Genomic DNA, 144179 nt, shown 5'->3' on the forward strand with positions numbered 1-144179 from the left:
AATTATTAAGGTTTAATCCCTTATGGAACAGACCAGAGTTTTAGGGAGATTTAGTGACTTGCTCAAACTCTGAGGGACAGGGGGGTGGGCTGAGCCCATCCTGATGTTCACAAGGTTGTCACAAGCTCAGTGAGTGAAAAGGAGTTAGTCCTGGGGCTGGCACACACTAGCAAGCAGAGGTATGCCTTGGGCTAGAAAACCGTTTCCTTATTAGGTCCTGGACTTCCCTCTATGAGTTAGTCACAGTTACAGAGGAATAGATTGTGTAGGCAGTTTTTCTGGGAGAGCAGGCGTTGGTTCCTAAGGATTGTCCCTGACGCTCTTCAACCACAGCAAACAGCGTTTTAGACCACTGTATCTGGAAGACTGAAGGGCATGCTTATGGGACCCACTGAAACGGTAAATCCTGGCTACAGGACTTTACACTTGTACTTTGAAAAGCATCTGTGTGGTCTGGGTATTTTTAAATGACCGGAAACGCTGGTTCTTTGAGGAATTAGGCGTTCCCTAGGCCCACAAAATAGAGACTGGGATGAAAAGGCGTCCAGACCCGGATTCTGGGCCCCACTGGTCGCAGTTTTTCAAAAGGATGTGAACGGGAGCGCGGCCCAAGGGCTCTAGGACCCAGAGGCTGAGCGCGGGGCCAGAAGGGCCCGCCGCAGCCGTTGGGGTTGCCGCGCGAGCAGAGCAGTCGCAGGACGCAGGTTCGCGGCCCGCCTGAGGACTGTCGCCGCAGAGACGCAGCGGGCAGTGTGGCGCGCGGGCGGCGCACGGTGCGCGTGGGCGTGTCTCGGCGGGGCCGCGCTCCCCGCCCCACCCCAGCCCGGCCGGTCGCCCCAGGCCCCGCTCCAGCGCCCCGGCCTCTAGGCCGGCCCGGTGCCCTCGGCGGGCAGCGCAGGGCGCGGGAGCAGTCGGGGCCGGGCATGCCGGGAGCCCCCCCACGGGCTGCCGCCGCCGCTACCCCGTCTGCCGCCGGGTGCGCGCCGCTGACGCGCGGAGATGAAATTCCCGGGCTCCGTGCTGGCGTCCGTGTTCCTGTTCGTGGCGGAGACGACGGCGGCGCTGTACCTGAGCAGCACCTACCGCAAGGGCGGGGACGGCATGTGGCAGGCGCTGACGCTGCTTTTCTCGCTGCTGCCCTGCGCGCTCGTGCAGCTCACGCTCCTCTTCGTGCACCGCGACTTCAGCCGCGACCGGCCGCTCGTGCTGCTGCTGCACCTGCTGCAACTCGGGCCGCTCTTCAGGTGCGTGCGGGCCCCCGGGTCCCCTCCCCGCTGCCCTGGCCGAGAGGGGCGGCCTTCCGGGAGGGGCGGGTGGCTGGACTGGGTGCCGGGCCCAGGCCGGCCCAGCCCTGCTCCTCGGGCCCCACCGTTCCAATCACGCGAATGCGACAGAATCCGGGGAGAGTGGGAATAAAGCTGGGGCGGACCGCCTTCTTCTGAGGTTCTCGCGTATGAAATTGCCAATATTCAACTGAACTTGACCAACAGAAACGGTAGTTGCATATAGTTCGACCTCGTAAAATACAAGACTTCTCTGGGGTCGGGTGGGCTCTGGCAGGATTGGCTTGTGTCGTGACAAACCCTTGAGAAGTGTGTGGGCTGAATCGCCTTTAGAGCAAAAGCGTGTGCAGATTCTTTAATTTATCAAACACGTGGAGTTCCCTGTGTGCCAGGCACTGTTCTGAGCGCTCTACAAATACTAATTGATTTAATTCTTACGCAGAGCTCTAGAAATCCACGCATCATTCTCTTGGTGTGGAAACAGGGTTGTGGAAATGCCTTCCAGCCCAGCCTAACTTAACAAACACAGTCGTTGAAGCTGGAACACAGTGTGCCTTGAAGACACAAACTTGCCCGCGTTAAGAAAAAAACCATTAGTGGCATTTCTGGAAATTAATTTCTATTAACACAAAGCAAGTAGAATGCATGGTAGTGAAGTAGACTGGCTTAAGGACCATGAAGAGAGTTTAAAATGTGTTGTGTTGACACCTTTCAACCCTGCAAGGAAAAGCAAAACAAAGGATTCTTATCTGTATTAGAAAGCAAATTATAATACAGAATTTATTTTTTTAAGATTTTATTTATTTATTTGACAGAGATCACAAGTAGGCAGAGAGGCAGGCAGAGAGAGGGGGAAGCAGCTCCCTGCTAAGCAGAGAGCCCGATGCGGGGCTCGATCCCAGGACTCTGAGATCCTGACCTGAGGCAAAGGCAGAGGCTTTAACCCACTGAGCCACTCAGGCGCCCCTGTAATACAGAATTTGGACACAGGCGAGAGATGAATTGGAAGAGAGAGAAAGGCTAGAGCTCATCTGCGGGAAGATTCAGGTAGCCAGGAATCTTTCCCTACCAGTCATCTAGTCACGAATCCTTCCCTACCAGGCAGTATCTCCCCTGCCCCAACACACACAGAGGCAAAAAGAAGTCCAGTAGCAAGGTAGATTTGAGAGAGGCCTATTATAAAACTTTGCACTTCACATTAAGTACAGCTGTCCCCGGCTGACGCTCAGAATACCGCCCTGCAGCTCACACACAGTCAGGACAAACTGGGTGAGCAAGTCTCCCACCCTCCAGAAGCCACAGAAACCTAGAAAGGAACGGAAACAGGTACCCTAGCGGAACTAAAGCATTGCTGCTGACATCTGAGAGTAAGGGAAGAGTTAGGAGGGAAAAAAAGGACAGAGCTAGAGAGAAAGAAAGAGAGAGGAATTTTCAAAGTCGAGCAACTCGGAGCTATTTAGTGAGGAGTCAGTCCTCTCTGGCCAGGTAGGCGACAGCATCCTGATTATAATTCCCCCCGCTCAGTAAAATCAACGGGATCTGACTTTGGGCAAGGCACTCATCCTTTATTAACCTCATCTGTGAAAAGAAAACTCATTGCTCACGATGTTTAAATGAAGTGACAGATCAAGGGAAACTGGTAATTCTCAGCTTGTGCTACATGGTTTGGTAGGTGCTAAGATCCCTCAGGATGCTGAATCCTCACCATGAAGTAGATGTCACTGTTTCCATTTTATAGATGAGGAATAGGACGCCTCAGACCATGTTCGCAAAGCTTCTTAGAAATTGAGTTCGGTTAAAAAAAAAAAAGAAAAGAAATTGGGTTTGGTTAATTATGTTCCCCACACTATGAAAGAAAGCAAAAGAGTGTGGAGTACATTTTACCAATAGTCCCATCCTAAATTAAAACAGTTTGGTCATCTTGGCAAAATCTAAACAAATGACCTAAATAGCTATCCAGGTGAGTGATCTCTATCATTACTGCCATTTAAAATCTTTCTAAATTCTAATAGTGACCCAAGACAAAGCTAGTGACGTGATACGTATAAAAATAGGATAGCACATATGAACCTGAGCTCAAGGAAATATACCAAGTTGTAGAGAGTGGTAATTTCTGGATGACGGAGTTATGGGCACTTTTAATTATCTCCTAGAAAATACAGAAAAGTATATCATTTTCCCCTTGTTATATACTACTCTACATTTTTCCGTTTTTATAGTAAAAATATTTTAACTTTATTTTTAAAAAGGTGGGTACTTTGAAGAGAACTCTCAAGCTATATAAAAAGTTTCAATACCATAAAAAGACCTATTTCCAGAAAATTCTGAGTGGGTCATTGTCTTCTTGGGGGAAAATCAAGATAAGACAGAAAAAATAAAGCACCGAACCACCCCTTTCTGTCAATAAGGACTCTCTCATTCTAATGGAGCTGATTTATTTCAAGGAGATATTGGGCCCATCATCTTAGAGCTGAGGTACACAAAACATGGGTGAAACCTCTTAGCTTCCAGATTAAGAGAAAAGTGATTTGCTGTTGCATATTCTCAAGACTTAATGTCTTTTTTAAAAAATTTATTTGAGGGGCTCCTGGGTGGCTCAGTGGGTTAAGCCTCTGCTTTCGGCTCAAGTCATGATCTCAGGGTCCTGGGATCGAGCCCCACATCAGGCTCTCTGCTCAGCAGGGGTCTGCTTCCTCTCTCTCTGCCTGCCTCTCTGCCTACTTGTGATCTCTGTCTGTCAAATAAATAAATAAAATCTTTAAAAAAAATTTATTTGACAGAGAGAGAGATCACAAGTAGGCGGGGGGTGGGGGAGCGGGAGGTAGGCTCCCTGCCAAGCAGAGAGCCCAGCCCGATGTGGGGCTCCATCCCAGGACCCTGTGATCATGACCAGAGCCAAAGGCAGAGGCTTTAACCCACTGAGCCACCCAGGCACCCCAGGACTTAATATCTTATTCGAAGTTTTTCCTGCTGACAGTTTGATTCTATTTTAACTCCCAAGGCATCAGCTTTACTTGAAGATCAAAATTATTTCCCTCAAAGGAGAGTTATGGTCTGTTTCTTTCCCCTCTTTACTGATTTGACTTACTAATAGTTTGAAATTGTCTTTGGAAAATTTATTTTTGGTTGGGTACTAAGTAGCCAAACTCATGTTTTTGAATTCACTCAGTTAAACTGTACTGCATTACACTGTAATAATTATGGGCTAAATACTAAGAACTAGGCCCCACTCCTTCTTTCCCTTAGGAAAGCACTGGGAAAGCATCATATTTCATTTATCAGTCTTATATTTAAAAGTGTAGTTGCAGTTTTTGTGGTTTTTTCCTTATTAAGGCTAGATTTGAATGATGTGATCATTGAATAGTATCTTGAATTTTTTTTTTATTTTAAGGATGATCTTACTGCGAATGATAATGGATATTCTGGAAAACCAGAGGGGGAAAAACACCTAACAACAGTAAAATCTGTTTCTCATCCTTTTATAATTATGTTAATTTTCAAATAAATTGGGAGAAGAAATAAATATAAATGAGTTTCAAGTTCAAGGAATTTTCCTCTCTTTTTATTTATTGGTATAGTGAGGAAAGTCTGGGTTTGTAAAGATGAAAGCTAAGAAATCCTAGTAATTTTTTACAGAACATTGCAACATGATTCATCATAGTATTTCTTTGTATAATAGGCTTTCAAAAGATTTTAAAATAATAATAATAGCCTATATTCGAAGAGCTTTTTTTTGTTGTTTGTGAAGTGCTTCTACGTACAGTATTTAATTCCATCCACTCTAAAACCCTGAGACCTGTCATTTTCTTTTTTGTTACATTTGAGAAATTGAGACTCTTGGAGATTATGCAAGTGGCTTTTAAAAGGTCAGGTGGTGCTTTCTATGTAACTAGTTTGATTCTTGTGTAGCCTCACTGAGCATGTGGGTCACATGAAGACAACATGGTGTGTTGGAAGTCATAGAATTGCTTTTGGAAACGTGTTTTTATTAACTGCTTTAAAGAGTCTCTGGTACCACAGATTATTTGTGGAGACACCAACAAGCATGGTTTCAGCTAAGGGATAATTTCCTTCCCCTATGATGCTTGAAAATGGGGTGAAGTGAAAAAAAGTGGATCAGCCTGCTGATTATCTATGTTATGGGTTGGCAGACTATGCCTCACAGACCAAATCCCCACTACCTGTTTTTGTGAATAAAGTTTTATTGGAACACAGCCATGCTCATTCATTTAATGTATTGCATATGTCTGCCTTTGCACTGCAGTGGTAGAGTTGAGTAGTTGGGATACAGACTGTGACCTGCAAAGCCTAAAGTATTTACTCTTTGTAAATTCTTTATAGAAAATGGTTGCCACCCCTCAGTCTACATGATACTGAAAAACAGCCTTGAAAGATTTTGATGAAAATATTTAACTTACAGCTATATTTAGACAATCTCTCAAAAAAAAAAGAAAAGAAAAAAAGAAAGGAAAAACCCTGCATTTGGAGTAATTGGTTGAGTCTTGCAGAATTCCAAGAAGAATGGTAGTTTGTTTCTTTTTTTAAAAAAAGATTTTATTTATTTGACAGAGAGAGATCACAAGTGGGCAGAGAGGCAAGCAGAGAGAGAGAGAGGAGGAAGCAGGCTCCCTGTGGAGCAGAGAGCCCGATGTGGGACTCAATCCCAGGACCCTGAGATCATGACCTGAGCTGAAGGCAGAGGCTTAACCCACTGAGCCACCCAGGTGCCCCGAATGGTAGTTTGTTTCTTATCTGTTTTCTTTATCAGTAGTGGCAAGTAGGGGAAGTCTTAGGACCATACACACATTTATTAAACACCTACTATATGTAAAACTCTGTGCTGAGATAAATTTATTAATTGGGAAAAACAGTGGATTGAGAGGGTGGCCACTTGGGCTTCAGGGCCACCTTTGTCATTAGCCATTCTGGAGCCTTCTATAATCCCTATTGGTAGACGTTGAAGTTTCAGTTTGTCAACAGTTCAGTACATGCTTCCTGTTTCATACAGCACCCTCCTCAGCATCAAGAGACTGGCTTTCTCCTCTGAACCTTTGTTTTCATCCATTCACCTCTTAGCCTGTGCTGGTGTTTGGTAGTTTGTTTAGTCTTTAAAAATTCTAAGTTTGATTTTATTACTCAGGTAAAACATATTTGTTGTTGAAAGGACAGAAGAGCAGAAAACACACAATTAAAAATTTTTAAAAACCTAATTTGACTGCCTAAAAAGAATTTTTACCCTTTTGTTGTATATCCTTACTTATATTTTTATAGCAGTAAGCTGGTAAACTATCTCTTGGGAGAAAAAGCCCTGAATTGTGGAGTTTCCTGGTTTCTGTGATATAAATATTCCCATCATGGCCTATTTCAAGCTACCAGTTGTTTAACAACTGGCTCAGGATTCCTAACTATTTAACAGTCTCTTGAGTCAGTATGAGTCAAATTAAGCACTCCAGTGTTTATATGTATGTGTGATTTATATGTTTTTATATATGTGACTTTAATAAAAAATTGAATTTTCTATATGTATTCTATTATAATTTATTCCTTTCACTTACCAAATATAGTAAACATTTTTATATATTAGTAGATGTATGTCTGTACCATCAATTTTAAGGATTGAGTAATACTTCATTGACTATATATATTATGATTTATTTAATTATTGTTTTATTTTGGAGCCCTTAGATTATTCTCAGAATTTTGCTATTGCAAATAATGCTATGATTCAAATCTTTGCAGTAGGCTTTCTGAGTTAATATATGAGAAATATTTTGTAAACTGAAAGTGCTATATAAATATTAATTGTGTTCATTAGTATCCTCATTGTGTATATGGACCCTTTTCCATTTAGATTATGAGCACCTCTGTGAACGAGGCAGGTGTACCCCAGCTGTCTTTGCATTTCCCACAGCACTGGCAAAGTCCATCTGCATTCACCACATATTTGAGAATTAAGACGATGGTCAATTTATTCTGTCTTGTACTCCTTGTTGCATGAAGTTGCTAGGCCTCAAGTAGTTCTTGTAGATCTGAGGGTTTTCTCAGAGAAAAGTCAGTTGCATTAGCTGAACTTGAACTCATAACCTGTACTTCATTATTTTCAGTTGAACAGATTGGCCCAGGCTGTTTTACCTGTTTTTATGTATTATATCAAAGTGTCTTTGACCCCATTGAACAAAATGTACCAGACAAACCTGTCTTCCTCACCTTATCTCTCTCTCTCTTACATACACACGTATACTGCTATGTACCTTCTCCCTCCCAGGAAGAAACGAACAAAGACAGCAGTCACAAAATATGTCCACTTTGTATTCATCAGAAAGACTCTTGCATTTCCTTTCTTACATCAAGTTTTATTATTTAAAATTATAAATGTATTCTTGTTGCCATAGTGGCCTCAGGTAAGAGTACAAAGTTAATAACTTTCAATAAAATAGATGAAGCCATAAAACCTTCTGGCAGCATTATAAGGTTATTATAAAAATGCACGTTGGGAGAAAAAACATCCTTTAACAATTTTTAAACCTAAGGCCATGAGCATTTTTCTTATTTCTAAGAAAAACCCATTTTCTCCCAACATTTTATTATGAAGCTTTTCAAACATACAGAAGACAACTTGAAAGAATTTTACAGTGCTCACCACTTAGGTTCTATAGTTAACATTTTGTTTCATACGAGTTTCCGTCCCTCGACTGACCCCTCAATCCGTGTGTGTATGTGTGTGTGCGTGCGCGCGTGTGCGCGCGATTCAAACTAAATCACGCACATCAGCACTCTTCTTCCCTTTAGTATCCCTATCATTACCTAGAGAGGAAAATCTAACTTTAAAAGCCGGGTACTCTGTTATTCTAGAAAGGTGACTGGTTAAGTCTCCATCCCTGGGGCAAGTTTATTCATAAGTAAGACATAGCTGACAGACCTCCAGACAGGACTGACTTTAGTCATGTCCTGTAAGGGTTTATGAGAGCAGAGAGCTAGGTAGTATATTGTGGTCTTATAGGCGAGTGCTAGATGGCAAGCCGCTCTGTGCTAGGGGCTCTCCCAACCATAGCTGCTGCTTTAGCTGAGGTGATATGGGGCATCTACTGGATGTGGAAATATATATATATATATATATATATGCCTACATGTATCAGTACACACACAAACATATACACCCCTTTACTGTATTATTGCCATAACAGTGTGGCCAAGTAGGTATTATCTCTGCTTTATAACTGAGGGAAAGGGTTCAAGGGTTAAATGACTTGCCCAGGGCTGCACAGCTAGTAAGTGTCTTGAAGGGAAACTGAACATTCTTCTCTAACTCTGCAGTGTGAACCGATTCCCATTCCCTACTCTGTTTCCTGGCCTCGGTGGCCTTTGGTGTCATCTCTCAATTAGGTTCACAGTCATTTCCAGCCGACCTGCTGGAGGGCCACAAGAGGATTCACTTCATGCTCAGAACACCTCGGAGTGGATGATTTGAAAGAAGCGGCTGTAGTCCAGAGTGGCCAAGTCAAAGCTTTGAGAATCAGGCTCATAAGTGTAAGCAGAGACAGAATCCCATCTGTCTCTGATTACCCTGACTTGCTGATTTGTTTGCAGGTGTTTTGAAGTCTTCTGCATCTATTGTCAATCAGGCCACATCGAAGAGCCTTATGTCAGCATCACCAAGAAGCGACAGATGCCAAAGAATGGCTTCTCAGAAGAAGTCGAGAAGGAGGTGGGCCAGGCGGAAGGCAAGCTCTTCACACACCGGTCTGCGTTCAGCCGCGCGTCCGTGATCCAGGCCTTCCTGGGCTCAGCCCCACAGCTGACCCTGCAACTGTACATAAGCGCCCTGCAGCAGGACGTCACTGTTGGAAGATGTATGTATATTTTTCATTTCTGCCTCCATTCTGGGGTCAAAGCAGGGAGTCGAACATCAGGTTTCTTTTGTTTCATGTGAAATTCATTCATATGGGCCTTCCGTTCGGAGTCTGCATTCCAGTTACTAAACTGAAAGCTTAGTTAAAGTAACAACAGTGTTTATTTTGCTTTATGAATCTGCAGTTTGTGCAGGCGGCTCAGAAGGGTTCACCTGAGCTTTGCTGTACATCAACTGGGGTGGCTCGAAGATGGGCTAGAATCCATGGAAGGCTCCTTCCCTCACATTGCTTACGGCCGATGCTAGCTGTTGCTGAGTGCCTCTGATCCTCTCTATTTCCTCTCTCTACGTGGGCTAGTTGGGGCTTCCTCCCAGCGTGGTGGCTGCTCTCAAGGGTAGTGTCCTGGGAGCGAAAAAGGACAGGTGGAAGAATATCACCTTTTGTGAACCAGCCTCAGAAGTCCCGTGACATTATTTCTGCTCTGTTTTTTTTGTTGAAACAGTCAAAAATCCCATGAAGGTTCAAAGGAAAGGGAGGGGAGGAAAGCTCTGACTCTTGACGGGGAATGGCAGAGTCCTAGAAATTCATTGCCATGACCATTTTAGAAAAAACAGTTTGCCATTGGCTGAAAATACACCTGTCAGAAGCTGGGTCTCTTTGGATTTTGTCTCCGTCATTCAGTGGTAGTTCTAAACCAGCTGAGAGCCTTGGTTGTAATGGGTTCTTTGTCATGAATGATGGAATCAAGAGTACTCTCCTGTCTTCTTGAAGTTCTAATAGCTCAGCTTTTAAATGAACACAGTTGTTTAACTGGTAGACTGTTCTTACATCATCAAGTTGAGGGCAGGTTTTGCTTAAGCCAGATTTAAAAAAACAAAAACAAAAACAACAAAAAAAACCCCTCTACATGCCTAAGACACAAGTGAAAAACCTTTATATGAGGCGAGGAAATAACTCCTCCCAAATGTTATATAGGTAAAGGAAAACCACATATTCTGGTAAGTTTTACTATATAGGTAAGCAAAAATGAGTTAAAAGCCTTCAGCTGAAAGAATACATATTTAAGATAACACTGAAAATGGAATTAAAAAAATAAATCACTCTTAATGAATGTTACTCCCCTCAGTATTCTCTTCTTTCTGCCTAGGCTAGATTTTACCCTCTGGGCTCACTAGTAAAATGGCTTAATTTACGGCAGGGTCACAGGGTATTTGCACGGCAGAGCTCATTCAGGTTACCTCAGAGTGACTATGATTCTTAAGATATGTCAGGATGGTAAGTTGAGGTCTTGATCCTTTGTCCACTAATGTTTATGTGAAATGCCTCCCACAGCCCCAGGCAGACCGTAGGTGCTCAATAAATGTAGCAGTATCCTTGTTTTCTATGGGCTTGTAACCGGCATGGGCACTGACCAAGGGGAGTCCTCTGCATGCCACTCTACCCTTTGCCCAGTTCTTGGTGTTTCCATGTGACAGGGACACAGCAAGAGAGCAGAAGTGGTGATAGCCCATTTGATTTTGGCCAGTTGATCCAATCTTTTCCCTCAAGTTTTTTGAAAATGAAGATCATCTTTGTTCACCTAAATGAAGAAGCAAGGTCAAAAATCCTAAAAAGAGATGAGTTTATTTGGGAATAGCGGAGAAATTATAATTTGGGACCCACAAACGAGAGGAAGCTATAGGCAAGTCCGCTGAAGGTTGCGGGTAGGCCGTCCTTCGGGGCGGGGAATGCAAAGAGGGGAGAGTTCAGTTGGAATCTGTTGGAAACAAGTAGAGACCAGCCTTAAAAATTCCCCGAGCAGACAAAACCAGTCCAGTCTTATAAACAAAGTTCAACTCCGCTCATTTTGCGAGACAGGCAACCTGGGTCGTTTCTTGTTCATGCCTCTGGGAAACCATACGCAAAGCTTTCCAAGTTGATATGAAGCAACCTCCGATTACTTCCCTATCATTAAGAAAATCACAGTATTATCAGTTTTGTTGTAAATCAGCCACTATGAGAAAGCAGTCTCTCGTCCTTAAGTTTTGTTTTCCTTAGGGCACAGGAGTGTGATTTTCCATTTCATGTCCTCTGGTTCTAGTTTAGATTGAAGTCCTTTCACATTTTGCCCTTTTGATCAAGCTCTTTCACAGAACACATTGGTGATCAGTTATGTCCTTCAGGCATATTGACATTTTTGTCAAAATATAGTTCTTTGTAGGTGGATTGTATGGTTTGTCCCATGGAGCTAAGGAGGGTTTTCCTCAGGTGTCTCTTCCCGTGGAGCAGAGGACCATCCTCAGTCATCTTTCCTCACGGAGCTGAGGAGGACCCCATCCTCAAGTGTCTTGTCCCATGGAGGAGGGAAATGATAAGGAATGTCAATGACCTCATTTGAACAATAAGAGGATTCAAAAAGGAATCATCTCAGGTATGTCCCTTTAAGGTGGATGCTTAGTTTCCATGATTATTTGAGTTTCAAGAAAAGCTTTTCAAAGGAAAAGAATCTTATTTTATACATACATTTGGGAAGAAGACATTGGCTTATTAATACAAAACAGAAGAAATTTAATTCAAATTAAAACATTAAACCGAGGACCAAAAGCCCAGTGGTAGCTAGTGATTGAAATGCACTTCCCAATCAGTTTCCCTCCTCTTCCTGGAGTAGGACACTGGTTGCCCCTGCTGGGCAGTGAGGAGGTTTAGGGCCCTGCAGTTTTAAAGAACTACTTCTACAAGGCTATGGATTTGGGTCTGCTGATATGCAAAACCTTGGACGGAAGCATTGAAAGTGGTGGACATAACTCTAGAGAGATTGCAAATTGTTTTTTTGTTTTGTTTTGTTTTGCTTTGTTTAACTTTTGCTACTTCAACCCAAAGAAGAAAGGCTCTGGTGAAAGCGTGCCCCAAACTTTTTCTGCCCACTATAGGGTTATATGTAGGTATCTAGCCATAATTATAACCTTCTCAGTTCCGACGTGTTCTTTTAAGTTGATAGGACAAAGACCCTACATTAGGTATAAAAGCAGAAGAAGAAAGGATTTTTCTTATTTTGCTATCAGGGGTAAGGCAACAATCCCTCCACATCCCTTTCAGTTGAGGGATAGTATAGAATATGTTTCTTCCACATAAAAATAAGTACCCGCTCTCTTCTAAGGATAAGGAATAATTGGGTCCTTTTGCCCACATTCTTTCCCTTGGAATGAAAGAAACGATCTCATAATCAAAAATGTAATCATTATTATACAGAGCACATTATAATCTGTTTTACTAGCATTGTGGGAATGATTATGCGAGCACTTTAAATTTTTATGGATCTGAAGTAACAAATGAGCTGATCTAGTATAAGTTAAGATTTTGGTTCAGGTCTGGGAGATCTCTAGGAAAAAAGTAAGTTTAACTAAGTTTCCATGTTTACCAGATATTGGTCAGTCCCCAGTGAAGTACCATTGAATGGGAGCACATTAGCTTCCCATTTCCAGTCTTACTGCATTTCTGTTGCCCTGCCACAGGGAATAGAATCTTCTGGATTCCAACAGGGAGTGAATTCATGTTCATCTAGGTCATATAAAATAGTATAGTTACAAATATTTATGGGGAGATACCCTAGAGTTTTGCCATTTCCATCATTTTTTTTAAAAAAAGGATTTTTGGGTAAGAGTCCAGCCCTGAGTGAGAGTATTGCATTATGAGTGTGTGTGTGTTGGCGCGGGGGAGACCCAATGGAAAACCATAATATTTTGTGCCAGTTTTCCAGGAGGGAAGATGTGTGGTTTCAAAGGTACCAAAGGAAGGTCCTACACCTTTGCCAGGTAGATTCATCATCGTGCATATTTCCTCTAGCACAAACCCAGAAATCAGTAAGTTTAGCAGAATCAGAGAGTTTTTGTAAGGCAGAGCTAAAAGGATGCATTAAAGCTAAAGTAAAGGATAGTGGAAAACTAAGGAAGAAACAATTGAAGACCTGAATGGCAAGATGAAACACAGAGTGAGAAGAGAAAACATACTTAATACAGGCCTGGTCCATACATCTTGGGTACGCTGTCTACTTCCGATGCCATCTGCTTCAGTTCCTGGAAATTTTCATTGTTAGGTCACCAGATGGTGTGCTGGTCCATTCAGATTTGGGGGCTTTTTTCCTGATGAGACACATGAATCCAGCAATCTATTCCTTGAAGTTTGGCTTCTCAGAGGTTAATCACACCTGGTAGGGGCCTTTCCAGTGAGGGTGAAGAGAGTCTGTTTGGAGATGTCTTTTCCAATAGTTGAAATGTCCAGACTGTAAGGTGTGATGTTTGATGTCTTGGTTTCCCAGGAGCTCAGTATGGAAAGATTGTTCTACCAGAGTGTGATTATTTTCTATGGACTTGATCAGGCCTTTGCAAAACGGAAGTACATCTCCCCACCCCTCCACCCCCTTATTAGTTGTGGGTCAAAAGAAGTGGGGGCTGAGCGCATTGGCCATTCTGTAATTATTTCAAAAGCCAAAAGTTTATGCATCCTGAACAGAGTAGATCTCAGGGTTAGAAGAACCAGTGGTAATGCTTTCGGCCACGGTATTTGGAAGATATCAACTGATTTAGCTATTTGAGTTTAGTAATTCCATTTGTACTTTTCCAGTCCTGAAGACTGAGGATGGTAACGCACAGCTGCTGAACTGGCCAGGAAGCATAGACTTGCCGAAGTGTTTGACCCCTATAATGGGTTCCTCAATCACTGTGAAGGTCAAAGTGGAGTCCTCAAGGGGAAATAACCTTTTCTAGTAGGAATTTAGGTACAGAAGAAGCAGTTGCCTAGCTACATGGAAAAGCTGCAGTTCAATCTGAAAACATGCAAACTGTTACGAGAATGTTCTTCTGCCCAGTAGATGGGAGCAATGGTATGAAGTCCATTTGCCAAATCTGAGTGGTCCACGGGGCAAATCAAAATATCTGGGCCAGTAGGTTTCCCTGAGTTAAATTTAGAGCATATAGAGCAAGGAAGATAAGTGCTTTTTGCGCCCTTGTTGGCGTTTCCCCACCAATATTGATTAATGAATGTTATTTTATCAGTTAATCAATGATTTAACTCACATATGGTAGTTAATATGAAAGTTTTAAATTTTCTGGCAGGACTGGTTTGTTATCGGGTCCAACCATTTCTGTCTTCATGACACCAGCAGCCTTTAGATTTCCAATTCTGTTTTTCCTTTTCAGGGGCCAGTTGTTGTATTACCCTAGCTAATTCTCTTGGGTTGTCACTAGGGGAAGCAGTTTTCTGGACCATCACAGAGGTTTGGTCTTTGGATCCCGTAAGAGTGGCATTTTCGCAGAGATATCAGCAAGGTGGCTTTCTTTGGCTTCCAGAGAGTCAGACTTAAAATGACCAGGGACTTTAATAATAGCCAGGGGTCCTGGCAGGAGTATAGCATCAAATAAATTTTGGACCTAATGGGGCGCCTGGGTGGCTCAGTGGGTTAAGCCGCTGCCTTCAGCTCAGGTCATGATCTCAGGGTCCTGGGATCGAGTCCCGCATCGGGCTCTCTGCTCAGCAGGAAGCCTGCTTGCTTCCCTCTCTCTCTCTGCCTGACTCTCCGTCTACTTGTGATCTCTGTCTGTCAAATAAATAAATAAAATCTTTAAAAAAAATAAATAAATAAATTTTGGACCTAAGTAACATTTTAAATTTTGTCTCTGTTGGACTTGCACCTGAGGGCAGGTGTTCTCAAAGAGGCGGCTCAGGTGCTGGTGGTTGCCCAGGGCCCTCTGCACGGGCTCTGGGGTGATGCACGTCTTGTGGTTGTTGCAGGCCTCCTGGCCCACCAGCTCCAGGATGTTGACTGTCAGGTATTGGAGAATGCCAGTGAGGAAGACAGGTGTGCCTGAGCTCAGGCAGTGGATTTAGTGAACTTTTTTTCAGTAGGAGGTCCATGTGGCTAATGGGGAGCTTCAGCTTGTTGCCTTATATCATCAGGGAAAGCACCAACAGGAATCCAACAATTAGAAACATAAATGGGCACCTGGGTGGCTTAGTCTGTTAAGCGGCTGCCTTCGGCTCAGGTCATGATCCCAGGGTCCTGGGATGTAGCCCTGCATCGGGCTCTCTGCTCAGTGGGGAGCCTGCTTTTCCCTCCCCCGCTGCTTGTGCTCTCTAGCTCTCTGTCAAATAAATAAATAAAATCTTTTTTTTACAAAAAGAAACATATAGTAGACAATAAGGGTGCTGACAAATCTCTAGGAACTCTGCATACAGCGTAGAATGAAACATTGACATTCATAATATTTTCCCTATTCGACTTTAATCTATGGAAGGCTGAACACCTCTTTTGATTTGACTTTTTCTTACGCAACTAATCAAACTAACATAGCAAGTTGAGCTATTTTTTTCTAATTTTTTACGAGGTAAAAGAACAAATCTTATTTACTTCTTAGGGACCTCAGTTTTGAGTACAAAGGTGTTGTTAAGTTTTATTTCATCTTTCACTTTGGATTCAGTGTTGGAAGGTAAAATTGAAAATTTCCCAGGAGATTTGAGAATTAAGTATATGGGTGATTGTAGCTTGGCTATTTATTAAATAAAGTAACAATACAATATTTAAATAAACATACAAAAATCACTAACACATTTTTAAATGCAGGTTTCTTTTATTTTAAAGGGAATAATAAAAAAAGGGAATAATCAAGAGCATGATAAAGTCATAAGAAAGTGTTACTGTGGTGAGATAGGGAATCTCTGCTATTTGGACAGATTATGTAGAAGTGAAGAGGGAGCCTCAATAATGACCCTGAAGATAGTCAGGTTCTAATCCCTAAAACTGTGAATGACATCGGTGGGCCCTTAATGTAATCACAAGTGTCCTTATAAGAGAGAGGCAGGAGGAGTTTTGATGACAGAGGAAGAAGATAATGTGAGGATTGCTGGCTTTGAAGCTGAAGGAAAGGGCCACCAGCCAAGAAATGCAAGGAATCTAGCTCTAGAGGCTAGAAAAGGCCATGAAAGGGATTCTCTCCTCTAGGGCCTCTGAAGGGAGCAGGGCCCTACTGACACCTTTATTTTATTTTATTTTATTATTAAAAAAATATTTTATTTATTTGACAGAGAGAGAGAGAGAGATCACAAGTAGGCAGAGAGGCAGGCAGAGGGGGAAGGGGAAGCAGGCCCCCCGCTGAGCAGACAGCCTATGTGGGGCTCAATCCCAGGACCCCGAGATCATGACCTGAGCCAAAGGAAGAAGCTTAACCCACTGAGCCACCCAGGTGCCACTGACACCTTGATTTTAACCCAGGGAAGCTGATTTCAGACTTCTGACCTCCAGAACTGTTAAGAGAACAGATGTGTATTGTTTTAAGCCACCAAGTTTGTGGTTATTTGTTATAGCAGCCATAGGAAATTCTATAACAAGTGATTTTACTTCAGACAGAAACATTCTCTTTTTGGTACTTAATTTTAAAAAAAGATACATAACCATTTTCATTATCTTGAGACTCGTAGTAGAGTCTCAGTCACATGTAGTCTCATTCATATTTATTACTTATAAGTTTTATTTTTTATTTTATTTATTTATTTTTATTTATTTGTTTGACAGACAGAGATCACAAGGAGGCAGAGAGAGAGGAAGGAAAGCAGGCTCCCTGCTGAGCAGAGAGCCTGATGCAGGGCTCGATCCCGGGACCCTGGGATCATGACCTGAGCTGAAGGCAGAGGCTTTAACCCATTGAGCCACCCAGGTGCCCCTACTCATAAGTTTTAAGCACTTGCATTTCACAGAGGAAACTGGCGGCGGGGGGTTGTGTAGATAATTGTGAATTTCTGTCATTTTAGCAGAGTTCGTGAATACAGTCAGCCTAGCTTTTATTCAGCTACATAGTTCCCTTATACGTTTAACAATATGGCAGAAATGAATACATTCATCTATAAACCCAAAGATTTAGCCTCTTCGTAGCATATACAAATAAGAAGCAAAAGTAGATAAACTAAAATTATGCTTAGTAATGAATGTTTTAGTATTCTTACTTAGAAATGACCTAGGTGTCCATTCTCTGTCTAATGTTTCATAATATCGGTCAAAGGTCTGCAGTTATCTAAAGATTTTGGAAACACTTTCAAGGTGACATGCTACAAAACTTCATTGCTGTGGAAATACAAGTTTGTCAGAACAATGATTCAATTTGCTTAAACATAAATTGATATTTTTGTAATCTTAAACATTCTGTAGGTAATTCTAGCCCATGTGATTATAAACCTGTGTAAGTTCACCAAAACTATACCCAAGAGGCATAAAAATGTATGCTTGTATTATATTTCACAAAAATACATATCAGAGAAATCAGTTGTTTTCATTAAACCCCAAATATTATACTAGTTGAAATTGTCAAAGATTTACATAAATTCCATATAAATTTGAATTCTTAAAATACATTTTTAAAGTCTAGCACATTTAAAATATTTGATTTCTGTATTTTAGGAAATTTTTGTTATATTCCGTTTATATAAGCAATTACTTATCTACATATACCAATGAGAACAGAGGTCCTTTAAATTAAGAAAGAGACTTTATAATCTAATATATTAATACCATCTTAAGGTAAGAAAATGTCACACATTCACACAATCAGTGGTGAAGGCATTTCTGAATTACAGATATAGAAACATATAGCTCCGGAGAAACAGCTTCAATTTTATAATTTTAACCATGGATCAAGAGTAAATACAGAAACAAAATCTTCCCAGTCCAGATTTCAAAAAGCTGTTTCCCTCCCAAAGGGCATGAAATTCTGAATTGATTTAAGCTTAAAAGTAGACTAATAAACAAAAAGACTGACAAACCAGATTCTCTGTTGCCTCTCACCCAGCAGGGGCTGGCTCTCTAAACCATGAGTCCATGTAAAGAGATCTCCAGATGGTCAGATCCTCAAACCAAATTCCCATCCATTTCTGCCAACCATGGGGAATAACTTAATGGCCATAAATGAACAAAAACAAAACAGAAATACATTAGCATAGAGGCAATTTTTTAAAAAGATTTTATTTATTTATTTGACAGACAGAGATCACAGGCAGAGAGGCAGGCAGAGAGAGGAGGAAGCAGACCCCCTGCTGAGCAGAGAGCCTGATGCAGGGCTCCATTCCAGGACCCCAGGATCATGACCTGAGCTGAAGGCAGAGGCTTTAACCCACTGAGCCACCCAGGAGCCCCTAGAGGCAATTTTTTAAAAGACAGAAAAAGGCAGAGTGAACACAGTTCTGTTGGCACTTTGGCTTCAGCTAAGAGAACCAAGAAAAGACACTCCTGGGCTTTAACTCTACATGAAGTACATTCTCCATGAACCATTTACCTGCCTATCAGGCATCTCATTGTGAGTTTCAAAGCTGTGAAAAGATATTTTTCAAAAGGTAAAATCATGTGTCACTTATATAGATATGGATACATGTTAAAAGATTTTATTACTTACGAAGGAGTGGACAGGTGTTAAAAACCACTTAAAAAGAGAACAAAGGGATGTTGATTAGGAACATTGAAATAAAGATATCCTTGGGAATAAAACTGGTTTTTTGCACTGTGGGAGGGGAGACCATTGAACCGCCACTGGACCACATGCTTTGCATGCTTATCAGTGACCCGACAGCCTGTGTCCTGGAGCTGGCAAGCAACAAGGCCCGTGACCTTTGCCTCGCAATATGTGGAGTGAGCAGTGCCAGACCTTGAGCTTTACTACTTCCTTAGGGATGGGACAATCTGTCTAATTAATGGTATGTCCCAATTCAGGAAGAATTGCTGATGCCGGTGTTCTAGAGCCTGGCGAGCGCCCTCATGGCCTTATCCACTGCCTGGTCCCCTCACAGTTGAGGGAGCCCCATGCTACTGCCATCAGCAAGTGCTATTAAAGGATTTGACTCCACGGGTATGCTTCTGCCTCTTCTCAGTTTCTGTCATTTTGAGTTGGAAGTGTCTGTCAGGCATCATCATAGTTTGAAGATTTAGTTTGCAAGCAAGAATGGATATATAGCCAGGAAAGCTAAATCTGGGGCCCACAGCAGGCTCTTGGATACTCTGAGCCACTTTCCCTTGGCCCTCTCGATTTTAGCGCAGCTGTGGGGAAGAGTTCCACATGCATTGCCATCCCACATCAACCGTGAGTCCCAGTCCACACTGTGGTATTTCTCTTTTTCTGCTTCCAGGTTTTCTCCTATGCCAGAGAACGCAGCTCAGATATAGATGAGAAGTAGGGGGAACACTGTGGGGCCACCTGCAAACTAAAGGAGATGGTAGTCAACGGATATAGCCTCGGCCTCTGTCCTTAAGAGAGATAATTTGGGGTCCAAACTGTATAGTCCTCTGTGGATCGCCAGAGACAATGAGCCCTGGTTGCCACGGTGGTAGCTGGCTTCATTTAGTCTTTATTAGCCCTGCTGCCTTCACTCCTTCACTTCGCTTCCCAGGCTTACATCCCAGATGATCCACGTGCATCCAAATGCTTGCCTCAGGCTCTGCTGCTCGAGAGTAGTCATCTGAGTTGGTAATTTGAATCAAAGCAGGCCAGGCATGTGCAGCTGTGGAAAAGGCCACTAGAGTCCTCCAGGGTACAAGTTCTATCAGAGGCTGCAGAAGAACCGAGGGGCAGGTGTGTTTGAGGTTTGTACGAGAGAATGAGTGAAGTCATACACCAAAGATTCTTAGGGGGATGGGGGGAAATAGAGGGTTCATTTGATATGAGTGCTTGATAAGAATTAAAAAAAAAAAACAAGTGAGTTGAATGCGTAGAAAGTGGTGGTTTAGCATAGGATGTTTCCGGAAGTGGTCTCAGAGATGCTTCTAATTCTTCCCTCCTGTTTCATTTCTGCTGTATCTGGGGAAAGGCTGAAGAGGCTAGGGTTCACTGGTCTAATTTTGTAATACAGTTCTTTGAACTTTGGTAACCTAACATAATTGCCTTCATTTTAATCAGGTCACTTGCCAGAGATATGCCTTGGCTGGACACGTTGTCTAGCTTCAGGAAAAAACTTCCTTAATATATCACCTATTTCCAGGGCCAGCTGTGTTTTATGAACTAATCTAAAGATGACAGTTATAATTCATACATTCTTAGAGACACGTGGAAGGAATATTGAAGGATAGCTGTGTGTGTGTGTGTGTGTGTGTGTGTGTGTGTGTGTATAGTGCTTTATATGAGTTTATACGTTTCTGCCACATCTCAGTTTTGTGCATGTGTATACACACTCATATACTCATATGCATATATGTAAACACATACACAAAATAGAAAACTTCAAAAGGAGTCTCAAAAGAAACACCAAAATGTTAGTTTTCTTGAGACAGTGAGGTTATGGGTTATTTTTTCTTCTTTCCAGTTATCTGTGTTTTTCATGCTTCCTGAATGAATGCTTATTAGTTTTGGTTGGGGATGGGGAGAGTGGTCAGGCCTGATCTACTGGTCTAGCCACGCGTCTTTGTCTTACTCCTTTGTGCAGTTTTGTACTTATGGGTTCTTGATATATAGTCAATGAATGATGAAAACTAAAGAGCAGGGCAATTGTATTAATTTCAGTTTTACAGACGAAAAGGCAGAATGTATCACTTAAAACATTGCAATTGCAAATGAAAGAAGTCCCGACTAAAAGTGGCTTAAAAATAAATAAAAATAGGGGCACCTGGGTGGCTCAGTGGGTTAAAGCCTCTGCCTTCGGCTCGGGTCACGATCCCAGGGTCCTGGGATCGAGCCCCGCATCGGAATCTCTGCTCAGCAGGGAGCCTGCTTCCTTCTCTCTCTCTGCCTGCCTCTCTGCCTACTTGTGATCTCTGTCTGTCAAATAAATAAATAAAATCTTTAAAAAATTTCTTTTTAAAAATAAATAAATAAAAATATAAAAATTAAAAATATATGTAATGTAATATATATCACCTCACCTAATACATTCAGAGGCAGAGTGATCCCATGGTTGGCTGATTACTGGCATGACGGTGTCATCAAGGACCTGGGGATCTTCCATCTGTGTGTCTGTTTCCCCTCGTGATTGCAAGAGGACTGTGTATTTATAATATATTGCTGCATCATAAACCACCACAAAACTTAGTGACTTAAAATAATGACAGTCATTTCTTTTGCCCCTGAATTTATAATCTGGGCAGATCTCTGCAGGGTCAGCTTATCTCTGCTCCTTGTGGTATCAACTGGAGCAGCTTGACTGAAGGGTGGAGAATCCCCTTCCAAGGTGGTTTAGTCACATGGCTGGCAGTTTGGTACTCCGCTATTGCTTGCTTAGCTGGGGTTGAGGGCCCGAGGCCTTAGTTCTTTTCCATGTGGGCTTCTCCTTTGCTCCTTCACAGCATGGCAGCTAGGTCTTAAGAATGACTATTCTAAAAGACATGCAGTGGAAGTTTTCTGTTTCTTAATATGTTCGCCCAGAAACAGGCAGTCATTTTTGCCATTTATCAGTTAGCAGACCTCAGGTTCAAAAAGAGGAGACACAGACTCTACTTCTCAGTGGGAAGAGTATCAGAGAATTTGGGTGCCGTGTTTTAAAACATGTACAGGTTGTTATAGATCTAGACATCACATGTAGGCATGACCCAAGTCAGGGAGAAGAGACAGGTTTCTTGCTGTGTGTCTTTCTTTATTGGGGAGGAACACCTTTTCTTTCTTTTTTTTTTTTTTTAAAGATTTTGTTTATTTATTTGACACAGAGAGAGAGTTCACAAGTAGGCAGAGAAGCAGGCAGAGGGAGAGGGGAAGCAGGCTCCCCGCTGAGCAGAGAGCCCAATGTGGGTCTCCATCCCAGGACCCTGAGACCATGACCCGAGCCGAAGGCAGAGGCCTAACCCACTGAGCCACCTGGGCACCCCAGAACTCCTTTTCATTCAGCAGAATTCTCGGGTTTCACTGGGCAGACATAGGTCAGGCTAAACCAGTCCCTCGCCACAATACTGGAGTTACAGATGCCTCTAAGGCATAGATGACTTTGTCCCTGAAGAGCAGCTGGGTGGGGTCTGGAATGGATAGACCAACTTCATCTACTGAACCCTGTGAATACAGCATGCAAATATCATTTTTTTTTTCCATTTGCAACACAAAATTGTAGGAGGCTGGCCTACACAACTCTTGATTTACTCCAGGGGCCAAAACTGTGAGCATCTTCCTTGAGCATGTGGGAGGGTTAGCCTGTAATCAGAATTAGAGTTCTGCCTACAAGGAAGAATGGAGGAAGGGTACTGGTTAAGTGGAAGGCCCATCGTCTGGGCAGCACCAAGGTTCAGGAAGTTTAAGGGCCCAAAGCCAAGACTGAAACCCAGGATTTTGGATGCTTGGCCCATTGCTAGCCTTTTAGCCAACACTGCTTCTCATGGAGATGGAGAATGTTAAGAGGTAGCAAGGATTTAAGAGGTCATCATGTCTGACTTTGTACTCCATGTAGAAATCTCGTCTTTGGTGTCCCTTAAAGGTGGTCCACCAGCCTCTGCTTGGTTATGTTTGGCAGCAGAACTCTCAGTCCTCAAAAGGCACCATTCCATGGATAAAACTTCCTTGTTAGTATGTTCTTTGTTGTATAATAAGTTAAGTGGGACTTTTCCTTTTCCCCCAGAAGACAACAGGGCCAGGAGCTGAATGTGCTACATACAGGGAAAAAAAAAAGCCACTAAGAATTGGTCAGATTCCTTTCTTCAAGATTTTCCAAGTGGGACAAACCCGCCCTACCACAATCTGCCCCCACATCTCCACCCTCAGATTCTATCAGGAAATACCTTTGGGAAGGGGTGAGAGAATAAGGGCTTCTATAATATATGTGGTAAGAAGCCACTCGCACTCTTTCCCTCTCAGAAACCACCTAAAGTGGAATTTCAAGATGCAGAGTGCTCACAACATGGGTAGTGGCGAAACACTTTGTTTCATGCCTTCTCAGCTGGGAACCCACAGGCGTACCCCACTGCTGGTCTCCTGAAATAGTTCAGGGTGTATACCCTGGAGTCTGGGAGTATTCACAAGCATAAAGACTGAGACCTGATTATGATTTGTAGATTTTTGAAGGTGGGAGACTTGAGGGAGTAGCCCCTGGGGTGAGTAGAGACCAAGGTACCATATGCCAAGAAAGGGGACAAGAGGGCTCCTTGATAGACACTAGCTGTTGTAAGTGGCCCAGACTACCTAACACATTTATTGTTGCTCATTAAGGTACAGGTCAAGTGGGCAGTTCTGGTCTGGGCCAGCCAGGCGCATCTTGGGTCATTTGGGACTGACTGATCGAGGATGGCTGCCCTCGGAATGGCTCACAGGGGCTGTACTCTCTGTTTCAAGGCTTGGGGAGGAGTCAGACCATGGAGAGCTGTAGAGCCCCTTGTGGTCTGGGCTCAGAACTCGGACACCATCACTTCTTCCACATTCTCTTTCCACAGAGCACAGTTGAGAGGAGATTGGGGGCAAAAATAAATCCCTTCCATGATAATACCCCACCAAGCTGATACTACTAAGTAGAGATTTTTTTCATAGAAGTCAGCCTCCTCTAATCTTCAGCCTCATGGTTAGACCTGGTTTTTTTCCCACTAAAGCAGCACTGACACGTCCACTTGCCCTTACTTCATGGCAGACCTCCAAATAGTCACAACTATCTCGTCTCCTTTTTCATTTCCATTCCCCAGATCTTCCATTCATTTCTCTAATGGAATGCCTTGTAGCCATCAAGGTTACCGTACTCAACAGAAAATCTGGCTTGTCACTTCCTTTCTTAAAACACAGCATTCATAATTGCACGTGATGTTGCAGACTTATTTCGGCAAAAACTGATAGCAGTGGGACTATGTTTTATTTTATTTTTTGGCTTTAATCTGAACTCTGGTTTTATTTCTGTGCCCAAATGATTTAGCTTCAGAAGGAGCTGAATAATGCAATTGGTTTATGTGGATGGATATAAATTCTCCCCCCCCCCTTTTTTTTTCTTTTTGGTCATACTGAGAGTGGCTAAGCCAAGATTTACCCATCTGTACCTGTACAGTGTATTTTTAAATATATAAAGGTAGGGCTTGATGTTCTTTCTTGTTCTATTTCCTTTTCTTGGATTCACGCCCAAGGGTATCAGCCTGTTGAGATCATTTTGAATCACGATTCTCTTGTCTTCCCAGTTTTGTCCCAGGTATATGTGTATGTCTTCAGTAGTTGACAAGAATGTGAGATTAGGACACCCAAAGCCACAAGCCTCAAGCTCCTTGACAAATGCCCTTTAGCCTGAATGGAAGTAGTGAGGAGAATCAGTACGGATTGCTTATCCAGGTGCAAATCCATCTAACTGCATTCATGAGTTTTCTGTGACTTACCCACAAGGATGTCATGAGGGCTTTTTTTGTGTTTTCCTGGCGGCCTGGTAAAAACCACGTAATGGGGGCGCCTGGGTGGCTCAGTGGGTTAAAGCCTCTGCCTTCGGCTCAGGTCACGATCCCAGGGTCCTGGGATCGAGCCCCACATCAGGCTCTCTGCTCAGTGGGGAGCCTGCTTCCCCCTCTCTCTCTCTGCCTGCCTCTCTGCCTGCTTGTGATCTCTGCCTGTCAAATAAATAAATAAAATCTTAAAAAAAAAAACAAAAAAACAAAAAAAAACCACGTAATGTCCGCACCATTTGCCCACCTATTAACTGCAGGTATTTTTTTTCTTTGTACATTAACTTAAAATATTGGTATTATAAAATATTAAGACATACAGACAGGAGTAGAGAATAATATAACAAACACCCACATACCTCCTTGCGTCCTTTATCAGATATTCACACGACATGTTTGCTTCAGAATTATGTTTTTTTTTCTCTTTTAAGAAATAACATATTAGAGTAATTGGGACACCCTGTGACCCTTGTCATGATTTCAGAGTTTAGCATTCTCTTGAGGATTTATAGCTTAATTGCATTTGTACTGTGTCCATAAATACCATATATTGATTTTGCAGGGTCTTTAATCTTTAGCATTCTGCAAACATCATCTTGGAATTTGCATTTTTTGCTCCACATAATTAGTATTTTGAGAACCATGCATGCTGATGAATGTAGTGCTAGTTTATTTTGTGTGTGTGGTTTAGAAGTGTTCTATTGCAGGCGACAATTTTCCGTAAAGGGACAGATGGTAAATATTTTAGATTTTGCAGGCCATCATGGTCTGTGTCACTTACTCTTTGTTTTTGTATGTTTTTCTGACCCTTTAAAAATGTACAAAACCTTCTTAGCTCTTGGGCTGTACAAAAATGGGACCCAGTTTGCCAACCTTTGTTCTACCATATGACTCTAACACTATTTTTCCATCTTCCTTTTGATTTTATATGGCCTCCTAGATCTCAGGTTCTTTTCTGAAGCAGAAGTCACAATGACTGTGTTGCTCACCTCCTTAGGAGGGTAGGAAGACAAGGCAGAAAATGAATTTGAAAGTGCTTTGAAATGTTACAAAGGCTGTTTTATTCCTTTCCCATCTTCTTACTTCCCTTTTCTTTCTTTTCCTTCCCTTTTCCTTCCTTTGTGCTGGCCCAAGTAGGCTCTGGATTAAATTTCCATGAAGAGATCCGGGAGCTCACTGAGAAGCCTAGATGGTCAAGACACACACATGAAGATCGTGTGAGGCAGCTCGGGTTTGGAGAGGTCTGAGCCCAAACCGTGGAGTATTATATTCTCACTATAGGCTTCCCCACAGCTCTGGAGCATCAGTGCTGTGAAATTCAGGGGGCATTCTCATTCTGGGCAACCTCAAAACTGAAACACAGCTGGAACTTTGTTTAAATCCTCTGGGACTACGGTCAGGAGCTTGGGCTCATTGCCTGTTCTACTATTGAATAGTGCAACTGAGCTGACCTCAGAGACCTTTTGTCTCTTAATTTATAAACCGCATCTATCAACACAGGCTTCATGGGAGTGTTGTGAAAATTAAATAAGACAAGCAGAAAACATTGGCATGTGGTACAGGCCATTGGTTAGGATGCTCACTAGAGGTTATTTAACTATATTATTAATTGTTTATTTATGGAGGGCCCCCTTTTAGAGAAGCTACACTAGATAGCAAGTCTATAAGTGGTATATGCCTTTTTTTTGGTATAGTATTGGTAACTTGAATGGATTTTAATTTAATGAAAATTTTAACCTTATAAAAGTTGATTCAAATGGGTTTAGATTTTGTGTTTCGGCTCCTTCTCTGGTCTTGAAGCAAACAGTGAGAATTAATTTTTCTTCATGGGAAGGTATTGCTAATGAATTTAATTTTTTAAAAAAATTTTTATTTATTTGACAGAGACAGCAAGAGAGGGAACACAAGCAGGTTGAGTGGGACTGGGAGTGGGAAAAGCAGGCTTCCCGCTGAGCAGGGAGCCCCTTGTGGGGCTCCATCCCAGGACCCTGGGACCATGACCTGAGCTGAAGGCAGACGCTTAGCGACTGAGCCACTCAGCCGCCCCTGAATTGAATTTCTTTAATAGATAGACACCTATTCAGATTTTTAATCTCTTCTTTTGTCACTTTTGGTAAGTTGTATTTTTCCAGCAATTTGTCCATTTCACCTAAGTTTCACCTAAGTTACTGAATTTATTGGCGAACGTTGTTAATAATATTTCCTTAAATGTTTGATATCTGTAGTGATATAGCCCCTCATTTCTGATACTGGTAATTCATAGTCTGTCTTTTTTTCCTTGATCGGTCCAGCTAGGAGATTATCAGTTTTGTTGATTTTTTTCAAAAAACCAACTTTTCTATGTCTATTTTTAAAACTATTCTCAAATAAGAAGTTTAATTTGAGAAAAATATGCCTAAATAATAGCATTCCTCATACATTACTGCCAGCACCACCTTAAGCACATGTTTAAAAGCACTTGGCCTGGTGAGAGGCATGTGAACATACTAAAACTTTTCTAGAAAGGTGAATTGAATTCACATTCATGTTTCTTAAGTGTGACATACTCAGTCCTTCCTTGTCCTCTGCTGTCAAAGATCACCCTGATCACTGAGTGGAGGAAAAACAGGTTGGCTAAGGGCTGGAGATTTGCAGATGGGCGAGGGGAACATGTAGAAAGGGTCAGACTAGGGTGGGTGGCTCAGTGGGTTAAAGCCTCTGCCTTCGGCTCAGGTCATGATCCCAGGGTCCTGGGATCCAGCCCGGCATCGGGCCCTCAGCTCAGCGGGGAGCCTGCTTCCCTCTCTTTCTCTCTGCCTGTCTCTCTGCCTACTTGTGATCTCTATCTGTCAAATAAATAAATAAAATCTTTAAAAAAAAGGAGAAAGGGTCAGACTGGCTCCCACAGCTGTGTTAAAATGTGGGTAATAGTCATTGGTATCGCTGGCCTTTTTTTTTTTTTTTAATTAAGGTTGATTCTGCAGTTTTTCAGCATGTAGGAGACTGAGAAAGATTTAGAGAGCCAAGCTTTATATTTCCAGAGATAAGTAGTTTTTAATGCTTGGTTCAGATTGGAAGCTATATCTGGTATTTCTAATTGTGCCTCAAGAGACCTAAAAGTAATTTGGAATCAGTGGATAGAATGAAATTGAATTTTATCTAGGGAAAATAATATTAAGCAGAAATTCAAAGCATCTTATAACAAGGTTATTGTAGTGGCATATGTTCATTGTGTTTAGGAAAAAGTAAGGCAATAAATTCATGACTTCAGAACTTCCAAGAATTAGCTACTTCAAGTTGAACTTAAGGACATGCAGTTGTTACTGTCTGCTTCTGTGAACATTTTCTGGGTTGTTATGGTGTATGTGGACGAGGATCCAAATGTCAGGGTTAATTAAAGGGACTGCATATGTGTGTGTGAGTAGGGTAATGAATTATCTAGATAGAATCTAGAAAACTTACTAACTCTTTGATTCAAAGTTTTCTTCATTTTTAAACCCTTTAGAAGTGCATTTGAATGATGTTAGCTAATGCTTAGTAAAAAGGATGGTAATATATTGAGCAAAGCGTTGGTTAAATAATGGTGACCGGCAGAGCAAATGTGCCATGAGTTAAAACAGTCCAAAGGAGATGGAGATTTCTGGGTGTTTGATTTTCTGGTAAACAAGGGTCTTCCAGAAACCTATTTTGTTCATGTATTTTTCAGCCTTATATTTGTTATCTTTCTGCCTTTCTTTGGAGAAGATCCCATATGTATTAGAAATATTCTTTTTTTAAGATTTTTTAAAAAATTTATTTGGCAGACAGAGAACACAAGTAGGCAGAGAGGCAGGCAGAGAGAGAGGAGGAAGCAGGCTCTCCGCTGAGCAGAGAGCCCGATGCGGGGCTCGATCCCAGGACCCTCCCAGGACCCTCCCAGGACCCTCCCAGGACCCTGGGACCATGACCTGAGCCGAAGGCAGAGGCTTTAACCCACTGAGCCACCCAGGCGCCCCGGGAAAAAATACTCTTGTGTACCACCAAAACTTCTTATCCAGGCTTGGCTTCTGTCTGGGTGTAGGCTTCGATTTTCTTTTCTGGATTCTGTGGCCACAAGCCAGTGGAAGTTACTTAGTTACTTAATGCTACTCAGTGGGAAGGACAGCCCCCCGCCCTGTAAACAGTATGTTGTCAAGGCTGTGCTTGGATTCCCTGGAGGATGGCAGTGCTGCTTATAACAGCTTCTCAGGTTTCCTTCTAGAGCCTGTGTTTGAAGAATCCAGCACAGGGCCTTCTGATTCCACATCCACATCTCTGCAAAGTAGGTCTTGGTAGTACAGCTTGGAACTGGAGGCACTGAGCAGGTATAGTCGCACACAGAAGAACTGAGGTCTGCTTTGCAAAGTCCAAGGCATTTACTTATCCATTTTTTATTATTTATATTCTACATATTTCTTAAGGTTTTCATGTTATTTACAGCTGTAAGCACATACAAAATAAGGCCATTAAATAAGAACAGGAAAGCATTTGAAAAGAGGGAAGGGAAGATAGATTTGGGAGAAAATTATACTGAGAATCATTGTGGGAGTTGAAAAAACTAGTGGAGGTAAGGAGGTGTGTGTAAATATTTGTGTGTCTGTGGCTCAAGTGTTGGCAAAGGCAGAAAACGGAAGAGATTATTTCAGTTGTGGAGGGTCAAGTGGCCATGCCTGATTATTTTCAAAGTTCACTGTACACGAGTAACTGTGTTTTAAGAAGGTTTGGTGTGTCTTGCTGTAGTTGAGAAGGTGCAGCAGAATGCAGCACTTCTGTCTTGGGCTTCCGAGTAGTCCTGCTACAATCTTGCTATTAGATAACCTGATACAGGGGACTGGGCATGGGTCAGGTACTAAGTTTCTATGTCTGGGTATGGAGGGCAAGGGTTTTCTTTTCTGTAGCTCAACTCACTGGTGCGTTGTCTCTCTGCCTGAGGCAGGATGATAAGGAAGTTGGTAAGGCAGATAGAGGAGCGTCATCCCCGCTCCCATTTGTTGTGCCTTGGGAGGTGATTCCCAGAAACCAGCTTAGTGCAGTGAGGCTTACGCACTCCCCAGTGTCTAGACAGCATGATTTCAGGAAGTTTTTATGTAGAGAACATTCATGTAATAGAAAATAGGTATGAAATTTGGGCTCAGTGGAAGCAAGGAAGGATTCGATAACTCCCCAAATGCTTGGGAGGGATTCTCCACACTCCTTGAAGCCCTGGGCAATTTCAAGGGTAACAGATTCCTGCTTCTTGCCTTCCATTGATAAAAAAGATGAAAAGTGAAGCTAAGACCACAGCTAGGGAAATGAACCTCATTATATTTATTTAGGCAGAATTGCCTACTGGTTAAGACCAAGATTCTAGAGCAAGATAGCTTACGTTTACATTTTAGCTCTGCTAGTTGAGTGATTTCTGGGAAGTCATTTAGCATCTTTGTGTATCTGTTTTGTCATCTGTATAATGAAGATAATAAGAGTATTTACTTTATAAATTTTATAAATTTATAAATTACTTTATAAAGAGTATTTACTTTATAAAATTATTGTTAGGATAAAGTGATGAGTACCTATAAAATGTTTATACTAGTCCTTGGTATGAAGTAAAAGTACAATAATTTTTTTGGACATAAGAGAGATGATCTGGAGTATATTTTAATCATCCAGTTTCCTTAGGCAAGAAATACAAATATTTTGGAGAGAAAAATAAAATCATTCAGGATCTTTGGGGATTATAGATGGTAATAATCACATTATGCGTGCTATGAATGTTGGGCTGTAATATTTATTCTGACACTTCTGAGTACAAAACAAGATTATAAATACATATTGAAACTCCTCAATTTCTTACCAAACATCTAGAAAGCTGGCAGATGTTCAAGTGGGATTTTGGTAACAGTAAGGTCTTCATCACCCAAACTTTAAAATGTATTTTATAGCATTTTAGGGTGTCATTCTGGTTACATCTTTAGAACCAGTTTTGCTAAGTAGCTAAGTAGTGCTAAGTGAGCTAAGTAGGGGTTTGAACTGTGTTTTCTATTTGGCATTTTGCCATTGTAGAGAAGGAAACTTTCTGGAACAACTTCATTGCAATAATGAATGAGTAGTGGGTTTTTTTTGCCTTCTAAACATGTAATCTAATAAACATTTATTAAGTGCCTAGTTTAAGTATAATAGTACATCTAGATGTATTTAAGTAAACATTTTCATTGAAGTATAAAAGGTGCACAGAAAACTATACTCATCATGTGCGTGATTAGTTATCACAGAGTAAATGTGCCCATGTAGCCCTCTATCCAGGTCAAGAAATAGAAGAGTACCTACACTCCCAGAAGCCTCCCTTATACCCCTTATCACTTTCCCAAGCTTCCTTCCAAAAGGGTATCCACTAATCAGAAAGCAGACTTCTAACATCACAGATTTTTAATTAATTTTTCCTGATTTACAAAAAATCCGTGTAAATAGAATTAGGCCTAGCTTCTTTCTTTCGACACACTTTGTGAGAGTTATTTATGTTGTGGATTGTGGCACAAGTTTGTTCTTTAGCGTAGTTGTGTAGCATTCCATTGTATGACTATACCACAATGAATTGATACAGTCTTCTCTTGATTAATACTTAGATTATTTCCAGATTAAGATTATTAAGAATAATGCCACTGAAAAAAAATCCTAGTAAATAAATGCCTTTTAGTATATATGTATATGCGCTCTCTTATGTCTATACTCAGGAGTAAAATTCCTGGGTCATAGGAATGCCTATGTTTAGCTTTTGTAGAAACTGCAAAAGTGGTTGTATCAGTTTACATTCCCACAAGCAATGTATAAGAGTTCCAATGGCTAACACCTGGTTTTAATTTTAGAAACACAGTGGGTATATAATAGTGTCTCATTTTAGTTTGAAATTGCGTTTCTTGATGACTAATGAGCTTGAGTTCCTTTGCACATCTTTAGTGGATATTTTGGTGTGTGTGTGGGGAGGGGGAGAGAGAGAGAGAGAGAGATGATTGTTCAAGTCTTTTTGCCCATTATAAAAATTGAGTTGTTTTTATCTTTTTGGTGCCTGTTCAGACCTTCCTTTATCTTCATGTTTCCATGTGGGATCAATTTTACTGGGCCCAAAATATCACCTTTATTGTTTTCTTTAGAGCAGGGCTGCCGGTGACAGATTTCCTCATTTTTGTTTTGTCATAAGATGTCTTTTACTTTCATCTTTAGACGTTATTTTCTTCCCACTTTGAGATGTTCATTCCTTTGTCTTCTGGCTTCCATTATTTTTGTTGAAATGCCAATGTCCTTGTTGCTTCTTTGAAGTTAATTTTTTTTGTTTGCTTGATTGCTTTTTAAGGTTTTCACTTTGACTATAGTGTTCAGCATTTTAACATGATATGCTTAGTGTAGTTTTCATATTTATCCTGCTTGGGGTTTCGTTTTATCTTTCAGCAGTTCGGGAAAATTCTCAGCCTTCATTTCTTTAAATATTGTTTTGGACCCCTTTTTCTTTTTTCTCTCTCTCCCCACTCCCTGACATTTTCACTTTCCTGTAAGTCTCTCATCCTTTTTGTTTCTCCATTTTCTTCTGACTTGCCTTCTGTCTGGTATCAATTATCTTTATAGCTATTTGTAACCTCTTAAACTCATTTGTTGATTTTTAAATTGTATTTACTATATTTTTCAGTTCCATTTTTATTTTTTTAAAGATTTTATTTATTTATTTGATAGATATCACAAGTAGGCAGAGAGGCAGGCAGAGAGAGAGAAGTGGGGGAAGCAGGCTCCCTGCTGAGCAGAGAGCCCAATGTGGGGCTCGATCCCAGGACCCTGAGATCATGACCTGAGCCGAAGGCAGAGGCTTAACCCACTGAGCCACCCAGGTGCCCCTCAGTTCCGTTTTTAAAATAGTTTCCAGTTCCTGATAAATTCTCCATCTTCTTATACAATTTTGTGAACATATTAATTACAGATATTTTTAAGTCCAAGTCAGATACTTCCAATATCTATTATCTCCTATTGGCTTGTTTTTATCATCTGTTTTCGTTCTTGGATTTTGATAATTTCTTGGTTTTGTTGTTGGCATGCCAACTTATTTTTAATTAAATGTCACTTGTTTGTTTGTTTTAAAAAGAGAGATAATTTGAGGCTCTGGATGAATTCTCTTTCTCCAGGAAGATTTAAAACTTTTTTTTTTTTTTTTTTGAGAGCGAGCAAGAGAGTAGGGCTGGGGGGTTAGCTGGGGAGGGGCAGACGGAGGGGGAGAGAGAATAGTAAGCAGGCTTGATGCCCAATGTGGAGCCCGTCTTGGGGCTCCATCCCACTGCCCGACACCATGACCTGAGCCGAAATCAAGAGTCAGACTGAGCTACCCAGGCGCCCCCAGGAAGATTTAACTTTTGTTTATAGCAGGTAATTGGATTAGATACAGATGAATGTGATTCTTTTGCAACTTGAGTTGGTCTTTGTGAGGGCTTATCTGTTTCTGGTCACCTATACTCCTAACATCTAGTCTTTTGGGTTCTCACCAGAAAGCTTTGGGTCAGAATGTCAATATTTGCTCCCATACTCACCTGCTTTGAGACATTACTGAAAGCTGTGTTCAAAGTCTTAGTCTCTTAGTACCTGCTGTCATATGGGCAAATATCTTGAGGGGAAAAGCAGCTTCAGAATTTTTTCTTGGGATTTTTCTTTGAGATCTTGGCCCCGGAAATACTCACTGCTTTGGTAGATCTCTGATGCCTTTGAGTGGATGTTTTTCCAGTTGTTCTTGGCAGAAATATTAGAGCAAAACAAAGGAATCTACCATTGCCAGGATGAAAATCCTTTTTGGCTTTTTCCTGCCAGTTTTTTTTAGGGAATTAAAAATGCATGAGAAGATAGAATTATAATATTTTTTAATGCTCATTGATGGCTCTGGGTAAGGCTAATATATTGTTCTTAAATTAGTCTGTGCAGATATGGCCTTTGAATTTTGTCAAACTTTTTGGGATACTTATGGGACAGTGTGAAATTTCTTGTGAGTTTGTTCTACAGTTAGAAACGAAAAGCAACTAAGGAAGATGGACAGATGACCAATAAGCTCATGAAAAGATGCTTGGCATCAAATTTTCCTGAGTCCCCAGAAGAATGTAAATCAAAATCACAATTAGAGGGGCACCTGGGTGGCTCAGTGGGTTAAAGCCTCTGCCTTCGGCTCAGGTCATGATCCCAGTGTCCTGGGATCAAGACCTACATCGGGCTCTCTGCTCTGCGGGGAGCCTGCTTCCACCTCTCTCTCTGTCTGCCTCTCTGCCTACTTGTGATCTCTGTCTGTCAAATAAATAAATAAAATCTTTAAAAAAATCACAATGAGATACTACTTCATACCCACTTGGATGGCTAGGATCAAAAAGTTAGTAATAATAAGAATTAAGTCAATAATAGTAACAAACATTGACAAGGATATAGAGAAATTGGAAACCTCATCCGCTGCTGATGGGAATATAAAATGGTTCAGTTGCTTTGGGAAATAGCAAGGCAGTTCCTCAGATGATTAAATATAAAGTTATCATACGACCCAGCATATGATAGACTGAAGAGAATGTATTTGTACATGAACGTTCATAACAGCACTACTCAAAGTAACCAGAAATGATGCAGATTGACGTCAACTAATGAATGAATTGAAAAGTGTACTATATTCATACAGTGGAATATCATTTAACCATAAAAATGAGTGAAAGACTAATACATGCTACAATATAGATGAACTTTGAACACATTATGCTAAGTGAAAGAAACCGGTCACAAAAGGCACATATTATGTGATTTCATTCATGTGAAAGTCCAAAACTGGGAAATCTATGGAGACACAAAGTAGATTAGTGGTTGCTTCCAGCCAAGTAGGGCAAGGGTCTTAGAGAAATGATAGCTAACGGGCACCGGGTTTCTTTTTGAAGTGATAAAAATGTACTAAAATTGACTCTGGTGATGGTTGCACGTGTTTGTGAATGCACCTCAAAGAAACCCCCTGAATTGTACACTTTAGATTGTGAGTTGTATGGTGTGTGAAATTATATCTCAATAAAGTCATTAAAATAAAGAACCAAAGACATTTTTTGTGGTAGCAGCTGGGGAGGGAGGGTGGCAGATGCGGATACAAGTTCATGGTGATGATGAGCTCTCTCATTCTCAGCCTCTTTATTGACAGTTTGTTAACCGGTCGTCGGGGCCTGGAGTGGAATTAGAGCTGCACACTGGAAAAAAACAATAAAGTAGAACACTGGGTTATAGAATAAGCTGTCAGGGATCACTCCCGGGACTAAGCTGTGGAATCCCGCCAGAATAGTGATCTACTAGAGAAGTGGCCCAGGAAAACCCAACACTGCCAGGATCCTCCAGAATGGTCTTGCTTCTGGTTGGGCTTCACATGCGGACGCAGTGCTTAGCTTCCTTAGTTATGCCCGTGGTCAGAGAATATTGTACTGGTCCTACATCTCCCTGTTTTGCAGGCCTCTCATGTACCTCAAAGAGGATTTTTTTAGAATGTAGACTTGAATCTCAAAGACATTTTCTAATTTGGATCCGACCTCAGGAAATGTTGGAAACAGGTGCAACTTCTTGATTGAGAAAGGCCCGCGGAAGCAGATGTATTTGCATAGGAAGCCCGTAACCACAGACATCACCCTCTGGTAAGGGGCTTGGAGAGTTCTCATTGCTCACTTCAATTATAAGTCTGTGAGAGACCCGGAGCTTACGTTCTGCACTGAATAGTGCAGAAAAAAGGCTATTCACAGGTTGTGCCATTTTTTTAAAAAGATTTTATTTATTTCTTTGACAGAAAAGAGGCAGAGAGGCAGGCAGAGAGAGAGGAGGATGCAGGCTCATCGCTGAGCAGAGAGTCTGACATGGGGCTCAATCCCAGGACCCCGGGTTCACAACCCGAGCCCAAGGCAGAGGCTTTAACCCACTGAGCCACCCAGGCACACCGGTTGTACCATTTTCAATTCACTTATTCATTCATTCATTTATTCAGTGTACATGTATCAATTACCTGCCTTGTGCCAGTCACTATGCTAGGTGCTGGTGACAAAAATCTGTATCAAAACAGAGGCACCACCTAGGAGATCCTGCCAAACCCAAGATATCAAGTGATGAAATCAAAGTCTGCATAGGTAGATGGCTGTGAGATCTCAATAAAGGGGCAGTTAATTGGGCTCAGAAGAGTCTTGGAAGCATTTAGCACAACTGAATGAATGTAGTCAAATAAAAGCTGAAGAAAAGCATCATTGATGGGTTAACACTTTAACTGAACCTTAAGAACAAGTAGGGTTTATCCAGGCAAAAAGACAAGGAAGACTGGCGGCAGAGAAAGAAAGGAGTTAGGACCCTGTGGCAAGAACCACATGAGAGTTAACAAGTGACAGAACCAGAAAGGCAAGAGGAAAAGAACTTCGGGCAGTACTTCTCAAATTGTAATGGTCATACTAATCACCTTGAAAATCCTGTCGAAATACAGATTCTGATTCACTGGGTTTGAGGTGGAGCACGTCTAAAAAATTCCCAGTGTCTTTGCCGCTGGTCCATGAGCCACGCAGAGCAGCAAGAGTTGAGAGATCTACTTGGCTGTGATGGGAGAGGAAGGTGAAAAGTCCTACTGAACACGTAGATTTCTGGATAGGGTGATGTGGGCTGATGGTGTCATGGGCTGTTAGAGGAAACATCAGGAATTTTCAGGAAAATAAGTTTTCTTCTGTTTGTGGTTTTGTTTTGAGGCACTAAGATCTGTAGGAAGAGAAATCTAGTAGGCCATGGGATAGAAGGAGACCATCAAAGCATGGTTCCTGAGTGGAAGAGAAAGATGTACCTATGGATGAAGTTGAGAAGAGGCTACAAGGAAAGCAAGAGAATGATTAGTAGCAAACAACGTGATCTCTTCTCCAAGAGAAGTTTCAAGAAGGTGTGAGTAAGCAGCATCCCATGTTACAGAGAGATCAGGAAGGAGCCAGACCAGAATCCAGACTGCAAGGAGTTGAGGATGAAGGAGTGAGTGTTGTGACTAGAGATAACTCAGGAGGTTTGACTGAAAAGCGTCAAGGACAGTGGAGTAGTAGACAGAAGTTCAGGGTGAAGGAGGGGTCCTTCCTCTCTCTCTCCTGCACCCTACTCTTCCTTCCCTTCCCTCCCTCCCTCCCTGTCTCCGTCCCTCCCTCCCTTCCTTCCTTTTAGCATTATTATTATAGCAATTTCGCAACAGGCGAAAAGATTGAGAAGCTACTATAATGAATCTCCCGTTCCATCACACGGCTCCCACAATTATGTTGGTTTTTGCAAGTGAAGGATGGTTTTTTAGATGCAGCTGACATAGGCATATTCATACACTCAAGGAACAGAGCCAAGAGAGCGCAGCTGCAGATTTAGAAGAGAAAGATGATAATTGATGGAACAAGGTTTTTGAAAAGGAAGCAAGTGGTGGAGTGCAGTACAGGTGGAGATCGTGGCTCTAGACAGTAAAGAAAACACTTTCCAGCTGCTGAATTGAAAGAAAAAGAGATGAAAGTACTGCCCTTCAGAAATCTGGTCAAAGGCGCTCCTGGGTGGCTCAGCCGTTGAGCGTCTGCCTTCGGCTCAGGTCGTGATCCCAGGGTTCTGGGATCAAGTCTCACATGGGGCTCCTTGCTTGGCGGCAAGCCTGCTTCTCCCTCTGCCCTCCCTCTGCTTGTGCGTGCTCTCACTCACTCTCTCTCTCTTTTTCTGGCAAATAAATAACTAAAATCTTTAAAAAGAGAGAGAGAGAAATCTGGTTAAAATTCCGATTTTCAGAAGCTTCCTATGCTAACCCCTTCAATTGCCCTCTGCCACCTCAGTGTGCCTCGGTTCCTTCCTTGAAGTCATTCACTAAATTTTGGGGAAATGTTTATTCCACCTAAACATTTTATAAGTTTAGTCATTTTTATTTGAAGATCCAGTGTCCATGGAGAGTAGTCACATCACAGAGAACTGCCACATACCATCTCCCACCTGGGGAGCAGCCTCCAAAGCAAGAGAGAAGCTGTTCCTCTTCTCCTACATAGAGAATTCCCCCTCTAAGAGGAATCCCGGGGAATAAAATATTCTTCATCACTTAACATAGAGATTCGGTTTGGGTGTCAAGTCAGGAAATGAGTGAATTCATGCCTAATAACAATTTGTTTCTCTATGAAATAGGAAAAGAGTTCATTTGGAAGGAGATGATTTGATGGGAATTGAGTGGGAAGAAGCTTTATAAGTATGGCAAGAGTTTGGAATAGTGCCAAAGTCTTCTGTTCAGCTTTACCTAAGGGGATGTCTTCCCTTCTAATAAAAGACGAGAGCAGCAAAATGCCCCCTATGACACACACACTCATAGGAAATGAGAATAGGATTATTAGAGGGAAGTGAGACTTCTATGAAGTGCCACTGAAATGAGCAGGACTGCCAATGGAGCCCTTTTGTGTTGACTGTGGGAAGATAAGGTTGGAAAGTGGCATCAGGGAACTTTTTTTCCGTTTAAGTCTGAATACGTAGGTATTCGCATGACAGTTTAATTAAAGAGGTAGAGATGTGCATTCCAAGCATTTTGTACAAGCCTTCTTGTCTTCCAAGTGCATCTCTCTTCCTGGACCCCTTTCTATCTGTGACATTTTGCAATGACCACCCAACAGTGGGAATGACAATTGAAGTCAGTGATTTTATGACAATTTCTTTGCATTCTCAAAAGGCTTCAGTGGGTGATTGCCACCAAGCACCAGTTGGGTAATCGTTGGCTCATTCTCTTTATAGAGAAATAAATGCAATTTGGAAATAATTGGCCTAACCAGAGAAAAATGGGTAAACGCTTAAAAAATCATTTGGGTCATTGTACTGTTAAAAGTAATAAATAATTTGAAGTACCAAAAATATAACTATATAAATACTGTATGTGTGTAAAGATACAATTGACATTTTAATTACTTATGCTTAGCTCATCTTCTGCATATGAAATATTTTTCTTGTGGGGAAAGCCGAAGGGCTAAGAGAAGAAGATTCAATGTTAAATCCTTAGGGTGTAGAAATTTGTAAAAATATAAAATACATAAAACATAAAAATACATCACTGGTAACGTACTGCTTTACAACGCTTCGCTGAGTTAGCCTCTCAGGAAAAATAATTCAGTCCAATTGCTGTCCAGTATACTCCTGTGATAGTGTTTCTGTCTTTTAAATTTGATTAGTAGATGATAGTCTTTCCAGTGAATGAATTTGATGATTTAAATCAGTGCCAAAAGACAATGAAAAAAGCCAATGCTTTGAGTAAATTTGAGCTTCTCCCAGGCAAATAAGTACCAAAGCCTCAGAGCTTTTATGTCCACCAAATATAGATGTTTTTTTCATTGATTTAGAACTTAAATAAGGAAAAAACTCTTCATTCCCATGTGTTTTAAATTACACATTTAAGGTAGAGACAATTATGTTATATGGACATTGCACTTCATGAAGCAGACATAGAAGGTATTATCATCTCAATTTTATGGGTGAGAAAACAGAACCCAAAGAGATCACCATTTCCCTGGTGTAGCCTGGCGGGGTAAGACCAAAACCAGAGCCAGACTCTGGGTTCCTCACCCCAAGCCCTGCCTCCCATTTCTCCTTGCTCCAGTATTTGGAGGTGGTGCTGGTCTGTCATAAGGGATTAGATTTCAGTTTCAGCCATACAGTGTGTGTTCATGGCTTGGCGGCACATTTCTGAGACAGTAGCTCACAACCAGGGTTGTGCCCTCAAACACGGTACCATGTCCCATTTTTTTTTAAGATTTCATTTATCTGAGGTGGGGGGGAGAGAAAGCCTGAGCAGGGGGAGGGACATTGGGAAAGGGAGAAGCAGGCTCCCCACTGAACAAGGGGCTTGATCCCAGGACCCTGAGATCATGGCCTGAGTCAATGGCAGACGCTTCACTGACTAACCCAGCCGCCCCACCAGGTCCCGTTTAAAATGAGCCATATTTTGCCCCCCACAATGCCAAACTTCTGCTTGGTATAAATTGAAGAAAGCCATTAGCCACAGGTCATTTCAAGAAATAGGCAGCTCAAAGGGTGCCTAGGTGGCTCAGTGGGTTAAAGCCTCTGCCTTCGGCTCAGGGCATGATCCCAGGGTCCTGGGATCGAGCCCCGCATCTGGCTTTCTGCTCAGTGGGGAGTCTGCTTCCCTCTCTCTGCCTACCTCTCTGCCTACTTGTGATCTCTCTCTCTCTCTCTCTCTCTGTCAAATAAATAAAATCTTTAAAAAAACCCAGCTCTTTAAAAAGAAATAGCAGCTCGAGTTGAGACTTCTCGAAACACCAAGGCCTTTCAGCCCAAGACAAGATTCCCAGTAGTGGTGAGATTCTCGTTTCTTCAATAATCCGCGGTTATGGTCTTAAATGTAACTGAAGAGTAAAGAAAAGTGAGCATTCTATAGTTGGGATATTAATTGCAAGTTCTCACAGATATAGAGGAACTCATTGAGCAATTTATTATTGAGATCTTTCTGTTCATGTACCTACTGCTGTTCTGTGTTCAAAGGCACCAAGACAGAATGTCAGACTTGGTCATTCTTTTTTTTTTTTTAAGATTTTATTTATTTATTTGACAGAGAGAGATCACAAGTAGGCAGAGAGGCAGGCAGAGAGAGAGAGGGAAGCAGGCTCCCTGCCGAGCAGAGAGCCCGATGGGGGCCTCAATCCCAGGACCCTGAGATCATGACCTGAGCCGAAGCCAGAGGCTTAACCCACTGAGCCACCCAGGAGCCCAGACTTGGTCATTCTTGACTCCGTGGGAATTTATAAGCTAAGTGAGGAAACAGAACACACCACATAAAGGACCTTACATATTCTGGCAGAGCAAGATGGCGTTAGAAAGGCGTCTGAATTTGAGTTGACCCTGAAGCAGACATGGAGACAAGGCTCTGCGTGCATGTGTTTTTGGAGGAGGGTGTAAGGAGCACCGGAGAAGGGACCAAGACAAGGCAGGCACGGCAGCCAACAAAGGGAGCGGGATTAGACAGCAGTCACCACGCATGACCAGCAAGTTGCCTGTAAGGAAACACTGGAGAATTGGAGAGGACACAGGCCTCGGAGTTACGCTATCCAAGGCGTGGGGGGTGGGGGTGTGGGCAGGGTAGTTCTGTTCCAGCTCTTATCAGGGCTGGACTTGGATCTGGAGGGCTCTCCTGGGGCATGGATTCCCTGGCCCGTGCGCCTCCCCGGCCCCTGGGCAGAGCAGCGTCATGCGGCCCTGGAAAAAGCCATGCAGCACAGTGAGCAGATACGGACTGCTGGCAGTCAGCCTGTGAGCAGAGAAGAGAGGGGTCTGAGAAATAGGGGCGAGGAAGTATCTGCGAGAGCAGGATTCTTGGTGCAGGTGAGACTCGACCATGCTCTTTCTCTCCTCTCCCCAGGTCTCTTCATGGTCCTGTCCCTGTTGTCCATTGTATACGGAGCATTGCGCTGCAACATCCTAGCCATCAAGATCAAGTACGATGAGTACGATGTCAAAGTAAAGCCTCTGGCCTATGTGTGTATCTTCCTCTGGAGGAGCTTTGAGATTGCCACTCGAGTCATTGTCCTGGTCCTCTTCACCTCCGTCCTGAAGGCCTGGGTGGTAATGGTCGTGCTCATCAACTTCTTCAGCTTCTTCCTTTATCCCTGGATCCTCTTCTGGTGCAGTGGCTCCCCATTCCCCGAGAACATCGAGAAGGCCCTCAGTCGCGTGGGCACCACCATTGTCCTGGGCTTCCTCACCTTACTCTATGCCGGGATCAATATGTTCTGCTGGTCAGCCGTGCAGCTGAAAATCAACAACCCTGACCTCATCAGCAAGTCCCAGAACTGGTACCGGCTCCTGGTGTACTACATGCTGAGATTCATTGAGAACGCCGTCCTCCTGCTCATGTGGTATCTTTACAAGACTGACATCTACATGTACGTGTGCGCGCCTCTGCTGATTCTGCAGTTGCTCGTTGGCTACTGCACGGCCATCCTGTTCATGCTCGTGTTCTATCAGTTCTTCCACCCTTGCAAAAAGCTCTTCTCCTCCACTGTTGCAGAAGGCTTTCAAGAGTGGCTAAAGTGTGTCTGCTGTCACTGCAGGCAGCGGAAGTCGCGTGAGTCTGTAGGCAAGGTGGATCAAAGGTCAATCGGAGACAGAGATGAGACACCTTCTAGCAGTAAAATAAGTTCTGTGCCCAGCCAGATTTTGAACACTGAAGAGCTCTGCTCAGCTTAGTAGGGCCTGAGTCTCTCGGAGTTCAGACCTACTGTTTTCTGGGTTGATCCTTGTTCTTCATACAAGGGACGGGCCCTGTGCAGTTGACAGGGAAGTTAGCTCTCAACTCCCTGTGAGTTGCTCCTCTTTAGAGAGCTCTTGGGCATGTGGGAACTATGGAGAGAAGCCAAGGAAAGCCCTGAGTATTAGAGAGGCAGCCCAGGGTACCACCATTTGTAGTTGACCTTGTTCTCCCAGGTGTTACTGGCCTTTCCCCTGACAAGGGCCCCTTGCTATCTGAGTTGGGCTGGTTAGATCCGTCAGGTAGAATGAGGACAGGAGCTTTCTGGTTTTCTAGGTTTTTTTGAACTGCTTGTTTTATTTTCTCTGAGCATAGCTTTCATCCAAGAGCTGTCCTCATGACCACAGAAGGTGACTAGGGTTTTGTCATCAGCAATATCATTCCTGTCAGACTTTTCAGAGAGGGCTCTTCAAGTTTGCTTTTTGAATAGGCAGATGTTCCATTTTCTCTCATCAGGGCTCTTTGTACATAACCAGCTATAGCCACCTTGGCCTGCTCTGATTCAAAAGTTCACACCTGGAGACTTTATTCCCAAGGATCCATGGATGCAAAATTGAATTCTGGATTTGGCTTTGGAAGCCCTGGGATTTTAGGATGGTTTGTATTCCTTCAATGTGTTCAAGAGCTTCTGGATTACAAGGGTTGTTAAAATATCAAAATGATATAGGCTTTTATAAGCAGAAATCTTACCTTAGGATGGTTGAAGATAAATGAATCTGCTGGAAGGTAGGTTTAAACCTCCTCAAGGTTCAGTCCCATCCTACAATTCTGGGAAATTTATAGTTGACTTTGTTAGGATTTGCCTTCTTGACAAAGAAGAAAAAATAGTCTTCTCTTCCTCCTTTTCTTCCTAGCCTTTCAGAAGAGCTTTAGACAAGAGTTACATTGGTTAACTTAAGCTTTTCTAGGAAACTCCTTAGAAATCTCTCCCCAGGCGTAACTATAGGGCATTTTACTTTTCATTATTGGAAGGGAAAGAGTCTCCTCTCCCAAGTTAGATACTGACTTCAGAAACTTTTAAATGAATACAAAGAGATGAAATGACCAGAGGATTTTTGTCTTTAACTGAACGTATTTTGATTTGGCATGATTGTGAGTTTTTTGAATGCTATCTCCAATTTTATGCTTCTGTCTCTCCTGTCTCCAGTATAATTTCTCTTTTAATCTGGAACCGTATTTATTTCATCAAAGGATTATATAGCGTATCCTCAGTTGTCTCGGGAAAATGCCCGGATCTAGTGCCATTATGTCTACCATAAAAACCTTGATAATGAAATATCTGGATCAGGTGACTTGTCACTGACTAGGCTGGACATTGCAGGGCAGTCAGGGTATATGGTCTAAGGACCCCTAATGGCTGAACTTTCTGACCCACTCAGTTTCTTTCTTCTTTTCTTCCCCACCCCACCCCTGACCAGTTTTTAATAGGCAGTCTGTCAGGAGACAGGTTACACATGGTGAGTTTGAGCAGGAATTGTGGTCCAAATTAGAGAGGGATGGAGAGACAGATACATCCAACCTTGGCTTGGAAGCCTGTCTCAAGAACTGTTACCAAATCTTAGCCTTCAAATGCATTTTAAATCATTTAAATGTAGAAGATAGCTAAGCATCTTAAATGACCCCAAACCACACTAACAGTGATGGTCTGTCAGGCTCCCGTAACACAATTATAAGCCACATTTATAAGGACAAAGAGGTTTGCTAACTAAACTGGACATTTTGTCATCTTTAACCCTTGACAGGCAGATATCCCTGCTCTGGGGCCATGTGTGTCCATTCACTTTGGGGGAGAGAAACCACTGTTATTTTCTGTGTGGTAAAAATTTAAGTCATGGTGAACTGAGAATTTTTGTTTTAAAATTATTTATATTATACCTCTGAAATGATAAAGTGATGATAGTTCAGACTGCAGAGCTAGGTTGCCCGAAAGACAAACAAGCAAATTCCCTCATGTGTTGAGAGTTAAAATGCTTTTCATTATAATTCCAATTTTTAAAACTCTCAGTGCTTTGTCTAATTAATTGCATGCCGTAACTTGTCATGACAGCTGCTTGAACTGAATCATGATCATTTAGCTGAATGGAGTTGAAGTGTTTCATCAGAATATATTGAAATAAGATCATCAAACACATTTAGGCTTTGTCTCTTCATTACTGGAGACAGCACAGTGTAGAGACTGGCGCCTCCCTGTGTAGCCCAGAAGTTACTGAATTGTCGTATGCCTCAGTTTCTTCGCCCACCAAATTTGGATGATATACTTGCGCGGCCTACCTCACAAGGTTGTTGGTTGAAAGATCAAATTAAAATAAGAGATATGAAAATGCTGTGAAAATATCTTAAAGTGCCATGCATATTTAAGGAGTTGTTCGTATAGTTATTCAAGTCCATAAACAGGTTATTACTATGTTTTTATTGTTAGAAGAGAAATAAGCAGGATCATCTCCATGAGTGTCTTGAGTGAATACCTTGGCCTTTGACCTTATGGAAGGGCAAGTGTAAATGGTCTTTATTCTGGAGAGAACTCAGCAGTTGCCCTTTCTCTGGCCGTCGGTTGCTTACAAAAATTAGCACCCAAACACATGGTACTTGGAGGAAGAAAAACTCACTGGAATCTGAGAAATTGCTTTTGGTGATTATGCGTTGTTCATTTTTGTATCTTTCATCTTTCATGAAGGACATAGTAGCTAGTGTCTTTTGACAGTTTTGCTTTATGAGTTGAATGCCTGATCCTGTTAGACTTTAATTGAATATGGGTTTAATCTTTTCAGGCTTGTAAATGGGAAAATAAACATTCAAAGTGTCAAATACTGCGTTTCCTTGGAAACCACCTTAGAACATTAGTGCTGTGGTTATGAGTGTTATGTGTCAGTACCTCTCAGTCAATAAATTGTGGATGTGAGCTTTTTCCCAGGCTGCTTCCATTGCAGCCATTGACTCTAATAACTACTGTTTATGTTTCTTCATATAATAAATTAATTTTTCAGTTTCCCCTTGTTGTTTCATTCCTTATACAGTTCTTTCCTGGCTTTTTGATGTCAGGGATTATTTTAAAAACAGAAATTTGAAAATGGTTTCATTGTGATTAATTACGTTTTTTTTTTTTAACCTCACCTGGAAATTCCTTCCGCAGGACGAGAAATTTGAGACTGCTAGGATTGTGACTTGCAAGAAACCAGCAGTTCATGGAATCTTCTCTGTTTCATAAGCATTTATTCCATTCGTCGAAGCTACACTGCTCGATACTGAGATTCTGCTCAGCTGACTGTTGATTGCCGCGTGTGATACCAAAAAAAGAGAGGCAGTACAGATCTCTTCTAGACAAACATAAATGGTGTACTGATTCAGAAATAAATGGGTGACTTGATATTAACATAAATAATCAAATGTAAATGACAATCCATTTACAAGCTATCCACTGATAGTTTTGGAAGAAAAACTATCAGTTATTGAAGGAGTTGTTTCAGAGCATGAGATAAACGTGGATTGTTTGAGTAATTCCTTTTCTGAAGATGGCCTTGCAATTTGGAAAGACTCAGCTAAAGGATAAGTCCTTTCAAAGATTGCCCTTGGCATTCAGTCAACCCCTTGAGAAAACTGAATGTCAACAAGTACAATGTTTAAGTAGGTCAATCTGAAATTACTTCATTTGCTGTTTGTAAGTGTTTCAGTTTGAAGTATTTTCAAACTAATGGAAAAACCTCAAGAAACTTCAAGGGATTCCTTTCTATCTTGCACCTTGGTCTACCTATTAACATCTTTCTGTGTTTGCTTTGTCATTCTTGCTTTGTCTCTTTTGCGCTTTATTCCGAAATACTTCAGTGTGTGTTTCCTAAGGGCAGAGGCATAGTACAGTGACCGAATTTGGGAAATTTAACACAGACACAATACTAGTTATCTGTCTGGCCTCCACAGTCCATTTAACAATAGTGCCAAACACTTCGTTTATTTTCACAAAGCTTCCCCAATGATGTGAATCTACACAGTCCTCTTCTTGGAGGGTCTCTTTATTTAAAGTTATGAGTAAGGTTTAACTTCCTGTGAACACTGGGGCATGTTATCAGTACTGATGAACAGTTTAAAACCATACATTTGGGATGTTTACTGGTAAACTGGGAAATTTTTTCAGGGATGCCCATTTTACGCATCAAGTTTGGCTGCCCAATATGTGAGCCTGTAGTTTACTCTCTTCCCCCCACCCACCGTGATAATTCTGTTTTACAGTGTGTAGGCTCAAGTTTGTAAAGAGTAGGAAGGGGCTGAGGGAAATATATGTTATTCCTCTATGGCTATATTCCTCTGGTGCCCCCCTTCCAGGAGACTATACACTCTATGCATATCTTTCCAAACAGGAAAGAGCTCAGAAGTGTCAATTCTAGGGGTGCCTGGGTGGCTCAGTGGGTTAAAACCTCTGCCTTCGGCTCAGGTCATGATCCCAGGGTCCTGGGATTGAGCCCCACATCGGGCTCTCTGCTCGGCAGGGAGCCTGCTTCCTCCTCTCTCTCTGCCTGCCTCTCTGCCTACTTGTGATCTCTTGTCTGTCAAATAAATCAATAAAATCTTTTTAAAAAAAGTGTCAACTCTATACTGTAATTAAATGAGTAACATTTTGAGCATTTTTTTTTCCTCCAGAAAAAGGCACTTTATAACAGCAGAGTTTGGTATAGAACTGGGAATTCAGAGGGACGCCTGGGTGGCTTAAAGCTGCTGCCTTTGGCCCAGGTCATGATCTTAGGGTCCTGGGATCGAGCCCCACATCGAGCTCTCTGCTCAGTGGGGAGGCTGCTTCTTCCTCTCTCTGCCTGCCTCTCTGCCTACTTGTGAGCTCTGTCTGTCAAATAAATAAATAAAATCTTAAAAAAAAAAAAGAACTGGGAATTCAGAAACATCCCCAATGCTGTCATTCCCAGTGCATAATAAACCCTATCATACTAGGCCCTTAACCTGCAAAGAAGCTGTGTCTGTTGCAGAAGCCTGCCCTAGGGAATGCCCCATTCCTCCTTGTCACCCCCTCTGCAGACTTGTTTCTCTGTCTGTGATTAGGCCTAGGAGGTCAGAAGCAGTGTTGGCCTAAGTGGGTTTTGGAAGCCAGAACGTCATAGATCTGGAGATCCTGCCTGGGCTTCTGGTCCCTCTCTGCCTCCCATCCTGAATTAATTCTTTCTCTCCGAATGATGGGTTCCTGATTGAAACCTGATTAGCCTGCTTCCTAGAGCCCTGGGAATAGCACCTTCCATAGACATCTGGTTTCATTTCTTATCAGTCAGCTTCCTACTTTAATTACCTACACTGTACAGTTCACGAGGCAGGTTTCAAGGAGCTATAGCACTCAGGAAACAAAACAGGATTTAGAAAGTCTATTTTGGGGTGGTGCTGTAAGACTATCTCCACCAGCTCCCCAGTACAGAGGAGAATGGTTCCCCGGGGTCACCTTCTTCTAACAAGGGGAATTGAAGCAGAGTGACAGAATTTTTTAGAACAAGGGTGCCCAGCCTGACCTCCAAAAACTGGACTGGCATTGCCCTCCTCACACTGATGAGAGATGTTTGCACACTAACTAGACCTGTCTGGCACACACTTGTGTGGTTCATTTTCAAACCAATGGGGATGTTTTAGGGAGTGATAGACCAGGACTGATTAAATGTGTTGCTGTATTTAAGGTAACTGCGTCATCATTCCCCCAGCCTCTACCATGAACAGGTCTTAAAAATTCAACTACGGTCAGGAGGGAGGTGACCTTAAAAGACCTCCTTTGTAACTGGAAATGTCAGGAATTACTACGTAGAAAGCTGTTTTTTTGTTGTTGGTGGTTTCTTCTTCTTCTTCCTCTTCTTTTTTTTTTTCTCTGCTGGAATAATTTCTCAAATACACTTATCATACACTCTTTTCTTTTGGAAATAAAGGTTGCTCACATGCAAATCACTTGGCTTCCCTCTTTTGCAGTTGGATTCAAGAGATGAGAAAATATTTTTAGTTTCAAAATGTGATGTGAATGTTCTAACTTCACAAAGTAAATTATCCACCTTCACACAAAGTCTGTCATCAAGGTGAAATGTTTTTATACTTTCAAAGCACTAATAAATGTATATGTCCGCAGAATAACCATCCCAATAACGAAGTGATTTCTGGGCATTCCTCAGTCACCTCCCAAGTGACCTCCTTGGACTTATTAGGAATTATTTTATCAAGATACCTCCAACTACAATTTGTAGAAAACCCAATCAAAAGTGGTTTCTAAACAACAGGATTGTTATCTGACCTAACAAGTCTGGAGAGAGGTGGTTCTAGATTGCGGTGGGCCAAACAGCCTCAGGCCCCAGGGGCTTTCCAGCTTCCTTTCTGATGTCTGCAACCTGTCACTTCACCTCCATGCTCGCCTCCTTGTAATTCCAAGATGGCAACCTGAGTCCCAAGAATCACATTTACAGAACTGAGTCCAAAATTAGGGGATTTTCCTTTGGGCAGCTCTTTTACTTCTGGAGAAAAAAACTTTCCTAGAAGCCCCCAGCACCTACAGCAGAACTTCCCCCAATTTCTTCCTGGCTGGGGTTGAGTCACATCCCTCCTCTAAAGCTGTCTCGGGCAAGGAGAATGCAATTGCCATGCTTTCCTATGACTGCGCATCGTTCATCCCCTGGGGGCTGGCAAAGGGGCCACTGTCCATTAGCTTATGGGAGGACGAATACCCACAAAAACAGGGTTCTGCTAGCAACAGCAAGTGGGAGAAATAGCCATTTGCTGGGCAACCTGTAGTGTCTTTTTTTTAAGATTTTATTTATTTATTGGACAGAGAGAGATCACAGGTAGGCAGAGAGTCAGGCAGAGGGAGAGAGGAGGAAGCAGGCTCCCCACTGAGCAGAGAGCCCGATGCGGGCCTCGATCCCAGGACCCTGAGATCATGACCTGAGACAAAGGCAGAGGCTCAACCCACTGAGCCACCCAGGTGCCCCATGTAGTGTCTTTTTTTAAATTGAAGTATAATTAACATAGAACATTATAGTAGTTTCACATGTATAACATATTGATTCAAACAATTCTATACATTGCTCCATACTTACCACCGTAAAAGTACTCACGATCTGTTACTGTGCAATACCATTGGCAATATTCTCTATGCTGTGCTCTTCATCTGCGTGACTTGATTTTATAACTCAGTTTGTACCTCTTAATCCCCTTTATTTCTCCCATTCCCCCCCTCCCAGCTCTCCTCTGGAAACCGCCAGTTTCTTCTCTGTATTTGAGAGTCTGGTTTTTGCTTGTTCATTTGTTTTGTTTTTTAGATCCCACGTGTATGCGAAATCATATGGTATTTGTCTTTCTCTAATTCATTCCACTTGGTATAATACCCTCTAGGTCCATCCATGTTGTCACGTATGGCAAGATCTCATTCTTTTTATTTATTTATTTATTTATTTTGAAATTTTTAAAAAATTTATTTATTTGACAGAGAGATCATAAGTAAGCAGAGAGACAGGGAGAGAGAGAGGGGGAAGCAGGCTCCCCGCTGAGCAGAGAGCCTGATTCGGGGCTCGATCCCAGGACCCTGGGATCACGACCCGAGCCGAAGGCCGAGGCTTAATCCACTGACCCACCCAGGTGCCCTCATTCTTTTTAATGGCCAGGTAATATTTCCTTGTATATATGTATCACATCTTCTTTATCCATTCATCGATCAGTGGTCACTTGGGTCGCTTCTATATCTTGGCTTTTGTAAATAATGCTGCAATATACACAGGGGTGCAGATGTCTTTTTGAATTAGTGTTCTCATTTTCTTTGGGTAAATATGCAGTAGTGGAATTACTGGGTCGTATGGTATTTCTATTTTTAATTTTTGAGCAAACTCCATGCTGTTTTTCGCAATAGCTGTGTGAATTAACTGCCCCACTAACAGTGCACAAATGTTCTTTTTTCTCCACATCCTCACCATCACTTGTTATTTCTTGTCTTTTCGATTCTAATCATTCTGGCAGGTGTGAGATAATTTGGATGGCCTGTGGCTTGGATTTGCATTTCCCTGATAATGAGTGAATTGTGCATCTTGTGTGTTGGCCATATGTATGTCTTCTTTGGAAAAATGTCTATTCTGGCACTTGCCCATTTTCAATTGGATTTTTTTTTTTTTTTTGTATTGAGTTGTCTAAGTTCTCGACATTTTTGAAAATCAAGACTCAGCTAAGCTGATGAGTTGGGGAAGAATGCACAAGTTCCCTATCCTCTCTTTCCAAAAAGAAAAATCCTATACTTATTTCTTCTTGCTCTATGTGTCCCTGGTTAAGAAGTTTTTCTGGAAGAAGCCATGTATTGAATAAACAGTGGCAATTACACCCAGTTCTTCTGTGAGGGTGCCCACTAGTGGGGTTGGTTGTCTCAGTGTCACAAGATTGAAATCGTGGAGCTGTGGGCATCTAGAAAGAGCAGGAAGGAAGACTCTCGTCAGCTGTGGAGAATCAGGAACCCCAGAGGTTCGATGGGGAGAACCAGATATTCATTCATTAGTCGCACACACATTTAGAGTGCTTCTGTGTACCTGATGCTCCACTAGGCACTGAGATGAGCAAGAAATTCGTCTGGTTTTCAGAACTCATACTCTATCTGAAGAGACAGCCATCCAACCTGGTGATTTCAAAGCTCTTTTCTCATCAGAGCTGTGATGGCGGTATACCTAGGAGGTCCCAGGGACAGAGATAAGGAGTCCAGATCTGGGCTTGGAGGTTCAGAGAAGGTACAAAAAGAAAGTGACATAAAATCCAAGACCAGGAATCAATTTACCCTGAAGTGTATAAAGCGTAAGCCTCAGGCCCCCCAGTGAATGCTGGCAGGTATAGCATGTTCTGGGCGGGAAGGAGAAGTCAGGAAGCAATGGGGAATCTCATCTACTAAGCATTTCTGCCACACCGTCTGAAGAGATCACAGAAGGAAGCAACCTGAAAATAAGTAATTTGCTGTGAGTTGTTTCATTCTCAATATTCCTTCATGTTGTACCAAATTTGGAGTTAATCTTTTTTCACGGGTATTTTTTTTTTCAAAACCTCTCCTCAGACCGAATTATCTGTTTCAGGCACCATAAAACTTGGATCTGCCTCTGCTTGAGATCTGAATCATGAAGAGGCATTTGCCTGATGAAGGCACTATAAAGAATGTTCCTGATAAAAGGGACATCATGTAAAAAAGCCTGGAATTAGTACAAAGGATATTTATAAGTACTGAAACAGCCTGTAGGTCCGTGTTGCTGGAATGTGAGAGCCGATCAGGAGGCACGCAGTGAGGGGGAGAAGGAATGATAGTGTTGACATGAGTCAAGCCTATGCTAAGTGTCTTGTAACAAGTGTGGTGGCATTTCCGGGGGTGGGGCTGGTGCAAAGGGTCACAAGCATGTATAAGGCAGCCCTTAGTAGGGAGGACTTGCTCCCACTTGGACCTCAGACTGGGGGCTGAGGCAGGATGCCATCTGCAGCTTTCGGCGCTGCAGCCATGCTCTGAAGAGCCATGAGGGGGTCACTGGGCTGGAATCAGGAGGGTCCCAGACCAAAGAACTCTGGGGTTGGAATCCCATCCTACAATATTTGTGCTCAGGGCCACTCTCCTCTTTTGCTGGTAAAACGGATAGGACTTACCGAAGCCCAACTACTGAATTAGAGCACACCTGAGCCTAGAACCTGGTTTATCAAGTCTTATTTCTTTGTTCTTTGGAACCAAAAAAGTTACCACTATTTAAATAGATAAATTAGGAAAAAAAAATTCAAGCCGGTATTTTATTTTATTTTATTTTTTTTAAAGATTTTATTTATTTATTTGTCAGAGAGAGAGAGAGGGAGAGAGAGCGAGCACAGGCAGACAGAATGGCAGGCAGAGGCAGAGGGAGAAGCAGGCTCCCTGATGAGCAAGGAGGCCGATGTGGGACTCGATCCCAGGACGCTGGGATCATGACCTGAGCCAAAGGCAGCTGCTTAACCAACTGAGCCACCCAGGCGTCCCTCAAGCCGGTATTTTAGGAGGAAGACTATTAAGTGCTTGAGTTGCAGAGAAAGACAGTTGGATCACAGTCATAGTTACATGGCATTTGATGGTGTGAGGCCAGGGACCAAGAAGTACTTCAACTCCTACCCGACCGTTCACCTCTTTCTTCAAAGTCCTCATGACAGTGTTTCCTGAGAGAAGAAAGGTAGCAAAATCACTGATTTCCCCACACTGTACTCAGATGTACAAATAAAATGATCTTTTTAATAGAATGGATCTGAACTTCCTCATGATTCCCAACCCCCATTTAGCACAGGTGTGCGTGCGTGCGCGCGCACGCACACACACACACACACACAGTACCCACAAAACTTTGCTAACCTTGGCTTCTCTGCTACGTTAAAGTCTCCTTGAACTAAATGGACATCTTAGACTTAAAATGCTCTTTCAGAATGCCTGCCCCGCCCTCCTCCTTTGCTAAGATGGTGGCACCCAAGTGTATGGGAGAGGGACTGTGTGACTTCATGGCAGAGGACCTTGTGGCCTGAGGCTAGTCTTGAGGCCAGGTCAGGCCCATGTTAGTGCTCACCTGGGTCCTACACATTCTGCAGGAGTCTGCTGCTGAGGTCTGCAGGTGGGGGGGGGCCTGTCCTCTGTTTGCTTCTTCGGCTTTCCGTGGCTCACTGTGAGCTGCAGACCCCAGAGCCCATACCATTCCCTCCTTTGGGCCGTGGGACTGGGCTGTTCCCCACATAGAAGAGGGCATATGAAAGGCTTTTAGCTTCAGCCTCACATCCTACCTCTTCTGGGCAAGGCTGGACTTCCAAATCCCTAGAGCCACACCAGAGGGCTAGTCCCTGCCCTCTCTGTGTCTGACTGCACGTTTCCTCCCCGTTGCTAACATAGGATTAGGTGGGGCCCCAGATAAACATCCCTCAGGGGTCACCAATGGGAAGAGGAGCAAAAGCTCCTAAACCTTTGGTATTCTCTCAATTGATTCAATACGTCCCATTCCCAGGCTTATGTCTGGGGACTGGCATCAGGATTCAGGCGGGTCCCTCTTCCCACAATCACCCAAGAGCCCACTTCCTCTCCCTCATAGCCTGGCTTACTCCGGGACAACATGCCTCCTGTTCTATGTGCTCAAGGCTGAAAGAGTGTCCTCTCCATTCTCGAAGAGCAGGGTGGCCCCAGCCCTCTAGGATTTGCTTTTGACGTGCCAAGTGAGAGCCAAAGGAACTTGAAAAATGGTTCTCTCTCACAACAAAGCCTGACTTCCAAGATCATGTCTTCAACTCAAAAAAACCTTTTTTGCGAAGTTCAGATGGAAACACTCTGCCTTCCTGTCCCCAGTTCTAGCCCCTATTACATTCCTTAATTCCCTCATCCCAAGCAGATGCTGCCTCAAGGTGACTAGGGACATGGTCAGCCGCACGGAATGCAGAAGGGAAAAGTGCATTAATATGCATCTCCAGATATGATTATCAATCTTCTTATAATTCTTTAGGAACAGTTTAGTAAGTGCCAGGCCCTGTTCTGTGGGCTTTAACACTAATCAAATCATCTTAATCCTGGTGACAGCTTCATGAGGAAACGGGCACAGAGAGGTTAAGTAACTTGCCCAAAGTCGCACAGCTGGCAAGGTCAACCAAGGATTTGAATCTAGACTGGCTCCAGAGTCTATGCTTTTAACCTCCTGAGCTCTTCTCTCCCTCCACTGCCCCCTTCCCCTCTGTGGCGCTTCATTTCTGTTCTTGGGAGACACAAAGGTGGCAAGCTGCGAGGAAGCATTCTTTCTTCACGGGAGACCCAAGAGATCTCACTACTGAAATGCCTTCTAGGAAGAGCTGGAGTACAATATTTAAGAAGTAAATAAACGCTTGGGAAGACGACCTCAACTGTATTTCCAGCAACCATTAAGCATCCCCTCCCCGCCGTATTCAGTCTGTCTCTGTGGCCTTCCCGTCATCGTTTGCTTCAGGCCCTTTTGAATTCCAGATCCTTCTGTTAACCAGGGGTTGTTTATTATGCAACTCTCCCACTCACTACTGCTTCTGGATTTCTCCTGACCGTCACTGGTACTCGGCCCTACACGATTTACATGTTTCCATGCGATGATATGTTGCTTTCTGGTTATGTCCTCCGTGCGCGTTTTACTTCCTCGCCTTGATTGGGAATTCCTTGAGGACATGGGGAGGGGGGTCCTGCATCAGACTCGCAGCCCCCCAGCCGCACCCCCTGCAGTGTAGGCAGTACGGAGGAGTCGCAGCTCAGTGAATTTGCGGACTGATTCACTTGCGAAAAGATAAATGATTTCTGTGACTTCATTGATGTTTCAACTTCTTTCCCTACTTGCTTACGCTTCAAAAGTTCGAAAGTTACACGCCATCTCTGGGTTCCTTTATATTTCAAACAGATGTGGTGGGCTCCAGGCCCTGTTAGCGCTGCCAGCTCCTACCCAAGTGACTCTGGGCAAGATGAGTTCACCCCTCCCGTGCCTCAGTTTCCACAACTGTAGAATCAAGATACAGCTGTACTCTCCCACTAGGTCGACGTGAGGAGTAGATGAGCTAACACACACTCAACACTCAGACTAGAGCCTCGCATGTTGTAAATGTGCAATAATTGTCCGCTCTACAAAAATAGATGCATTTTCTTCATTTATCTTTTAATGACACTCCTGCTACCCTCGGGTTTCTAGACCACACATTTACCCTCACCTGGCAAAACACGATATTTTAAATATTTTCAAGTTTCTATGCATTCACCCATTTCCTCACATTTTCAAATAACGTGATTTCTGAACGGACTCCTTGACAGGCTCGTTCTCCCCGGCCACCAGGTGGCGGTGTTTGTTCAGCCAGGGACATAGCGATGGCCGTTGCTTTACACGGGAGTCCAGCCTGAGCTTGGCCTGCTGTTTCAGAAGTCACACACTCCCCCTGGGTCGTCTGATGGGTTGTTCCTTCCCTTCTGCTTCTTTTCCCTTGGACCGCTTGACCCACCTGTGTTCTACATCTAACCGCCTCCTCAAATATGCACCTTGTAGACAGTGGCCTTGCAGAGACCCGGTTGAGGCTTGCATACCAGCTAGAAAAGGTGCCCACCAGAAATAATGCTTTCAAAAAGATCTGCTTTGAAAATTTGGGAAAATTCAATAGTAAGTCGCCAAATATTCAATCACTAAAGGGGCAGGAAAGGCAGATGCCCAGCCACTGTCTTTACTCTAAACTCGTCACTCCATTCCAAGACTACAGTAGGCCAAGATAACCAATCAGGACATCTGTTGCCACCCCGACATTTGCCATGACCTCAGTCATGTCAGCACAGCTCTCCAGAAAGTTTCCAGTACACAACAGGCCAGCAAGACAAAACCACATTTGCCGTACCAGGTAGGGCAGGTTTCTGGGTCTGAGAGGGTATATGTGCCGTTCTCAGGCCTTACAGCCTGCACTTAGGGCTGCTGTCTAGACCTCACCACCATTCCTCTTTCCCAATATGAGAACAACAGCAAAGCATTCATAACAGCAGCTATCACCAATGAGCCCGTTCTATGTGCAAGGCATTAAGTGAGTCACAAGCATCATCTCATCTTCAAAACAGGGCTGAGAAGTAACAGTTATACATGTGGAAACCATGGTGGGGGTAACAGTTGGTCTAAGGGGCACCTGCATTCTCAGTTGGTTAAGCATCTGACTCTTGATTTCGGCTCAAGTCATGATCACAGGGTTGTGGGATCGAGCCTCCTCTTGGGCTCCGTGCTCAGAAGGGAGTCTTCTGTGGACTCTCTCTCCCTCTCCTTCTGTCCCTCCCCCCTCAAAAATAAATAAATCTTAAAAAAATTGGCCTAAGTCATGCAGCCAGGAAGTGGAAGAGCCAGAGTTGAGTCCAGGCCATCTGACTTGAAAACCCTTGCTCTTAACCTCCCACTCCCTTGAGGGCTTCCAAGACATCACATGTTCTTGCTTCAGAGGCCAAAAGTAGAACAATGCCTGTTATCACCCTTGTACCCACCCCACACCCACACTTGCCAGATGTCACTCTCCTTCACCACCCGTGGCTCACAGCTCTGAAAAAAAATCAGAGTTGGCAACTTGACCTGCCACTCCTGAAAGGCTGTGTTCCTTTACTCTGGGGTCCCATCTCCAACAAGCTGGGAAAGAGCCCTTATAATCCCCACAGAGGCAAGTTAACACTATGGCAACAGGAGGTTGGCCATAGGATGAGGGAGGTGACAGGATCTGCTATGCCAAAGGAGGCTGGGTGAACTTGCAAATGTGGGGAAAACACAAAGGACGGCTTGCAAGGAGGCATGCCAGTCCAGAGCTGAGGTTTGACCTCCCCGAGTAAGTCAGTCATTCCTCCAGACCCCGGGGAAGGGCTAGCTCCTGAAAGGTCCATAAACAAATAAAGAAATTATCCTCCGAGTGCCTCTTGAGGTGAGGGAAGGGGTCAGCCCTTCCGTATCCGGGGTGAGATAGGTTGACACACCATTTCTGGGACACGATGCGTTGGACAAAGGCTGGTGACAGATTCCGCATGCCTGCTGCTTCGGTCCTGGGTCACATTTACCTTTCTGTTCTGATGAAGAAGAGGGGAAGAAACAGATTGCCCTCATGGTTTTGGTTCACTACATGATGCTTTATTGGCCTGAAAAATGCGTAGTCATGGAAACCGTGGAAGGCTTGTTCTGGAAGGGCCCACTAGCCTAGTGTTGCCATCCATATCTTTTGTAACTTTTGGGATCCCACCAAGGGACCCCAAAATCAATTTAGGGGGGTCAAAGTCTGATTTTTTTTTTCAGAAAAAGGGAAACAGACTAGAATTGAATAAAGAGGAAAGTAGGAAAATGCAATGTATCACATCAATTATTCATTATTCTTCGGGGGAATTTTTGTTTCCATTGTATACATTTATGAGTATCCTGAGTCACAATATAAAATGTATCCTCATTGTGACTGCAGTCAGAAATGTTTGTGAATCTCTTAACCCAAGTATCAACTTGACAGAATGGGAAATCCTCCTTTTGTTCAGAGAAGGACAGTATTTGTAATTGTCAGACACTGGACACAACTCAAATAGCCACCAATGCTAGAAAAGAAAAATAAGGTGTGGCGTAATTATACAGAGGGAATTTTATCTATACAGCAAAGAAAGTGAATGAACTATAGCTATATGTGACAAAATGGATGAGTCTTACTAATGTTCTTTTGAACATACAAACACAAGAAAATGTCTACTTTATGATTCAGTGTATGTGAAAATTTTAAAAGGCAAAATTAAACTCTGTGACTTAACCCATAGGTGGTAAAATCATGAGGAAAATGATAATTGCATAAAGCCAGGTTCCTGGTTACCTCTGAAGGGAAGGCAGTTAGACTTTAATCAGAAAGGGATAGACCAAGGGAGGGATACCACAGGACTGGTAGTGTTCCATTTCTTTTTTTTTTTTTTAAGATTTTATTTATTTATTTGACAGACAGAGATCACAAATAGGCAGAGAAGGAGGCAGAGAGAGAGAGGAGGAAGCAGGCTCCCTGCTGAGCAGAGAATCCGATGTGGGGCTTGATCCCAGAACCCTGGGACCATGACCTGAGCCGAAGGCAGAGGCTTTAACCCACTGAGCCACCTGGGTACCCCTACTGTTCCATTTCTTAAATCTGATGGTGCTTACATGGGTGTTCACTTTAAAATTATTAGTTAAATTGTACATTGATTTTTTTAAAGAAAGGATTTTATTTATTTGTTTGAGAGAGGGAGAGGGAGGGTGAGTGGGAAGAGGGGTAGAAGGAGAGGGGCATGAGGGCAGAGAGAAGCAGACTCCCCACTGGGCAGGGAGCCCGAAGAGGGGCTCGATCTCAGAACACTGAGATCATGACCTGAGCAGAAGGGAAATGCCTGATGGATTGAGCCACCCAGGTGCCCCATACATTGATGTTATATGCCCTTCTAGATACGCATCTTTCCTGATTTTTAAAGAGATTTTCAAAAGTGAACAAATTGGTACCTTTAAAATCTGCATTTTAATTAGTTGCTGTAAAACATCTTGTCAATGAAAGTCTCACAGAAGTAATGATATGGTTAAATTATACCAGGGCCCGTTAGTGTTGTCCAACAGAAATTTCAGTGATAATGGAAGTGTTCTACGTCTGCACCACTAATGACATGTAGATATTGAGCACCTGAAATGTGGCTACTGCTGCTGAGAGATTCAATTTTAAATTTTATTTAAATTTAAGTATTTCAAATCTAAAGACCCACATGTGGCTAGCAGCTACCATATTGGGCAGTACTGGTCTAGACCCATTCGCTTGATATAACCATAAGTCTACTGCTTTATCTTTAGGCCATCCTAAATTTGAATCCTACCTCTGTGACTACCACCATAAGACTTTAGATGAGGTACTTGGTTTTTCTAATCCTCAACAGACTGATTTGTAGAATGGGGATGAGAAGAAATACTTCTTAATCTTGATGCGAGCACTGTATTGAATTAACGAATGCAGACCACCTATCACAGCCCCTGCCAACAGTTGATGGTCAAGCAGTGTTGTTTTCCTTCCCACATCTGTGTGGCCATCTTGAAATTGGGTGACCCTCAAATAAGGAGTTGGTGAGAGAACTCAGAAAATGTGGTGCTATCAACTTCTCACCTCTGACAGTAGGTCTAAGCACCCTCGTTGGAGGGCAGCAGCACCATCGTTGGCCCTCTTTTCCAGAGCTTCTTTCAGAACTCCAGCTCCAAAGAAACATGTCTACCCAGGTCTCCAAGAAGAAATGGGTTCCAACACCAGCCCAGCCCTTAAATATACAGAGAGACCACCTATTAGCATGATTTTTTTTTTCATTTTGTCTTGTTTTGTTTCTTAGACTCAACAGTTTATACATTTTGTCTTTATGGAGCAGGATGCATTATTTATTTCTTCCCTCAGTGAATAATTTTTCAAGGTTTTTCCCTTTTGATATGAATATTATATTATTATTATTACATGTTACTGAAACTTAGTTCATATTGTCTTAACGTTTTTACTTTTGTGTGTTTCTAATGTGTCTTAAAATATGACCAGAAGCCTTGACAAATTTGCAGTGTTTTAAAATGGAATTCTCATTTACAAATGAGAATGAATTGTGTCCTTCCCCAAATTCATAGGTTGAAGTCCTAACCCTCAAGACCTCAGAATAGGACTGCTTTTGGAGATGAAGTGTTTAATGAGGCAATGAAGTTAAAACGAAGCCTTAGGGTGGGCCCCAGTCTGATATGACTGGTGTCCTTCTAAGAAGAGATTAGAGCACAGACACACACAGAGGGAAGAGCGTGTGAGGACAAAGGAAATGATGGCCACCGATAAACCAAGGAGAGGGCCTTCAGAATGAAACTGACTCTTCAAAACTTTGATCTTGGACTTCTAGTCTCCAGAACTGTGAAACAATAAATTTTTGTTGTCTAAGCACCCCCGATATCTGTGGTGTTTTGTTTTGGCCACCTAATACAACAGCCCTTTCTCTCATGAGGCTTCACAGGTCACATATACTTGGCCTGAAATTTTTTATCAGATACCTCAATTGTTGCAGTTTCTATTAAAATGGTCTGGTGGTTGAAATTGATTGCACATTTCTATGTGAGCCAATAATGTGAGGCAAGTCTTTGAAAGGGTAGTACAATTGGTCTGAGATTGCACCACTGACATGCTGTCTTTAAAACATAGGGAGTCAAGATCCCCCTTCACCCTTGACTAGTCAGACAAGACCTAGAACATTTTTCTCAGTTCTGTGCACCACATTTATAAGGGAGGTAAAACTCAAGCATTGTTGAGCACTGTGCTATGTGCACTGTGTACCCTTCATTATCCCCCCAGCTCAGTGAGGTGGATGTTAATACCCCTCTTCCATTTTTCAGATGACGAAGCTGAGAGTAAGAAAGCTGAAATAGATTGGCTAAAGTCATACAGCTTTATGTAGGGAGACTGGATTCAAACAAAGTCCAGCAGCAAAGGGGTTAATAAAATTTGCTACTAGAGGAGGGCTTTCATTCTGGGTGACTTCAGTGGATCCAGAACCCTGCCTCACTCTTCCCTAGCCTCCTCATTCAGAAATCATCATCTCCCCCGACTTCAGCTATCCTGTCTCATAGCCATGCTCTGAACCTGGTCACCTCTCAGAAGTATACCACCTCTAAAGTTTCCATCTCAGACGTGACCCCTTGGATCACCACTTTCTGCTTCTCTCTTTCTTCCTCATTCACTCAAATCCAAGGTTGACTGTCTCAACCTCATCAAAATGTTTGGTTTCTCTTCGATTTTTGACCTCGCCTCCCTCCTGTATGTTCACTTCCTGGTCTTCTACCTATCTTAGACTCTACCATCCATCACTTCAGCATTGTCTTGCACACGTCCTGAACTCCCTCACACACTGTCCTTTCATACCACCTGTCAGGCAAGACCCAACCCTGATCACCTCAGCTGCCTTCTTCCTCTACACTTACACATAAGTTGGTAAGAAGAGCTATGAAAATTACCACAGATTCATACCACTGCTGATCTATGATCTCGGAGCCAAGTGAGTTCTTAACTCTGCCTTGAATCATTTTGTTCTCTATAGCTGAGCCCTACATCTAAACAGCAGACACAAAACTTGAAAACTTTCTTCATTTTCCTGAAATGTCCATTAACCACTTCATTTTCAACAGAAAACATTTCCTGTTCTTTCACAAAGAAAATGGAAACCACAAAGAGGAAGTCCCTCTAGCCCCTGCCACCAGCCCTACAGACCTTTTTGCATCTGCACTCTCTTTCCCTCCTTTTACAAGAGAGGAGCCCCTCCCCCTCCGGTCTAAGTCTCCTTCCATTTCCTTCTTTCAAAGTACTCAGGAACCTTGTTCTGTCAAAGATCCTCTGTGTGTAGCTTCTTCCCTTTGTCCTAGCTTGTTCTCACTAACACTTACAAGCTCTTAATTAAAAACAAAATGAAACCAAAGCCCTCTGGTGTCCACATTTCTTCTCGAATCCAGCATGCTTTCTTTTCCCTATCAGCGCCAGCCATTTTGAGGGGACTCTAGTCTTTCATCTGAGCCCATGAACATCTGGCTCCCCTTGGATCACCACTGTCTACTGATCATGCTATCTACTGAAACCTCATACTGAGGTCACTGATAACTTCCACTTATTGCTAAATCTGGGGTCACTCATTAGTCTGTATTGTACCTAATTCTTGGCATCAAATGACTAGTACCTGGAACTCTAGTGACTGCCAAGCCCCTTAGTTGCAGATTTTCCCTGTCTTCTCTGACCGCTTTTCCTCTTCTCCATTTCAGACTTGTCGTCTTCTGTTAGCCTTCAAACCAAAGTCTCCAAGGAATATCTGCCCTTGACCTCCTTTCTTATTGCTATATTCTACTATGGCCTTGTTTACCTTCTACTTACTTTTTTAAAAAGAATTTATTTTTAATTTTTTTTCAGCATTCCAGAATTCATTGTTTATGTACCACACTCAGTGCTCCATGCAATATGTGCCCTCCACAATATCCACCACCAGGCTCACCCAACCTCCCACCCACCGCCCCTCCAAAACCCTCAGATTGTTTCACTGCTGGGAAAATTGGACAGCTATGTGTAGAAGAATGAAACTCAACCATTCTCTTACACAACATTCTCTTACTTTTGACACTCACACCTGTGTCTCCAGCCAGACCTCACTACTGTGTTCCACATTTATACATCCGACTAACCAGCCAGTGTTTCCCCTTGGAAATCTCTCTTTCCCAACCCACCTGAACTCAATCCTGTACAAAACTGAATTCATTACCCTTCTCTGCATAATGGTTGTTCTTCCTGGCCATTTTCTCCATATGGCCTTACTGTTAACCCGGTTGCCCAAATCAGAAACCAGAGGTCAGACTTGACTCCTTCCTGTTCGTCACTCTCATCCAACTAATTCCTCAGTCAACAAATCCTGGCAATATTGCTTCTGAACTTTCCATTTCTCCTCCTTGCCATTCTCTCTAGTCTATTCAGGTCTAATTCACATCACTACCGTCTCTCACAGTGGTAGGGTAGTGTCTATTTGCTGTATTGTTTGAGATTACTGGATTCTGCTGTAGAAGACAAGAAAACAAATGTGACAGGTAAAACTCATACAGTGTGTTAGGCAGAGATCAGTGTCTTAGCTCAGGCTGTGATAACAAAATACTATAGACTGGGTAGCTTAAATAATAGAAATTTATTTTCTCACAGTTGAGGGAACTGGAAGTGTGAGATCAGGGTGCCAGGATGATTAAATTCTGATAAGGACTCCCTTCCTGGCTTGTAGATGGCTGCCTTCTTGCTGTGTCTTCACATGGCCTTTCCTTGGGGATCTGTGTGCACATGCACACGCGCGCGCATGTGGGGGTGTGTGTGTGTGTAGAAAAAGATCCCTTTGTCATTTTCTTTTTATAAGAACAATAGTCCTATCAGAGGGTTCCACTTGCATGATCTTATTTAACCTTAAGTAACCCCTAAAAGTCCTATCTCCAAATACATTCACACTGGGGTTGGGAGCTGCAACATATGAATTTTGGGGTGACAAAATTCCAACCAAAACAATGAGTAAGTTATTAACCTGGAAGACACGTGAGATAAGTAGAGTAAGTACAGAATACGTGTATGAACCTAGATAGAAAAGAATGGAAAGAGCACGGAAACACTAGTAGTCATGGTATATATGATAAATATACATGAGGTAGTTGAGGCATAGTCTTTTACATGAGGATGATAAGGGATTCTATATTCGTGAAGTCTTACATTGGCCACCCACTGGTGACACCTTCCTGGTCCCATGTGTCCTCTCCCTAAGAAATACAAATCAAACCCTCAGGTGTTCTGTAGACTTACTGACAAATATAGCTGTGGCTGGGTGTACTTGTCTCCCAGAGGAAGTGTGTGCCATTGGTCTTAGGTACTTTCTGTCTGTGGTCCCCTGGCTTAAATCTCAAGTCTAGTGCTCACAATTGCACTATGAGCTGGGCAGGTGGATGCAGCAAGAGACGGACAGACTGGATGTATGCCCACTGCCTACTCCAGGATTCAGGATGTGTGGGCCCTCTGCTTTTTTGTGCCCTGTGTGCAGCATGTCAACCTACCTCACCTCTTTCCCCTTGCCATTTGCTGTGTGTCTTAAGGTTTGTCTGATAAACTGTTGATCAAGCCTTTTCATGTAGTCTGTGGGTCTTTTCTGTGACTGCTGGGACAGTTGGCTTGCTGGAGTACTTGGAGGCCACCATTGCCTTAAGGTAGTTTCCCACATGACTGCTGGATTGCGTTAATAGCCTCCATTCCTCACCCCTCCCTATGTGCACACCCTTCGTAATGTGACTTTACAGTTCCTCTCAAAAAGGGGCGAGATGTATTTTCCTGCCCTTTGATAATGAGCTCTACCATGTGCTTTGCCAGATGGGATGCTGGAAGACATGACTCTAGCAGAGGCTTGAAAGAGCACTTTTCTGGTTAGGTTTACTCTCCTGCACCCCTTCCATCTGTAGGAGAAGGATGTTCCCGTATTTGCCTACTGTCCCCAGAAGGATAAAAACCACAGGTTATGGAGTCCCAGCCAGCAGAACCCGGTCTAGATCAGCTGACTCCCAACTTGCTCAGCCAAGATTAGTCATCTGTCAACTGATCCACATACTCACAAGAAATAATATCAGATGCTGTTTTAAGCCACTAAGTTTGGGATCTTTACTTACACAGTGATAGCCAATTTACACACTCACCAAGACACATTCTGGAGCCTTCTAACTTTTATTTGTTGATAGTGCTTTTTAGTTTATAGTCCATGTCTTATTGAAGGCATAGTTCTCTACTAAGGCACAAATTGGATCATCTTACTCCCCTTCTTAAAGCTTTCAGTGTGTCTTGTCTTTATCTTTATCTTTAGGATAAATTACAAACTCCTGCATAATCTGGCCCTGCTCATTCATCTCACCAGCCTCATTTTTGACATTTCCCTCCTCTCCCTCTCTGTTTCTTTCTTTTTTTTTTTAATTTTATTTATTTACTTGACAGAGAGAGAGATCACAAGTTGGCAGAGAGGCAGGCAGAGAGAGGGGGGAAGCAGGCTCCCTGCTGAACCGAGAGCCCAATGTGGGGCTCGATCCCAGGACCCTGGGATCATGACCCGAGCCGAAGGCAGAGGCTCAACCCACTGAGCCACCCAGGTGCCCCTCCCTCTCTCAGTTTCAAATACATCGAGCTATTTGCAGATCCTTGACTGAGCCCTGTTCTCTGTTGCCTCCAGGCCTTTGCACATGCTGTTTTCTCTATAGGAGGCATAGATTAGTTTCTTTGGACTTCTATCACAAAATGTCACAGATGGAGTGGTTTAAACAACAGAACTTATTGTCTTATAGTTCTGGAAGGTAGAATTCCTAAACCAAGTTGCCAGCAGTTCCCTGCTTCCTCTGAAACCTGTGGAGGAGAATCCTTCCTTGCCTCTTCCTGGCTATGAATAGTTGTTGGCAATTCTTGGCATTCCTTGGTTTGCAGCTGTGAACATTTCTTCTCCCCCCACTGTCTTCACATACTTTGTTTATAAGGACACCAGTCATATTGGATGAAGAAGGGTCCATCCCACCCCTGTATGACCTTATCTTTCCTTTTCCCTAGCTTTATTGAAATATAATTGACAAATAACATCATGTAAATTTAGGGTATACAACATGATGATTTGAGACATGCATATATTGCCAAATGATTACTATGATAAGGTTAGCTAACACCTCCATCGCTTCACATAATTAATGTTTCTTTTTTGTGGTGAGAACATTTAAGATCTAGCTTCGTAGCATCTTGCAAGCATACAACACAGTATCCCTAACTGTAGTCACTGTGCTTCACATTAGATCCCCAGAATTTATTCATCTTAGAGCTCAAAGTTTGTACCCTTTGACCAACATCTTCGCATTTCTCCCAACGCCCAGTCTCTGGCAACCACCATTTTAGTGTTTGTGTGAGTTAGACTTTTTGTGGTTCCACGTGTAAGTGAGATTAGACAGTATGTGTATTTCTGCATCTGGTTTATTTCACTTAGCATAATGCCCTCCAGGTTCATCTATGTTGTTGCAAATGGTAAGATTTCTTTTTTTTTTTAATGGCTGAATACATTTTCTTTATCCATTCATCTGGACCATACTTTCTTCATACCTTCTTGTTTCTAGGCATGCCTTGTAATTTTTTGTTGAAAACTGGATATTTTGAATATTATGGTATGGTGACTTAGATTCTTCCTCATTCCAGGATTTATTGCTTGCTATGGGTCACAGTTGTTTGTTTAGTGACTTTCCTAAACTGCTTTCATAAAGAATATATTCTTTGCCATGAGTGGTATATGAGGTCTCTTTCCTTTAAGTCAGGGGCCAGCTACTTATTTGACTGAGATTTCCTTAAACACTTGGAGCCAAATTGAAGAAGGCAGGAAGGGAAGAAGGAAGGAAGGGAGGGAGGGAGGAAGAAGGAAGAGAGGGAAAAAAATATACTCACCAGGTCCTTGAAGATTGGCTTCAACCCTTAGCCAGGCCATTTCCAATTCTACCTTAGCCTTCGCTTCCTACTTGCCCTGATCCTAAAGATCAGCCAGAAGTGGAAACTTATGGTTTTCTTAGGTCTTTTCTGAACATGTACCCTACCCTGGATGTATGTTTGCGTGGCTTTCTAGTTTCCCCGGTCTACCCAGCAGGTTGTCAAAACCCTTATTCCCCCCCAGGAATCTCATGCCCCAGCTTTTCCTGCCTGTCAGTGTATCTATTATTTGCCTGAAGTCTTATGTTTTTGCCCCAGATGGCAGTGGATTTCCTTCTGATGTCTTTGAGGGAGGACCTTTTCTTAGCCACTTCACCTTGAAAGAACTCTGATGAGGAAAACAAAGTGCTTAGGTCCCTCACAGAACCCCCAGATAGGTCCAAACAAATGCTGATAAATGCTGTTCCTTGGGAGCAAGGTCTGCTCCAGTCCCACTACAAACAAGTACCTGTGAAGGGAAAGCAGCCTGCCGTCTTCAAGACCATTGCCACATGGGGGGAAGGAGATTGGAGAAGGGCAAGTGAAAATGCCACAAACCTCTCCTATTGTGTTTTAGTGGCCATTCTCTTAGCTAAGCATTTGCTCCATTGCTAGAAACCTCTCATTGTCTTCCAGAGTTTGGATAAGGTTTATCTTCTCAGTTTTTCCCAGGTTTTCCGATGATTCTGGGGATGGACAGGCCCCTGCATTTCCTCACTTGTCTGTATTAATCTTCTCAGGCTGCCATAACAAAACATTACAGAACAGGTGGCTTAAACAACTGAAATGTGTCTTGTCTTGGTTCTCAAGGCTAGAAGTCTCAGATCAAGGTGCCATCATGGTTTATTTCTAGTGAACCCTTTTTTCCTGGTTGTAGACTGCTAATTTCTAGCTATGCCCTCTGTTGGCCTCTTCTCTGCGCCCATGCAGACAAAGAAAGAAGTCTCTGGTGCCTCTTCCTCTTTTTACAAGGACACTGTCCTATCAGATTAGGACCCCACCCTTACAACCTCATTTAACCTTAATTGCCTCCCTTAATGGCTTTACCCCCACATATAGTCATACTGGGGGTTAGGACTTCAACATACAAATTTTGGAGGGACATAATTCAGTCCATAATACCATCATTTTTGCTCACTTCATCCCTGACTTTATTATTATTATTTTGTCAATAAAGTAAAAAGCTTTAGGGGTTGCCTGAGTGGCTCAGTTGGTTAAGCATCTGACTCTTGGTTTTGGCTCAGGTGGTGGTCTTGGGATCATGAGATTGATCCACACATGGGGCTCTGTGCACAGCATGGAGCCTGCTTGAGATTCTCCCTCTCCCTGTGCCCCTCCCCAACCTCAAATAAATAAATAAATAAATAAATAGATAAGTTAATAGATTTTTTTTAATGCTTTTCTAGTAATGATTTGTTCCCTGCCCCCTGGAAAAATTTTATTTTGAGGCTACTTGCAAGGAGTTTGGGGAAGTTTGGGAGACCTATTTTTTTTTTCATTCTCTGTATTGGGAGGCAGCAGAGAAGAAGGAAGTTGAGAAAATTTTTGGAGTAGCCAAAAACAATGCCTATTAACACTGGTATTTAGCAGACTAAATTACCCTGGAGAAATGTGAAGTAGATATAGCCAGGGGGTACCTCATTTTGCCTCTGGGCTTGCATTGCTCATGGTGCCCCTTTGATTTCAGCTGTTTCATTAATGATAACAATTTTATACAGTCCCCTGCGACCCAAGTATAGTTCATCATGGGCCATATTGCCAGATAGTTTGGGAGAGTTTGGGCATCTATATTCATACATGTACCATATTTCCAAGGACACTGCCATTTTTGATGGGCAAGTTCCATTTTTAAGCCAAATCAATAGTTATAAATTTGAATCACACAAGACTGAGAGTTATCCAATTATATATGTATGGATATAGATATTAAATTTCAAAGGCAGTTGAAGAAATTTTAAATGTCATTCATGGTCTTCAAATCTGTTGTTGTTTTTTTTTTAAAGATTTTATTTATTTATTTGACAGACAGAGATCACAAGTAGGCAGAGAGGCAGGCAGAGAGAGAGGAGAGAGGAGGAAGCAGGATCCCTGCTGAGCAGAGAGCCCGATGCGGGGCTCGATCCCAGGACCCTGGGATCATGACCTGAGCTGAAGGCAGAGGCTTTAATCCACTGAGCCACCCAGGCACCCCTCAAATCTGTTTTTTAAATCGTAGTTTCATTTCCACCAAACTGTCTGCCTTTGTTCAAAATTGTTAATCCACTGAACCCAGGAGGTTTAGAACAGGAAATGAGTGTGGTCTCTGATTTATATAAAAGTCTATCTTCAGTCTAAATATCTTCACTTCCTTGAACTGACAACAATATTCACATTTTTAGCCTGTAGTTTCAAGTTCAGTATGTGCAGATGTCTTCCCATGTCAGTGAGAAAATAAAACCTTATGATTCATTTGAAATTTTGGTGGTTGAGTTTAATTACTGAGGTCTCAGACTCAAGAAAGAAGTTTGGTAAATCTCATAAGTGACCACAAATTAATAATCTCAATGCATTAAAATAAAATAAACATTTATGTTCTTAATTTTTTTTTAACACATGGTCCCTAAATTAGCAAAGCTTGAAAGTACACACACATAGGAAAATTCTCGTTCTTGATCTACCTCATCTACAATGGGTGAGTTTACCTTGCTGAATGAGAAGTTACTCTCTTAATGATTGTTGCAGTAAGGGGTGGGCACACCAACCCTCTTCTCTGGACTTGAATAAACGTTTGAAACATGCATATACATATTTACCATTTAATGAATGTGACTCCATAAGTGGCAAATGGATGCTGTTTTCCTACATAGAATCGAGTTCTCCAGGGTTCTGCAATCTTCTTCCCTTTAATATGCAAATCCCTACAATCCAAACCCCAGAGAATGCCCGCAAGTCCAGTGCATTTTCCCAAATACTTCTGGGGATTTTTCAGCTGTTGGTGGCCTCCTCGTTGTCTCCTGTTGCTCCCCGGGGAGGTCATCACTGATCATTTCACCAGGACTTGCCCTGCCGCCTCAGCCCCTTCTAGCCTACTTTGGCCATGGCCAGGATCTACCTTATCTTCTGGGATGACCATTCATTCAAGCTGATGCTATATCATGCCTGTTAATCAACTTCAGTGAAGACATACAAATAGCACAAAAGAATTACAGTATAGGAGAGGGAAAACCAGCAGTCATTATTGTGTGCCCCTGTTCTCTGAGATTCACCATGGACAGGAAAGCCCCTCATTGGCCATGTCTTCTTTGGGGCCAGACATTCTGTCCTGTTCTGGGGCCTAGTCATCATCTCTGTGAGAACCACTTGTATCCACCATGACATTCTGTTCCATAATCTCCAGTGTAAGCTTGAAATCAGCTAACACTGTAAATTTCTCCACGCAAGGATGTCACCCTTTCATTTGACTGTGCTGAGCAGTTTAGCTCTTTCCCAGCTACACCTCTGACACCCAGACCAGGTGGTACCTTTGAATCACGAAAAAGCCAATCTAAGTGCCTTCCCCAGTAAAAGGGCAGCATCTTGCCAAAATGTATTCTGCCCCCACTGCCAGAGAAATCTGTACACACCGAAGACAGCTTCGAATGTCATATTTTAAAAACCTTTTTATTTTAAAATAATTTCAAGCATGCAGAAGAAGGACCAGGATAGTACACAGCAATCTAGTATGCTCTTGACCCAGATTCATCAACTATCCACTATCAGTATTTCATCACATTATAGTATTATTTTTTTGAACCATTCAGCCTAAGTTGCCTATATTTAGCCTTAAACACTTCCATGTGCATTTCCTAAGAGCAAGGACATCACCAGTGATATGACAAACCAATGTCATGTGCTTCCTGATGCGGTGCTCTGAGAAGGACATATGGTACACCATTCCTATGGCACCACCAGTGTTCCAGGGAGAGCTGACTCTTGAATCTCTCACTTGACTAACACTTAACTTACTGGTTGACATCTTCACAAGGATGAGCCTTTGCTACCTGCCCAGCGCAGGTCGTGGGGGAGCTCACAAACTTTCTGGGGTGGGGAAAAGTGATGGAGAAGACTCAGAGACAGAGCTTTCCACCTTCAGGGCCAGGTAAAATACGCAGAGTCTGGTTGTAGGGACCTAACCCCTTACTGTTCAACTTCTCCAGGCTTCTTGGGCTGAGCCGGTTGTGCTTGCACGTCGTTACTGCAGGAACATGTCGGTGACATTTAGGCTGTCAGAAGGGGACAGGAGACCAAGGACGATTCTATCATTCTTGTGACAAAGAGTTATATTACACGTTGCCAACAAAAGCACGATAGCAGAGTTCAAGTCGGGGGCCTTGGGCGGCAGCTGGTACTCATGAAATGATTTTATTATTTATGACAAAGCCCTAGCTTTATAAAATGGTCTGGTAGCTCAAATAAGCAACAGTGTAACAGACTTCCCCGATTTCAATCTCAGCTCTGGCATCAAGTAGCCATTTGACTCTGGGCAAGCTACTTTATCTCCCTGGGGCTCTCATCTCTCATCTGTAAAATGGTGTATGAGTTTCCTATTGCTGCCATAACAAATTACTCAAAGCCAGCTGGCTCACAAGAGTACAGATGTGTTTTTTTACAGTTCTGGAGGTAGGAAATCTGAAATCAGTTTTACTGGGTGAAAAGCAAGGTGTCAGCTTGTATATCTTCTAGAAAATCGAGGAAAGAATCCATTTCCCTGCTTTTTATAGATTCCAGAGCAGCATTCCTTGGCTGATGGCCCCTTCCTCCATCTTCGAAGTGAGCAGCATAACATCTTCTCTCTTCTGATCTCTGCTCCATTCCTCCCATCCTCTCTCTATGCCTCTGAGCCTCCTGCCTCCATCCAGTAAGGACCCTTGTGATTACACTGGGCCCACCCAGAATAATTCATGCTAATCTTCCCATCTCAAAGTCTTTAATCACATCTACAAAGTCCTTTGAACTCCATAAGGTAATATATTCACAGGTTCCAGGAATTAGTACTGTTGGGGAATGTGATCAAAAAGACGTGACCACCAGTCAACCCCTGAGCGTTCCTGGGTACTTGGGGGCTCTTCAACCCCCGCTCTGTCCTTGGACTGTGGGTTCCACTCACCTTGCCTGCTCCCAGAGGCTGCTCCAAGGACAGAGCCTTGAGATGGTGATGGGATGTTGAAAACACTTGCACGGTATATGTGACTGAGCCCAGTTAAGGTATCTTTATATAAACTTTTAAGATTTGGAGGTCAAGTGTGGGAACCTATCCCTCTCGCTGCCACCCAAGATAAACCCTGTATGTAAGTTCCCCTTTGCTATTATTAAAATGACCACCTACCCACACCGACACCGACAGTGTGCGGCTGCCTCTCTCGCCTCTCCTTGACATCTGCCTACAGGGGCTGGTTTCGTATTACACCAGGAAACCTCCCAAGAAGGGTTGTGAACCTATTAGTACCTAAACATCTTTGGTGGGAAGGGACTCCATATTCATCCTACTACAAATGGATATGATCATTTTACATACCTTGCAGGGTGGTTATGAAAAATAAATGAGGTAAATCACATAAGGAACTTGGCATAGACAAAATGCTTTACAAAGCTGTTATGAAGACCGAGATAAATCTGAAATATTGATTTTTTTTCGAGAAAGACAAAATAACCAATTTACCACAGGAGGCCTACTGAAAAGTTTTAAATTCAAATCAATGATTAGTGAGAGAAACTGTGTGAGCTTCATTTTCTTCCTTATTCTCATCAATAAATGTATACAAATCACATTTAACCCAAAGAGTTAAAATTCTTTTTTTTAAAGATTTTATTTATTTATTTGATAGACAGAGATCACAAGTAGGCAGAGAGGCAGGCAGAGAGAGAGGGAAGCAGGGTCCCTGCTGAGCAGAGAGCCTGATGCAGGGCTTGATCCCAGGACCCTGGGATCATAACCTGAGCCAAAAGCAGAGGCTTTAACCTACTGAGCCACCCAGGTGCCTCGAAAATTCTTTTTTAAGATTTAAAAATTTAAATCTTCATCACCAGACTTATTAGCTTTCTATTAAATGAAATGCCACTTAAAAATCATGTCCTTAATTACCTTTAATTACCTATCTCACTAAATGTCTCTTCTTTTTATTTTCTCCCTCCAACAGGGGATAGAACATGTGAATCCCTTTCTAGCGGCTGTACTCCACTTTCACTAACCTTTGAAACTGTGGTTACGAAGTAGAAGTGGGTTTCATTACACCATGCGTTAGTAGAACCCTTCTAGGTATAAATGGTAGAAAGTCAACTCAAACTGTTTTTTAAAAGCGGGAAGTGGTAGTGGTGGGAATTAATGGCTTATGTAACTGGATTTGATACTATAATGTGGCCACAAGGCCAAACTTCAGGAACCAAAGATTTACTCCCTTGCTGTCAGCAGCTACAGCACAGACTGTTTCAATGAAGACAGCCGTCTTGTCCAAGAGCATTTGGAGTCATTGCGGCTTCAGATCTCCCCACAGGGCTGCTGAGGGCTTACTGGGACCACACACTGATCATTCAACTTCCCCTTCTGCCCACTCCTGCTTTCTTATTTTTCTTTCCTTTCCATGGGTGTTTACCTGCAGAGGCACTCTCTAATAAAAGTCCTTCATGTTCATCTCCAGCCCCAAGAAACCCAGTCTTTTAAGAATAACAAAGATGGGGGTGCTTGGGTGGCTCAGTGGGTTAAAGCCTCTGCCTTCGGCTCAGGTCATGGTCTCAGGGTCCTGGGATCGAGCCCCACATTTGGCTCTCTGCTCAGCAGGGAGCCTGCTTCTCCCTCTCCTTCTGCCTGCCTCTCTGCCTGCTTGTGATCTCTCTCTCTCTCTCTCTCTCTCTGTCAAATAAATAAATAAAATCTTAAAAAAAAAAGAATAACAAAGATGTCCAAGTGTCTTGGCAGATCAGACCGGAGGATTCAAACGACTCCTTCCTTAGGCCGAGAACTCTAAACAGCCTTCTTTGGATCCAGTGCCCACCCCTGGGACAAATACTGTGTTCAAGGAGGTAAAGTCCCCTCACGGGTCATCCTTAGGCAAAGAAAGTAGGGCCACATAACTCATAGAAGCATCCAGAGTGGGAGTATGGCACTTCTTGAAAGTACAGCATACGCAGCTGAGAAAAAAGGAACAGAAGTCAAGGTACCTGGGTAGCTCACTTGGTTAAACACTGAATTTTGGCTCAGGTCATGGTCTCAGGGTTCTGAGACCGAGCCCTGCCTCTGGCTCCACACTGGGCTGAGAGTCCAACCTGCTTAGGATTCTCTCTCTCTCTTTCTCTGTCTCCCTCTGCCCCTCCCCACCCTGTGCCGCGCCACCCCTGCGGCTCCCTCCTTGCACCTGTTCTTTCTCAAAGAACAAACAAACAAAAAAGGTATAGAAACAAACAAACAAAAAAGGTATAGAAATCCATTTCTCCTATCACCAGGAACGAAACACATTGGGAATCTTGGTGTGGTAACACACCTCCCTTTCTTCAGCAATTTCACACTTACTTCTGGGAATAAATTAGGAGCTTAATTTAATTTGAAAAATCAAGAAGGAATTATACTTGGGATGCACAGTCAGGGAATTTCCTGGAGACTTGGGTCTGCTTATCTCCTTTTTTTTCTCAGCCAGAGGTGTCTAGGATTTCAGTCACATCCGAGGGTGTTACTCCTGACTGCCTACTGGGTGGGTGAGTACTGCCTTCTTTTCGCCAAAGTCTGGCTTGATACTAAGAGCTTAGGAAACAGTGGAAGCCAAAACGGCTCGGAGAAGATACAGGGGTTCAGTTTTCTTTATTCTTCAGGTCCAGTCAATCCCAGTCAACCATTCCCTGTTGCTTTTTTTTTTTTTAATAAACTTTTATTTAAATTTATTTTGTGTTGCTTTTTTTTATATAATTTTATTTTTTATAAACATATATATCCCTGTTGCTTTTTATCAAACCCTCTGTCTTTCCAAGAGCAGTGCACATTAAAATTTGCTTGAACAGTATTCTCAGAAGGGAAGGAACTTTCCATAAAAGAAAGCTTTTACTCCCCCCTCCCTCGCTTTTTTTTTTTTTTTTTGCAACTGATCTGTCTTCTTCCAGCTGTGAAACTGATTGAGGTCCTTAAGGCCCTCCAGAAATCTCTACTCACAGCCCTGTGATTACTTTTACAAGGGGGGATAAAAGCGATGGGAGGGAATGGTTGATTACCCACGGAAAATATCCTTTCTCTTTTGCATTTTCTCTCAACTCATGGAGGGAGGGGAAGGGAGTTGGAAAACATTCAGGAAAGAGGTTTTTGTGAAACAAAGAGCATTATTTCTTAACACATGTGCATTCATGGTCCTCTTGCCATGGCCTCCCCAGCAGAGCAGAGGCATCGGGAGGCCAAAGAGAAAATGTGGGAGACGCTTGAAGATTTCGATGAGATAAAGGAAGATGGAGCAGCAGGCTGGGGAAAGAAGCGGTGGGGGGCAGTAGGGAGGAGGAGATTTTGGTAACTTTCACAGAGCTTGAAGGAGCTGCAGTTTGCAGGACCCGCCCCACCCCTGTGGAGGAGCCTGAGCGGGGCAGAGAGCAGGAGAGCAGATGTTTAAGCTGGTGTATCCCTCCCCTCCTTGCCTCACTTCTTTAATTACATAAGAAAATGAGTACATGCTTCAGTTACATTTTGTGTATCAGGCAAAGTCCAGCCAGGAAAAGAAGACTGCATTTTATTTTATTTATTTTAAAGATTTTATTTATTTGAGAGAGAGTGTATGTGTGTATATATATACAAGCAGAGGGGAGGGCCAATGGGAGAGGGAGAAGCAGGCTCCCCGCTGAGCAGGGACAGGATGCAGGACTCAATCCCAGGACCCCAGGATCATGACCTGAGCCGAAGGCAGGTGCTTCCCCAGCTGAACCCCCAGGCGCCCCCAAAGCACTACATTTTTACACAGGTAATTTCATGCTAGGAATTTGTTGCACGGATGATGGGAAAATGCAGAATCCCCACATGGGTGTGGAGGCAACACAAAGATGAACAACTACAGGAAGTGGTTACCACCCTGGGGGGACACCAAGAGGAGATGGTATAACTCAAGCCCAGAAGGCAGGGCCATCTGGTAGGAGCCAGAACTCACGTTCTTTTTTTTTTTTTTTAAGATTTTTATTTATTCATTATTTGACAAAGAGAAACATAGCAGTGGGAACACAAGCAGGGGGAGTGGGAGAGGGAGAAGCAGGCTTCCTGCTGAACAGGCAGCCCGATGCGGGGCTCGATCCCAGGACCCTGAGATCATGACCTGAGCCGAAGGCAGATGCTTAACGACTGAGCCACCCAGGCGCCCCCAGAACTCATGTTCTAGAGGGAAAAGCTGGCAGAAGCTGGAGCCTTCGTGGAAATGCAGCCGCTTCAGAAATGCTACTTGAAGCAGAGAGCTGTGGGGAGAAACAAGCGGGTTTCTCTCCTGCTCCTCGTCCTCCCGGTTGGCTGATCACACCAGAAGCCAGAGGGCCAAGGAGCCTGGAACATGCAGTTCTCCCTGAGACGGAGCAGCGCAAGGAAAGGGCGGGGAGTAGAGCTCAGCACAAAGAGGTGAATAACGGGGCACATGTTTTCGTTGTCTGTGTTTCTTCGAATTCACCTCTGTGTGGAACGGAACCATGAAGCCATCTGTCCTTTACGTGGGTTGCGCATGATCCAAGAGCAATGGAGAAGGTCACAGTTTAATACACTTCCTAAAATATTTAAGTGCAAAATAATGTTACTTTACTAATTGTCCTAATTCTGTAGGCTGTCTCAAGTGGTTCATAAATAAACAACCACCAAAACGGTCCACGCTTCTCTTGCTGATTCTCTCATTCCCATTTGGCCCTGCTGTTTCTGCTTTTACCTCTTCATTAACTGGAGCTGTTGTACAACTGCCCTTGTGTAATTTGTCAGCGTTCATCTCATACTGGGGTTACCATCCTACCCTCCTGTATCTTTCATGACCTGAAGACAGAGTAGTAGTCAGGAAAAAAAAAAATGCTAAATCTGGCTTTTGGCCTCAGCCACATCTGATGTACCTTTATATTGACCCTGTGTACATACCTAGTCTAGAGGATGTCATGTCTTCCTAGGAATCCTATGGTCATCCAAACATTTTGCAGTATTTGTTATATTTTTATTTCCTGTAGTTGTATTTGGAGTGATTTTGGATGGGTTTGACACAGTTAAGCCTTTTTTTTTTTTTTCTGGTATCTGCTTAGAAGTATAGCCAAAGCACTTGGATTTCAAATCCCAGCTTTACTCTTTCCTAGTTGCATGACTGTGGCCAAGTCACTTAAGTGCTCTGGGTTTCAATTTCTTCATCTGTTAAGTGTAATCATAGTAATAGAAACTAGTTTAGGGGCTCCTGGCTGGCTCAGTCAGTAGACCATGTGACTCTTGATCTCAGGATTGTGAGTTCAAGCCCCACATTGGGTGTAGAGATTATTTAAAAATAAAATCTTTATGAATCACTAAATTCTACTCCAGAAACCAATATTGCACTGTGTGTTAACTAACAAATTTAAATAAAAAATCAAAAAATCTTCTAAAAAACTACTTTATAAGGGTTAAATTGTTAGAATCAAGTGAATTTACTTGTATACTAAATTTAATACATGTGTGTATGTGTTTACACAGACATATATATCAATTATTATGTAGCTATGTTTGTATATGTACGCATGTGTGTATATATGTGTATGCGCACACACGTGTCTTAGAAAACTAGCATGATGTAAGCATGCTATAAATATCAACCATCATTATTATTATTATTTTTCTCAACAAGACTGTAAAATGCTGCTCAGCCTGTCAAAAGATATTTATTTAATGACTTTTATCCAGTACGAAGTCATGGCTAGTTGACTGACTTTTTCAAAGCGGCTACTTAAAAACTGATTAGTCAAAAAGTTAAGTCCATGTGTAAAATATATCCCATCATTGGTCTGTTGTCTCTCAGTTGTAGAAATTGGTTTCATTTCCTACTATGTTTAGTTATGATTGAATTATTATGGAACCTTTTTCCGCAGCTTTTTTGTGGTTTAAAGATTTAAAGTTCTTTTGGAAACAAGATTTTCAGTTGACCAATGATTAGCTAATTTCTGATAATAGAAAAGGAAACTGATTGCCCCAGGCTGCTGTTTTCATTTCCTCATGGGAAGAAGAAGCAGAGCAAAGAAGAGAAGCAGACACAAGGCATTGAACGTCTGTCACCATGGGGAACTGGATTGAGAATGAAGGGCTCTCCATCTTTGTCGTCGTAAGTACCAATGAGAGAGAAATGATAAATTCTCAAGCTTGTCTGGGTTCTCTGGGAAACTAAAAGAGGGCAACGTTTCTTGTTTGTTTGTTTTGCTTGTTTGTGAAATTGCACTGAAGCTGATGTACCATGTGAACATATGTCTATCTGTAAGCGGGACCGAGGGCAGTCTTCCAATCTTATTAATGAAAAGAATATATCTAGGGTCTCACTTCACCTTCACCTACTTTATTTCTTGAGACTTTGGGGGTACTAAATCAGCCAGCATTTCACAGAGGGGGTAGAAGACATTTCATGCTAATGATCGCTGAGTCTAAGTTGTTTATCAATATTTAATCAAAGGCAAATTCTCTACTTTTTATGTGCTTATACCATTTAAAAATGGGCAATCATAATTTTACACCATTTTCCAAATAACAGGTACAAGATCAGCTCGTGTATGGGGGATGGCCTTTATTTCAGTGATTACAGCAAAAATAATTGAATTTCTCAACTTTCTTTTTTAAAAAGTACCTTTTCTTCCTCTGAGGTAAACTTGAATTATTTATGAGGTTTATAAAAATTCAAGAGGAGGAAGTTGAAATAAACTAGACTCATATATACAATGGATATATTATATATATTATATGTGACTATATAAATCAATCTAATCTATCTTGAGAAATAATTTTTGTAAGTAAAGATAGGGCTAAATTTCAAATAGACATGTTAATCTCTTTAGGTTTGTTTTTTTTTTTTACCATAACAAGGACCAACTATTATTTTAAGATGGCAGTCTCAGCAAAGCAATCACAGACAATTGGGAAAATAGAAATTTGATTTTTAAATAGCCTTTCCTAATAGCCAATGAAAATATTGTACTGATGTTAAAAAGGACACTTGTCAGTGTAATTTGAAAGAATTTATCATGAAGTAAATATTGAGTCTTTGATTTGCAGACACAGAGAGGAAGGGGGGCACAAATAAAAGAAAACCAAGAAATATTGTGCATTAAAAAGTTATGCCAAACCAACATGCTTATGCAATATAGAATTCTTCTTAGGACTCAGAGCTTTTAACTTGATTTCTTATCACCGTTTTGAAAACAGACTACTCCCATAGAAAACAAGCTCATATTATACTTTTGGCTCCTACCACAGTTTTCCCCAGGAGATGACCTCCTCCTAAATTGCACACTCATACGTTTGACAATAAAGACACAGTCTGGAAAGCAAGAGTAAGAATGACAAGGTTAGGGAATGGAGAAGCTGTTTAAATAGCTTCTTCATAAAGAGATCATTCTCAGGCATCTACGGACCTTTAATGGCACTAAAGCACAGGTAAGAAAAGATGAAGCTGAAGGTTTGAAACTGAGCAGTGCCTCACTCAATGCAGTCAGTGCTTGGGATGAAATGAGCAGTCAAAAGGTAGGAGGGTCACTTTAAAAAAAAATCCCATGCCCCTCACCCCCTCATTCATGTTCAATAGTCCCTCTTTGAAAAGTTAAGCAAAAGTTACCAAATAGAATTAAAGGCTTGACGTTTTAGCCGATGTGACTCCCACTAGCTGGGGTGGGGTGCTGTGTGCTGGAGGGAGGTGATGGCATCCCTGAGAGTAGAACACAGTGTCTTATGGGCGCAGGGGACGACACAGTAACCTATTCCTTTCCCTTCTCTTTTGGAGAAGACTCACCCGCTATTCATTAAGAAGAAAAGAGGAATGAAACAACAGAGGTGAGATAGATTGATAATAACCTGGCATCCTGGCCCATAGTAAAACCATCGCAGGGAATGCCACAAGGTGGAAAGGTCACAATCACGAAGTGTAGGGGCACTGTTGGAGGAAGGATCTGACTCACAGATGGTCACACTCAGATGTCTAACTACCTTTGTTGAAGGCTAGACTGGGGAAGTCCTGACCCTACTCTGAGTCCAATCTTACGTGAAATCTACCCATTGAAATGTGGAAACGTCACACAAGTATTTCTCTTTTTGCAGCTGGTATGGCTGGGGATGAACGTCTTCCTCTTCATCCGGTTCTACAGGTTTTATGACATTGGACCTCAGTACCATTACACTCGAAAACTTCTTGGGGTAAGTATGAGTTCCATCTCATGCAATATTGACTGGCTTACATTTCTAATCAAAGATTCTGGTTCATACTCCTTTCAACACTTTAAATAAATGTTCTCACCAACCCAGATGGCACCATTACCTCGCTCCCTCCACTGCTACCACCTGGGCAAGAGTCTTTAGGCCTTCCCGTGTGAGACAAACTAAAGTGTGTCAGAGAATCACAGCGGCATCCATCCCCTCCCAAAAACTACTGTGCCACTGTTTAGCTTAAAGAAGAAATCTAATGCCAACCCTGGAATGGCAGGTAGATTTGGTGAGATTGATCCAAGGGTGACACAGGTGGGACAAGTGAGACTTTCCATATTCTTTAAATCATCTGATTCCTGACAACTTTCGTGCATGGAGAGCCCTGCGTCTTGTGACATGTTGTGAAATGACCTTCAGGAAATAAGCCTCTCCCTCCAGATGGAGCCTTTGAGGAACCTGCCCAAGGGTCACATTCATTGACTAGGCCAGCAGAGTGAAGGCCCCCAACGTTCCTTGGGTCCATTAGCATTCTTGTTTTCCTTGAACTGCCAGGACTCTTCTTCACGACAAATGGCAACAATTACAATGACAGGTGGCCCCCACAGGATACCATTTTTTACATCATGCTGAAACCCTGAATTCATGACGTAACGCTAATTATACTATGTATTATATATCATGCGTATACACAATTATACTACATAATAATACTGTGCTGTTAAATTGTTGTTAGCTAATTCAGGCTGATACTGAGAAGGATGATTTCCCTTTGTTTTCCCCTCCAAAGTATGCAAGTTCTTTAGGCGTCACAAAGAACAATTATAATGCTAAAGCATTACAGCAGACCAACCTAAGTTACTGCTGAAGTGAGTCTAAGAACTAAGAAAATCTTCTTTAGAAAGCCCCAGTTTCTATACTGAACTCTAACAAATGACACACATGCTTAAGTATTTAGGAGGAAGTGAACTGATATCTGCAATGCATCAAAAATAAGATGTATTGACGGATGGCTAGAGGGATGGGCAGATGGATGGACAGCTCTGTGAGGGGGGATCCTGGGAGATGGGAAAACGGGTGTTCATTATGAAAATATTTCAGATTCTCTTTACGTTTGAAAATTTTCGTAGTAAAATGTTGGGGTGGGAGAGAAGGGCCAGGTTAAAGCAAAGGATCCCAGCAGGCCCTCCAGGTAGACTCTTGGTTCCGAAGGACCTTCCTTCTCAGATAACTTGATGTCTCTGGTGGGCCTCATGCTGGGAACCCTGGAGAAGTGTTGGTGTGGGGGGTGTTCTGTGCTCACAGGAGTTACCTGCTTCCTATCCCACATCTTCCAGTTTGCGCTGCCATTGGCCAGGGCCCCTGCAGCCTGCCTGAATTTCAACTGCATGCTGATTCTGCTGCCAGTCTGTCGAAATCTGCTCTCCTTCCTCAGGGGTTCCAGCGCGGTAAGAGCAAACATTTACAAAGTTGACGCTTCTCAAAATTTTCAAAGGCCATTACACTAAGTGTCCTTTCTGAGGAAAAGCAGACTAATGGTTTGTGAGGATTCCAACCTCTGTCCAGTATTTGCAAGCTGAACTATGCTTGATTCTCCATTTTATTTGTATATCAGTTGTTGATGGAGTTCCCTGGGACAATCATTTAACTTGGAACAGACATTAAAAAAAAAAAAAAAAAACAATCAACCTACAGTTCAAGAAGAGCCATAAAACACTCGTGCGTGCACACACACACACACACACCAGACATACGTAATATAATATATTATGGACTTTATGAGGCTGACATGGGCTTTGGGAATTAATCCTATAGCAGCATGTTTTTCAAAATTTTTAAGTCAGAGAAAATCTCTTCGTGGCTAACATCCCAAGCAGGTGGAATCAAGGAGTGATGAGTCACAGTATACCGAGGGTGACTAAGAGGTACTGAGTCCATGGAACTGAGGAGTTTGGTGCTTTCTAAATGTCCAGGGTGGTTTTTTTTTTACCCTCATTTCAACAATTTGGTGAGCCCCTAAATGTACTATGTTAGAAGAAAGAAAATATTATGTAAGAAGAAACCTTGTGACCTATAAAATAGTATATGAATTTCTTTTTAATTTAATTTAATTTTTTATAATTTTAGAATTTCTTTTTAAAATAGGCCTGTTTTTCTTTTTTTTATTGTGTTATGTTAGTAACCAAATAGTACGTCATTAGTTTTTGATGTAGTGTTCCAAGATTGTTTACATATAACACCCAGTGCACATGAATTTCTTATTGCTGTTATCACACAAAGATGAGAAACAAGGCACTTAGAGTCTACTTAATCTGTGTACTACAAAGCCAAATATGATGGGTTCCACAGAACATTAGAAATAAGGGGCTCTGGGGAATCAAAGAAGGGGGGATTAGGAATGAAGTTGGGGCAGGGAATGAAGAAAGGCTTCTTCGAAAATATGGCATCAAATGGGCATATAAGGATCAGACAAGCCACTAGGAGATATAAATGAGAAAGACATTTTACCTGGAGAAAATGGAATGGGCCAATGCAAAGAAAATAGTGAGGAAATTACATTCGTGAAAGCCCCATAGAAGCACGACACGTGGCTTCTCTTCGGATTTGTTTGCAGTTCCTGATCCCACCAAAGAAGGTAGCTTGGAAAAGCTAGGGATTGATGACTTGGTGAGACCCATTCTACTGGATCATGAGTAACTACTATCCTCTGTTTTTCATCTTAATAAAATGTATGTGTTTTATATTAACCAGCTTTAAAAAATCTGTTTAGTGGAGATAATTTATAGAGGAGAGAAGTGAGCAATGTACTTTGATGGGGATGTAGAGATTGTAAAGGCCACGTGTCTGAACTAAGGCTGCAGAGGACAGCTGGAACTTTCCTGGTAAACTAGGACCTCAAATGTAGACCTGAGAAGTTAATACTTAATTTGGCAATTGTGGACTATTTGGGGGGAAGAAAAGTGATCTAAACTGTCAATATCAAGTAGAATTTGCCTTGAACTCTGCCTTATTTTCCTAATCTTAGTAAATTTACTAGTTGATTTAACGAATATAGGATTAGTGGGATACAATTAACAGTATTTCCCCATCTAAGAAACCACAGAGGTAAAATTCCATTCAATTTCAAGTTTTAGCAGCGAGCCAACTCTTAAGTCCAATGCCTGGCATACTGTAGGCGCCCAATGAACATTTGCTGAATGAAGCTCACGTATTGTAGCTTTTTGTTTTTAGGAAGGCACGATTCATTTTTTTGGTCTCCCCACCATGCCCTGTTTGAATACTTTCTATTTAGAGGAAGTAAACCCTGAGAAACAGGCAGCGTTTTCACCAGGAGGGCGGGTTAGGAAATCCTTGTTACCACCCAGGCCCAAATTTCACTGCTATTGAGCTGCCCTGCCTCGTGAAATGCACATGTTGTAATGGCTGCTTTCAGGCTTCCTGTGACCCAGGAGGGAAGATCTTCATGAGCGTCTTCAAAGACAGGGACGAAATAAGGCTGCTTTTCAAATTGCAGAGATGCTCTGCTACTATGGAGAGATCTGTATGTAAGAGAATATATTTTATAAAATTAGGAGAAAGCCACATTCTTTTAGAGACTGGGAGTGTCCCTTCTTCCAGGTTTCCCAACCTGAAGTGTGAACTTGGCAAACAAAACTTCTTTTCTGATTGGGATTAAAATGAGTGACCATCCTGCAACCAGTGTTGGAACTCCTAATAGCGGCCCCTTACCGAGTCTTCGTAGAGCTCGCCTCATAGCAGCTGCATGTCAAGTCAGCGACACGGGGATGAAATGAGATGGCAATGTTAGAATTTAAACTTGCTCTTTGTGTCCCGAGAGCCCATTCACTTTCCTATGTGCCACCAAAACTCAAAACCGCCTTCGTGTTGTATGACGGTCTTCAAAAGTCCGCCATATATGTGAATGCTGGAGCATGCTGGATAGCACAGACCAGAAATGACAAGGTTGTTGTCACTTCAAGGATTTGCCAGTAGGACGTCCCGCAGACTGCATAGTCACAGAACTTCCATTCAGTTTCTAGTGATCTTAACCAGTTAGACTTTGCTTTATAACCCTTCTGATTATTTGAAGAAATAAAGCCCCAGTATTGGCCCACCCTGGGGAAGGTAAAGGCAAAGGCTCTCAGCCTGCTTTGTTGCATGGAATGGGGAATGATGGGGCTTAGTAATCCCTACCTTGCCATGTAGAAACTGAATTCTAATTGATTGGAGTCTCAGTCTTCAGATCAGAAAGAAAAAGGAAGGTGAGAGAGTCAGCTCTTATCTGTAACCTTATATAGTCTGACAGTCAGAGGCCGTCAGTGGGGCTCTGTATAACCACATGGTGTAGGGAAGTCTCTTGGACTTCCTGTTGCACGGGTTGGGTTTTGTTGTTGTTGTTGTTGTTTTTAGCTGAAAAGCAGGTGAGACAATGCAACTGTAAGAATGAATATAACATTCCAAAAGTATATTAATTGACTAAGCTGTCAGCTGCTGAATTGTCAGTCAACAAACATTTGTTGACTGCCAGCTGTATGCTAGGTACTGGTGACACATGGTGAGTAAAGAGTAAAACTCAAGGAGCTTAGAGTTTTATGGAAGGGATAGAGAAGAAATATGTGACTTCAAAGCTATCAACAGTGCTATACAAGTAAACTGAGGTTCTTACTCATCACATACCCTACTGACACCAGGTTTGGACATCACTGGCAACTTCTTTGCCTGAGTTCTATAGACTCAAGGGTGGATTTTGTAATTTCCCCCAAATTGCTTATAAACATCAAATTTAAGTGAATTCGTGGCATGTGTGGCAAGACCAGGTGTACATAAAATAGAACTTTTAAGTTTCTGTAATGGTCATGTTACAGAAACTCATGTTAATACCCCATTAAGTATGCACTCCTTTTTGGTTCCATTTCTCACTTGAAAAAAAAGTATTTTTTCAGTACACCTGGGTAGCTCAGTGGGTTGAGTGTCCAACTCTTGGTTTCAGCTCAGGTCATGATCCTGGGGTCCTCAGATGGAGCCCTACACTGAGCTCACTGCTCAGCTTCTCCCTCTACCTCTGACCTTTTCCCCACTCTCCCTCTCTCACTTTCTCAAATAAATAAAATCTTTATCTTCAAAATTTTTTTTTTCTCTTGTGGTTTGAACACAGCATAGAAATTTGCTGAGATGATGCAATAATCTTCCTTACACTTGAATGTTAGCCTAGTGAGTTCAGGCTAGGCTCTAGGTGACAGTAAAAGAGAAACTTCCCTTTAGAAATCAGTGGCAAAGGGGTAGTTCAGTGAGGAAGCCATGGGACATCATGGCAACTTGCGTAATTAGGAGGTAGCTGGCAATAATTCAGAAGTGACTGAAAAGCATAAAAATGGTATCTGTGTTATTAGGAGGAACAAACAAGCCCTGGGTGGTCACAGGCAGCAAAGCTCTTCCTTCCCACTCCACCAACCACCTGCCTTGCTCTCATTTTAGGAAGTGGTGAGGAAATTGTATTTGGAAGCCCCATATAAACATGACTTGTGACTTCTCTTTGGATTTTTTTTTTTTTTCGGCAGTGGGGGGCATCCTGAGCATATCATAGAGGGCAGCTGGGAAAAACTAAGGATTTGTGCTCAGTAAGATCCATTCCAATGACCCATTAGTAACTAATGACCTATATTTTTTCATTTTTTAAGATGTATGTGTTTCATATCAACTAGCTTTTAAAAAAATTACCTATTATGATCAGAGTATTACAAATGGACCTTTTATTTCTCAAGCATTCAATTCAATTTCTGATGGTGGCATTAGAATCTGTTGTTCCGCATTTTTGATGATCTATATCGATGATGATAAAAGTAGAACTATGGAGACACTGTAGAGGCCACATTAAAACCATATTCTTTTCTTCAAATTCAGCATGCAGAAGCCAGTGTATTACCGCCCCCCCACCAAAATTTCAAAACAGTTTGTCAGAAAGTAGAAAAGAAAACCGTGTGGCAAGTATAGATATGTGGGTAAATACATCACTACAGATTTAGAATAATCATCTTAGGTTAAAGAACAGTGAAAATGTAATTCATTTAACCAAATAATTATCAAGGGACTTAAAAAAAGATTTATTTATTTATTTTGGAGAAAGAGAAAGAGAGAGAGAGGGCATGTAGAGGGTGGTGGAGGGGCAGAGGGAGAGGGTGGGAGAAACTTAAGCAGACTCTGTACTGAGTGTGGAACCTGATGTGGGGCTTGATCTCATGACTCTGAGAGCAGGACCTGAGCCACACCAAGAGCCAGACATCTAACCGACTGTGCCACCCAGGTGCCCTAAGAGATTTTTTTTTTTGAAGCATATTATACATTGCTCTGCATGTAGGAAGCTTAATTTCTAGCTGGGGAGCCAAGCCATACGAGCTGAAAAGTTAAATAATGATACCAAAAAAACCCCCTCAAATATTTATTAAACGCCTCTTAGTGAATCTAGGAAACAGACTTATGAGAGAAGAACTATGATAAATACATAGGTGGGGAAGTTAGAAACTGACCATATTGGTGGTAGGACTGAGATCCAACACATGTATATCTGATGGCAAGTTGTGCAGAACTTGTCCTCTGAACTTTAATTCAGTACTGATTTCTGATCCTACTGTTCCCATTCTCTCAGTCTTAAGACTCCCAATGTGTTCCATCACTCCAATAAGGACTATATTAATTATATGTTGCTGTGTAAAAGATTGCCACAAATTCAGTGGCTTAAAACAACCACAACTTATTAGTCAACAGTTCTGTCAGTGAGAAGTGCAGCCTCCTGCATTTGGTTGGGTTCTCTGCTCAGCATGTTACAAGGCTGAAGTCAAGGTGCCAAGTGGGCTGAATTCTCTAATGGAAACCCCAGGTAAAAATCTTCCAAACTCATTCTTGTTGGCAAAATTCAGTTCCTTGCAGTTGTGGGACTGAGGTTCCTGTCTCCTTGCTGAGAGCCATTCAGGGCCTGCTCTCAGATCGTGAAAGTCTCTGTATTCCTTCCATCTGGCCTCCTCCATGTTCAAGCCAGCAACATTGCACCAAATACTTCTCGTGCCTTGAATCTCTGAGTTCTTCAGTCTCTGAGCTCTGGACCCAGATTTAAAGGGCCATGTGATTGGCTCAGGCCCATGCAGATAATCTTCTTTTAAGGTCAACTTGGAACTTTCATTACCTCTGCAAATTTCCTTTTGCCATATAATGTAACAAACTCACAGGAGTGACATCCCATCATATTCACAGTTCAGGTCCCAGCCCCACTCAAAGGGAAGATATTATATAATGTCATTGAGGATCATCTTTGAATTCTGCCTGCTACAAGGACTCCAAGAAACTATGGAGGAACCTAGCAATTGGGAAACAGGAAGAAGATATTTCTTTAAAATTGTAAAGAATATAAAGTAGTAAGACAATGTACAGCATTTGAAATAAACAGAAAAGATGACAAGGCTATATAAAAAACCAAAGACAATTTTTCACCAACAGAAATGTGAACTAAGTGATTTCAAACCGGAAACCCTTGTTTTGAGAGCCTGAGTCATGGCCCACCTTCAGCCATGAACACTTAGTTGTAGCTGATGCTGTTGGTTTTTCAGTCATGTTCCCTCCACACTTGTGGTTCTATAGTGCATGGGCTCGCTGCCTTCTGCAAGCCCCACTCGTTCTCTGCCTGAGGATTTTCTTTCGGCCCTCTCATGGGGCAAGCCTGAAATGCCCGGGAATCTATGCCCTGGCACCAGCCCTTGGCCTGTGACGGTTGGAAGTCGAGGGATGAATTCCTAAACTTTCTAATGCCTCGGGTTAAAAAAAAAAAAGAAAGAAAGAAAAGAAAAAGAAAAAAGAAAAGAAAACCTCTGGAGCATTTTCTATAGCTCTCAGAATCCTCTAATCAAAGAGACCATGGTATGATATGATATATGATATGGTAGGATATATGGCAGTGGTAGCTAATCTGATAATACGCCCTTCTTTGGCTGCATTGTCTTCCCAGTGTCACTTCCCTTGACCTTGTTTTCTGTGATCACCTTGCAGCTGAGTACTTAAAGTCTTGTCTCGGGTTTTTTTTTAGACTTGTAAAGTAATAGTGACTATATCATTGCATCTGGTTTGGTGGAAAAGGGTGTGAACCTTGAAGACAAAGAGACTTGCATCCCAGCCAATGTGAGATTTAACTTTAATTTTTTTAATCTTAAAATGAGGACAATCATTCTTATCTCGTTGCCACTGAATGAGATAATGATTATGGGTAAACTGCCTGGCTCACAGAAAACATTCAGTGAAGCCTAATTCTTTCTTCCTTTCTCTGGAATCCTGTGTCTTCCTCCCTAGTAGTATTGCTGTGGTCCCGGGAATCTGCCCTCATGGTGCCATGCTCTCTGTAGATGTAGCTAACTGAGAGATAGTGGAGTAAGCACAATTTCCCACACGTTACATTTTTTTTCTATAAAAATTACATTTTTATAAAAATTTTTATAAAATTTTTATAATTAAAAATTTAAAATTTTATAAAATTATAAAATTTATAAAATTAAAATTTTTATTAAAAATTTTAAATTTTTATTTTAAAAAATTATTAAAAATTACATTTTTTTCCTATAAAAATCAGAACATTTTATTAAAAATAACTAAGTCACCAGGCCCAGGGTGGCTTAGTTAGTGTCTGACTTTTGATTTCAACCCAGGTCTCCATCTCAGGGTCATGAGTTCAAGCCCCGTAGTGGGCTTCATGCTGGCCATGGAGCCTACTTAAAAAAAATAATAAGTCAAATATTAAACAATTCTAGATTAAATTTAATATTTTTAGAACCCGATATACTTAGATTACTTATACTAAGTACTTATACTAAGATTTTTTTTTCTTTTGTTTTGCACTTGGCTCTCCTTAACAATTCTCTGTATCTCTATGGCAGTACATTTAGACTTGGGAACAAAGCAGCCAAAGCAAGCATTTGACCAGTCTTCAGGAGGACAAAGTTTGGATTCAATCATAAGGCAGAGTTTGTTCTTTTCTACTTTGGGCATTGAACTGAATCAAGATTCAAATCCACATCCTCTAACACGTATCAGAAGGACAGTCACACTTGAGTACTGACCAAAATAGTATTTTTAGTGTCTAGGTAATCATACAAGGTATGAAATATCAGAATATTGATACTCTGGCATCTGATAGATTTAAATCCCAACTCTGCCACTTATTAACTATGTGACCTAAGGCTACCTCCCCACAGGTTTTTCCCTAACCTGTTACACAGTAATAATAATGGTTCCTCCCTGCTAGGACTGATGCAAAAATGAAGAGTCAGAATGTACATAAAACATTTAAAACAGCTCCTTGCCCAAGTTCTTTGTAAATACTACCTATCGTTCTTTTTGCTATTAATATTTGGTTAATGATATCTCCTTGCGATGTTGTCTCTGTCAACAGAGGTGGGTGGGTATTTTTTTTTCCTCCCACAGTGTATGTCTTTGAAGGGTGTTGTTCTAAAACTATTCACTTATTCTAGAGCTGTTCACTAGTCTGTCCCCCCTTAGACTTTCAGGGTCATGTGAAATGCATACACCTTTCCTATGATGCCGCCGGTATTCCAGGGAGAGCTGACTCTTGAATCTCTCACTTAACTAACACTTAACTTACTGGTTGACACCTTCACAAGGATGAGCCTTTGCTACCTGCCAGTGAGGAACTGTGGGGGAGCTCAGAAACATCTGGGGTGGGAAAAGGTGATGGAGAAGACACAGAGACAGAGAGTTCCTCCTTCAGGTCCAGGTAAAATATGCAGAGACTGGTTGTACGGACCTAACACTTATTGTTCAACGAACTTCTCCAGGCTTCTGGGGGTTGAGCTGGTTGTGCTTGTGTGTGGTTGCTCAGGAACCTGTCAGGTAGGCTACTCACTGGCTGGTTGACCCTGGGAAGATGACTACAAGTATCTGAGCCTCTGTTTTCTCATCTATCAAAGGCATAGAATGACAGTGTTTTCAGGGTGGTTATGACAATTAAGTGAGATGATCTGTATCTACTGTCTGGCACACAGAAAACCTTCTTGATAACAATTACTCTTTTGTTCTTTTCCCCTTAATCCAAAGTGCTGTTCCACAAGAATTCGAAGACAACTGGACAGGAACCTCACTTTCCATAAAATGGTGGCGTGGATGATTGCACTTCACACTGGTGAGCTGATTAAGATATGTGAGATTGTAAAGAAAACTTGAAACCAGACAGTTCCCTCTTCTCCTAGATACCTTTTATTTTAGAAGAGGTCAGCCTTTTTAGGTAGATCAGGTGGTGATTGGCGATGTTGTATTTTTTTTTTTTAATTTTTAACTGAAGTATACTTAACATACAGCATCCTGTTTGTTTCGGGTGTATGACATAGTGATTTGACAATGACATATGTTATAAAATGCTCACCACGATACACGGAGTTATTGTCTGCCACCACACAAAGTTAGTACACTATTATTGACTACATTCCCTGTGCTGTACTTTACCCCCCTGTGAGTTATTTGTTTTATAACTGGAAGTTTATATCTCTTAATCTTCTTCACCTATTTTGCCCATCCCCTCACTCCCAACCCCTCTGGCAACCACCTGTTTGCTGTCTGTATTTATAAGTCTATTTCTGGTTCATTTGGTTTGGTTGGTTTGGTTTTTAGATTCTACATATAAGTGAAACCATACGGTATTTGTCTTTCTTTTTCTGATTTATTTCACATAGCATAATACCCTCTAGGTCCATCCATGTTGTTGCAAATGACAAGGTTTTCATTCTTTTTTATGGCTGAGTATATTATGATATATATATATATATATATATATATATATATATATATATATATATATTATACCACTTCTTTATCCATTCACCTATAGATGGACACTTAGGCTGCTTTCATATCTTGGCTATTGTAAATAATGCTGCTATAAATATGGGGGTGCATATATCTTTTTTTCAAATTAGTGTTTTCATTTTCTTTGGGTATAATTACTGGATTATATGGTATTTCTTTTTTTAGTTTTTTTGAGGCAACTCCGTAGTGTTTTCCATGGTGGCTGCACCAATTTACATTCCCACCAAGATATGTTGTACTTTTTGAATGAATTCTGTTAAAAAATATTCACCACTCTTTCTTCCATTGCCATATTAGGATTTATTCCTTCAACTCTTTTTTTAAAGGATTTTATTTATTTATTTGACATAGAGAGAGAAAGAGAGAACAAGAAGGGGAAGCAGCAGAGGGAGAGGGAGAAGCAGGCTCTCCGCAGAGCAGGAGCCTGTTATGGAACTCAATCCCAGGAACCTGGGATCATGACCTGAGCCAAAGGCAGACACTTAACCGACTGAGCCACCCAGGCACCCTATTCTTTCAAGTCTTAAAACTTTTTTATCTTGGGGTCTTCTGACAAAATCCCAGTGTCCTCACCCTTCCCCATGCTTTTTAATATAAAAAAAAGTCCACAACTGAGAGCTTTTATTTATCCATTAACAAAAATACTAGGGTTGAACATGTAGATTTGCGGATTCCTTGCACTAACCCTATGGGGGCCACAACCCATAAGCTGAGAAGATATCTTATCTTAAGGGTAAGATAGCCCTTATCAGCCAAAAGTCTCCTTTATTATTATTGTTATTATATATCTACTAGGTATACATATGTATATATGTATTCTTTATTATGTGTTGTTATTATAATTACTAAAGTGGCAGTGTTGGCAGAAGGGATGTATTTGGGACCCTAATCAGATCTTCACTAATTCACTTAACAAATAAGTGATGTGCTGGGCAATTGGCAGTGATGAACAAAAGAGACTTTTACTCTGCTGTTAAAGAGTTTCCCCATAATTTGAGTAAAATAGGTTTACATTGCAAGTGTTTACCTGGGTTTCTCTTCTATTAGTAGATCATGCAGGCTTTCTGAGCTGTGGTGAATAAGATGGTTCATAAGCAAAATGCATGATAAAATCTTATTAGAGAGCAACATAGCGTAATGGTGAGGAGCAAAAATTTGAGTACCAGATTGCTCAGATTAGATTCTTAATTCTGCTGCTTCCTAGCTTGGTGATCTTGGGAGGGATATTAAAGCAATCTATGCTCCGGTTTCCTCATCTGTAAGATGAGATGGTACTAAACAGTTCCTACATCATTGCCTCCACATAAGGATTAAGTAATTATAAAGCACTTATAACAGTTCTTGGCACCCAGGAAGTTGTATGTAAGTGCTTGTTAAGTAAGGAATGCAATTTTCAAGAAGATACTCGCTCTTGTGGCCATTGGTTTATATCAGTTCAATAAAATGTTATTGTCTCTCTGGAGTAATGTCAGAATCAGGTGAATGGGCCAGCCAAAGGCATACATTGCAAGAGAGTCTTCTTGTTTGAGCATAAACATATCAGGGGGAGAGAGACAATGAGAGCATACCTAAATATCCTCAGAGACCACGGTTATTTTGTAGAATCTCAGAATTTGATTGGATCTTTACGATAGTGTCGTTTAACATCTTCATTTTACAAATGAGGAAACCAAGACCAGAGAGGTCAAGTGATTTGCGTATGATCACTATGATCACACAACTAGAGAATAGCTTATCCACTAGAGTTCTAGTCTTGCCTGTCTGGCCTGGAGACCTAGTTCTTGTTTCTAAGTGTCCTGGGCCATCCCTGTGTCTCCCTGTATCTTATCATAGTCAAGGGCTATAGCCAGAAACCCAGCTTACACGAAAATTGACCGCACCCTTCTCTTCTCTGTCCTCTTCAGCGATTCATACCATTGCCCATCTGTTTAATGTGGAGTGGTGTGTGAATGCCCGAGTCAACAAATCTGATAGCTATTCAATAGCACTCTCTAGACTTGGAGATAAACCTGGTGAAACTTACCTCAATTTTGCTCGAGAGGAAATCCCGGTAAGTCTATTTCTGGATTAAGACTAGGCCGTTAAAACTGAGGACTAGATTTCAATGAGTGAAGAACTCTACTTGGGCAGAGCACCAACAATGATAAAAGTTGACCATCAGTGGGCAAAGTTTGTAGTTTCTAAGAATGTGGGTACAGAGAAAATGTCTTCCCCACTCCTGATCCCATGTGTGGAGGGTCTCTAGATGCTTTCCAGTTCCTTATGCTCACCTATAGAATCTGGAGTAACTCAGGCTCACTCATGACAAAGAAAAACAAGAACACATATCTAGTCAAACAAAATTGAGTTTATTACTTACTGCAGCAAAAGAGGCCTCACACCATGAGAAAGTCTGGGACATTCTAGGAAGGTGCTCATGGAGGTTTGTTATAGGACATGGACTTCCGTCAGGTGGTTTTGGTGGGGTTTAAGGAAGCAAGGATTTGCTCTGCATCAGGTATGGTCAGGAACTGGGGGTCTTTCTAGGATTGGGTATCTTAGCAGCAGTCACTTGTGTTGTTGTCTTGGCTCTGACAAAGTTCCGGAGTGGTCTTGTTTTTGTCCCACTCCCTCACAGTCACACACTGACCTGGTCTGATGTGGGTGTTCTATGAGATTCTTTATGTGAATTAGGGAACACTCTGGCCTCGGGGTTCATACCAGGCTAGCCACCAGCTGACAGCCGACAGAGGTGCTTTTCTTCCTTCTTGCCTCCAACATCCGAGGGGTGGCCTATGTCTGCTGATTATCATCCCATGGGAAGCACAGTGAACTGGGAGTAACTCCAAGGTCTTCCAGGCAAAGCCATTTGAGGTATCCACAGCAAGGACTGCTTCCCTTCCAGTGGTTGTTAGAGTTTCCTACACTCAGACGGAGAAGCTCTGAGTCATCTTCATGTGCCCAGTGGCTTGGGAAGATGGCCAAGTCACATAATTATACACTGAATTCCAAACATGTTTCCTCATGTTTAGAAAAGATGAGAAAAAAATGTCCCTTAATGTTGCAGAAATAAGTCTCCTCAGACCAAGATGGAAACAACTTGCCTAAGAGAAAAAGAAATTCCTTTTCTATAACTTCTGGGATAATTTTTCTTTCATATTGTTCATTGTACAGTGATATAGAAGGAAGGCAACATGAGCATACTAGGTGAGCTGATGCTGTCATGCTCTGCCTGGATCTCTTTGGACCACTTGTACTATGTCTGTGCTCCCCCTACCTTTCCATGTGTTTTCACTTCCAATTGCTGATACCTGCCTTTCTTCCTCAGAGGACCACCCTGGGGCTACGGAAGTTTCTTGGCCCACAAGCTCAGAGATCTGGAACGGCCTGGATGGCTACCTCTTTGTGGGCAGCCATTAGCCAATACCTGTGGGGTGCAGGCCATGAAAGGCCAGCTTCCTTGCCTTGAGTCAGGATGAACTTTGAATCTACCTTCACTAAAGACTTGGCCTGAGCTCACCCTCTTGTTTGACTTCTTCCTCTTTCCTGTCCTGTTGCCCATCTTCTTACCAGTGTCTTTTGGAGCACACCTTTTTTTTTTAAGATTTTATTTATTTATCTGACAGACAGAGATCACAAGTAGGCAGAGAGGCAGGCAGAGAGAGAGGAGGAAGCAGGCTCCCCGCTGAGCAGAGAGCCCGATGCGGGGCTTGATCCCAGGACCCTGAGATCATGACCTGAGCTACCCAGGCACCCTGGAGCACACCTTTTTAAAATCACTTACTCATGAATCCTCATCTCAAGGTCTGTCTGCTTCAGGGGAACCCAGCCTAAGACGGGGGGCATGTCCAGAATACATTTGCCCACTAAGCACTGTGGCCCTTTCCAAACCAAAGGGAGAAAGAGCCTCAGACTCTTTTAGGACATCTTACAGTTGGCTCCCTTAGAACTATTTGTTCAATACTCCCTTAGAACTATTTCAGCCTATCAGTTACTACTCCCTATGACCCCTCGACCACATAAGATGGTTTTAAATTGAGAAATATCTATTCCAAATCTATTTCACTCTGTGAAGGTTGGTTAGGAGTATTGAAAGGGAGGAATGAAAATACCTATCGGCCTATACACCAGACACTTTATAAATAGGTAGTCTTGTATTTGAGAGCCTTTGGATAATGTGTGTGTGTGTGTGTGTGTGTGTGTGTGTGTGTGTTTGTATTTTGCAGAATCCTGAGGGAGGCCTGTATGTGGCTGTGACCCGCGTGGCCGGCATCACTGGTATCGTGATCACCCTGTGCCTCATACTAATTATCACCTCCTCTGCCAAAACCATCCGGAGGTCTTACTTTGAAGTGTTTTGGTACACGCACCATCTTTTTGTGATCTTCTTCATTGGCCTCGCCATCCATGGAGCTGAGTGAGTGTTTAAATCCTTTAGTTTCTAGGTGTGATGCTGTCAGAGGCACCGTGACCTAGTCTGTGTGTGGCGAGTCTGTCTGCTGAGGGAATATGAGGGGACACCAGAGGTCAGCTGGACAGAGATCACTCAGCAGCATTTCAGTTTCTTGCACCCAATGAATAGCTATTATTTCTGCGGTAATTTAACAATAGCTATTATTAAGGCAGTTCATTCTAACAAGCTTGAAAAATGCACCAATATTTGAGTACCTCTGCAAGGGTGTGAAACACGTTAAGGGTGCTGGAGGGGCCTTGGATGTCTGCAGTGATATTCTTATGGCTCAATCTCTACTAAATTAGACAAACTCCCAAACTAGAGGGGCACCTGATTAACCAGGTGACAGGGTTTGCTGTAGTTCAGTGAGCTTCGATTCAAGCTGGACATGTATTGATTACCTACGGTGCATGAGGACTGCTCTCTGGCATGGTGGGCAATACTAGAAGGAAACATACATGGTTATTGCCTTCCAGCATTCTAACACAATAAAGGTAAGAGCTTACTTCTATCAGGCACTCATTCTAGAGATACGCTCACATCCCCATGTCCTGGGGGACTGGGGCCCAGGTGGTCTCAGGCCAGTGGTGACAAATATCCTCATAGAGAGTCACAGTGCCTGCATGTGTGGTTGGCACAGTAGGTCTTATGGGGAATCCCATTTTCTACCGGGTTTCCTTTTTATGTTGTTTCACAGCAGCTGATTCTCCCACCTGCACACAAAAGCAGGCCTGGGGAAGTCCCCTGGTGGGTTTGGGGCTCCACGTAACTAAGCATCAGGACAGCACATGCTCAAGGCTCAGTGACTCTCCTGGGAGCCAAGTTGGCCTGGAGGTGCCTAAGAGCTAAGTGTGAAAAGGGAAAGGGTGGGAAGAAGCAGCATCGGGCAATTACTCATATGCATTCTTGACCGACTTGCTGACTCTGATCCCTGATCAACCCTTTGGAAGCTCTGAAAAATCTGTGTAGACAAAGAACTCTGGTCTCTCTTAAAGCAAATGAGTATCTTTAAATGGGATTTGGTCATAACCCAGCTGTTTCAGAGAATCCAGACACAAAAAATGAGTCTCTTCCCCTCCCTAGCTTAGTAATCCCCCCACTTTATGTCTGTATAGTTTCACAACGACGCATTTTCCTTTGGAGCAGGCGAGGATGTGAATTTGCCCCACTCGACATCTGAAGAGAATCTGCCACCTACACTGGCTGGCTGACTGCTCACAGTCTCATGGCCAAGGCAGCAGCTGAACTGGGATTAAAATCCAGGTTTTCTGACTTCTGGTCCTGGCGCAGAGAAGAGGGGAGAATCCAATTTGTTTTCTCTCACTTACTCCCCATGTGAACTTGACCCTCAGGAATTTTGACAATTATCATTTGTGGGACTCTTACTTTGTGCTGGCATATTTTACACATCAGGTCAATTGATTACTAAAATACATGTTTAGTTCGGTATTACTAGACCGATTTTACAACTGAAGAAACTGAGGCACAGAAGAAGTTAAATAACTTGCCGAAGGCCACCAAACTATCAAGGAGTGGACCTGGGATTTGAAACCAAGGCTGTCTGACAGGCCCAAAATTGTTTTCTCCAAACCATTCTGCTTTTCTGTTACAATTCACTTTCTGTTACCAGTTTTTCTAAGCCTCGGCGTTCTCGTATGTCAAGTGGGGGTGCCAGTACTTACCATTCAGGCTTGTTATGGGGGTACAACTGAGATAATTTGTGTAGAGTAACTTTCCTCCGGCCTGGCACATAATAGATGCTCAGTACATGGTAACTCTCGGTCCCGAGGCCTAGGGTAGAAAAGGATGGTTGACAGCCTTGGATTAAAACATTCACAGAATATACCACATGGCACACCACATTTTAGGTCCCCCATACAGCTACTACAAAGGGGGCCTTCTGTGTCTCTTAGTATATTTTCTGAAGACCCTGCTGTTTACGTTCCTTGAGGTCAGGAACATGACTCACCTGACTTTGCGTCTGCTTTCCTCTGGTCCCATAAACCCATATTGTCTTGTGTGTTAGCAGTTGCTCAGCTGAAATCTATGGAATGGAAATGACCAGGCTCTTAGTGCCTCCAAGGACGCACCATTAGTGTCGGTATCGTGAGAATGTCTAAGTCTCTGCAAAGTCTCCTTAAATTGATTTCAACACTTTCAGTTTCATTGAGACAATTTCAGACCATCAGATGAAGTGCTTGGATTAAGCCTCAGAGCTACTGTGTGTGTGATGGTCAACCACACAGGGGCGCCTGTCCGTGGCGTGTAAAATTCGCCTGTGCTTTGCTGGCCAAGCTCTTTGCTTCTAGGACTGTCCTCACAGAGGGGACATCTCTTTGTAATTCCCACAAAGGCACTGTATGGGCGAGTACTTGCTCCGTTAGATTTGCAATTTTCCTGTTTTGGTCTGTTTGTTTGTAAATGGAAATAATACTTGAAACAGAAGCACAAATGCTCCCTTTAAGAAAACAAGTATCGATGATCCAAAACTTACGTATTCTTTGTGCCATTGTACTAATGTTTTTTCCATTGCTGAAGAAGACATATTTTCTTTTCCTGCCTTGAATCTACTCAGAAGGGTCAATGAGATATTACTGTTAAGTAGGAAGTACAGGATCCATTCTAGAATACTTGAAATATGCCCAGATTCTCAAAAAATGAAGAACTTAGTTTCTTGCTACTAAATGGTTTGGACTTACATTTCCTCCCCAGGCGAATTGTTCGCCAGCAAACCCAAGAGAGTTTAGACAAAGACAACCCTGAAAAGTGTGACAAAGACCCCTCAGAATGGGGAAAACCAGGAAAATGTGCAATCCCACAGTTCGCTGGGAACCCTCCTATGGTATGTATAGTTCATTGTTACAATTATAATTTCTTTACCAATAATCTTCCAACTGTGTCTCAGAAATATGTACAAATGTCATAGAGCTGTCTGTTACGAATGCCACGGAACTGTTAGAATGTTATAAGTATCTACTTTTTTTCTCCTATACTTATTGTCTAGAATTATTTCTTGAAAGGTAAGGATTGCATTGGTCTATTACGAACAACCTGATATAAAACTTGGAAAAGCATTGTTTTTGGAAGTGCTGTTGGGGGTTCAAGAAATTCCATCTCTTCTCTTCTGGATGTGAGGGCCACAGTAATACCAGTTAATGATTTCCAGAGGGATTCCATTCTGAGCTGAGTTGGATAGCTCGGATAATCACTCATAAGGAGCTTAGGGCCTTTTCAGATACCACGAAGTAAGACTTTCTGTACAGCTTTCAAAGCTGGGAAGGAAACTGATGAAGTAACACATAGGGCTGCCTTTAAGCATCAGGGGGCCATGTCTGCACCACATAAAGGACACTGGACAGCCAGGTTTATACCAACACAAGAGTATGGCAAGGATGACCAAGGGAAAACATGGTAGAATATTCACTTTCTGCTGGGCGCTCCTGTTGCGTGCTCTGCAAAGTTTTATGTATTCTCAATATCTACTCTCCGTTGAGAAGCGGGCCCTGTGTTCTTCATTTATTTTCCTCCATTGACAAGCAGTGTACCTTATTGGTTACCATGCCAACCACTGGTATAAAGCTAGGCAAAAATCAACGTTGGTAGAGGGCTTCCGAACAGGATTGTACTTTTTTTTTTTTTTAAGCACAGTATAATGTAAAGGCAAAAGTCCTACCCCATTTTCTCCTTTCTTTTTTCCTACTCTCTTAACATAGGAATTTTCTTCTTCTAAGACACAGTCTGCTGTCCAGGACTTAATATATTTAAGCATCCTTGCTCATTAATGAAAGCAACCAGATGTATCAAAAAACTGCCCCCAGTACATGCGCACATTGACGGAAAGGGTAGAAAAGGAACTGTATTGCAGGTCCTCTTATGGGTTAAGGGAAGGCACACTTCCTTGAAGACAGCTGGAATCAGGGCACTTAACAGGCATCTACCTCAAAGGAGCTTCTGGGTTTCTGCGAGTAGAGGCGATATCCAACACCTCCTTCCATTCGATGGAGCACCACTGCAGTGCCCAGGAAATAGATGGGTGGTGCCAGGCTCTTTTGAAAACCTGTGCCATGAAAACTATTCAGCAGAATATATCTGACTTTCAGGGCAGATCGTCTTTAATTTTGGTGGGAGGTGGGGACATTCAGGTGCTCTCAACTTCCAATCTAAAGTTACCTCGAAACATATAATAGAAAGATCATAGGTGAGACTGTAGGAAGCTCTTTGTGATTTCTTTTTCTTTCTTGGAATCCATTCTGAAATGCCATCTTTTAAATGATATCGCCTCCTAAAGCTCTTTACTACTTTAGGTATTAAACTGGGAACCTAACTGACGGAGTCCCAGGATGGATCTGTTTACCCTAAAAGTTTTCATATAGCCAGTAATACTACAGGGTAATTCCAGTGTGGTGAAGCATTGAAGATTCTGACAAGAGAGGAATCTAAAGAAATCTGAAAATCTTTGGCCTTGTCCCTGTTCAGCAGGTGCATTGCATAGCTCCCAGAACTCACAAGGATGTTGGAGAAACAGCTAAATTCTTGCATGAAATTTCTTATCTTGCAAAAGATTAAGCTTTGACTACATGGTTGAAAGAAAGCAACTACAATGTTGCATTAAAAAATATGGTGTTGTTGAAATGCTATCCTTAAGAGAAATGTTAATTCTGAAACTAATCTTGTTCTGCTATAGGGTTACTGCAACAGCTGTTGCAACACCAGGAGGAAATCCCATTCTTGTGGGCAGTTCCTCTTGGGAAAGTTTTATACTGTAGATAAAGTTCCCCAGTGTGGCCAAGGACAATGCTCATTTCTATTGGCTTAAGATTTTATTTTAACTTTCAATATTTTTCGTGCATTCTGTTGTATAAGAAATTTACCTATCGGATATCAAATATTTAAACAAGCTTACAAAAATTAACTTGACTTTGGAAACGTTTCATTCCCATTAATCTTTTATTAGCTCTCACCCCTTAATACATACCATTTTCATCTTTTGCTCTGATTACAGACGTGGAAATGGATAGTGGGTCCCATGTTTCTGTATCTCTGTGAGAGGCTGGTACGGTTTTGGCGATCTCAACAGAAGGTGGTCATCACCAAGGTATTGTCTGCTTTAAGAATAACTAATCGCATCTAACTATATCATGGACAAATCTACCCAAGTTGTCTGTACCATTGATCAGAGCTGTCTTTCACTTGGTTTCTTTTTTTTTTTAAGATTTTATTTATTTATTTGACAGAGAGAGATCACAAGTAGATGGAGAGGCAGGCAGGCAGAGAGAGAGAGAGAGAAGCAGGCTCCCTGCTGAGCAGAGAGCCCGATGTGGGACTCGATCCCAGGACCCTGAGATCATGACCTGAGCCGAAGGCAGCATGTTAACCCACTGAGCCACCCAGGCGCCCCAGTTTCTTTTGATTAAATGTAGAGCAGAGAGAAGAGCTATGGTTGAACTCAGTTGGTATACTTAGCTTGATGATGGTTGAACCTTTTAACCGGGGGAAGTACAAATTAACATTTTCTGTTGAAAAATAAAGCGGACTGTTTTGTGTGCATGAATAAATCTCTCTCTCCCTCTCTCTCAGCGTGTGTGTGTGTGTGTGCGTGCACGCGCGCACATACGTGTGGGTGTGCGTGTGTATGTAGAGAGAGAGAGAGAGGAGGAGCATCCAGTGGCATCCAGTGATGACGTGAGCAGGTAAGAGTGAAGAAGCAAAACACGTGAGTTCAAAAGGGTACACACTGAGCCTTAAAATACTCAGACGCCAAAAGAACCAGGGAGCCAAGGGCAGGTCTGATTGAGGTGGAGGTAGTTTTCTTGGTCTCCCTTTACCTCCTTTCCTATACTGTGAATGTCGTCACAGAATATCATGCGTTTTGTTTCTCTGCTGCTTCTCATTACTAACTAAATAAATATCCGACTCAATAAATAGAAATAGAAACTCCTGGTTATAGTTTCAGGAAACAAGAGACAAAACCAGTTTCATCCAATAAAATTGAATTCAACTCAATACAGTTCAAAAAGTGTTTACTAAAAGCCTAGTATGGGTTATTCTTGCGAAACACATGAATTCTCCCTGTCCTCCCTAGCTTTTCTTTCTTGGCATCTGTGCAAGGCCAGAGTAAAGTTAGTCCAGCTGGCACTGGAAATCATGAAATATAGGAAGCTATAGCAGTTCTCCTTCTATGATACTTATACTGTATGAAAAGAAAAAGCCCACAGAAGAGCAAAAAAAGGCTGCCACAAAATTTCCCTTACTAGGCTAGACCCGACTAAGCAGGCAAGTATTTCCCTCGAACATACTTTAAAATCGAATCTGTTTTCCTGTGGAGAAAATAGAAACTCGTTTTCTTCTCATAAAAACAGATATTCATTTTCTTCTAAAAAAAAAAAGTAAAAAACAACTAAGAAACAAGGTGTCAGTTCTGCTAGTGTGTTTTATTTCGTTTAATCCCAGTTTCACCTGGGGCAGCCAAAAGAATGTTCTCACCATACAAAATTACAACATGGTAAACATCATTTTCAAAATAATTTTTGTCGATTTTTATTTTTTGGCTTCAAATGAAGCTTTAAGCTTCTTTATTTCGGTGATGAAAGGATGTTGGGTACTGCTTAATCATTTAAGATGGAGTGAAACCACAAGTTTTGGAAATGCTTGGCAATATTTATTGAAAGGATTTCCTGTCTTACCCCTCCTCACTCATAGAAAGAAAAGCTTGGCACCATCAGTCAACACTTAGGGAGCTGCAATTTTGTTTCTATTGATTTTTCTTTGCCTTGATGCCCTTTGGTTTGTTTTTTAGTTGTACATAGAAAGTCCTCGGTATCTCAGAAATTGTCCCAGAAACGATGTATTACTCTCTGTATTGTAATGACAGCTTTTCATTGGACTGCTTTTTTTTTTTAATTATTTACCACCTCACCAGCTGATGGGTGTTTGGACTGTTTCCAATTGTTTGCTGTTACAAACAAAGCTGTCATGAACCCTTGTACACACGGAGAATGAGGATGGCAATGAGTGGGTGGGAGCAGGACTTTGGGATAGACCGATGATGTACTTCCCAGATAGGTAGAAATGTAAACACAATGCATGCAATCAGGCAGGCTCAAGGTATGACTCAGGACAAAGATGAGTACATTTGGCTTGGTTTGGGGGATGTTGCTATATTGCCAGCCAATAGGGTCCCCTTCTTCTATCCAGCTGCTCTCGATCGTCCCCTGGGGAGACAGGAAGGCTGAGCAGGCAGCCATCTCTTCTTCCTGTTTCTAGCACATGCCTTGACTTTTTGGAGAAAAAATATCACAGTAGGCTGATATCTTAGGCTGGACTCCCTGGCAAAGACTTGGAGACAGAGAGTTGCAGACACAGGGTTGATGGAGGTGTTTTCTGAGGAGATGAACCTGTAAAAGGAAAGATGGCCAGGCTTGGGGAGGAAATGAATGGCCCTCAGTCGGTTGCAGCTGCAGCCTCAGCGGATCCTCCAGGGAGTGGGTTGGGGAGATGTCTGGGAGTTGGCAGGCCATGGGCTCCAGCTGAGCACAAACCAGGAGAGGTGAGATGCATGCATTCAAGGAAATGCCTCTTTGGGCTTGCAGAGGGGATGTGTGGGGGCATCTTAGCTCAACCTTTTGTCCATATGGACACTGAAAAGACAAGTATTTGGGGGAAATTGTAGTTTCCAGAGACATCTTTAAAAAAATATTTATTTATTTATTTATTTGACAGACAGAGATCACAAGGAGGCAGAGAGGCAGGCAGAGAGAGAGGAGGAAGCAGGCTCCCTGCTGAGCAGAGAGCCCGATGTGGGGTTTGATCCCAAGACCCTGGGATCATGACCTGAGCCGAAGGCAGAGGCCCTAACCCACTGAGCCACCCAGGTGCCCCCAGAGACTTTTTTTAAAAGATTTTATTTATTTATTTGACACAGAGAGAGAGAGAGATCACAAGCAGTCAGAGAGGCAGGCAGAGAGAGAGAGAGGAGGAGGAAGCAGGCTCCCTGCTTAGCAGAGAGCCTGATGCGGGTCTTGATCCCAGGACCCTGAGACCATGACCTGAGCCAAAGGCAGAGGCTTAACCCACTGAGCCACCCAGGTGCCCCCCAGAGACATGTTTTGTTTGTAGGTGGTCACTCACCCTTTCAAAACCATCGAGCTACAGATGAAGAAGAAGGGATTCAAGATGGAGGTGGGACAATACATTTTTGTCAAGTGCCCCAAGGTGTCCAGGCTGGAGTGGCACCCTTTCACACTGACCTCCGCCCCTGAGGAAGACTTCTTCAGCATCCATATTCGGATCGTTGGGGACTGGACGGAAGGACTTTTCAATGCTTGTGGCTGTGATAAGCAGGAGTTTCAGGATGCTTGGAAACTACCTAAGTAAGTACAAAGAGCATATTTACAGAAGTGTACAAGTTCATGAAAACTGTCCCCCAATAGCTCCCCTTTTCCCATCTCTCACTACACTGTCTCCTGGGCGTGAGCAAACACACAAGTTCTACAAATAAAGGTAGCTATGTCAGTGTTCCCCATTTTATGTGTGTGGTGCGTTTAAGCATATACTTATAAATCTTGTGTGAAATAGAAAATACTTGAATCAAATATTAGTAATGAGTGTTCCCAAATTCCTTTAAATATATAAGGGTCAAGGCCAAGGTATATTAACTTTTCTAACAAACAAAGTTATAGTGTATCAAAGATATTCTTTTTTTTTAAAGATAGAGGGAACACATCTCATCAGGATATGTTTGTTTTATTTATTTTTAAAATTTTTATTTTTAGTTATTTGATAGAGAGAGTACACAAGCAGGCAGAGTAGCAGGCAGAGTGAGAGGGAGAAGCAGGCTCCCCGCTGAGCAAGGAGCCCGACATGGGGCTTGATCCTAGGAACCTGAGATGATGATCTGAGCTGAAGGCAGTTGCTTAACCAACTGATCCCCATCAAGGATATTCTTAAAATTTAATTGACCCATCAAGGTGCCCCATCAAGGATATTCTTAAAATTTAATTGACCTATGTTATTTGAGGGTAAATGCCATATATTATCCACTTTGCCCCCTTCTTCCCATGTGCCTGAGATGGTGCCGGGCACTTAGTAGATGCTCAAGAAAATCTTGTTGCTTGACTCAATGAATAGACAAATGAAAAGTAAAGATATTAAATTCACAAGATGCTATGACAGAAAATTTGCACTTTACTTCAGCGTTCAATGTAAGCAGGAATTTCAACTGTGGGATGCCCTGGCAAGAGGTACAGGTGTGTGTGTATGTGTGTGTGGGGGGGTGGTAGGTGAAAGGGTGGAGAGATTAAAAAAAATGCCCCTGAGAGTTACCAAATGTTTTCAGTTAGCTAAAACTTCCTCTTCTTACTTCGAACCACAATGTTGACACCAAGTTGAAAGCCATTTCATAGAAGAGTGTGCCCTGTTGATACATTGTCCCAGTTTGGTGTGACATAAGCTGTGCCTCATCCTACTCTGCAGTGCGAGGTGACCCTCTAACCATCTCCTCACACGCTTCCCTGCAGGATAGCTGTGGACGGGCCCTTCGGCACAGCCAGTGAAGATGTGTTCAGTTATGAGGTGGTGATGTTAGTGGGAGCAGGGATTGGGGTCACACCCTTTGCATCCATTCTCAAGTCTGTCTGGTACAAATACTGCAACAACGCCACAAATCTGAGACTCAAAAAGGTGAGTCCCTTCGTTTTTTTCGAAGGGCTGGGGGCAATCCTCCCACTCGGCCCAGCAAAGTGGGAGAGAGCCTTCTGGGCAGAGGCTGGCTGGAGACCAAAGGAAGTGAAGACAAGTTCCGGGTGGTTCCAGAGAGACAGACTTCTCATAAAAGGGCTGTTTGATAAGTCAAATGTGCTTATAAATAAGCAGGTCTATTATTGCAAGTAGTATACAGCACTTGGAGAGCATTAGAAGAAACTGGGAAGAAAGGTAGTGGGGACGGAAAGTGTTAGCAACCCTAATGCAGTAGCCACCCTTTTTGTGGATTCTGGTCCAATATTTTCTCACATGTTTACATACTCTTGGAAAGTTGTAAATATTGAGTATGTATACTTTTTCGAAAAAAAAACATAGTGTTTTTTCAGTGTTGTCACAGGCTTTATAATGATTCTTTTTAATGATTCCTTTATGTTCCATCGAGAGGGTACAGAATCATTTTTCTATCATCCTGTATTAGATATTGAGATTGATTCTTTTTTCGGTTCCCCAATACCTTTTTTTTTTTCTTTTTTGCAAGGGGAGGGCAGGAAACACGCCCTTTCATGAAACTTGTACTTACTTTCTTATGGGTATCTCCTCAGAGTAAATTCCCAGGGCATTTTTTGGTCACATGTAAATTTGGTTTCATTGCCCAGTAAAGGACATCTTGAATAAAACGTGAGTCATTCGAATCACTTTAGAGATAACCTCGAATAGGGACATTGAGCATACGGTGACTTTTTGTTCTCCCCTTTCTCTCTTTGTTACATGGAGAAGGTATGGGGAGAGCAGCCCCCCACCCCCAGGAACTCAGGAATGTCTGGCATTAGCGGGCAGTGAAGCTAGCCTAGAGCCCCTTGGGCTTTCTGAGAGGCGGGACAGAAGAAGCCAGGGATTTGAGGTGGCCAAGAGCAGACCCAGAGGGACAGCACTGAGCTGATGTTGTTTTCCTAAGCCATGCATTTCTGAGACCAAGGTATTTACTGCCCCATGGGGTGAAGGCCTGTGCAGGTTCATGTGAGTTAGCTTGTGAGATGTCCAGAGCTTTCTGAAAACCTATGTTTCTAGGGAAACAGGGAAAGGTTGCAGGGTTGGGTGGGGTAGAAACCCGTCTGTCCATTCTGATGAGGCCTTTTGCAGATATACTTCTACTGGCTGTGCCGGGACACACACGCCTTTGAGTGGTTTGCGGACTTGCTGCAGCTTCTAGAGACCCAGATGCAGGAGAGGAACAACGCCGGCTTCCTCAGCTATAACATCTATCTCACGGGCTGGGATGAGTCTCAGGTGAGGGCGAAAGCTGAGATCTCGCGTCCTTCCCACAGTTCCTCGGGGCAGACCGACTTCCCTTCGGTTACTGGAGTGTTCCGTATTCCGTTCTTACCAAGAACAGTTGGAGGAGTTGGGAGATCCAGCCTGTCCACTCTCACTCAGTGTCCACACATGTTCAGACTCTTGAGATTAGATTCAAAGCTGGAATCTGTGGAAGAGATCAAAGCTAGGGAGCCCAAAGGGAATAAGAGCCGTGACTTTGACCTTCTTAGAGTCATGCTTCTTCCAAGGGTCTCGAACCACCTGGACAAGACGATCCACAGGGTAATGGGAAGAAAATATTAGCTGTCTTTCTCCCTCTCTTTATGCCTATCTCTACCTCTATCTTTATATCTGTACACACATACATATTCCTTTAATTTTATGTTCATGTCTATTTTACAATACACACAATACATTTAGTAAATAGTAATAATAAGTGCTCATAGTTATTTAAGCATATCCCGTGTGTTAGGTATTTTTATTAGTGATTACATAGATTGTCAAATTCAGTCCTTACAACAGCCTTATGAAGTAGCTAGTATTATTCTCCATACTTTACTGACAAGGAAAGCAAAGCCCAGAACAGGTTAAGTCATTTGTCCAAGGGCACCCAACTAGTAAGAGACAGAGGCAGAATGTTCCAAAGTCTGCACTCTTAGAAACTCCTACTAGTTCATGATTATCATTTATCAATAAATCAGAATATATTTAATGAAGATGATATATGTGTGCATATGTATATAGCATATATGTCTGTGTATGTGTGTAATATAACATATAATGCATAAAACATAACACATTATATATGTATGTGTGTGTGTGTGTGTGTGTAGCTCCCATGTTAATAATGAAAACATTCTACAATTTATAAGACAGCTCACCCACAACAAAGAATTATCTGGTCTCAAATATCGAAAGTGCTGAAATTGAAAAACTCTGAAACAAGTTAATGATTCCTAGGGGGTAAAATCTTTTTTTTTTTTTGAAGATTTTATTTATTTATTTGAGATAGAGAGCACAAGCCAAAGGGAGAGGCAGAAGGAGAAGCAGACTCCCTGCCAAGCAGGGAGCCTGATGCTGGACTCTATCCCAGGACCCTGGGATCATGACCTGAGCCAAAGGCAGACGCTTAATTGACTGAGCTACCCAGGTGCCCCTAAAATCTTTCTAAATAAGCAAACATCAATGACTTGGCCTGGAAGCAGCAGAAGCAGCATGAGCTCACCCTGCATAAGGAGCTAAGACAAGAGTTTCTGTCTGTCCCTGGCTGGTGTCAGGGAGAAAGGTGGCCATAGCCACACATTGCCTCCTCCCTCCTGGGCAACTTTCACGAGTACCTTGGATTGTGAAAACTGACCCTTCATTTGGGTTTTGGCATATTGTTTATCATCGATCCTCCAAGTCTTAGAAGAGTCTTGTTGCAATTGTAGATCTGGGAACGCATGACCGCGAACATTGTTGCTCCAGAAAAAAGGATTTCAAATGCCATTTCTGCAATTTAAAAACAAAACAAAACAGCAAATATTTGATAAAAAAATGAAACCCAGGGGAAAAATCTATAATTTATAAATTACTTTGCAGTTTTATTATTTAAAATACCGGACACAGTTTTTTAGATGAGAAATTTATTTGCATTGCAAGATAACTATTTTGCTTTACAAAATTAGTCCCTATAGGATTATTAAACCACAGTGGTCACCCTTCTTAACCTCCTCCATCCCCATCAACCATCCCCTGTCCGGTGAATTTAAAATCTGATTCAAGTTTTAAATAAATGTAATTAACCACTTTTATGAAAAATATCTGTTGTTCAAACTGAGACCCTGTAGAATGGTAGCAGAAAACAACAGGTGACTATGTACACACACACACACACACACGCACACACACACTAGCATTAGGCTTGATTTGTTGTCTCATTATGTTGCCAAGATATGAGTGCATTTTAGTCTGTGGTTGTTTTAGTCCTTAGCAATTCTCCTAAAGGAGTGGGAGTCTATTAGGGTCAAGAGAGAAAGTCACATGTAGAACAGGGAGAAAAACAGTCAGAATTTAAATCCTACCCACACCTTCAATGCTCGATGCCAAGTGCTTCCAACCTCGTCTTCCTATATCCATCCTATCCCACCTCCCTCCTTCGCTCTCACTGAGATATTTGTACCTCTCCTGTGGCACTCGTGATACCATGTTCTGCAAAAAGGATTATTCATGCTCACACTTCAAGGTCTGCCCTTCTAGACTGTAATTTCCCTGAGGAGACCCAGTTTGTTCATCTTTGTGTACCTTCTAGCCCTCAAATATATATATGGTTAGAATGGGTAGTGAGAACTTGGCTTGTGAGATACGTAAATATAGCTGTGTTTTCCTTACAGCCTGTCTCTTTTTTGTGAATTCATGTCCTTTCCTACAGGCCGATCACTTTGCTGTGCACCATGACGAGGAGAAAGATGTGATCACAGGCCTGAAACAAAAGACCTTGTATGGACGACCCAACTGGGATAATGAATTCAAGACAATCGCGAGTCAACACCCAAAGTAAGGAGTTGGGTGATCTAGCCCATTTGCTCTCACCGAAAGAGGGAGCTCCCAAACACAGCTAGACTTGTATATTCTGAAAACTAAAATACCTAGATTACTGTATTCACACCCAATAAAAGTTTCCAGATAAATATGACTTTACAAGGGAGGCTTTAGAGCACACCAAAATTACCTGGATTATAATTATAATAAGTAATTATAATAATTATCAAATTTACCTGGATTATAATTATAATAAGTAATTATAATAATTATCAAATTTACCTGGATTATAATTATAATAAGTAATTATAATAATTACTTATTATAAACAAAGATGCTCGGGGGGGGGGGGCTCATGTCTGCCTTTCTGAACCCTCCCAAGTGAGGCCATAACTTAGCTCTTTTCTTTTGGCTCCTAAATCTCACTGGTGTATCTACTTCTTTTCATTCAATATGATTTAGACTTTTATCATTAAGGAGATATGGTGCCCACTTTCAGTTTTAGTTTTGGGGTCTAAAATCATAAGTTGCCAGACATCCTAAAGTCCTTTCTGCCTTCATTAAAGCTGTACCCATTCTGGAAGTTTGAGGAGATCCTCTATCTTGCTAGAACACATGATAAACTCAAGAAATCACCACAAATATACCCTTCACACCTTTGCTTTTTATCTTTTAATGAGTCTAAGAACCATTTGGGGATCTTTTCACAAGGCAGATGCTGACTAAGTGGGTCTGGGGTGGGACATGAGATTTTACATTCTTTTTAAAAAGATTTTATTTATTTGACACACAAAGTGGTCGGGGGAGAGAGAGTGAGAGAGCATGAGCAGGGGGAAGGACAGAGGGAGAGGGAGAAGCAGACTCCCCGCCTAGTGGGGCTCGATCCCAGGACCCTGAGATCATGACCTGAGCCAAAGGCAGATGCTTAACCGACTGAGCCACCCAGGCACCCTGAGAATCTACATTCTTAAAAAGCTGACTAGGAAGCTACTGGTCTGGGACCACACCTTGAGGAACTAGGCTTTAGAGTCTAAAACAGAGAAGGATAAAGCCGCACCCAGCTGTTGGCAGAGTTGTTATGGAGCCCCGAAGGGAACCAGTCCCCAAACATCACTTCACCACCATTTTTTTCTGCGGCAGACGTCCCCACTAGAGCCTAAAATCAAGAGGAAATGCCCTCACGTGCTTTGTAGTCTGTCTCATCCAAAAGCCTGACACTGTTTTATTTTTCCTTTCTTTCCCCTGAAGTACCAGAATAGGAGTTTTCCTCTGCGGACCTGAAGCCTTAGCTGAAACCCTCAGTAAACAGTGCATCTCCAACTCTGAGTCTGGCCCCCGGGGAGTGCATTTCATTTTCAACAAGGAAAACTTCTAACTGCTGTCTTCTCGTGAGATCAGTGTGGGTTATGCCACCAAGTACCTAACCCAATAATGCTAGCTGATCATGTAAGTCCCGCCCCCATCCTTAAAAAAAGAGAGAAAATGAAGCTATAAGGGGAAGGTTTTCCCTGAAAGGAATGTTAAAGATCGTTTGATAGTGATAATTCGCATTCGTATGGGGCTTTATGGTTTTCAGAGCACTTTTACAAACTTGATTTCATGTTTCACTCACAATAATGCCAGAGAAAGGTAGGGCAAGGGTTCCTGGACTCAGTATTTAGGATTAAAAAAAAATAGGGACTCAAAATGGGGAAGTAACTTCCCAAAGATTCTGAAGCGTGGACCACATCTAGTCCATACAGCCCCAGGTTTGGGGGTCTTTCTGTGATACCAGGCCGCCTAGAGATAGGCTCATGTACTCCCCAAAAGAAGCAACAATCCAGGGAGTGGCCATTCATTTTCCGTCTTGTGTTATCTTTGTAATCATTGTCGTCATAGTGAATGAAATCTTCCAAATATTTAGGAGATAATATATGCCAAGAAGGATTGAACACTTAAGAGTGACAGGATGGCCATCAGAGCATTTACAAGGATGTTTGGCAGAGTGGATACTCAGTGAAAGTTTACTGAATGAATGAATGAATGAAAAGACATTTAGAACCATATAAGGCCCAAGTCGAAATAATTTAAAGTCTTAAACTAAGAATTGTGCCAAAGATTTATCCGGTATGCCCAGCTACTTTAAAATAGCACCTACCCCTTGTTTTATTTAAATACACACACAAAATGGCTCTTACTTGTGTGAATACTGGTTTATTTTTACATCATCTTCATCATCATCATCATCATCATCATCATCATCATCATCAAATTTATGTCCTAGAAGCCAAAATCCCCAGCTTACTGTGTGTTGAATTCACACCCAGTAGAATGTTCTAGATATGCATGAGTTCAAGAGAGAGTCTCTAAATCACTGTTAGTGTGGCCAGGAATAGGTTTTTTTGTTTTTTGTTTTTCTTGGAACTGCTCTTATTTCTGGAAACTAAAAATAGCTTTACTTGCCCCACCCTGTGGAGCCACAGATATTTAGAACTACTTAACCTTGGTAATGAGGAAGAAAGAAGAAAGCTGGGGGATGGGCACAAGACTGGGTTAGGAGAAAAGGGGAGGACGGGGAAAGAGAACAGGAGGAAGGCGATTGAAAGCGAAAAAGACAAAAGGGACAGGGAGGGGTGGGGGGGGTCTCACACTAGTCACATTCCACCCCAGATTCCATAGTAATCAACATAAAATGAGCATGTGGTATTGAACCTGAGGTTCTGGCTGCAAATTTTGATGCTGGGTGGGCATATTCAGACGACCAGGATACAGTAGTAAGAACTTGCTTGCTCCTTTGGGCAAACTCCCAGGATGTGCAGCTCACCGAAGGTCCATCCTGAGAAGTCAGGCTTGCCGTGGACATGTTGCCTCCCCAAAACGTCCCAGCAAAGCTTTTACTCAGAGAAACTTAGGCCTGGCCTGTTCACACTGCAGCCAGGTATCAGTTCATTCATTCAGCAAATTTTCATTGTGTTATTACTCTGACACAGGCTCTGGTCCTCACAGACTCAGTTCTTTCCACTAGAGTGAGATCAAGACGGGGAACCACAGTTCTAGGCGTCTGAGAACCTTGGCCCTCTCTACCCTCCGTGGTCCATTTGGGCTCTGAAAGTGTGTCTCCAGGGTTGTTTGTTTGTTTGTTTGTTTTTTAAACTGGATATCAACAGAGTTACCGGAACAGAAAGCACTGTCCTGTGTTACCCTGCTTGTCATCCATCTTTCTCCCAAGCCGCCGGCTGCCAGCTGCCCATAGATCTCTTCTGGTTTCTAGTACTTAGCATTTAGTAACATGTACTGAGAGCATGATTAAGCACTGTTTTATCTCAGCACTATGAAGGCTTTTCTTAGTTCCCCTGCCTTTGCAATATTGCATTTATGAAATTTGAATACTTGTAGCTGTTGTATTTGGATAGTGGGGGGGGGCCGGGGAGATGATTCCTAGGAAGATTTAATAAAGTTGTGCTCGACTGTTAAAATGAATGAGCTCTCTTGGTGTCTGTGTTATTGATCTTCTTAGTATTAAAAGGGTGGATTCACACAGCAGAGACGGGCTCTGCCCCAGTGGGGCTGAGATTCTCTGTGTTTTTGCATGTGATGGGCCAAACGTGTCACTGTTTAGGGGCTGGGAAGGGAAAACTAAGTACCGAGTCTGGTGCTCATGGCCTGGTGACCCTCACGGCACTGGGAGGAGACAAGAGTGTCACCTCATGTTGTGGACAGAATCTCAGAGGCAAAGAAGATCTTGTATGAGACCTCTTTCTTTCACTTCCACTCGTTTTGTAGGCTCTAACTTTGCAGTTAGGTGTCAGCAGATCAGACTGTGAATATACCCGTATGCTCACGGTTCGGTCTTGGCCGTTGTTCTGAATGAATCATCAGTTAGGATCTGCCTGGTGTGGGAAATGGGTAGACGTGTGGGCATGTGTTCTTCTGGGGGGTTGGCAAGAGCTGCCAGTGGAGCAGAGGCCAGCACCCGAAACAAATGTCTGTAACACAGTTAGCTAACATTTAGCAAAACATCCTCGTCTAAGCCAAACAAATGATAGGCACAAGCCATCTCACAACTACTGTGGAACTGTGTCAACATTAATGCACACCTTTCTGGTAAAAAAAAAAAAAAAGTCCACGTTCTTTCTACCACACGAGCAGATTCACCAAAGTGTGAGTAACCTAGGATATTTTCAAAGCTATTGTGCTAGGTACAGGTTATGCACTCTCACCGGGTAACAGCAGTGGTATAATCCTCCGGTTTATGCCGGAGGATTGGTGCCTGTCCCTCTGCCTCTCCCCCTGCTTGTGCTCTCTCTGTCTGTCTCTCTCAAATGAACGAATAAAATCTGTAAAAAAGAAATCTTGTCTCTTAGTTTAGAAACGCTAGCTAACCCAATCCATGCTTATTTTTACTTTTATTTATTTATATTTATTTGTAATGTTTCTTCAGCTTTAATGAGATATAATTGACCAATAAAATTGTAAGATATTTAAAGCATTACAACGTGATTATTCACCAAATGATGTTTTTCCAAAGAACAACTTTTACCTATATAACCACAAGGCAATGAACAAATCCAAGAAATTTAACACTGATACAGAACTATCATTTACTCTGTCATCTATGTACAGGTGACTTTGTATCCTCATTGCGTTGCATTAGGGGGTAAGTACTCTCAGTTTGTCCTGTTTTTGGTGGTATTAAGTTTCATCACCAGATTTCTCTGTTATGTATGTAAAGGTTTCATTTTACTTTTGTAGCTAGTAAATCACATTTGGGGAATACTCCGTGGCCATATGAATCTCATTTTCTCCAACAGCCTTTTACCCAGACATTTTAGCATACACTAATGAAATTTCACTGAATCGATTCTTATAATGTTGGTTACAAAAGAGCTGGATTCTTAAACCTCAGTAATCCATACGATGTACAAAGGGTTGATTTAATACGTTCATATTTTGCAAAATGATTACCACCATATCATTAGCTTAACACCTCTGTCCTGTCACCTAATTACCATTGATGTTTGGGGTGAGAACATTTTAGATTTAGTCTCTTAGCAACATTCAAGTATATAATACGATATGATTAGCCATAATCCCATTCCGTACCTTAGATCCCCAGAACTTGTTCATCTCCTAACTGTAAATCTGTATACTTTGACCAATAGCTCTCAATGTCCTCCACACTCCCGCACCTGGTAGCCACCGCATTACTCTGTTTCCAAGTTCAACTTTGATAGATTCCACATACATGTGAAATCACACAGTATTTGCCTTTCTTTGCTGGACTTAGTTCACTTAGCATTATGCCCTCAAGTTTCATCCAGGTTGCCACAAATGGCAGACTTTCTTTCTTTTTCATGGCTGAGTAATATTCCATTTTATATTTATAAATCATCTTCTTTATCCATCCACCTGTTGCGGGGCACTTAGGCTGTTCCACATCGTGGCTCTTGTGAAATAATACTGCAGGGAACATGGGAGTGCAGGTATCCCTATGAGATACTAATTCCAAGTCTTTTCCATATATACCCAGAAGTGGGGTTACTGGATTGTAAGATAGTTCTCGTTATAGCTTTTAATTTTTCAAGGAACCTACATATTGTTTTTATAGTGGCTGCACCAATTTATATTTCCACCAACATTGCACAAGGGGTCCCTTTTCTCCACATTCTTGCCAACACTTGTTATCTTTTATCTTTTTGATACTAGCCATTCTAACAGGTGTGAGATGGTAGCTCATGCGGTTTTGATTTGCATTTCCCTGATGATGAGTCATGTTGGGTACCTTTTCGTGTACCTGTTGGCCATTTGTATGTCTTCCTTGGAAAGCTGTCTGTGTAATTCCTCTACCTAATTTTTAATTGGATTGCTCGATTTTGCTACTGAGTTCTAAGAGTTCTTCATATGTTTTAGATATTAACCCCTTATCTAATGTATGATTTGCAAACATTTTACCCCATTCAGTAGGTTGCCTTTTCATGCTGTTTGTTGGTTGCTTCACTGTGCAGAAGGTTTTTGGTTTGCAGTCCTAGTCATTAATTTTTGCTTTCATTGTTTGTGGTTTTGGTGTCATATGCAGGAAATCTCTGCCAAGACCAATGTCAAGGAGTTTTCTTCTCATGTTTTCCTGTGGGATTTTTATGGTTTCAGACCTTACGTTTAAGTCTTTAATACATTACAAGTTCATTTTTGTGAGTAGTGTAATACAGAAGAATTTCATTCTTCTCATGTGGTTATCCAGTTTTTCTAGCACCACTTATTGAAGAGACTATCTTTTCCCCTTATTAAGTAGTCTTGGCTCCCTTGCCAAATATTAGTTGAGCACGTATGTGGAGATTAATCTCTGGACTCTCAATTCTGTTCCATTGGTCCATGTGTCTGTTTTTATGCCAGCACCATACTGTTTTGATTACTATAACTTTGTAGTATAGTTTGCCTCAGGCTTTGTTCTTTCTTAGGATTGCTTTGGCCATTCAGGGTCTTTTGTGGCTCCATACAAATTTAAGAATAGTTTATTCTAATCACTTCTCGGCCTTTTGGCTAAGATCACGTGTAAGAATAGTTTATTCTATTTCTATGAAAAATGTCATTTCCATTTTGATAGGGATTGCATTGAATATATAGATGGTTTTGGGTAATATGGACATTTTAATGATATTCTCTTGATGCAGAATAGGAGGTATCTTTCCATTCATTTTTATCTTTTTCATTTTCTTTGAGCCAATTCTTGTAGTTGTCAGTATACAGATATTTTATCACCGTGGTTAAATTTATTCCTAAGTGTTTTATTATTTTTGATGCTATCATGAATGGAATTGTTTATTTCTTTTTTTAGGTGTTTTTTTTAAGGTATAAGAAGTAAAAAGGACCCCAAACTTTATTATACATTAGTAAAGGTAACATATAATGTAGAGATGGCAGATGGTGCCAATTTTATTTGCAGTTATTATAGTTCTCCAACTCATGTTTACAGTTACACCTTTGCCACAGCCTTGGCTAGACCTTGAACTAGTGCAGAATTTAGCTGTGCCAGAGCGCCGATCTTAGCATGCTTAGACGTGGCATACTTGTTCTTGATAGTCATGTGCTTTCTAAGCCCACGATTCACCATGACCATACCATTAGCCAGGTGTTGCCTAACATTTAGAAGAGATTCTTCAGTGTCTGACAGATAATGCTATAGAGTTGGTGTCCATTCACCATTATTGAGAACTTTCAGTGCTGGTCTGACTGCTTGCTCTTCCTCAAGTTGTCTCATATCAGCATAAACATCTTTCACATAATTCACTATGAAGTTTTGGATCAGCTCCATCTTCTGTATCCACATCATTCACTGCAAAGAATTACACCAGAGAATGCCTGACACAGAGATTCTTCTGGAGGGGGCACATCCAGCAGATTCCACTGGGCTTGGAGAGGGAGTACCAACCAAAATCAGCTCAGGTGAAAGTTTTTCTTCTTTAACGGGCTCAGGTTCTGGCTCTGGTTCCGACACAGGCTCGGGTGCCTTTTCCAGAGGTTTAGGTATTTTTTTTTAGGAATAACTTTTCCAGGAACCAAAGTTTTTGCTTCCTCTTTCCGAGGCAAATTGACCTGTGGTTGGTCATTGACTTTGTGACCAATGTTTCCAAGAGCTGTTCTGGGCCTCAGCTCGGGCTTGGAGGCCTCAGCTGTGGCCAGAGGCACGCGATTTGTGCCTGCCATACAATCTTTGCCTTATTTTCAACATTAACTTTTGTGTTCCTGGTGACCCAGAGCGCCATGGCTTCCTCTTCACTAGACAGCAGCTCAGTGGGGAGAGCAGAGCTCAGAAGCCACCAATGAACCGGGGGCCTGAACCCACCGCAGACCAACCGCCATCCCTCCGCAGCATGCTGCACTTTTTTCAGATGTCTTGTTGTTAGTTTATAGAAACACGACCGTTTCCTGGCTGTTGATTTTTGTATCCTGCAAGTGTGCTGAATTTGTTGGCTAGTTCTAGCAGTGTTTTGGTGGAGTCTTGACAATTGTCTCATGCATGACTGTATCATCTACAAACAAAGACAACTTCACTTTTCCCTTTACTATTTGGATGTCTTTTATTTACTTTTCTTGCCTGATTGCTCTGGCTAGGACTTCCAGTAATATGTTGAATAGAAGTGAAGAGAGTAGGCATCCTTGCTGAGGTGTCTTCATTTTATACCCAATTTGTGAACATTTTTATCATGAAAGGATTTTTTATTTTGTCAAATGCTTTTTCTACATCTATTGAGATGGTCATATGATTTTTATTTTTCTATTAATGTGGTAGATTACACTTAGTGATTCGTGTATGTAGAATAATCTTTGAATCTCAGAGACAAATCCCACTTGATCAGGGTGTATGATCCTTTTAAAGTGCTGTTGAATTTGGTTTGTTAGTATTTTGTTGAGAATTTTTGCATCTGTGTTCATTAGAGTTAGGTTATAATTTTATTTTTCTTGTGATGTCTTTATCTGGCCTTGGTATCAGGGTAAGGCTGACTTTGTAAAATGAATTTGGGAGTGTTCCCTTCTCCCCAGTTTTTTGGAAGAGTTTGGGAAGGATTGGGTTAATTCTTTTTCTTTTTTAAAAAGACTTATTTATTTATTGGAAGGGGAGAATGTGCATGCACAAGTAGAGGGAGGGGCAGAGGAAGAGCATCTTCAAGCAGACTCCCTACTCAACTGGAAGCCAGACTCAGGCCTTTACCTCAAGACGCTCATATCACAATCTGAGCCAAAACCAAGAGTCAGACACTCAATGGATTGAGCCACCCAGGAATCCCAGGATTAATTCTTCTTTCAATGTTTGGTCCTAGAGTTTTCTGTATTGGGAGGTTTTTGATTACTGATTCAATCTCCTTACTTTTTTTTGTTTGTTTGTTTCTTCAGATTTGTATTTCTTCATGATTCAGTCTTGGCAGATTGTATGCTTCTAGGAATTTATCCCTTTCTCTAGGTTGTCCAGTTTTTTTGGTGTATAATTATTCATAGTATTCTCTCGTGATCCTTTGTATTTCTGTGGTATAAGTTGTAATGTCCCTTTCATTTATGATTTCATATATTTAAGTCACATCTCTTTTATTCTGAGTTAGTCTAGCTAAGCTTTTGTCAATTTTGTTTATCTTTACAAAAAATAGCAGCTCTTAGTTTCATTGATCTTTCGTTATTTCTCTGGTATTTGTTTTATTTGTTTTTGCTCTGGTCTTCATTTCCTCCCTTCCGCTAACTTTGGGCTTAGTTTGTTTTTCTATTTCTGGTTCCTTGAGAATTAAAGTGAAGCTGTTTATTTGAGTTGTTTCTGTAGGCATTTATTGCTATAAACGTCCCTCTTAGAACTGCTTTTGCAGCATCCCATAGGTTTTGCAAAGCTATAGGGTTCATGAAGATCATGATCATGGGATCATGTTGGGCTTCCATTTTTGTCTCTTTAGGGATATTTCTTGGTTTACCTTTGATTTCTTCTTTGGTGTATTGGTTATGCAGGTGTACTTGCTTAATGTCCTCATATTTGTAAATTTTCCAGTTTCCTCCTGCTATTGATTTCTAGTTTTGTACCATTGTGGTCAGAAAAGACACTTAGCATTTCAATCTCCTTGAATTTGCTGAGACTTGTTTTATGACCTATCATTTGATCTATGCTTGAGAATGTTTTGTGTGCATTTGAGAAGAATATTTATTCTGCTGCTTTTGGATGGAGTGCTCTGTATGTGTCTGTTATTTCCATTTGGTCTAGAGTATGGTTCAAATCCAACATTTCCTTGATTTTCTTTTTGGATGGTCTATCTATTGTTGAGAGTAGGGTATTGAAGTCTACTACTATTATTATATTATTGTATTTTCTATTTCAGATTTTTTCAGATATTAAGCATTTGCTTAATAAATTTAGAAACTCCAATGTTGGGTGTATATATATTTATGATTATTATATGTTCTTGACTAATTGATCCCTTTATTATTATATGACCATCTTTGTCTCTTATTACTGTTTTTGGTGTTACATCTTTTTTTTCTGATATAAGTATAGCTACATCTGTTTTCTTTTGGTTTCCAACTGTATGGAATATATTTGCCATCTCTTTCAGCCTATGTGTGTTCTTAAACCTGAAGAGTTCTTGTAGGCAGCATACAGTTGGGATCTTATTTTTTATCCATCTAGCCACTCTGCCTTTTTTTAAAAAAAAGTTTTATAAACATATAATGTATTATTAGCCCCAGGGGTACAGGTCTGTGAATCGCCAGGTTTACACACTTCACAGCACTCACCATAGCACATACCCTCCCCAATGTCCATAACCCCACCACCCTCTCCCTCCCTCCTCCCCCCGGCAACCCTCAGTTTGTTTTGTGAGATTAAGTCTCTTATGGTTTGTCTCCCTCCCGATCCCATCTCGTTTCATTTATTCTTTTCCTACCTCCCAAACCCCTCACGTTGCATCTCCACTTCCTCATACCAGGGAGATCATATGATAGTTGTCTTTCTCTGATTGACTTATTTTGCTAAGCATAATACCCTCTAGTTCCATCCACGTTGTCGCAAATGGCAGGATATCATTTCTTTTGATGGTTGCATAGTATTCCATTGTATATATATACCACACCTTCTTTATCCATTCATCCGTTGATGGACATCTAGGTTCTTTCCATAGTTTGGCTATTGTGGACATTGCTGCTATAAACATTGGGGTGCACGTGCCCCTTCGGATCACTACATTTTTATCTTTAGGGTATATACCCAGTGTCACTCTGCTTTTTGATTGGAGAATTCAATCCACTAACATTTAGAATAATTATTGATAGGCGAGGATGTACTAATGCCATCTTTGAAATTGTTTTCCAGCCATTTTGTGGTTCCATTTTTCTTTGCCTCCTTTCTTACTGTCTTCCTTTATAAATTATTGATTTTCCACAGTGCTATGGTTTGATTTCCTTCTCCTTATCTTTTTTGTATGTATTGTACATTTTTGCTTTGTGAATCCCAGGAGGCTTACATAAAACATCATATATACATATATCAGTCTATTTTATACTGATAAGAATTTAATTTTGATTACATACAAAAACTGTATGCCTTTACTCTCCCTTTTGTTTCTGATGTCATCATTTGTATCTTTTCATGTTGTGCAATCATTAACAAATTGTTGAAGTTATAGCTATTTTTAGTACATCTTTTCCTTTAATCTTTACACTAGAGTTAAGGAGTTAACAACACATCACTATACTATAGTATTGGAGGATTCTATACCTGACTCTCTGCTTACCTTTACCAGTGTGTTGTACATTTTCACATGTTTACATGCTGCTAATCAGCATCATCTTGTTTCAGCTTGAAGAATTCTTTTCAGCCTTTCTTGTAGGGTAGATTTATTGATGAGGAATTTCTTTGGCTTTGCTTATTAGGGAAAGTCCTTACTTTGCCTTCAGTTCCGAAAAGGAGTATTGCTGGGTAAAGTATTCCTGGTCTGCACTTTCTTTCAGCAATTTGAATATAACATCCCATTCTCTCCTGGCCTGTAAGGTCTCTGTTGAGAAATCAGCTAATAGCCTTACGGGGGTTTCCTTGTATAAGATATTTTTTTTCTCTCTCTTTCTCTCTTGCTGCTTGTAAAATCCTCTTATTGTTTTTTTGTTTTAGGCAGTTTTGTTATTATGTGTCCTGAAGAAAATTGTTTTGGATTAAAATTTTTCGGTGACCTATTAGCTTCATGAACTTGGATGTTCAACTCTTCCCAGAGTTGAGAAATTCTCAGCCATTATTTCTTTAAATAAGCTTCCTATCCCTTTCCCCATCTCTTTCCCTTCGGAACCTTCGGTGATGTACGCATTATTTCTTTTTATGGTGTCCTATAAATTACCTGGGTTTTCTTCATTCTTTTTCACCCTTTTTTTTCTTTTTTTGCTCCTTGACTAGATAATTTCAATTGATTTATCGTCTAACTCACTGATTCTTCTGCTTGCTCAAGTCTGCTGTTGAAGCTCTCAATTGGATGCTTCGATTCAGTCATTGTATTCTTCAGCTCCAAAGTTTCTCTTTGTTTTTTTTTTAAATCTCTTTGTAGTGCTCTTCATTTTGTTCTTGTATTGTTTTCCTGATATTAAGTTGTTGATCTGAGTTCTCTTGTAGCGATCTGAGGAGCATCCGTAGAATAATTACTCTGAATTGTTTGTCAGGCAATTCCTGGATCTCCATTTCTGGGGCCAGCTGCTGGGGCTATATCGTATTCCTTTGTGGTGTCATGTTTCCCTGATTCTTCATGATTCCTATAGCTTTGCACTGGTGTCTACACATTTGAAAAAGCAGTCAGGTCTCTCAGACCTTATGGATTGGGTTCAGTAAGGGAAATCTTTTACCTCTGGTTGGGGGTACTTTGGATCCTGTTGTAATCCACTGGGTCTAGTGGTGCAAGCTGCCACATGTGGGGGTGTGTGGCAGCACCAGGTCCGGGGAAGTGTGCTGTCTCTTTGGCTCAGGCCACTGGGACCCACAGCATCAATAACTATGTGGTCCTTGTGGGCACTATGAGGAGTCTGCAGTGGCTGCTGCAGGGGCTGTTGGCATCCTAACTAGTGCCTCCAGGTCTAGTAGTTAAGGATCAGGGTAGGCAGGTAGGTGATGAAGTTCTAGAATATAGGTGAGGTTTGGTGGGGCGAGGTCCGGAGTCGACGACCAAGAAAGAATTCTTGAGACATCTTTGGTGTAAAATGGTGGTTTATTAAAGCACGGGGACAGGACCCATGGGCAGGAAGAGCTGCTGCTCGGGGGATGTGAAGAGTGGTCCATTATATACTTGTAAGTTGGGGAGGGGATTAGGGATGATGTAAGTCTCTAAGGAATTTTGGAAGCAAGGTTTCTAGGACCTTGAGGGGCTAGCTATTGTCTGGGGAAAAGGTTATTCATTACCAGTAATAAAACCTTCTGTGAGACCCTTTAGATGTGTATCAGTGGTCCATATGCTTGGGAATGATTGTCGACACTATCTTGGAGGTTTAGAGATAAAGTTTCCAAAGGAATTGTTCAAGTAGACTTACAGGATCCTGGTTAGGGGTAGGGGTCAGTCAGGCTAGGATTGTTCTTTGCCCTTAGCAAAGCCTTAAGGTGGGGGTAGTTGAGTCCCTAGAGGAGAGTCACTCTGCTTGTTTTAAGGCTTGTCAGTAGGTAAGGAAATTTAATAATTTTTCTTCTGCCTCTGTTTCCCACATCGTAGGGAGCTGGGGTATGCACACACTTAACTATGGGGACCAGCTGCAGGAGCTTCGTGGTGGCCGGGGCCAGATGCAGGCACACGTGTAGTGATGGACACCAGGGCAGGTGGCAAGGGCTGGGGCTAACCCTGGGGTCACTAGCAGCTGCAGAGGACCTGACTATTGCTGTGCTCCCCTGTGACTGCTGGTGACAGGTTCAGGCTGGGGGTGTACACCTGCAAAGCTGGAGGGCTAGCTATAGGGGGGCATGGTGGTGCTGGCCAGGGCTGGAAGACAGGACTCGATCTGGGCAAAGGCCCTTGGTGTTGGTGCACTCAGCCATGGCTGTATACACGCCCCTGTGCTTGCTGGCTAAGGTAGAGGCCAAGGACTGGTGTCAAGCCAGTGGTAGACAGGTACACACCTGAACGGGATAGGCTTGAGGACAGGCATAGTAGTGGGCTCAGCTAGGGGAGCCTAGACTGAAGTCTTGCATTTGTGCAGCTGCAGAAGCTAGAGCAGGCTGGGAGCATGGCTCCTGGGCTCTGCTGGGAGTGGGCAGGGACTCCAGTGGGCAGTGTCTTTCAGTTGCCGGGCCACAGAGCCTTCAGTAGCTGCAGGCGCTGGTCCCAGACCCAGGGCAGGGGAGGAGCAGGAGAGACTCAAGCAGCTGGCATCAGCCAGAGAACTCCTGTGGGGCAAAACGTGGGGCCACATGCATGGGGGGTCTGTGGCCTCTGTGCTCACCTTTGGTTTTATCAGTAGCAAAATCGGCTGAGTTTTTCTGCACAGCAGGTCTCTATGAACAATGATTGCTGCCGCTGCGTGTTTGCTAATAACAGCCTCTATTGCTCTTCCTTATTCTTAGCTGGCTCAACACATCTCAGCTTTGCAGGTCTGGGTGGGGTGAAACTGAAGCGGAACCTTCGTGCAGTGTCCCAAGAGGCTGTGGAAACTGGTCACTCAACCCACTCTTTTCGGGCAAGAGGAACTCTTTCTGGCTGGGGAGTTCCTTCTTGGTGTTGAACAACGCTGCGCTGGGAGATGGGATGATGCAGGCAAAATGAATCTGTTTTCCTTCTCTTTTTGTGTGACTACTCTTAGTGTTCCTTTTGTTCCACTGTGTTTCTAAAATGTCCTGCGTGGATTCTCCAGCGCTCCCAGAGCTGGTTTTGTTCATGGATAGTGTCTATTGAGCTTTGTGGGGAGGGAGACTGGGAAGCCGGGTTCTCTAATGTCACCATTTATTCCATGGAACCTAATTTTTACTTGAAATTAAGATCAGACCCATCAAGCACTGAAATTCTTTTGCTTAGAGAAAAGAAGGTTCTAGGATGACTCAATAATATTTATGAAATCTACTTTTTGATATTTATTTTATTTACAATGTCTATCTGGTAGAGAATGGCCAGTTACCATCCATATTGTGTGGTGTGTGCGTGTGGGTATTATGAAATAAAATCATATGAGGAAGAAGCTAAGTTATAAAAGGACAGAATTTCACAGCTGTAAGTGTTGTTGGATAAAAACCAAATTGCTGATGAAGGCTAGGATGTCTGATCCCTAGAGATTTCTAAAAATTCAACAAAGACCAACCAGCTGGCCTGAGATTGTTTTAAAACTGCCATCTTTATCATCTTGGTGAGGACTGTGGCGGTCTCTGAATGGGATATTCCAGTTAATACTAATCATCGCTAATGTATGGTCAGTTTTCAAGAAATTGAGATACAGGGGGCACCTGGGTGGCTCAGTGGGTTAAAGCCTCTGCCTTTGGCTCAGGTCACGATTCCAGGGTCCTGGAATCAAGCCCCACATCGGGCTCTCTGCTCAGCAGGGAGCCTGCTTCCCCGCCCCCCTCTGCTTGCCTTTCTGCCTACTTGTGATGTCTCTTTATGTCAAATAAATAAATAAAATCTTAAAAAAAAAGAAAAAAAAAGAAATCGGGATACCATAGTCTAAGAAGAAACTAAATTTTGATGTATACTGTGTGGTGGGTAAAAGGAAGTACTAAGAAAGGCTGCTGTGAGTTTATTTTCACAATCCTACTCTGAGAACTAATGATCTAGAGACTTCGCCTGTCTGACTTTTGGAGGCACCCCAAAGGATTCTATTCGGAAATGTATCCTTCTGAGAAGACTACTGCAAATATAGTAAACCTGATTTATAAGACAAATCAGACTCAAAATTTCTTCATAAATTTTAGAATTACATTAACAGATTAAGGAATCACTAAATTTACCATTATGTTAGATCACTCGATTGCTAAACATTGCTTCCTCTTCTCAGTCATGCATTTCCCAATTAAGCAACAATAAAATCTCTAACCCTCCCACTCACATGGAAACAGCTAAACCTCACTCTTTCAGGTCAGATGGGGGGAAATTCAGGGCACAAAGAATGAGTCACCTTTGTCCTTCCTGAGGGATTTTAGAGCAAATTTCAGAGCTCCTTGCATTGGCTGATAAGAAAAAAAAAAAAAAAAAACCCACCATGCTATCTAAACGTGGCCGGAGGTTAATTAACACACTTGGCACCCAGGGCACACCCTTCCTGTGGTGGTTATTCCTGACCCAGCTCCTGAAGGTGAGCAGAGCTAGCTGATCATTCTCTTTCCCAGCTGGAGGCTCTGCATCGCCCACAGCTAAAATATTACGCTCAGATATCCGTGTTGTCAACTTCGTGCTGCATCTATTACCTGGTGTTCCATTCCGCTAGGGCAAAGGTGCAGCCACCTTTATCGATATCAATGGCAACAGCAAGTTTGACTGCGTCCAACTCACAGTGGACGTAAGCTGTACAACACCCTTTAAAAATATGAGTTTTCGCACTTTTTTTCTTTTGTAGCAAATATTCAGTCAACTTTACTTTCCATCTGGTGTATATAGCAATGCATTTTGAGACATCTTCTTTAAGGTATTGTATACCATGGGGCGCCTGGGTGGCTCAGTGGGTTAAAGCCTCTGCCTTCGGCTCAGGTCATGATCCCAGGGTCCTGGGATCGAATCCTACATCGGGCTCTCTGCTCAGCAGGGAGCCTGCTTCTGCCTCTCCCTTCCTCTGTCTCTCTGTCTGTCATAAATAAACAAAGAAAATCCTTTAAAAAACAAGTAAAATTTGTTTATAGATAATTTAAAGATAAAATAAGGAATTAGGTTGCTTTAAGATCAGGGAGGGAAAATCAAACTTATGTGATGTTTAAGGCATCAAAAGAAGAAAAACAGAGTTTTATTTTTCTAAAAATAATTCCTTAAACGTCTCCTGGAAGTGAAAAATACAGAACATACAAACAACTTTTTCACTTTCCGCTTTCTTTATGATATTTAAAAAACACAATTAGTTATTTTCAGAAATAAAGATGTGTTGACCTGTGGATAAAGGTTGGGGACAGGTGGTGTTGGTTGCTTTGGGATGGCAGATAACTATTAACTTGTCTCTAAAAGTTTACACAAGCCAAATGAATCAAAAACATGCCTAACTTTTTAAAAAAAGATGGTCCTGTTAAGCAGTCATGAAACTCACAGGTCACATGGCAAAGACAGATTCAACTATGTAATAAACATTTAGACATCTTAATTCAAGGTGGTGAACTGACCCTAAGCAATTTTCCTTCTGTCTCCCTGAAGGCTCTTAAAGTGCATTAAAAAAAGATAATAGTATAACTACCCATGCAAAGAGACTAGATGAGCACCTCAAGAGATAAAAGGCTTCAACGTATTCCTAGAATACCAATTCCTAGAATTGGTAGAGAAATGATAATTCATGAATTAGGAGGAAGGAAACCAAAACCGGAAGTATCTGAAGAGGAGGCCAAAGTGTAGACAGATGCCATACTTATCCTAAAGAATGCCAGAGAGTTTAGGGACATGGGAATGCCAGATATAAAGGAGAAGAATAGTGACATGGAGCTGAAAAGAGTAGAGTCCATTATCCAACCAAGAGAAGTTCCAGAAAGACAGTACAGAAATAGCAGGTGCAAAAAAAGTATCAAAGAAAATAAAAGAAAATTTATCTGAGCTAAATAACACAAAGCATCATATTGATAGGGTCCATTGGGTAACCAGTAAACATGACGTATATGTACATATATACATATTAATAACATATTATTTTTAGTTTGTGGCTGAGTTGCATACTAGGATTATTTTTCCTTCTCTACAGATCTAATGTCATGACTATAACACTGAAAAGGGAATATTCCTAGAGTGATATTTAAATGTATTCCCTTTTTAAAAAAATATCTTCCTAGTGTATTCTTGTCTGTTTTCCATTGGCCAACTTCACTTCAAGGGACTATAACCCTTAGTGATATTGGGATATAATAAGAAATATACTTACTTTGGTTTTTATTCCAGGCTTCTGGCCAGAGCTCCTAAAACCTTTGCAATTTCCTAAGCAATAAAGGTGCTAGAAGCATCTTTTGTTCTAACATTTGGTCTTGACCCAGTTCCTGACAGAGAACTCCTAAATCTCTTGGAATTTCCTGAATGATAGGAACACGTTTGGGTCTAAAGAAGCAGACCTGGATGGGCTCCTGGATGGCTTCAGGATGAGGACTGGTCACCTGAAACACCACGCTATGATTAGAAGCTTGGAACTTTTGGGCCTACTCCCCATTCTCCAGGGAGGGAAGAGGGGCTGGAGACTAATAATTGATCCAGCCTATGTGACGAAGCCTCCATAAATATCTCTGAACCACGGATTTCGGAGAGTTTCCAGGTTGCTGGACTCCTCGAGGTGCTCAGAGGCTGACATAGCCGGAGAGGACGGGAAAACTTAACCCCTCCCGCAGCCCCGGCCTTACGCGCTTCCTCCACCTGGCTGTTCCTGAGCCGTAACCTTTTATAACGAACCGGTGACCTCATAAATAAATGGTTTTCCTGAGCTCTGTGAGCCGCTCTAACAACTGACCGAACCTGAAGAGCATGTCTTGGGAACTCTGACTCATAGCCAGTCAAAGTGCAGATGACAACCTGAGACTTGTGACTGGCGGCGTCCGAAATGGGAGCAGTGTTGTGGGACTGAGCTCTGAACTTGGGGGATCCAAGTTAACTCCAGGTAGACGGTGTTGGAACTGAAGTGGGTTGTAGGACACCCAGCTGCTGTTGGAAATTTGGTCAGTGTGGGAAAATGTCCACACATTTGGTGACCAGAAGTGAAGTCATGTGGAGATGAATAATGGTTTCCCCTTTTCATTGCTGTACCTCCCAACACACACACACACACACACACACACACACACACACACACACACACACTTTTGGGTAGCCTCGTCTAGCCGTCTAGCCTTAGTGGCGTGTCAGAAACAAGACCTCCTGTGCTGCGTTGGGAGATTTCACGGAGGTCTGACAGAAAAGGAGCAATCCCACACAGACGGGGCTCTGTCCAAGAGGGCCATTAAGGAGGCATTTGAGGAAATGCGAGAGGAAGCACTGGAAGCTCACAGTTTGTGTCCTTTAACCCAGCTAAACATTCATCTGTGAGGCAGAACAAAAACATTTTCAGACTTCCATCTCCTTTTTTAAATGTATTGATATATGACGTTGATAAAGCCAAGTGTATAATGAACACTTACCCTAAAATGTACAACTCAGTCAATTTGTACATGCATAGGTACCTGTGTAACACCGCCCAGACTCATATACAGAGCATTTCTGGAACCCAATTTTCATCTTGCCCCTTGACAGTCAATACCCTGCCCCCTAGAGGTAACCACTATTCTGACTTCTAATCTTAGTGTGTTTGGTTTTGCAAGCTCTTGAATTTCATAGAAACAGAATCATGGAGGTGCCTGGGTGGCTCAGTGGGTTAAAGCCGCTGCCTTTGGCTCAGGTCATGATCTCAGGGTCCTGGGATCGAGCCCCGCATGGGGCTCTCTGCTCAGCAGGGAGCCTGCTTCCTCTTCTCTCTGCCTGCTTCTCTGTGATCTCTGTCTGTCAAATAAATAAATAAAATCTTAAAAAAAAAAGAAATAGAATCTTGTAGTATATGCAGTTCTGTGTCTTTTGCTCAAAAATATTCATGAGATTTGTCCATGTTATGGGAAGCAGGGATTTGTTCTTTATTGTGGTGTAATCTTCGATTGTATGACTCCACTAAAATTCATTTATCCATTCTCCATTAATAACATTTGGTTTATTCTCAATTTTTGGCTCTCATGAATAAAGCTGTACAAACATTCTTATATGTCTTTTGGTAAACCTATGCATTTATTTCTCCTGGGCAAATATGTAGGAGTCAAATTCCTAGATCATAAGGTAAGTGTATTTTTAGCTTTACTAGACACTAGACTTTTCCAAAGTGGTTGTCCCAATTGGTACTCCTACTAGCACTATGAAGGTATAATAATTAAGATAGTGCGGTATTGGGGCAAAAATAGAAAAGTCAGCAAATATATATATATATATATATATACACACACATATATATGTATATATATTCAAATTAATATCATATATTATAAGCATATATTAACGTGCCATTGCAATTAAGTCAAAGGAAAGATGGTCTTTTTTTTATAAACGGCGCTGGAGCAATTATATATCTGTATGGAATAATATTAAATCTTGACCTCTACTTCACACCACAGCCCAAAATTAGAGAAATCATAGACCTAAGTGACCTAAATTGTAAAGGTAACAAACAAAACTTCTAGAGTAGAACAGAAGAGATTACGTTTATGATCTTGGGGCTAGGCAAAGATGAAATAAGGAGTACACAATGATCACTCACCATAAAGAAAAAAAATTAAAAACAGCCTTCATAAAATTAGGAACTACTACTCATCAAAAAATATTAATAAGAAAGTGAAAAGACAAGTCACAGACTGGGAGAAGATGTTTGATAATAAATATGGCCATAATGGACTCATAGTCTGAATATATAAAGAACTTGTACAGATCTATAACCAAGAAACAAAAAAAGTAAAATTGGACAAACCACTTGGACAGCCACTTCACAAAAAGACATATCCAAATAACCAGTAAACACGAAAAATTCTCCATATCATTAGCCATCAGGAAAATGCAAATTAAGGTCACCAGGCAATACCACCTCATACGAACTATCGCTTTATTTGAAGAGGCTTGACGGTGGCGAGGAGGTGGAGCAGCTGGAAGTCTCAGACGTTTTCAGATTTTTAGGTGCACTAAAATTAACCTCCCATGACTCTTTCATGAGAAGTCACTTGAGGCTGTATTTTTGAAAAATAAGGAAGTAATCTAAACCAAATGAGAAAATAAGATCTAAAGCGAAATGTCTCTAACCCAGGGGAGCAGGGAAAGAATGCCTTGGGATTATGGCCGTGCAGTTTTTCAGGCTGAGCTGCTTATTCAGATAGAAGCAGGAGGAAAGAACACTCCAACATGATCTCCAGGAAATAAAGAAACGTGGTGGAATAAGCAGGGATAGAGAGTTGGGCTTCTTGAGCATATGGTGAAAGCATTTGATAGGAGTTTCAAAAAAAGGAATCCATTCAAACATCAGACTAGGAATATCACCTTTTTTGTGGTATGGTCATGAGCTTAGATCCATAGGGAAGGAAAAATAATCCTAGCATACAACTTGGCTCAAAGTTAAAAAAAATATAGATATTACTATCATCACGAAATATATTATATGTCATAATGATGTAGATGTTGTCTAATTGTTTTTAAATTTTAGAATTAATGAATAGACAAAGCACAGAAGAATTGGCTGTGCTTAAAAACTGGGAAGTAAAGTTGTCAACCTTGACAATGTAAAATTAAAGGTACAATGGAAGATACAACAGAAGGGGTGGGGTATTGGCAAGACCTGAGGGAGAAAAGGGATATGCCATCCAGACATGTGGATATGCCTATGGAAAATCTCCTAGAAAGAATTTCATGTGGTCAGATGCAGGACAGGACCAGCTGAGAGATACCAGATCTGATGGAAAAATGAACAGATGGGGGGGGTGGGAAATGTCCAAATGCTCCAGCCCTCTTGGCTTGTGTAAGGTCCTGGAACTGTGACCCAAATTCCATAGGGGGCAGTAAAGCCATAACCCTTAAAAGATTGATTAGTTTTACTTCTATATAATAGAAGGGACTTAACAGAGAAATTAAGTTTTGTTAGAAGGAGTCCTACATGCTCTAGAGTACAGGGAGTCATACACTTTGGTTTGGAGTCAGACTTTACAACTACACTAGATATATAGAAGGATAAGTATGCAGTATTGGAAACATCATACTTGTACATCAGTAATAAATTATAGTGTATCCACACACTGGAATACCCATCATACATTCATCTACTTAGATCTATGGGTATGATCCCATTAATGTAAAAAAAAAAAAAAGAAGTCTGTGTGTGTGTGTGTGTGTGTGTGAGAGAGAGAGAGAGTTTAGGTGCATGGCAATGGTCTGGAAAGATGCACACCAAAATATCGATACAATAGTGTGAAGAGGTGAGAGGGATCTGGGGTTAGGTGAAAGGGAATTCTCACTTTTACTCTATATTATGTTTTGTTATATTTTGTTATGATATATTATGTTAGATTATGTTGTGTTAGTTTTTGAGTATTTAAATTCTTTTTCACATATCAGATTTGTGCATATTTATTGTTGACAAAATGTTTGGTAGGGGATACAATTCTGGCCAGCCTGTCTTCCATCAACTCTTTTTTAAAACCCCCTTGGGGCGCCTGGGTGTCTCAGTTGTTAAGCATCTGCCTTTGATTCAGATTGTGGTCCCAGGGTCCTGGAATGGAGTCCCATCTCGGGCTCCCTGCTCAGCAGGAAGCCTGCCTCTCCCTCTCCCACTCCCTCTGCTTGTGTTCCTTCTCTCTCTGTGCTCTGTCAAATAAATAAATAAAATCTTTAAAAATAAATAAATAAAATAAAAACCCTTCAATGTTTCCTATTGCTCCAGGATAGACCGCAAGGGCTTTTTTTTTTCCCCCCAAAGATTTTACTTATTTATTTGAGAGACAGAGTACAAGTAGGTGGAGGGGCAGAAGGAGAAGGAGAAACAGGCTCCCTACTGAGCAGGGCTCAATCCCAGGACTCTGGGATCATGACCTGAGCTGAAGGCAGACGCTTAACCAACGAGCCACCCAGGCGCCCCTAGAGCCCTCAGTTTTTAACATGACTTCAAAACGACTGTGTCTTCTTCTGTACCTTCCCTATACTTAATGTTAAGGGCCCTAGAAAGTGCCGTCCCGCCATGTGCCTATAGTCTCAGCTAAGAGCCAACAACACATTCCTAGCATTAGATGTTCCATCTTTCCCACCTGCACAGGATTCATAGATAAAGGAATTTCTTCCCAAGTGACTATAGGCAATGTTTTAAACCCATGTTTTTTTCCGCATAACAGAGAACTTCACCTTTTCAACCTTTGATATCTGTTTCTTCGCTACCCACCAAGAGAAGACTATGTGAAAGTCACTAATTTTAGGTTTCGGTACAGGATGCCCTACTTCCAATCTCATTTTCTATGTCAGTTAGTCAGGATTAGGTTATGCTGCAGTAACAAACAATTCCCAATCTCAGTGTCTTAAAGCAATGGAAGTTTACTTCTTGCTATGTTACACGAGCATGGTATGTTGGTTGAGTGTAAGAGGCCCTGTTCAACATGTTCCTTTGTTACAGACTCTGTGCAGAGGACTCTATATGCTTCGTCTCATTTAATCTTCATAGTTCTCATTCCTGTTTTTCAGAGGAGGAAACTGAGGCATGGAGGTAATAAGCAATTTCCCCAGTGTTACACATCTAGGAAACAAAGGAATAAGGATTTGAATCTGGACAGTGTGTTTCCCACAAAATTTAAGTACTACCTTTTATCTTCATAGAACAATGGTGATCAAGGAAAATGTACAGAGATACTGAAATACACTGGGATGCAGGATAGGCGTCTACCTCAAAAGATGATCTTGTGTAGGGAGACGGTGGTGGGGTTATGGACACTGGGGGACATATGTGCTATGGTGAATGCTGCGGAGTGTGTAAACCTGGCGATTCACAGATCTGTACCCTTGGGGCTAATGATACATTATATGTTAATAAAAAAATAAAAAATTAAAAAAAAGGTGATCTTGCAAGAGAATTCCACTTTCAAACCTAGAATCTTAATTAGTGACAGCATATAAAGACAAAATTAGCTTATGGCATTAAATAAACAGTTAACAATTGAGAATAATGTGCATCTATTTTAGTAAGTCCATTTACTTCAAAAAAATGTTTAAAGCATAATCATTAAATAAAGTACAGTACAGTTTCCAGATCCAGGGCCACTGTGAACCCTGGAGTGTTTGAGATTATTTAGGGAGACTGGACGTGAGGCTGTAATGGCTATGGAGGGGGAGCTGAGGTACATGGTCAACCTGAAGCAACATTCTAGGTGGAGAAAAACCACTCTGGATGGAGAAAGCTGGATTCTTCTTATTACACTTGCTCCAAGAGCTGAACAGGGTATGCTGGGGAGGAGCCTTTTGAGTGTAGCTCTTCACGGTGTCTCCCTTTGTCTCCTGATGCAAGACGAGAGTTCCATTCTCCATCTCTAGTGGAACTCCAAGAGATTAGGATCTGAGAACGGAACATAGGGGACCATCATCCTTTGAGGTCAAGTATAAGAATTGTCTCTAACTGTCGGGAAAGGAAGACCATCTCCCAACCTAGCAAGCACTGGACATGGCAGAAATGTCCACTGATGTCAGGGAGATGGTGAGTCAGGCAGCAACTGTAGCCACAGCTGCAAAAGAGATGTCACCTCTTCATTCGTGTGTGACACATTGATCACACTTTCCTCTGTACAAAACTTTCTTTCCTTGACTTTTCAGGAGCCCATACTCTTGTAGTGTTTTTCTTATTTCGATGCCTATCTTTCCCATTGCAGTAACGGAAAACTCCATTCGTTTTGGCCAAACCATAACCTACCCCAAGTCCTCTTTCTTCACAATGCCACAGGCAATACATTATCAAATCCTGTCAACACTACCTTCAAAATGTTTCCAGAATTTGACCACTTCTCAGCCTCTCCCCTACCACCGTCTTCATCTGAGCCACCATCTTTCACCAGACCCATGGCAATGGCCTCCTCACTGGGCTCGTTGCTTCTGTCTTTGTTTACCTATAGTCTCCTCTCAGCGCAGCAGCCACAGAGACCCCATCACCTCAGGGCTCTATCACCTCATGCAGAAATGGTCCTATGTGATCAAGTCCTCTCTTACATGTTTGGTCTTATTCCCCATTGCTCACTCCCTCTCTCACTTAGCTCCAACCACACTGGCCACTTTGCTGTCCCACAACCATACCAAGGCTGGTTTCGCTTCAAGATCTTTACACTCGTGCTTCCCTCTGCCTGGAATGCATCTTGTCTCACAAGTCTGTGTGACTCACCCCCTCACCTCCAGATCTCACCTCGAATATTCCCTTCAGTAGAGAGGTCTGCTCTGACCACCCCATTGAAAGTAGCAGCCCTACCACTGTCCCTTCCTTGAACCCCTCTCTATACCCTGCATAACAGCACTCCAACAGGTAAGCTTATGCAGTCCTTGCCTGCTGGCCTAAACCCCATAGGTTGTAGTAGAACTCACCTACTTCCCTTGAGGTCCTGCTGACCGCTGGCCTTGAGGACCAAAGCACCAGACTTTCTGGAAGATAAGGCCTGACTGCCCTCAAAAACAGCCTCTTATCTTCAGTAAGAGACACATGGGAGCCCTGATTACTGGCAGAGTGGAAGAATCTGGAAGCCTTGCAAAGACAAATGATTAACTGCAGAGCAGCAGCCTGTCCTGCGTGTAGTCCCATCACCATTTCCCACGCCTTCCCCTTTAAAAACCTCCTGCTACTCCCAGACAAGCGCTTTGGGACATCAGTCCGCCATCTTTCCAGGCTGCCCCCTTCCAGAATAAAGCTACCTTTCCTTTCCGACTACTGCTCTTCTCTCAACTACTGACCTTTGGGCGGCTGGCGAGCAGCAGAATTTGAGTGTGGAAGCAGTCCACTGTCTGGTAAGACCTGCATTACTTCTTATTTATTATTACTTCTGTGTAGCGTTGATTACTGTCTGAACACGTGTGTTTCTTGTTTGCCTCTCCCCTGGAATGTAAGCTCCGTGAGGGAAGAGTTTTGTTCCTCTGTTCCCCCAGAGCCTGGAACAGTGTCTGGCCCCTAGTGCACGCTAAGTAAACTTTTACTGCAGGATTTACTGACCCCCACCCCTCCCACCCCCCGGCCCCGTGTACCGTGTCGCACGTGGGAAGAGACCAGGGAAGGACAAGAGGCGTTGGGAGCCTGGCAAGAGGAGGCCTGGAAGAGCCACTGAGGAAGACAAACGAGACACAGTCGAGAGACCTCCGATGGGACCGCAGGATTTGGCATTTCAGGGACGTCTCTGAGGAAGAGTTGCTGCAAATCAAATGTCAGAGTTTCTCCAGTTTATATACTCAGAGGCCTGGAAAATGAGGGTTCCAGAGTGATGGGCTTAAAGCTTGACAGATTTTAATCGGTTTAACAAATGGATACGTTTTCTAGGAGCAGCTGGAGCTCTAGGGCTGCACATCTTGGGTGAGAGATGGAAGCCCGCAGAGCATTGTCTAAATCTTGGGGAGAGCACAAACTTTCAAGTTCACAATCAGGACAGGATCAGTGGCTTCCTTCTGTCCCCTGGTGGCAGCACTGCTAACCTGCAAGGGAGTTAAATTTCCTCGAAGAAGTGAAGGCAAAACAAGAATTTCAATGTTCTATCTGCCAAAGCCCGAACCAACCCTAAATGTGTGTGCGCAGGTGTATTTGCCTGGGGGTAAAGACATCCCAGGGTTTCTTCTCCATGAAATCCGACAATGCTTTGATGTTTCTGCATCAAAGGGGACCAGTTCAACGAAAGACATTACCCTGCCAGGTAATGGATTGGGATGTAGAACACCCCCCCCCCAACACAGGCCCTCCCTGACCTCCCTCATAAACCATCTGCCAAATGTGTTTGTAGAAAGAATTTCTATTGTGGTCAGAAGGTTAATACAGGCAAACTCAAAGTTCCCCCCAACTCCAGGATTCTACGGCTTTATGACGAGCCCTTCTCACCCCATTCCCTTCTAGTCCGTGAGTCTGGGCATTCCGAACTTGTCCAGCTTCCCCTTGCCAGAGCCATGTGCTTCTTCACCATGTGCTCTTACTTCCGCCTAGTAACACATTTTTTTTTCTTTTTTGCTCCTGAGTTTGTTTTTTAAAGGGCTGGCACAGGATCGCTTTAGCCATCTATGTGTACATTGTACGTATGTCCGTGGGAGGAAATGTTCCCTCCCGTGTGCAAATATATTTGCTTGCTATTTTCAAGAGTCTGAATTGTTTTCTGTCTTCTTAAGACAAATGATTTTTTGATTACAGAAGAAATGCAATATATTAATATTTAAAAAGGTATGCATGTTAAAACCCAATAATTCCATTTCTGAAGTATTTTTAGAGAAACATTTGCACACAGACACGAGGCGGGTTGGGCAAAGATACTCGTGTCAGTATTGTTGATAAGAGTGGAACATTGGAAATTACCCAGTTGCCCACAAGGAGGAAAAGGAATAAACTATGGCTGATCCATACCATATAACCCTAACCCTAAACTTAACAAGGTGGCTTGGTGTGTGTTCACTTGAAAACAAACCCCCAAGGTATACTGTTGCCTGAAAGGAACGGTCCGCAGAATCATCTCTATTATATACAATTTTCCGGTGGTACATGTATATATGTATATAAATGTGGGAAAAATTACATGCATCAAAATGACAGCAATTATTACCTCTTATTACCCTTGGGAGTGGATGACAAGGTGGGGAACCAAAAGGGGACAAGATGGAGAGCAAGGGCCTTGTTAAGCTTTTGTTATATTAGAAGTGCGACCCATAAAAATGCATTCATGTGTGACTTAAATTAAGGTTTAAAAATTAATATATAACTGTTTATCTGTTTCTAACCTATAATCTATAAAGCCCAGTGTGATACCTCCTCTTTTCTTCTCCATAATTTATCTCTTGTCCTAGTGGTGGTTGTTATCTTTTTGTAAATTTGCTTTTACGAACGGTATGGCAAAGAAAATTCTTGGTTTTTTCTTCATCCATTAATGCTATCATTTCTGTTGTATAGATTCTAAGAACTGAGGTCATGGGATGTAACACTTAAACATTGGCTAGATGCTGCCGAATTGCCCTCGGAAGAGAGCATACTAACGATTCATAGAACAGTAGTTCTGTGTAGTTGTAGCTCACGTCATCGAGGTTGCCGTCATAGCAGCCACTCCCAGACATACTGACTTGGCCTTCAGTCCAGACAACAAAATTAAGGCTGACTTAATTTTCTCCCCTTGTCTGTTGACCATCATGGAATAATTGCAGTGTCTGGCCATTAGCCAAATGGGGGAAGAGACTGGGAAAGCGTGGGAGGGGAAGGTAGGGCCTGGTAGGCCATGAAACAGAGACAGACTAATGACCCATGGGCCATATTGACCCACAGACCTGCTTTCTTCAGCCTGGACAATGTCAGTCTACACAGTGTTTAAAAACCTCAGAGTCTGAGTGCCTGAGTGGTACAGTCAATTGAGTGTCTGACTCTTAGTTTCCACTCAGGTCATGATCTCAGGGTCATGGGATCGAGCCCCCTATTTTCTGATACTTAGATCAAGTCCATTGACATTCAGCATGTGAATGTCTAGTTGTACTAGACCAAATAATGACTACCCCAACATATCCACATTCTCATCTCTAGAACCTGTAAAAAAATGTTACATGACAAAAGGAACTTTGCAGGTATGATTAAGTTAAAGAATTTGGGAGGGTGAGATTATCCTGTGTGGGCCTGGTATAATCACAAGGGATTTAGGGAGGGAAAGGTGGAGGCTGGAGGCTCAGAGTCAGAGAAAAGGACAGAAGCAGGGGTCAGAGAGGAGAGAAATTTGAAAACGTTACACTTCTGGCTTTGATGATAGAACCACTAACCAAGAAATGTGTGTAGCCTCTAGAAACTAGAAAAGGGAAAAAAAAAAAAAAACAGATGCTTTCCTAGAGCCTCCAGAAGGAATGAAGCCCTGCTTAAACCTTGATTTTATTCCAGTAAGACCATGTTGGACTTATGACCTCCAGAACTGTAAGAAACTTCATTCATTTTGTTTGGGGCCACCAAGTGTACACAGCAATAGGAAACTAATATAAGAACTAAGGAGAAAGTAAAACATTTCTTTTTTTTTAAGATTTTATTTATTTATTTATTTGACAGACAGCTCACAAGTAGGCAGAGAGGCAGGCAGAGAGAGAGAGAGGAGGAAGCAGGCTCCCCACTGAGCAGAGAGCCCAATGCGGGGCTCCATCCCAGGACCCTGGGATTATGACCTGAGCCGAAGTCAGAGGCTTTAAACCACTGACCCACCCAGGTGCCCCAAGTAAAACATTTCTTATATGCATTATCTATCCCTAGAGGGAAAATGGAAACTATATCAAGATAGCTATATATTTTAAAATAACGTGGGAGAGCATTTCTTTGTGGAAGGGTAATGGGCATTGCCGATTTCTTACTGGCATCCCATCCAAGCCCTACTGCTCCTTTCACAACATATGACCCAGCAATTACCCTCTTAAGCATGTACCTAAGAGAAAATGAAAACGTATGCCCACATAGAAACTTGTTCACAAATGTTCAGGACAGCATTTTCATAATATCAAAAACTAAGAAACTATCCAAATTTCCATCATCTGATAAATGGATGCTGATAAATACAGTATGTAAAATAAATACAGTATGCAAAAAAAGTACCCCAATTTTTTAGAAATAATTCAGCCATCTTCCACGCTTGTGATAGACTCTATGGAAAGCTAACACTTGTCTGGTCTAAGTGTAATTGTATCCTTGCTACAACAAATCATTCAGGAGCCCAAATTTAAGGGAATCAACATGGAATTTTCCTGATTAAGAGACTGGGTTATTACAGAGCAACTTTTTCTTTTAGTATGTCTTTACCTAGTAGTATATCCTGGGAAGTAGTGTGAGTGGTCGTCCCCAGGAGCAAGCGATAAGGGAGCATGTAGTTGGTAGTGAATTTTAGAGTAAAAAAAAAAAAAAAACAACCAAAAGTTGATCTGCATTTTTACATGTTTTTTTTGTATGAAATTTTGTTTCATCTTCATTTTTAATTGAAATTTTTATTGATGTAATTATAGATTCATATGTAGTTATAGGAAATAATACAGATAGATCCCCGTGTCCTTTTCCCAGTTTCCTCCAGTGGTAACATTTTGCAAACCTACACTATAATATCACAATTAGGATATTGCCATCGATGAGTCCATCAACCTCATTCAGATTTCCCTGTTTTTCCTTGTACTCATCTGTGGGTATTCACTTCTACACAATTTTATGACCTATAGTTCTGCATGTCCATGACCACAGCCAGGATGCCGAACAGTTCCAACCCCACAAGGATTCCTCATGTCTATTATCTCTACACTCTGGCACCTGCTAATCCGTTCTCCAGTTTTTAAAGTGCTGTTTTAAGCAGCGCCTGGTGTCTCAGTTGGTTAAGCATTTGACTCTCGGTTTCAGCTGAGGTCATGATCTCAGGGTCATGAGATTGAGCCCTGCATCAGGCTCTGTGCTCAGTGGGGAGTCTGCTTGAGGATTTTGTCTCCCTCTCCCTCTGCCCCTCCCCCCACTCAGGTGCTTTCTCTCCAAAATAATCTTCAAAAAAATAAAATATTTCAAAAATGCTATATAGATGGAATCATATATCATGGGCTGACTTTTTTACTCAGCCTACTTCTCTTGAGATTCATGCAAGTTCTTTTACTGATAAAGTATTCCTTTTTTCTGAGTATTATTCTATGTAGGAACCACAGTTGGTTAAAACATTCATCCAGTGAAAGACCTCTAAGTGTTTTCTAGTTTTTTTGCTATTATTATTAAAACTGTTATGAACATTTGTGTGCAGGTTTCTTTATTCTTTTTATCACCCTATGCTAGTGATTCTAAGCCAGACCATTCTCACTGACCTGCTCCCGGCCTAATACACCACTCTGGTACTGGAGTTTGGTCTGTCTTCCTGGAATTGAAGGATGGTAGACAGGGCAAGCTGTGGTGACTCTTCTGCCACCAATCTTTGACAAAACTTTTGCTCTCTCTCTGCTCTCTTTTCTTCCTGTTGACTAATGCTCATTATTTTCTGATCCGCAGAGGGAACTACTTTGCTTGACTTAATGTACCCCAGCCATGTTGTGGATTAAGAATCAGTCTATGGATAAGCCATCATTAGGTCAGGCGTTCATGCCAATGCAATACACAGCTATTCCTGGGTAAAGAACATCCTCTTTCCCAAATTATGAGGCAAAGTTATTTCATCTGTGGGCTATGCACTTTCTCGTATGTGATTTCTGCTAACAGGAGGCATTGAATGGGACATGATTACCGTGTCTGGTATGCATGGAAGATTCTCTAGAATTCTCACAAAAAACCCAAAAACCAATAAAACCGAAAATGTTGACTTTTTACAATAATGTTCTTTAAGATATGGTGGTAACATGAACTCCAAGATATAAAATGATCTGCTGACCAATGAAAAGTTAGGGGATATATATACCAAAAAAAGAACACTTTAGTTTTGGAAAAGTTGATTTGTAGCCTTTCTTTTCGTAGGGAAAGTACAGATTAGGCTTACTGATAAGGTCTCTCTGAGACCAAGAAAACAAAAACATAATATATAAAAAATGCTTTGTGTCCCTTTGTTTGTAACTGAGAACAATAAAAGGAAAAAAATTATTGGATCCATTAACATCTAATTTTTTAAAAGATTTTTTAAAAAGATTTTGTTTATTAGACAAAGATAACAAGTAGGCAGAGAGGCAGAGAGAGGAGGAAGCAGCCTCCCCGCGGAGCAAAGAGCCCGATGCGGGGCTTGATCCCAGGACCCTGGGGTCATGACCTGAGCTGAAAGCAGAGGCCTTAACCCACTGAGCCACCCAGGAGCCCCAACATCTAATTTTTTAAGTGGCCAGGAAACACTTCTTCCTCTAACGCAGGGGTTGGTAAACTCTGCCAGCAGGCCACCTGTTTTCGTAGTTTCCCTGGGACATGGCCATACCCATTCACTCACTGTATGGCTGCTTTCATACCACGCCGGCATACCTGAATAGTTGCAAAGGCCTGCAGAGGCTCAAATATTTACTAGAGGACCCTTTACAGAAAAAAATTGCTTTACTTTGATTATTAAGAAATCATTATTCTAACCCTGATCCTTTTGGGTGGTATTCTATATGAACATTAACTATGAAAGGCTATGTTCACTCATGCAACTTAACTCAAATTCCTGGCCTATGAAATGAAAGGTCAGTACATGCCCAAATCTAATAATTTTCCTGCAGATTTTCTCTGTAAGGCATTAGAGGGGATGAAGATGAGTTGACAGAACTTTCATTACTGGCTCATGTAAAACTCTGCCCTGAGAAACCCAGACTGAAATCTCTCATTAAAAGCTGGTGTTCCTTAAAAAAAGTACATAAAAAGATGAAGCATTCAGTAAAATAAAAAGGCATGTGTTGGCATGAAGAAAGTTGAGTATACATTACTGGATAAGCCCAGGCATCAAATTCCCTGACCTGGTGAGGCAGAGCTGCAAAGAGACTTCCCCATACAGTCTACACCTTTAAAGGATCCCAGAGTGTGTGTTGGGGGAGGGGGGAGTTGCCCATGTTTCACGCCCTGCAGGGAAGATACACATCATACCAGTGGTGCTGTAAGTGTCTGTTCAAAGTCCCAGCTTCGTCCCTGAGATCCTTAGAAACCATTTTGGAAAGAGACCCTTTTCATGAAGCAGTGCGGGTCATTTCTAAATAGTCCTGGATTGTCCATTTATCCTACATATCCAAGGATGACATAGAGGGACATTAAGTGGAACCTCAGTGGGAATGATTGAGTTTGCAACTGGCACGGTGGACTGGAATCTCCTGGGCCACTTGATGTATAAGGATGATGACCATCTGAATCTTGCAAGAGCTGAGTGTTTAAGATCCTTTTACAGGGAATTTCACAAATACACAAAAGTCAATTTTACTCATTTTTCTAGCCACAAATGTAGCTCCACCTTCTGGATTTTAAAACAAATTCCCCTTGGGTAGATTCTAACACATGGGGTGCAATTTTCAGTTCATCTCTCAAACTGCTTTGGTGTCCACTATGTGAAAAGACTGCTTCCTTTGTCATAAAAAGCCAGTTTTCTCTCACTTTTGAGAGACTTGTCAGGAACAGTCAAGGTTTTGTTTTCTGTTTTTTGTTTTTATTCAACCTTTGAAAATAAAATCTGCAGTATCTTTTTAAGATTTTATTTATTTGACACAGAGATCACAAGCAGGCAGAGAGAGGGGGTAAGCAGCCTTCCCACTGAGCAGAGAGCCCGATGCGAGGCTCGATCCCAGGACCCTAAGATCATGACCTGAGCCGAAGGCAGAGGCTTAACCCACTGAGGAACCCAGGCACCCCAAATCTGCAGTATCTTAAGATTACTTTAAATATGTGATGACTATATGTGGTGAAATGCTTTCAGTAACTCGTAATTAGATAACATCCAGCTTGGGGAGAGCAAAAAAGTACTTTTTACTAGAGAAAATGTAATGAGAGGTTACCATCAACTTAAGGCAGCGTACCACCACTTTACAAACATAAAATTGCAGCTTTACAAAAATCCGAGTTAGTACTTACATTTGAATACACTAATTTTACATACTTAAAGTCTTTAATTAAAAAAACAACAGCAACAACTCAATTGAAAGTTGACAAACAGGACAGAATTCCTTGCCAAAAATAGTCATTAAAAGCTAATGAATAGTTACAGAATGTATTTTACATTGACTTTTTTAAAAGTGAAATTTTCTCTTAAGGTCACAGAGTAAAAGGCATAAAATAGAAGCTATTAATTACGTTGTAATGTTGAATACTGGGTTTGGGTTGCTATTTTAATGGTATTTATTCTGTATGCTGTATCTATGTGGTCTGACATTCCTTTCCCTTATTCTTCTTTAGAATTTTTTCGAGTAAGCACAATGCCGTTTTTAAAAAGATTTTATTTATTTGGCAGAGAGAGAGAGAGAGATCACAAGTAGGCAGGCAGAGAGAAGGGGGAGGCAGGCTCCCTGCTGAGCAGAGAGCCTGATGCGGGACTTGATGCCAGGACCCTGAGATCATGACCTGAGCCCAAGGCAGAGGTTTAACCCACTGAGCCACCCAGGTACCCCCACAATGCCATTTTTAAACTATTCAATGATCACGCAAGAAGCGAAAGCACAGCACAGGAATATAATCTTTATTGTATTTTAAATAAAAACAGAGCAGATAGCAAGTTCACGAGGTATATTTGATTATTATTCCTTTAAAATCAGGCCTCAATAACAATAATCAAAAGCAAGCCTTAACCAAACAAATATTTTGGTCACTATTATAATCTTCAAGGGCACAAAAGCCAGCAGTGCAAAGTAAAAGAAAGGTAATGGCTATGAGAATTTTTGACGTGCCAAAAAACGTATTATCACTGCATGAAACTCTTTCCTTGTATTTGCTTAATATTCTTCTTAAACATTGAAAAATTATTCAGCAATATAGCAAACATGCACATAGTATTCCTACAAGAATACCATCACTGTCTTAATATTGTCAGTACTAATACTAAGCCTTTCTTTCCCCTCAAAATGCAATGAATCGTGGTTCCACTCCCTTTGTATATTAGTGTTAGTGGTAATACGTAAAATTTTGTTTTCCAGCGTAAATAACCAGATTGACTTAGCGTTTGGTGACCAGTTGTCAGACCAACTATCTACCACCATCTATTTTCTCATCTTTTATTTTCTTAATAAATACAACTACATTTCATAAGCCCTGAGATATTCATTAACCTGCTAATGATTGTATACTTTTAATTTATACTTGACTCCACTCAATTTGAACCCCATGTAGTAAGTATTTAAATTACTTACAGATGTTTATAACTAAACGAATCACAAAATTAACTATCTATATAGTTACATGGCTAGTAAGGCCTTTAACTAATAGTTGCATATTTTATGCATTTTTTTACTTGGTAGGAGCAATGCTTAAACTGACAGTTCTCCATCAGCAATAGGTGCTTTTCATTTTGCTTATTTCTATGTGGATAACCAGATTCATTTTCTTCTTGTAAAATAATTCTTTATTTCTTCCCCAAATATGTTAGCTGTCCAACTGAACAGGTGCCAAAAGTAACTTAGAATTCACACAGTACATTGGTAATTCCAATGCTGAGAGAGAAATAAGCATATAATAGGGATCCCATAAATGTTAGCTCTACGTGAAATGAGTCAGTGTAAGGCGGCTGTCAGTGTCATGTACTTTTTAGCATACACAGTCATGAACTTTGCCGAACTAGGGAATTCAGGTTACCAGATTTATTTGGCCCTCAAATGTAAATCCAAGAATTTTAAACTTAAAAAACTGTTTCGACAATTCTCAGAAAAAAGTAAACACGTCGCTGATGGTTGCTACTATAGTAATAGTTGGTAGGGAAAAAAAAACGAACAGAATTATTACCTACTCAATGATATGTACAACTAAGTGAGGAGAAGAAATGAAAAACTAAGAAGGGTTAGCTAGTTATCATTTTCTGCACATTTATCTTTGCAGCTTTTTTTTGGGGGGGGTCATATATTTATCCCTGTTAACTTCTCTGGATGAAAGAGAATTTTATTATCTGAACGGATTTCCCCATCTTCCTAGGTACATGCTGGTGAAAAGCCGGTGTAAATGTAAGATTATATTTTCATGTCATGCCATATTTGCTTTTTTTTGCCAACAATAAAATTTTCCTATTTAAATAATGCCAGGTAGAATATGAGATAATCTGCCAACTCACTATGAGATTGCTTGCTTATAATATTCAATTTTCATTGGTAGCTTTTGAAGCATATTGCACACTTGTCATCTAACACATTACTAAGTAACTACTACTCTTTTTAGAAAGGATACACTGACAAATTCTTAAGTTAATGGCTTTGGCCAAACATTCTTAGTTTGTTACAGGACAATAGCAATAGCGAAAACATTGACAATACAGTTCATGGTTCGGTTCTCCCATCTTACGGTACAGGTTCCTGAAACACACACAAAATGAGAACTCAGATTAAATATCAGCAAAATATCGAAATTGCGAAGGAACATATATACACATTTTTCATCAGTTTTAATATATTATTTCCTGCAGGGACGCCTGGGTGGCTCAGTTGGTTGGGCGGCTGCCTTCGGCTCGGGTCATGGTCCCAGCGTCCTGGGATCGAGTCCCACATCGGGCTCCTTGCTCCGTGGGGAGCCTGCTTCTCCCTCTGACTCTGCCTGCCACTCTGTCTGCCTGTGCTCGCTCTCGCTCTAGCGCTCTCTCTCTGACAAATAAATAAATAAAATCTTTAAAAAAAATTTTAATATATTATTTCCTGCAATCTGCTAAATCTTCACATTTCATCTCTCTCTGAAGGCATACTTGTGGCTAGGTACAAAGCGATCCTATTGATAGCCTTTTTAAAATTTAATTAGAGATAAACGAGCATTTGATCATAAGTGCACTGTTTGACCCTGCCGGAAGTTGGATTCTGTATGAATCAGCTTAAGGTCTCTTACCGTCAGATGTAGTATCCCAAAAACATGAACTGGCTGTGTGAAAGCCATAGGCACTCCTCTGGACCACCGCACAGGTCACTAAAAATAAAGTTGCAGCGTGAGAACACTAACAAAGGAAAAGACATCTCAGATATCTGAGTGAGTTCAGAGCTCTACAAGCTGTAAAAAGAACAGAAAACAAAGCTTTCGGCAAACAGAAAAAAAATAAGTCCTCTTGATGATCTACCACCACGATTCTGACCCCACTGGATCCAGTCTGTTGCCCATTGCCATGACCACTGGTGATTATGCTGCAGGAAAAATCTGGGCCAAATCACGTGCCTCATTCCCTGGGCATAATCCAAACACAAAAAAATGAAGAAAAGATTACACTGTCTAAACAACTACCGTGTGGCGCTTTGCCATCCTATGTATGTGTGGGGAGGCACGGAGCTCCTGATGGGGATACCGTAGGACTGAGTGGGTCTCCGTGGAAGGAGGCAGCTGATACAAACGTAAAACGGGCTGCTGTCAAGGACAGGCAGGCGGCTGGCAGGAGCTCCAAGTGCTTCCGAGTAGCGAAAGCTCTCCACCTTTTAGGTATTACCAGATACCCTCGTTGGAGCAGTAAGCTGGAAGTCCTTCGCATCCTATTAGAATCCAACTTGTCTATTACTCATTTACAGTCTCTAAGTTCAGAGAAGACCGTGAGGACAAAGGGGAGCAAACTAGGGAGGAAGGTCACTGATACTTACCAATATATTTATAAGCTTTTCCCAACTTAACCAAATGTGTCAAGGATTGCTCCACTATGCTTGCGGTCCACTGGTTGATGTTGTTCTGGTTATAATCTTCACCACCCAAGACCCCATCTATACACTAAAAGGGCAGAGGACAGTTAAAGACCTGTACAAACCACAGCAAAAATTTATTCAAAACAAAAAAAATTAATAACCCCAAAAAGCATCTTAGAAAATAGGCATCTGGGAAATACTTATTATGTCCTGTCTCCAGCTGTTTTAGAATTTTCAGAGTGTTCCTACA

General features: G+C 41.9%; 3 protein-coding genes and 1 pseudogene across 3 annotated transcripts in view; 2 read left to right on the top strand and 2 right to left on the bottom strand.

Moving 5' to 3' along the window:
• Positions 1-264: 264 nt before the first annotated feature.
• On the top strand, positions 265-42010 carry XK (X-linked Kx blood group). Its single transcript, XM_032883140.1, has 3 exons — positions 265-1244; positions 8871-9133; positions 40834-42010. The coding sequence occupies exons 1-3, from the start codon at positions 1000-1002 to the stop codon at positions 41658-41660; spliced, it is 1335 nt and encodes a 444-aa protein (XP_032739031.1). The 5' UTR covers positions 265-999; the 3' UTR covers positions 41661-42010.
• Positions 42011-76357: 34347 nt separating this feature from the next.
• LOC116882619 (cytochrome b-245 heavy chain) lies at positions 76358-109601 on the top strand. Its single transcript, XM_032883141.1, has 13 exons — positions 76358-76481; positions 78458-78553; positions 79897-80007; positions 88649-88733; positions 91318-91463; positions 93619-93809; positions 96558-96687; positions 98848-98940; positions 101961-102214; positions 103361-103523; positions 104685-104831; positions 107269-107393; positions 108627-109601. Exons 1-13 carry the CDS (start codon positions 76437-76439, stop codon positions 108751-108753), a joined length of 1713 nt encoding a protein of 570 aa, XP_032739032.1. The 5' UTR covers positions 76358-76436; the 3' UTR covers positions 108754-109601.
• Positions 109602-114531: 4930 nt separating this feature from the next.
• On the bottom strand, positions 114532-115117 carry LOC116882663 (annotated as a pseudogene).
• A 25678-nt stretch (positions 115118-140795) lies between these two features.
• DYNLT3 (dynein light chain Tctex-type 3) overlaps positions 140796-144179 on the bottom strand; it is a 10930-nt gene continuing 7546 nt past the window's right edge. Inside the window, exons 4-6 of the mRNA XM_032883176.1 lie at positions 143891-144014; positions 143157-143234; positions 140796-142636 (exon numbers count right to left, since the gene is read on the bottom strand). Of these exons, the coding sequence (XP_032739067.1) occupies positions 142560-142636; positions 143157-143234; positions 143891-144014 (279 nt within the window). The 3' untranslated portion in view covers positions 140796-142559. The remainder of the gene's footprint in view (positions 142637-143156; positions 143235-143890; positions 144015-144179) is intronic.

Source organism: Lontra canadensis, unplaced genomic scaffold (genome assembly GCF_010015895.1).
Source record: "Lontra canadensis isolate GAN:19392208 unplaced genomic scaffold, GSC_riverotter_1.0 scaffold86, whole genome shotgun sequence".
Taxonomy (NCBI): domain Eukaryota; kingdom Metazoa; phylum Chordata; class Mammalia; order Carnivora; family Mustelidae; genus Lontra; species Lontra canadensis.

Coding starts and splice junctions, on each gene's coding strand:
- LOC116882619 (XM_032883141.1), top strand. CDS start 76,437: ATGGGGAACTGGATTGAGAATGAAGGGCTCTCCATCTTTGTCGTC. Junction 78,554..79,896: donor ACACTCGAAAACTTCTTGGG/GTAAGTATGAGT, acceptor CACATCTTCCAG/TTTGCGCTGCCATTGGCCAG. Junction 102,215..103,360: donor GATGCTTGGAAACTACCTAA/GTAAGTACAAAG, acceptor GCTTCCCTGCAG/GATAGCTGTGGACGGGCCCT.
- XK (XM_032883140.1), top strand. CDS start 1,000: ATGAAATTCCCGGGCTCCGTGCTGGCGTCCGTGTTCCTGTTCGTGGCG. Junction 1,245..8,870: donor CAACTCGGGCCGCTCTTCAG/GTGCGTGCGGGC, acceptor ATTTGTTTGCAG/GTGTTTTGAAGTCTTCTGCA. Junction 9,134..40,833: donor GGACGTCACTGTTGGAAGAT/GTATGTATATTT, acceptor TCCTCTCCCCAG/GTCTCTTCATGGTCCTGTCC.